General features: G+C 36.4%; 2 protein-coding genes and 1 non-coding gene across 5 annotated transcripts; 2 read left to right on the forward strand and 1 right to left on the reverse strand.

Annotated features, from left to right (window-relative positions):
- Positions 1-2,976: 2,976 nt before the first annotated feature.
- LOC131143790 (probable xyloglucan galactosyltransferase GT17) lies at positions 2,977-4,672 on the reverse strand. Its single transcript, XM_058092128.1, has one exon. It carries the CDS (start codon positions 4,645-4,647, stop codon positions 3,196-3,198), a length of 1,452 nt encoding a protein of 483 aa, XP_057948111.1. The 5' UTR covers positions 4,648-4,672; the 3' UTR covers positions 2,977-3,195.
- Positions 4,673-30,085: 25,413 nt separating this feature from the next.
- LOC131143791 (protein Iojap, chloroplastic) lies at positions 30,086-92,461 on the forward strand. 3 transcript variants are annotated; one of them, XM_058092129.1, is made up of 5 exons: positions 30,086-30,485; positions 52,946-53,072; positions 65,677-65,815; positions 65,921-66,009; positions 92,259-92,461. In XM_058092129.1, exons 1-5 carry the CDS (start codon positions 30,246-30,248, stop codon positions 92,378-92,380), a joined length of 717 nt encoding a protein of 238 aa, XP_057948112.1. In that variant the 5' UTR covers positions 30,086-30,245; the 3' UTR covers positions 92,381-92,461. The 3 variants fall into 3 exon arrangements, with proteins under 3 accessions (XP_057948112.1, XP_057948113.1, XP_057948114.1); XM_058092130.1 differs by lacking the exon at positions 92,259-92,461 and adding an exon at positions 89,769-90,693 and having other exon boundaries at positions 30,107-30,485; XM_058092131.1 differs by lacking the exon at positions 92,259-92,461 and adding an exon at positions 90,365-90,693 and having other exon boundaries at positions 30,107-30,485.
- Positions 79,644-79,762, forward strand: LOC131145241 (5S ribosomal RNA). Its single transcript, XR_009134029.1, has one exon. It is a non-coding gene; the product is annotated as a 5S ribosomal RNA (ribosomal RNA).
- Positions 92,462-132,116: the final 39,655 nt, after the last annotated feature.

The following is a 132,116-nucleotide window of genomic DNA, read 5'->3' on the forward strand; positions in this document are numbered from 1 at the left end:
GGGCTTTTTGAACTAAGTTGGTTTAGTCGACCAGTGCCTTGGTCAACTGTTGACCCAAGCCTGGATCTGTCGACCAAGCCAAAATGAACTGTGTTGGCCGGTCGACCGAAAGTGCACCAAGTGTGCATTTTGGTCCCGTTTAAGCATGCAAACACCCTATTTAAGTGACTATTCATATATATGCATGAGTGAGTGTCCTAGGGTCATTTTTAGGCCTTTTTCAAGACACCGAAAAATTCAGTGTCGGTCGACCGAAAGGTGTTCCCCAAGGTCCATCTATGGTCTTGACCTTATCGATCCTACCATACAGGTAAGACATTAATTATTATAGACCATGTTCTCCTAATTACTATTACAGACCCAAATAAATGATTAAATTACAATACAACATAAATAGGGTCTTCAAGTCTTCACTTCATGTGTCGTGTGCATGCACCATAGGATACGTTCGATTGGTCCTGCACACAAACTCATCAAACCATTAAATACTAAAGTATTTGTCATAATCAAAACAGGATATGACCCATAGGGTCAAATAGTCGATGTGGCTTTCAGTGTAGAGTTGTAGATGTCCACCTGGCAGTCCGGACCAGGGTGTGGCGGGCCCATCGTATTTACAAACATTTTTGACTCGGCAGTGGTCGACCAGTCATTGTCGGGTCCCACCTTCGAGCTGCACAACCCGTCATGGGGGGTAATACATGACATCAGCTAGCTATTCATCTTGGGTATGTTTTCAGTATTATCAAATATAACAAACAATTTATGAATGATATGAGTTACTAGAAAAATATGAAAGTATATGATGATTTAGTATGTTATGACGAATGTTTCCAGATATATGAAATGTACTGTATATGTATGATTGTATTAAATGTTCATGTTACCACACAACTGTATTTAGTTTATTTTCCCTTACTGAGATGTGTCTCACTCCCAAACTTAATTAAATTTTCAGGAGACCTTGAGAGACCGGCGGGTCATGGGTGCCGTTGAGTGAGTTGAGCTTCCCTGCTAGAAGGGTAAGCTTTGATCTAGGATCAGGAAATTTTTGTTGTAAGATCCTAGGTCTATTTTGATATTCTGGAGATTGTATTCCAATACTATATTTTGGGAAGCAAACTCTGGTATTATGTTTTATGGTTGGATGTTGAGACTTTATACTTACTGTTGCTTAGGTTTCCGTTGTGATTGACAGGTGTCCCCGTTACCCACGGGTTCGGGTTGATGTTATTATTATTTATGTTTATTATTATGTGATAAGTTAAGCAGGACGTTACACCGGATCTGACAGTGCCTAAAAACTCCTTCTTAGGAACTTTTTCCCTACTTAGAAGTAAAGTTAAAATACAAACATAGTAACCTCAGTTCACTGTTTTGCACCCAGGTGTCCAATTCGGGCATACGAGATCCAAACTGAATGCGGTAAGGCCCGACACGTCCATCATGTTGACCTAGACATGCCAGAGTTGACGATGCCTAAAAACTCCTCCCTGGGAGCTTTTGTCACCCTTAGAAGTAAAGTTAGAATACAAACAAACCTAATAAACTTAGTTTATTTTAAGCACTTAGCTTACAATTCAGTCATACGAGGTCCGAACCGAGTTGGGTAAATTTCGACTGATGAAACTTAATTATTTATAATTGTATCATTTTTTTACACTATATATGTTCGAATGTCCGATCAATTTGCTATCAAAGCATTTTTAATTATAGTATATACATATATGTTCAAAAATTGTACACTAATGTCCTATATAATTTTTTTTTGTAGGGTTTGCGGCTGTCACAATACCACGACGATGACATGTACTAGAGTCGGATCGGATGCGCGCAACTTTAATTTTGACTTTTCCTGTATTTTATGTTATCTAAACAGATTTTTTTTTTATTTTTTAATCTCAATTTGTATTGTATATATATATATATTTGAATTTTGAATAATTTGTCTTTGAATTTTGAACAATTTATGAATGTTTTAGTAATTCTGGTGCAATTTTATGTATGCTAAAATGTAATTACAAGTTTTTACAAGAAATTTCAAAAAAAAATTAATTATTTCAAAGTATTAGTGACGGTTTGAAAAACTATTACTAATAATAGAAAAATGAAGTATTAGTGACGGTTTCTAAATCGTCACTAAAAGACTAAAAGCATTACTGTAGAATTAACATATTCTGAGCTCAAATTCGTCACTAAAGACCAAATATTAGTAACGGTTTCTAATCGTGATTAATAGTACATTATTAGTGACAATTTTAGTAACAATCACTAATACGTGGGCTTTAGTGAAGAATTTGAGCCGAGAATATGTTGATTTTATGGTGACAGTTGTAGGCTATTAGTGACGGTATTTTTTTTTTTTTTTTTGTCCGTCACTAATACTCCACAATTAGTAACAGTCTGTATAATTCATTACTAATAAATATTTGTCAAGACGGATATAGTGACTAATTTAAAAATGTCACTAATACTGATAAAACTATAACTAACACTATTAGTCACGGTTTTTTTATTATTAGTGACGGTTTAAAACCGTCACTAATAAGCTTATTTATTGTAGTGAATCAAATTCCAAACTCCAAATTTCAAGCTTCCATGCACCAAGTAAGAGAAGTAAGAGTTATCAATCTAATATATATATCCAAATTTTTCATATAAATTTAGAAAATTAGAAAACAAGGTGCATGATATTTTTGTAATTATTTGAAAACTTAAAAATAAAAAAAATAAAACCATTTCTACAAGTAAATGGTGCCAAAACCTTTTATTATTGTTAGTTTATTTATTTCATAATGAAAATATACTAGTGAATAATTGCTTAAAATTAGAACGAAAAGGATTTTTCTTACTACAAAATTTGGTAAAACATCAACCAGCTAGGAGTCATTGCCATTTTTCGTCATGGGCTATGAACAAGGTTACTTTTATTTTTTATTTTTTAAAGTATTATGCAAAGTTAGGACTTGCGCAATTTTTTTTTAACTTTTTATATTAATTTTTTAAAAATTACACTTAATTAATTTGTAAATTTACACGTTTGTATGAAATAAATAAATTAACAATAATGAAAAAATTCACATTTTCTTTCAATAATATACGCCACATAAATTGGGAAAATAAAATCATTTATGCAAAAATAAAAAATAAAAAAAAAAGGGTCCTTTTTAGAGTCGCCAGCCAAACAGCGTCTCTTCAGACGGCCATATGTTGTAATTTAGTGTGTACGTGCTTGGACAATGCGGCGAGGGCAACATCTACAGCATCCGGCAAGGCGAAGCCCGTGGCATTTGGGTGCGCGTAGGTGAGACTTGGGATCAGCTCCACCACCGCATTCCTCATTCTTTTTTTAGTATCCGCCGAAATCTTCACCAGCTCCTCCTCTATCCTCCTCCTGCTCAAGCTCCCATTCGCCCCGGCTTCTATGTAAACCGAGTACAAGCCTGAATCCGCAGGGAGGAACCATGTGTACTGAGAATACGCTGTGTGGGGCGAGAAGAACACGGGTATGCACCCCGCGAGCACCGAGTCGAACGTCGATCGCCGAGTGAACGAGTCCCCGATCACTTGCAGACAAAACTCCGACCCCATCATCACTTTCATCACCTCCATCGGCTCGTGGCAACTACTCGTTCCGGATCCACATTTCACGAGGTTGCACCGACTTGATTCGTCGCATTGTCTTATGACCTCGTTCCTGAGGGCGGCCCTCTTGAGGCCGATCCTCGGGGCCCCAACGAAGGAGAACAGGTGGGGCCGACTCTGCAGCCTCACCTTGTTTTGCCACGCAAGCATTTCGCCTGACGTGAAGGGATGAAAGTAGGAGGGATACGGAACACCGTGCTGATTTGAGCCCTGCCAGGGGTGTCTTTCCACGATCAGAGCTGACATGTTCTTGACACGTGGCAATTTCAGAAGGCAGCTGGCGCCGTAGTCGGCCCCACTTTTAACCTCTATCTCCCTCATGAAGTCCCAAGCAGTCCTCCCGAGGACGACGAAGTGGTCCATCCCGTGGCGGCGCTGCCACCAGGGCTCAGCCTCTAGATACTCCGCCAGCATCATCACCAGAGCGTCGCGTGCCGTGACGTTGGTCTCACGGAACTTGCTGGAGACGTAGAGTCCTCCGTAGAAGGGTACGTAGAAGAGGTTGGCCCGACTGGGATCGCGCGTGCGGCACGGATGGTTCTCGGCGCGTGCGTGGAAGATCATCTCGGCGGTGAACTGATTGGTGGCGAACCAGCTGGCGCCGGAGAGGGGCTGGCCGAGGCCGCGGTTTGCTACGTGAGGGCACATGTCCCTGAACATGTTAAGGTGGCGGCAGTCCTTGAGGAGTCCGAGGTTGAACTCCGGCGGGAGATCGTAGACGAACAGGGAGAGGTTTGCGTCAACGCAGGTGGGGGGAACTGTGGGCTTTTGGGTGGTGAGTTTTCTGTCGATCTTAATGTATTGAAGAATGGCTTTTGGGAGTGCGAAGCGGTGGAGGAGGAGGAGCCACAGTGAGAGGAAGATGAAAGCGGACAAGGCGTAACTCAATTGGAGGTTGAGAAGGCCGGTACTGGCGTGCTGGTTATTCTCTCTATTCCTGCTGTTTTTTATATCTTTCTCGCCACTCCCGGGGTTAACAGATGGATGCTTTCTTGAAGACATACTGAGCGGGTGGGAGAGAAATTTTGGCTGCAAGAGAAATGCTTGCTTGCGCCGTCTTAAAGGAGGAAAAGCAGAGCAGTAATATGCGTGTGCTCTCTCTCTCTCTCTCTCTCCAAAAAATACTGCTATCATGTTAGCATTTCTTTTTCTTTTTTGCTTTAGTTTTTTTAAAGCTGCTAGATCATCTCGCACTGTCAAGAATTGACAGCAAGTTTGCTGAAAGCATATTGTGGCACGCCAAGTAGCGTGGGCAATATGTGGGATGCCCACCCCACACTAGTACAGCTTAATTAAAGCTTTCCAATAATTGCTTTCGGTTAATCTATCACACATCCCATGAAGTTTCACAAACAAGGGACATTTGATTCAAGAGACTTGAACATTTTATATTGGTGTTAAGGGGTGAACCTTTCGAGGCATGACTTAAAATAATATTGAAGAGATGATAATTGTGTGAGGTGAATGTGACAATCATCCAATTATCAAACTTGAAGCCTCTTATGTTTGGGTCATGCACTATAAAAAATATATTATATTTTAACATTTATATAAAAAAATAATGTTACAAGTGATAACTATTTATATTATTTAACAAGTTATAGTATAACTATTGGTATTTAGAAGGGAGTAATTTTTTGATTTTATATTTATTTTGACGTTTTTACATACTATGAGACAAAAATAATTTATGACTTGTTTTTTTAATTATTTACTAGTAGAGACCCGAGCTATGCACGGGGCATGTATTATGTTTTTAAAACAGACTTTATATAAATTTATTAAATTATAAATTCATTGAAAATATGAAAATTTAATTTTATGTATTAAATTAAACCATGTGATTAGATGTTGACCTTGAAATTTTGGCAATATTTTATATATATTTCAAATATTTTCCTTAAATCAAACTTTGATAAAAAATTTAAGGTCCCATTTAAAACTTAAAAATATTAGAGAAATAAAAAGGGAAATATGAATAATCCAATTTTTTATATTTAATTGTGAAATGAAAGAGAGTGAAAAATAAAACAAAAAATGTACCAAATTAATAAATTTTAAGCATCACTAACATTTGGTTTTTTTCATTCGTTTTATTAATTATTTTGGAACACATTTTTATTTTTAATAATATTCGGTGTGGGAGAAAATATAATCAAAAAAATAGGTTTCTAAAAGAACAAAATTGATTTTAAATATATTTTTTTCTTAACTTCTAATTATATTAGAATATTTTTTTATTTTTAGTAATATTTAGGATAGAAAGAAAATATAATGAAAAATAAGTTTCCTTCTTATTTTTTGTTCCTTGATCCATGACCCTAAGTGTTGAGCTATATTTAAATTTATTTTTAATTTTTTGAAATTTTCTAATAAAATTTATAATTTAGTAATTATAATTAGATTTTAGCATTAATAATATTTTGTATATTGAGAAAATATTATGAAAAATATATTTCCTTCTTATACCCCATTCCTTTCAGCAATCAAAATCCTTGATGTAAATGGACCCTATACATTAATTGAGTTGTTTTCTTTACAAATTGTTTTTAAAATTTTGAAATTTCTCAATAAAATTTATTTTTAATAAGTTAATTATTATTTTAAATTGACCCATAAATAAATTTATCAATACTTTAAAATGAAATGATAAATTTATAATTTATTTTTTTAGCAAATAATGATAAATCAATTAAATTTTTCTATAGTTAAATTATAAATGGATTAAAATCCATGCAAATTTTAAGACTTAATTAATCCTAACATGAGCTTGTAAGGTGGATATCTAGATCAAATCTTGAGTTGACTTATTTGTTGTTATAATGATTTGAGGATGAAGGGCTAATTAGTTTCAACCACTAAAACACTTATTTAAAATGTAATTTTAAAATTGAAACTTTCCAATAAATTGTAATTAATAAGTTGATTTGGAACTATCCCACAAATAAAATTTTTAATATTTAGAAACTGCAATAAAAATTTGTAATTTAATTTTTATAACAATTGCCTAAAAATTAAATTAAAATTTTCTATAACTGTTATTCATAATTGAATTTTAATTTTTTGTAATTTAAAATTTATGTGATCCTAACAACTTATTAAAGTTGTCTTTTCCTCTAGTGAACGTATGAATGATCTTAGATTGGTCTTGTACTTTCTTTTCTAACTTTTGCATTTTTAAGTTCTTAAGACATTTGCAAATATCTTGTAATTTAATGAACTCTTTAGTCATGTTATTTGCTTTATATTCAAGTTCTACAATGAGAAGATCTTTATTATTATCACTCAATGTTTGAGATCTTACAGCACTCAACTCTTTTTCTAACTTCTCATTCTTTATTATTAACTATTTGATTTTTAAACCATTTTCCCTTTCAACAAGAACTTTTGACTCACATTCTTTTACACATGTCTCATACTTGTTTTTCAAAGTAGTATATCTCTTTTTAACTTTAACAAGTGACTTATGAATTCTAACATTTTCAATTTTCATTTCTTCATAAGTAGGCACGGTTTCACTATCAGAACTATCATATGATTCAGGATTAGATGCATCATTCAATTCATCACATGAATCATTACTAAATTTATCTAATAAAATAGAAGGAGTTGAGATTACCTCATCATCAGTTAAGGCAATAAAGCATAGTTTACCTCCTTCAAGATCCATGCAGCTTGAGTCACAAGGAGTGATCACTTTATCTTGCGTAGTTGCTCCATATCTCCTCTCAAGTTCCTCTCAGATCTCTTTAGCACTGTTACATGACATAATCTCACTATGTATATTAGAATCTAAAGCATGCAGCAAAGTATTCATGGCATCAAAATTTATTTGTATCAAGTTCCTATCATTATCATTCAGCTCAAGTTCAGATTTAGGAATATCAAAACAATCAATGACTTTCATAGGTATACTATCTCCCTAGGCAATAACTTTCCAGAACCTCCAATTCAAGGCTTTAACAAATATAGTCATTCTAAATTTCCATACAACAGAGTTTTCACTACAAAATATTGTAAGGTTCGTAAGTAACCTTCCCTCACATGAAGGGGATGCACCAACACGAGCCATCATGATCTTTTTACTAACTAACGGTTAAGTCTAAGTAACAGGGCTCTAATACCACTTGTTAGCCTGGGTGCAATCCCAAGAGGGAGGTGAATTGGAGATTTAAAAATCTTCTTAGGTTTATCTAATTCAACAATCAGTACTATGCAACCTAGGGGCAGTCTAAGCAATTTCAAGCCCAAGCAGATATTTAACCAATAAGCATAAACATATAGGTGTAGAAAATAAAGTGCGGAAAATAAACTGACACCAGATAATTATGTTATCGGGGTTCAGCCAATACTGCCTACGTCCCCGCCTTATTTCACCAGCACAAGGATTCCACTATGGCTCACTTAACGGGTGGAGCGGCACCAGTTACAACCAAATCAATTCACAGGGCTGACCTCAACCTACAACCGCACCTTACTGGGATGGTACACCTAGCTTTCCTAATCGGGTCTAAGCTAATCCGAGACTATTCCACAGGGCTAGTCTCTTTCTTCAAGTCTACGCCTGGAATACAACAGATATGAAATACAATTTTCGTACAAACAAACGCTTCTTACACAAGCAAATATGTACTATGATACAGTCCAGATAATATGCAAGCACGGATAATAATAAATATGCTCAGTGCTTAATATTGTGTTAAACACTCAATCTAATATAAATCAACAGTTAAGATCTAGAGTGTATTTCCAAGCAAACTTTGAAACAAACAATCGATGTAAATCAATCACCACAAGTTTCAAAGTGTTCTAACAATAATATTCAAAATATCTCAAATAAGATTTTCTTAAAATTAATGGCTCAAGAGATATTTGAAATTGTATAAGCTTGTGTAAAAATATTTTTGCAAATCAAATATCACAAGCTTGATGAGTCTTGCAATCAAGATACAAAGATTCACTAGCTGTAAGGGTATTCACACTCAAAGATTTATTATTTAAATCGGGGGAAGAACCTTAGCTAAGAACTCTCAATGAAAATAATAATCAATGCAAGCAAGGAGAGTTTTAGCAATATGAATCACTCAATAACACTCTTGGGAACTTGATCTATCAAAGGAATAGTAAAATAAAGAGTGTATGGGCTTAGTATAGGAAAAATAAGAACTTGAGATTTGAGAGAATTTTTGGCTAATTGAATGTGCTAATCTCTCTAAATCTTCGCAAAAGAAGCCCTATATATAGACTTAGCCCAAATTATGACCGTTGGGAACTCATAGGGAATTATTAAAAAGTTTTAAATGAGTTTAAGGATTTTAACCCTATTTAACCCCAAATTACCGAGGTAAAAATAAAACCAACCCAAAAGTTTTGGGTGCCCGAGCCACGGTTTGGTCGCCCAAATAGACATAGCAAGAAAAGGTATTTTCGAGGTGTGGTGCCTAAAATTTACTTCAGTTTGATGAATGAGGCGATCCCTAAAAAGACCGCAACTGGGGTGCCTGGTCTGAAGTTCGGTTGCCTGAGGGTAAAATGAACATGAGGTTCAGGCTGCCGAGTTGGTGGGAAAGTTCCTGATACAGGTTTGGTCACCTATGGAAGATACGTTCATTTTGATTCGGTTTGCCAAACTTAGGTCAACTTTTTGACACGTCCACGGTTCGGTCAACCGAGGCAATTTGAACTGCCAGGTTTGGTCGCATGAATGCCTTCTGATTTTTACCTAAGGTTATTTTCTTTATTTTGAAATATCCCCTGATAATATGAGAACTATGTTAGGGTTTTGTGCACTTAAGTGTGGAAACTTAAGGTCCAACTAAGGTCATTTTGAGCATATCATCCTACCATGCACGATGCAAATTATTACAAACCATATTGTGGTACAGTCCATAATTAAATTACAATCCTGAATAAAGAATATAACAAAACAATTACAAATACAACACAATATTCTTCAATCTTCCGTGTGATCCATCATGATATAGCAATCTGTTCAATTTCAAGAGTAGAGTGAACCTGCATGCAAGCTCATGACAAACATCAGTACCAAGTGTATTTGTCATTATCAAAACTGGGATATGACCAACTAGGTCAACAGATATGTGTGTCATCTCATAAACTGTCTACCATCATCTGCAATAGGGTGAAAAACACCTTATGAGGTATGGTCTAGAAAGGCTACTTGTGATTATGATTCTTTACATGTTTTTGGTACTATGACTTATTATCATGTTAAAGAATTTAAGTTGGATCCAAGAGCCAAGAAAGCAATATTCATGTGGATTAGTGCATGAGTCAAAGGATACCGTCTTTGGTGTCTAGAGTCGAAAAAAATGATTTTAAGCAAGGATGTGACTTTTGATGAACTTGCGATGATGAAGAAAACAATACGCAAGGAGTCACCAATTGAAGAAAAGACAAGTGGTACTCAACAACAGGTGGAGGTTGAGACAATTTTGGGAAACCAATGAGAAATGAGACTAGACAATGTAACTCTCCAATTACAGTGGGGAATAGTGTACAAGAAGAGGAGATTTCAATTCGAGAATCTTCACAACAACAAGAATCATTTATTTCTTAAAGGTCAAGACGAGAAATTCGAAAACCTACTCAGTATACTGATATGGTGGTCTATGCACTTCCAATTGTGGATGATAATGTTCCTTGCACTTTAAAAGAAGTAATGAGAAACTCTGAATTAGACAAGTGGAAAAGAGCAATAGATGAAGAAATGTAGTCTCTTCATCAGAATCAGACTTGGGAGCTAGCCCAGCTGCCCAAGGGTAAGAAAGCAATTGGTTGCAAATGAGTTTATGTAAAGAAAGAAGGATTTTCAGATGCAAATAATGTTCGCTTCAAAGGTAGATTGGTAGCTAAGGGCTACACATAGAAGGCAGGTATTGATTATAATGAGGTTTTTTCTTCAACTGTTAAACATTCTTCCATTTGAATTTTGCTAGCTTTGGTAGCACAATTTGATCTTGAACTAGTTCAGCTCAATGTAAAAACTGCATTTTTACATGGTGATTTGGAAAAGGAAATCTATATGACTCAGACAGATGGATTTCAGGTTGTTGGAAAAGAAAATTGGGTATGTAAACTTGGGAAATTGTTGTATGGTTTAAAACAGTCTCCAAGATAATGGTACAAATGATTTCATCAGTTTATGATGGGTCACAAGTACATCAAAAATAAACCTTATCATTGTGTTTATTTTCATGGACTATAAAATGGATCTTTTATATATTTACTCTTGTGTATTGATGATATATTAATAGCTTCAAAGAATATGCAAGAAATCAACAAGTTGAAAAGTCAATTAAATTAAGAGTTTGAGATGAAAGATCTTGGTGAAATAAAAAAGATACTTGGCATGGAAATTCGCAGAGACAGATTGATAAGAAGAGTTAGTTTGTCTCAGAAACAGTATTTAAAGAAGGTAGTACAGAGTTTTGGCATGTTTGAGCAGCCAAAACCAGTAAGCACTCCTCTTGTTCCTCATTTCAAACTTAGTGCAATTTTTATCTCTTAAATCAGATGAGGAACGTAAGTATATGTCATAGGTTCCTTATGTAAGTGTTTTGGTAGTCTAATGTATGTAATGGTTTGTACTAGACCTGATATTTCACAAGCTGTTAGTATGGTGAGCAGGTATATGCATGATCTGGGTAAAGGACATTGGCAAGATGTGAAATGGATTTTGAGATATATTATGAATACAATTGATGTTGGTATAGTATTTGAGAAAAATAATATTAGTGATCAACAAGTTGTTGAATATGTGGATTCTGATTTTGCAAGTGATCTGGATAAACGTCGATCAACTACTGAATAATTACAGTCTACCATTCCCTTGTCTACGATAGAAGTAGAGTACATGGCAGTTTTTCAGATGCTGTTAAGGATGCTATTTGGTTGTAGGGTTTACTTGAAAATTTGGGAGTTGTTTAGAAGCACATTGTTGTGTTCTATGATAGCCAGAGTGCCATTCATTTGGCAAAGAACCAAGTCTACCATGCACGAACGAAGCACATTGACGTTTGGTTTCATTTTATGCGGGATATTATTGATGAAAGCAAGATACTTCTTCAGAAGATTACTGTAGCTGAAAATCACACAGATATGTTGACCAAGATTGTGACAATAATCAAGTTCAAACATTGTTTGGACTTGATCAATATCCTGCAAGTCTGAACATTTTTTGGAAGGCATCGATGATGTGCAACTCTAGAGAATGTTGGTGACTAAAAAATTTGTTGAATTTATTGTCAAGGAGGAGATTTGTTGTTTTTTGTCCCACATTGGTAGAAAAGTTTTACATTGGTAGAAAAATTGTTATTGAACTTTTTTCTTTGTTTGTTCCACATTGGTGAGAAGTGTTTTTTAGACTTAAGGTTGAAGCTATATAAAGAGCTCAACTCTTCATTTGTAAAACACACCTCCAAGTTGTACTTTGTCAAGAAGTAGTGTATTGATCATTGGCATTCGAAGACCTAGGTAATTCTGTACTGAACCTCGTTAAATTTTTGTCTTGTTTTTACTGTCTTTTATTATTAGTTTTTGCATTGCTTTAGTTTTTTTTTTTTTTTATTATTCAATAGAATTAGTTGTAGCATTGGTGTTTGACACAAGTGGGGTGCCCGACACAACAAGAAGTTGCTCTGATACCAATTGATGAATGCTTATTTATGTATATGTTAATTCATCACATAACATAACAATGAATTCACATATGAATATATACATATCAATGCAAATCTAATACAAGCACATAGACATGAATTAGTTTGGGATTCCAAAACTATGCACTTTGTACCACGAATTCCATTTTGTGGAATTCTAACTATTATGTAGAGTTCCAAGGAGATACGACTATCTTCTTCTCTTCCTTGATGTGTCTTTTGATGGGGATCCACACATAACTAAGGGTGAAGGCAAGACCTCTCCTTATTGTTTACATTTATCAACACTAGGAAAGACCCTACCTATCATGGGCTCCTTGTGCAAACAAGGCACGCACACAATATCATCCCCAAGACTGGTGTTTTAAGGTCCATAACAATATTATGATGATCATTTTACCATAAGGTTTTTAAAAATATGATCCCTTATGTTCGATTTCCAATTTAATTCGAATTATATGTATATATATATATATAAACTATATGAGTCTATAAAATTCTAACACTAGGTGGATAAGGCATGTCTTGTTTATCATGTGCTTAGAATGTCCATCCAACCTCTTATAGAGAACGAAGAACAGCTATTGAAAAATATTATGAAAAAATAACTAAAAAAGGGTTTTCATAAGGTATAATAACTAGCTAGGAATCAAGTTTGGAGGGATTGATAATTTATTTTTTAAGTTGGTGAAGAAGAATGGAAGTAACTACAATTTTTAAAAGATTTGTAACCTATTGACTATTTTCTATTGACCTTTGGTAGTTCTACAAAGAATGAATTTCAAATTAAAATTGAGTACCGAGGCATATTTTTAAATCAAGGTGGGAGAAAACTCAATTGAACTAATACAAGCTGACTTGACTCAATATATAAACTAAGTAGATGATATACAAACTACCAAATATATAAAACAAGAAACTATAGGAAAGTGCTCCAATAATACGTATCTCTACACACCTTTAGCCACTACGCCAAAACATGTCAATTAAAGAGAATCAAAATTGGTCTTGTCCATTTAATGACATAAAGGTATCACATCAAAAATAGCAACTAAATGTTAACTCGCTATTTGTTATTGTCCTTACAAAAATTCATTAGATTAGATCCAAAAGATCACCTACAAATGTTAGGACCGGAGGAGCCTATGGATGGGCTTGATACACATGGGTGAACACCAACTTGACCCAAAAACTTAAGTTTATTGGGTTTTGGGCCCAACCATGTATATAAGCACCCATGATCCACTCTAATTTTCCAATGTAGGACAAGCTCACAAGTGGAATTCTTAACAATCTCCCCCTCACTTGTGAGTTCAAACCGCTCTCCCTTGAACGGAAACCATTTCCCTTATAGGAGTAAGCTCAATTCCCCATCAATTGCTCAAATGAGCCTTACCACTAGCACCTTACGTGTCTCGGATTGCATTTCACGTGTAAGAACCTAAACCGAGAAATATGGGTTTAATTAATGAAGAGAGGGGTAAAAAGGTAATTAAACAGGCATCGTCGATGAAGCCAGAGTTCATCGACGAAGGCCTCATATTTCTTGTCGACGAGGAGTAGATGTTCGTCGACGAGGAGAAGCCGAGAGGTATTATGAAGCATGACGAAATTCAAGACTCATGGACGAGGAGAAGCCGAGGGGTTTCGAAAATTCGAAAATCCCAGGCTCGTTGACGAGGTTATGGTCTCATCAACGAGAAGACTATAAGGCCTCGTCGACGAGGATGCAATTCATCGATGAGAACTGCTGAGTCAAGGGTACTATAAATATCCATTTTCATTACTTCTTAGTTAAGAAGTCTTATTTTCTCTCTCTATCTCTCTAGAAACTCAACCTGCTCTTCATCTCTCTAGATTTCTTTGTTGTTTTTTGCCAGAATTGTTAATCTGAAGTTACCACGAGGATCATGGAAGGATTCTCTACAAGTTCTATGGATCAGATTTTCGAGTTTTGGCATGAAATTGAGTTAAGGCTCAATTTTCATTTCTGTTCCAGTAGTTTTGTAGAGAATGGAGTCATGAGTATATTTTGTACTGTACATTGTAGGTTTTGGAACTCGATTCACTGTTTAGGGGCCTTAGAGTTCAGGATTTGCCATTCAGGGAAAAGGTAAAGGGATTTAGTTTATGTCGGTTATTTTTTAAATTGGACTCAGTAGAACTGTGGTTCACAGTCCTATATGTGTTTTGATTACTCATTTTGGGGGATCTGACGGGGAAAACTATGGGTTTTTCATGATTACAGTTTTGGGAAAAATGGAGTATTGGGTTGCATCCCTGGTTTTGTGAAAACCGTATGTATATGTTGATTTATACTATGTAATAGGGATGGTCGTACCTTGACTTTGTTTAAACTGTATATGTTTGGAAAACCATGATTTTAGATTACCAAATGAGTGTGGTATGTTTGGTTATATGAGCATGCATAGTTGTGATTTTGTGGAATGTAATTGGAACTGGGTTCTGAGTTGTTCCAGGTAATGAGAGTGTCTAGCTCTATATCCGTGGGCGTATGAAATCACTAGGCCATGTTTGGTAAGAGTGTCTAACTCTATATTCGAGGGCGTGAGCCTTACCGATTGATCACCGAAGGGTGTGGATCCACCAATTTGTACCGGTACGATGCCATGGGAGTTTGGGACTTGCCATGTACCGGGGACTCGGGAGACTGTGGGTCGGCTACGGGCTGGACGCCGGGTATCGTGGGCCGGCTACGGGCCAAGGGGTGTGACGACACCAGATTTGATCGTGTGTGTGTGTGTGCTTGTATGCACTGTGTTGAAACTAGTACTGGAACTGCATTTAACTGTGTATGTATTGTGTATCATGATAACACTCAAATGTCACACACCGATATAACATGTATTCGTCCTTACTAAGAGGTGTCTCACCCCTACTATACGTACATATTTTTTAGGTCCTTTGAGTAACCGGAAAAAGCGTCCTTGTGTAGGAGCATAGTGGTCGGTGTACCGCGGATAGCGCTTGGGTAAGTGCTAAGACTTTTGTTCTCGGGTTGTCATTTTAGAGTATGGGTGATAACTGGGTTGTGTTTTGTCATATGGACCTGGATTTCCTTTTTGTATAAACTCTAGTATGGTACCATGTATGTATAAAAAGACTTTTCCACTACGTATATTGTCTTGTGTATGAATGTGTATTGGTGCCTGGGAACCCCACGGGGTCAGACTCTGATTCATTGTACAGTATATTTGGATGATTTGTTGGATATAGGGACATGTTAGATTACATTTTCACCCCTAGGTCCCATTTTCGGGTTCGGGGCGTGACAGCTTGGTATTAGAGCTAATCAGGTTGTTAGGTCTTGTAGACTTGGTTAGGCTTAGCTGTGAGTACATACCAAAGTATAGGATGTTGGATGTGGGTAGAGTTGGTTGAGGGTTGTTCCGTTGCTAAACAAGGACTTGTCAACGGTATTTTGTGTTTTTCTTAGAATGATGATTTCAATAAAAGTAGGGCAGACCATTGATGACTTTCGTGTCGATGTGATAGGACAGACCTGGACCTGGCAGGGAGTAGTTAACATGATTAGGGATAGATAATTGTGTTAACTTTACATCTGTACGTGTTATAGGAGTCTTGATAGAACTCTACTGTGTTTTTAGAATGGAGCCTAAGGACAATAGCCTAGGAAGTGCCTCCGAGGAGACTGCGAGTGAAGAGTTTCCTACTATGCCTCGGGGACTGACGAGGCACGTTTTGTGGGAGATTAGGTAGAGTGTGAGGAGACGTGAACGCTTTCCTACAACTGCGGGGTGCACCATTAAGAGGTTCACATGTATGCATCCTCTGACGTTCCTTGGGGGACATGACCTAACTATAGCAGAGGATTAGATGGAGAAAAATGAGAGGATCTTGGAGGTCCTGCACTATACGGATAGGCAGCGAGTCCTCTATGCTACCTTTTAGTTATCTGGGAGGTGGGTCGATGGTGGACTGCGATGAGTCTTCTGGAGAATCATAGAGTCGGTCCAGTGGAGATGACGTGGAGCTGTTTCAAAGAAGTGTTCTTCAACAGATACTTCCCGGCTTCTGTACGTGATGCTAAGGCGGATGAGTTTTTTGCTCTGACTTAGGGGAGTATGACGGTGCAAGGGTATGTGGCTCGGTATATAGAGCTGTCCAGGTTCGCACCGTGTTTGATATCGAGCGAGTATAAGAAGACTTGGAGATTCAAGAAGAGCCTGAGAAAGGATATCCGCAGATTAGTGGGTATGTTTCAGATCGGCGAGTTCTCAGTTTTGGTGGATAAGGCCACTGTGATTGAGGATGGTATCCAAGAGGACAAGGTGGATTAGGAGTTGAAGAAGAGACCAGCACCTTGTGGTTCTTAGTCTGGATCTCGTCAGGGATTGTGGAGGAGGAGGAATAGGGGCTTGGGTTACCATCAGAATACCAAGCGTTAGAGTTCTCAGGCGAGCCAGTCGGGTGATCGTTGTATTAGGTGCCGCAGATGACACAGTGGTGAGTGCCCGCCCTTCGGGGGTAACTGCTACAATTGTGGCCAGTCAGGTCACATAGCTCAGGATTGTCACACGCCAAAGAGGGGCACGCCTTCTTCGAGTCAGAATCAGGGAAGTAATCAGGTATCCCAGAGGACATATTAGGCGAACATAGCTCCGGCACTAGTGTATTCGCTTACTCCAGTGAATGCCGAGCATGCGGGGAATGTCATAACAGGTATTTTGATGTTGCTTTTAAATAAAGCTGTAGTTTTATTTGATTCGGGTGCGACCCACTCCTTTATCTCTATAAATTTTGTGAAACTGTATGGGGTGGAGACCCAAATCATGGATGAAGAGTTGTCAGTAACTACATCATCTGGAAGTGTATCATCCTGTAAGAGGATGTTGGAAGACTGCCCAGTGGTAATTCAGGGGAAGTTACTACCGGCAAATTTGGTAGTCTATGATATATCAGGGTTTGATGTTATACTGGGATGGATTGGTTGTTCTCCAGTTATGCTGTGATTGACTGTCATAGGAAAGTGGTGGTGTTTAGACCTCCTAGGGAGCAGGAGTACGAGATTATAGGATCGTGTGTGCGTTTGACGCCACAGATTCTATCGGCATTGCAGGCAAGAAGGTTACTCTTGGATGGGTGTCAGGGGTACCTAGCTTCTATGAAGGAACTACCGCGGGATGAGTTGAGACTCGAGGATATTCGGGTAGTCAGCGAGTTCCCAGATGTGTTTCCAGAAGATTTACCTGGTTTGCCTTCGGATTGTGAGGTGGAGTTTGCGATAGAGTTGCTGCCTAACAAGGCACCGATCTCTAAAGCTCCATACTGGATGACTCTAATGGAACTTTAGGAATTGAAGGAGCAGTTGCAGGAATTACTGGACAAAGGCATCATTCGACCGAGTGTTTCACCCCGGGGAGCTCCAGTATTGTTTGTGAAGAAGAAGGATGGGTTGATGCGTATGTGCATTGATTACCGTGAGAACAATAAGGTGACTGTGAAATATCATTACTCATTTCCTCGTATCGATGATTTCTTTGACCAGTTATAGGGTACGTAGGTCTTTTCGAAAATCGACCTACGATCAAGGTATCATCAGGTGAGGGTTCAATCTGAAGATGTCGCGAAAACCGCTTTCTGAACCAAATATGGCCACTATGAGTTCTTAGTCATGCCTTTTGGGTTGACAAATGCTCCGGCGGTGTTCATGGATCTGATGAACAGAGTTTTCCATGAATACCTTGACCAGTTCGTAGTGGTGTTTATCGATGACATTCTGGTGTATTCGAAGAGTTCGAAAGAGCATGAAAACCATTTGAGGTTGGTACTACAGATTCTACAGGAAAGAAAGTTGTATGCCAAGCTGAAGAAGTGTGAGTTCTGGTTGAGTTAGATTTCCTTCTTAGGCCATATGGTATCTAGAGATGGTATCTCAGTTGATCCTAGCAAGATTGAAGCTGTGGTTGACTGAGTAAGGGCGAAGAATGTGCAGGAGGTTCGAAGTTTTCTAGGACTGGTGGGTTACTATCGTCAGTTTGTGGAGGGGTTCTCTAAATTGTCTAGGCCTTTGACTCAATTGACCAGGAAGGGAGTGAAGTTTGAATGAACAAGTGATTGCGGGTAGTGTTTGCAGGAGTTGAAGCGCCGGTTGGTTACTGCTCCGGTTTTGACCATTCTTTCGGGGGATGACGGGTTTGTGATTTATAGTGAAGCGTCTCTGAAGGATCTGGGATGTGTGCTTATGCAGCAGGGTAAGGTAATAGCGTATGCTTCTCGGCAACTAAAAGAATACAAGAAGAATTACTTTACGCATGATTTAGAGTTGGCTGCTGTTGTATATGCACTGAAAATCTGGCGACACTATTTATATGGTATGCAATGTGAGATCTTTACTGACCAAAAAAGCCTCAGGTATTTCTTCATGCAGAAGGAGTTGAATATGAGTCAGAGACGGTGGCTTGAGTTGATTAAAGACTACGATTGCACCATCAATTATCACCCGGGAAAAGCTAATGTGGTAGCAGATGCACTGAGTAGGAAGTCGGAACCTGTGGCTGTATCTGTAGTTGTAGCTCAACATCACATCAAACATGATCTGGAGAGCTCGGGTATAGAGTTGGTATCCAGGAATCATCAGGCTTTCATTATTAGTTTGGTGGTCCAGCCGACTTTGTTTGAGCATATAAAGGCCGCGCAGGCTAGTGATGCGGAGTTGGCAGAGGTTGTGGAGAAGGTACTGTAGGGGTTGGCTACAAAGTTTAACATCTCTGAGGGAGGTGTACTTAGGTTTGTGACCAGGCTGTGTGTTTCGAACGATGATGAGATCAGAAGGACAATTTTGGAAGAAGCGCATCGTTCTTTGTATACGGTATATGGGGATTTGCGCGAGACCTTCTGGTGGAGTGGTATAAAGAGACATATTGCTCAGTTCGTGGAGCAGTGTCTGACGTGTCACCAGGTGAAAGCTAAGTATCAGAGACCAGTAGGGTCGTTGCCCTTAGCTATTCTGGAGTGGAAATGGGAGCATATTTCCATGGATTTTATGACTGGATTACCGCCAGCACTTCACGGGCAGAACGCTATTTGGGTGATCGTGGATAGATAGACGAAAACTCCTCAGTTTATACCGATGAAGGTTAGCTACCCTTTGAGTAGGCTAGAGGACTTATATGTGCATGAGAAAGCTAGAATGCACAGGGTACTAGTGTCCATTGTGTCAGATCGAAATCCGAGGTTTACTTCTCGATTCTGGACAAGCTTGCAAGAAGCATTGGGGATGAAGCTTACTTTCAGTACAGCATTCCACCCCCAGACAGATGGACAATCGGAGAGAACCATATAGATCTTGGAGAATATGTTGTGAGCTTGTGTGTTAGACTTCGGTGGTAACTGGATACAGTTTATGCCACTGGTAGAGTTCGCCTATAATAACGGCTTCCAGTCTAGTGTCGAAATGACACCGTTCGAGGCTCTGTATGCCCAGAGGTGTTGATCTCCTTTGTATTAGGATGAGGTTGGTGAACGTCAGGTCTTAGGACCTGAAATTGTGCAGCAAGCATCTGAGAAGGTGGGTTTGATCTGGGATAGGATTAAATCGGCTCAGAGTCGGCAGAAGAGTTATGCATATGTTCACCACCGTGAGTTAGAGTTCGAGGTGGGGGGTAAGGTATATCTGAGAATCGCTCCGATGAAAGGGGTGATGAGATTTGGGAAGAAGGGCAAGCTGAGCCCGAGGTATATCAGACCATTTGAGATTTTTAAGCGAGTGGGTCCAGTAGCCTATAGGATTGCACTACCCCCAACACTTTCGAGGATCCATGATGTGTTTCACGTATCCATGTTGAGCAGGTATGTGTTGGATCCTTCACATGTTATTAGCTATGAGGATGTGGAGATTGGAGATACTTTAGCGTATGAGGAAATACTTGTTCAGATTCTGGACCGTAAAGTTCAGAAGCTTCATACCAAGAATATATCGTTAGTGAAATTGTGGTGGAATCTCGAGGTTGAGGAAGCTTCTTGGGAACTGGAAATGGAAATACGTCGGAAGTATCCACAATTGTTCTGAGTATGTGTACATTTCTCTACTTTGGGTTGGAATAGGTGGTTTATCATTGGGAGTGTACGATATTGTGAACTCCTGAAACGGTTGTGTATATAACCACGGTATTCGTCCGCCATAAGTGAGGGTATGTATCTATTGTGACAGGGCTACGTTTTAGTAGTTGCCGGTTCTCTTTAGAATTGGGTATATCTTATTGCTTGTATGTTGAGTTTGTGAATAAGAGATGACAAATTTCGAGGATGAAATTTTTTGTAAAGAGGGGAGGTTATAAGAACCTGAACCGTGAAATATGGGTTTAATTAATGAAAAGAGGGGTAAAAAGGTAATTAAATAGGCTTTGTCAACGAAGCTAGAGTTTGTCGACGAAGGTCTCATATTTCTCGTCGACAAGGAGCAGATGTTCATTGACAAGGAGAAACCGAGAGGTATTGTGAAGCGCAACGAAATTCAAGACTCGTCGATAAGGAGAAGCCGATGGGTTTTGAAAATTCAAAAATCCTAGGTTCGTCGACGAGGTCATGGTCTCGTTGACGAGAAGACTATAAGGCCTCGTCAACGAGGACACAATTCGTCGACGAGAACTGCTGAGTCAAGGGTACTATAAATATCCATTTTCATTACTTCTCAGTTAAGAAATCTCATTTTCTCTCTCTATCTCTCTAGAAACTCAACCTGCTCTCCATCTCTCTAGATTTCTTTATCGTTTGTCGTGAGAATCGTTAATCCGAAGTTACCATGAGGATCATGGAAGGATTCTCTACAAATTCTACGAATCGAATTTTCAATTCGGCCATTTTTGGGTTTGGGCGTAAAATTGAGGTAAGGCTCTATTTTCATTTCTATTCTAGTAGTTTTGTAGAGAATGGAGTCATGAATATATTCTGTACTGTATGTTGTAGGTTTTGGAACTCAGTTCGCTGTTTAGGGGCCTTAGAGTTCGGGGTTTGCTTTCAGGGAAAACGTAATGGGATTCAGTTTATGTCGGTTATTTTCGAAATCGGACTCGGTAGAACTATGGTTCACGATCATGTGTGTGTTTTGATTACTCATTTTGGGGGATCTAACGGGGACAACTAAGGGTTTTTCATGATTACAGTTTTGGGAAATGGGGGGGGGGGGTATTGGGTTGTATCCCTGGTTTTGTGAAAACCGTATGTATATGTTGATTTATACTATGTAATAGGGATGGTCGTACCTTGACTTTGTTTAAATTGTATATGTATGGAAAACCATGATTTTAGATTACCAAATGGGTGTGGTATGTTTGGTTATATGAGCATGCATAGTTGTGATTTTGTAGAATGCAATTGGAATTGGGTTCTAAGTTGTTCCAAGTACTGAGAGTGTCCGACTCTATATCCGTGGGCATATGAAAATCGCTAGGCTTTGGCAAGAGTGTCCAGCTCTATATCCGAGGGCGTGAGCCTTACCGGTTGATCACCGAAGGGTGTGGATCCACCAGTTTGTATTGGTACGATGCCATGGGAGTCTGGGACTTGCCATGTACCGGGGAACCCAGATACTGTGGGTCGGCTACAGGTTGGACGCTGGGTATTGTGGGCCGGCTACGGGCCGAGGGGTGTGACGACACCAGATTTGATCATGTGTGTGTGTGCTTTTATGCACCGTGTTGAAACTAGTACTGGAATTGCATTTAACTGTGTATGTATTGTGTATCATGATAGCACACAAATGCCACACACCGATATAACTTGTATTCTTCCTAACTGAGAGATGTCTCACCCCTACTATACGTACATATTTTTCAGGTCCTTCGAGTAACCGGAACTAGCGTCCTTGTGTAGGAGTATAATGGTTAGTGTACCGCGGATAGCACTTGGGTAAGTGTTAGGACTTTTGTTCTCGGGTTGTCATTTTGGAGTATGGGTGATAATAGGGTTGTGTTTTGTTCTATGGACCTGGATTTCCTTTTTGTATAGAATCTGGTATGGTACCATGTATGTATAGAAAGACTTTTCCGCTGCGTATATTGTCTTGTGTATGAATGTGTATAGGGTGCCTAGGAACCCCATGAAGTCGGATCCTCATTTATTGTACTGTATCTTTGGATGATTTGTTGGATACAGGGACAGGTTAAATTACATTTTCACCCCTGGGTCCCATTTCCGGGTTCAGGGCGTGACACCATGTGCCTCTGAACCAATCCTACCTCCAACGTCTTGACCCTATTCAAATCCATCCCAGGGCTAGATGATCCTTATTGGCCTTAGACACACACTTGGTCCTCCAACTGTTAGCACGTCAAAAGAATTAGTTTCACGTCTCGACTTTTATGACGTCGCTCGCCTAGAGTTACGAACCGTCGGCTTTGATACCACTTGTTATGACCAGAGGAGTCTATGGGGAGCTTGATACACATGAGTGAACACCAATTTGACCCAAAAGCTTAAGCCTACAATTAGAACAAGTTTAATAAATTAATGAGACAACAATACAATCAATAAGTTTACTACTCAAGAAGAAAATCATAGTATAAAAGAAGAAAACTAATTAACCAAAAAAAAAAAAAAATTCAGAACGAAAAGTACACGATTGTATGTTTTTATTGTAAATTTTATCAAAAATATATATAGTGTGCTAGAAGCTTTACCAATCCTATAAGAACCCGAACTGTGAGAACTGGATTTAAATATTAAGAGAGGGGCAAAATTGGAAATTACTAGGCTTCGTCAGATTTCGTCGACGAAGTGTGTGCTTTTCTCGTCGACGAAATTCAGAGCCTCATCGATGAGAAAAAGCCGAGAAGTCTGGGAATTTGGAAATATCAGACTTCATCAATGAGGCCACCGATTCGTCGACGAAATCAGTGAAAGATTCATCGACGAAGGTTCCATTTCGTCGACAAAATTGGGCTGGGTCAAAGGGCTATAAAAGGAAATTTTCTTTACTTCTTCATTAAGTTACTTCAAGTTTATCTCTCTCTTTCTAAACTCTCTCCACTCTCTCTCTCTCTCTCTCTCTCTCTCTCTCTCTCTCTCTCTCTCTCTCTCTCTCTCTCTATATATATATATATATATATATATTTCTTTGCCGATCATTGATAGAATCGGGAAACGGAAGTTACCACGAGAATCGTGGAAGGATTCTCTACAACTTCTACGGATCGGAATCTCGTTTCGGAGGTTTTCGGGTTTTGGCAAAAAATCGAGGTAAGGCTCGGTTTTCATTTCTGATCTAGTAGTTTAGTAGAGGATGGTCTTGTGAGTATATTCTATACTGTGATTTGTAGGTTTTGGAACTCGGTTCGCTGTTTAGGAGCCTTGGAGTTCGGGATTTGTTATACGGGGTTAAGGTAAGGGGAAACTGTGTTATAGTGGTTATTTTTGAAATTGGACTCGGTGGAACTGTGATCCACATTCCTGTGTGTGTTTTGGCTACTCATTTGGGGGGATCTAACGAGAAAGACTATGGGTTTTTCATTATTGCAGTTTTGGGAAAAAGGGGGCGACGGGCTGATCCCGGGTTTTGTTGAAAACCGAGTATATGTGTGATTTATACTGTGATATTGGGATAGCCGTGCCTTGACTTTGTTGAAATTGTATTTTTTTGGAAAACCATGATTTAGATTACCAAATGAGTATGGTTTGTTTGGTTATATGAGCATGCATGTGTGTGTGATATGCAGAATTGCTGATGGGACCGCGATTCCAATGATTCCAAGGACCGAGAGTGACCGGCTCTATATCCGAGGGCGTGAGCCTATTCTGGCAGATCAAGACGAAGGGTGTGGATCCACCAGTTAGCGCTTGTATGATGCCATGGGAGTCAAGGACTAGCCATGTGCCGGTGGCGCCGTGCTTCGCGGGTTGGCTACAGGCCAACGTCGGAATGCCGGACTGGCTTCAAGCCGAAGGGTGTGACAACACCAGGATTGCTGATCATGTGTTGTGTGTGCGTGTATGCACTATGTAAATTAGTACTGGATTTGCATTTAACTGCGTGTATGTTGTATCATGATAACACTCAAATGTCACACACCGATATAACTTGTGTTCTTCCTTACTGAGAGGTGTCTCACCCCTACTGTACGTACATTTTTACAGGTCCTTCGAGTAACTGGAACTAGCGTCCTGGTGTAGGGAAAGTAGTGGCTGGTGTACTGCGTTAACGCCTGGATAAGTTCCAGGACTATAGTTTTGTTGGTTTCCATTTTTGAGTTGTGTTTAGGCACCCAGTTTGTACTTCTGGATAGAGCTGTGTTTGGCTCGTGTATAGACTCTGGTATGGTACTGCATTTGTTGATATAGAATAACTTTTTCCGCTGCGTATATGATTGTGGTTGGATGTGTTTAGGGTGCCTGGGAACCCCACGGGGTCGGACCCTCATCCATTGTACTGTATCTGTGATGATTTGTATGATATAGGGACAGGTTATGTTACATTTTCACCCCTGGGTCCCATTTCGGGGTTCGGGGCGTGACAAATCCCATGTTTTCCTATTCAAACTTTCACAAAAGAACCCAATTAGACAAAGGCAGAGAACAAAAAAATATAAATCATGAAGTGTCAAACCAAACTAAAAAATGCCATATATGTTTATTAAAATACTTGTTAACAAATCCACCAAAGTTTTAGCTACTTACTTATAAAATACAACTCAAGCAACAATTTAATAGTTTCTTCATTGAAAAATAATGCTTGTTAACAAATCCACCAAAGTTTTAGCTACGAACTTACAAAATACAACTCAAGCAACAATTTAATAGTTTCTTCATTGAAAAATAAGGCTTCCAAGTTTGCAATACTAAGAAAAGGTGATTGATATCTTTAAGGCAACTACACTAATATTAATTGATTAAATCTAGTTAAAGTTAATTAGTGATAATTACTACTAATAATTTTTATTTAGAAAAAATATAATATTTAATAATAAAATATTGCCATAAATTTCTCTTTCCTTTTAATTACTAATAGGAACAAAGCAAGATACCACAATAGAGGAACAAAGCAAGATATATACCATAATATTAAGTTCCAATGCTTTATCTAATAATTTTCCACACTTAAATCATCTCCAAAGGCCATTTTCGATTCTCAATTAGGATCTTCTTCTTCTTCTTCCTCACCCTTGGATAAATAGCGACATAAAAAAGAAACTAAAAGAAAGAATGAAACATAAAAATAATCCAACTATTATTTGCTCAAGCAACTAAAATAAATGCTAAAAATGAGGAGGATTTATTCTCTATTCATACTTATGTTTAACATTTATCATGCATTACTCATCTGTTGCCCCTTTCTTGCCCTATTGTACTATTTCTTGACAAATGTTTGTTGGGTGATCTTGAGTTTTCTCAACCTCAAACGTTAGCTTATGAAGTGAGGTTTTTCCCTTGCACTTAATAATTGACCATCAGCTCCTTCCACAAACGATGTGGAATAACACCAACAATCTCCCCCTCACACATTGGGTTCCGAATTGGCGGCCCCACATACCCGTTATCTCAAGGAGAATGATGAATCATGATTCTGATACCAATGTTAGGTGGTCTTGGATCTTCTCAATCCCAAAAGCTAAATTATGGGATGAGATTTTCCCTTACACTTAATAATTGACCACCAGCCCCTTCTACAATTGATATGAGATAACCCCAACAATGTTTAGTGTCTTTGCCCCCCCCCCCTTTTTTTTGAGTAATGCCGGGTGTCCTTTGCCAGCATCTACCAGAGCAAGCCTTGGGATGCACCACAGCGGAGACTAATCCCACGGCCCATAGTTCCCACCCCAAGACCCTGCAGGGAGGTAAATCAGGATTTGCTCAGCGATGTAACGTCCCTTAATTTCTAAATATAAAATGTCACATAATAGATAAAATGGTCAACCCGAACCGGTGGGTAATGGGGACACCTATTAAACACAGCGGAAAACCTACGCAGCAGTAAACATAAAATCCAAACATCCATCTATAAAGCATAATACTAGAAACATAATACCAGAATTTACTACATCTCCCAATACTGTACATATATATAACCCTCAAAATATCAAAATGACACTAGGACCATATAACAAAAATCTACTGATCCTAGTACATAGCTTACCCTTCTATTAGGGAAGCACCAATCACTCAACGGCGGCCCTGACCTGCCGGTCTCTCTAGGTTTCCTAAAATCATTTAATGTTGGGGGTAAGACACTTCTCAGTAAGGGAAAATAAACTAAATACAGTTGTGTGACAACATGAACATTTAAAGTGCTTATACATATACAGTACATTTCATAACCCTAGAAATAATCATAATATCATACTAGATAATCATGTACTTTCATATTTGTTAATAAATCATAACATACATAAGCATCTGTTATAACTGTAATAGTACTGAAAACATACCTAGGATGAATAGCTAGCTAATGTCATGTATTACCCCCCATGACAGGTTGTGTAGTTAGAAGGCGGGACCCTACAATGGCTGGCTGACTACTGCCGAATCAAATATGTTTGTAAGTACGATAGGCCCGCCACACACTGGTCCAGACTACCAGGTGGACTTCCACACTTTATTGAAAGCCACATCGACTATCCATCTCCCATCCCCTCATGAGATGGTTAGTACTAATCGTGAAGTAGATATCTGATCTACACATATAACTACGGTACTGAGCCCTGAACTGAACTAAACTAACATCCTGGTTGTAATAACATATAATACATGAACATACATAACATCATCACGGCCTCGTGCCAAAAACATAGATACGGCCTCGTGCCGAAAACATAGATATGGCCTCATGCCAAAATCATAAATACATGGCCTCGTGCCAAAATCGTAAATACGGCCTCGTGCCGATAACATAAATATATGGCCTCGCACTAGATACATTTCAGGTATTTACATTTTGAAAATAACTCATTTATTATATATTCGTCAAACTCAGTATAGCATAACTCGTCTTTTCAAAATGCCTGAAAATATGCTTTGCTCGTAAAATCATTCATATCATGATTCACTTCACATAAAAATAATGTTCATGCCACACATATGCCGTTTAAAGCCATGCTTCATATTCTAAAATCATTATTTCTGGCATCTTATAAATACATATACATTTTAATCATAATAGCAGTATTTTCCAAACATACATTTCATATGTGATAAACAAATATAACATAGATTCTTTTGAAAATAAATGTGCTCATAATTAATCTTAACTTGCATGGAAAATAACTGTTTTAGTTTATTCCCTTACTTAACTACTGAGAAAGCCCATAGAATATTCTAGCCTAACCCCCATATGACTTCCTGATCAATACCCTGAAACTCAAAACTCTCAGTATTAAACATCAGTATTTTCATGCGTACATCAATTTCTATAACTACCATAAAATCTAATTTGGCTTAAAAAGCCTTACCTCAACCTAGGGATGATTTCCAACTTCGTTTTCCCAACGATCCGCTCTGGCAAACTTGTAGAGAACTTTGCCAGGAGCGTCGTGGTAGCCTCAAATCTTCGATCCGGCGACTGGCGAGGCCAAAATCGAAGAGAGAGAGAGTGAGAGGGCCGAAGAGGAGAGAGAGAGAGAGTGGAGAGGAAGCTTAAAAGTGAAGTAAAAATTAAAATTTTCATATTTATAGATGGCGGAATTCGTCGACGAGCCCAACCTTGGTCGACGAATTCTCACTAATTTCGTTGATGAAATTTAGTCTTCGTCGACGAAATTCAGTCAGCTCCAGAACCCCTCTCAGTATTTCTTCATCGACAAATTTTCTTAAGCCTTCATCGACGAATACAGGGGATTCGTCAACGAAACCCTGAAACTTCCATCTTTGTTTTTCCTTCCAAAATGCAATGTTGTCGACGAACGCGGACCTTCTGTTTCTGTTTCTATTTCCATCTCTCTTTATTATTTAAATTCCATTATTATTCGGGTTGTCACAAGTGAAGTAGGAATCGAACCCAAGATGCCTACTTAGGTCACAGGCACGTCCGGATCCGCCCTTGCCACCTGAGCCAGCGCCTGGGCGTTCTTCCCCCCTCTTTTGCCCCATAACAATGTTGATAAACCTTTAGCATCATGCCTCTTTCTTGTCCCATTGCAATCTTATGAAATCTAAAAATTCATCAATAGAACATATGTTTAGATTATGGTTTTGTAACAATACAAAGGGGTGAACAGCAAACCAACATGATTTCCCATGAATGGGCCTCAACAATCAACATACATAAAAATGAGAATGAAAATAATGAATGTAAAAAAACTTTAGTAGATTGCAAAAGATCCCAAATAAAATACTTTTTCTATTTAATATCAATAAAATTCAAAAACTGGAGCGGCAACAACATCTTGGGGTTTGGGGGTAGCTAATTTTCACATTTGTTTTCAAATTGGAGAACAAAGAACAAGGTTTTTGGAAAATTCGTGGAAATGATCAGATGACAATGTTGAAGCTGGAAGGGTTTTAGAGAGAGAGAGGTGTATTCAAGAGAGAGAGAGAGAGAGAGGGAATAAAGAGATTTTAAAACATAGGAAAATTAAAAAATTGAAATTACTATTGATATTATAAAAAATATAAAACTTAATTATAGTGACTAAGGAAATTAAAAAAAAAAATGCAAGGAAACAAATAATATAAAAAGTCATGAGACAGTTAAATAAAAAATAAAAAATAAAAAATTTGAAATCACTGTTGATTTTTAAAAATATAACTTAATTATAATTGATCAATGAAATTGAAAAATATTAAAGACACCCACCTTCTCTAAGATTTGACAAAAAGATAAAGACCTTTCTGATATTTCAAAAATGCTACAAACCTTCCCACACAAATTTTTCCTAAAAAATTTTTTTTTTTTGCAAAATATAGAAAGATATTTGTAGCTCTTTGACAAATCTCAGGGGAGGTCTTTGAATTTTTTAAAATTTTAAGAGAAGTCTCTGGAAATTTTGAAATCTTAAGAAATATTATTGTCTTTTTGCCAAATCTTAGGGAATGTTAGTGTCTTTTACTCAAATTTGAAAATATGAGAATCTAGGTTTGGGGTTTTGAAGCCTCCCCATGCTTCTATCATTTTGTATTATATTATTTTTTATATTATATCATTATTAAATTTTAATATTTTATATATATAATTGATGATGGTAATAATATTTTAATATTAAGTATTGTTCTATTAATTTTTATATATTATAATATGATTATATATAATGAAAAGATTAATATTTATATTTAATGAATATTAATATCGTCCTTTAAATTTATGTAACATATATTGTATATAGGGACACGTGTATGTGCATATATATACATTATAAATAGTAGAGTAATTTATTACTATATATTTTTGGAATTAATATTTAATTTTAGAATTAGAGATGACATTCAAAAAGTAAATAAAATGAAGAATTTTATTCTTATATAAAATGAGAATCAAAGTAAATAAAATGAATAAATAATGGAAATCTACCATTACCTTATGATTCCCAACTCCGAATACTGTCCAAATGCAGGCCGACTCTTAATTAAGGCCACTGAGGTACTTATCTTGGGCTCCAAAAATTTTGAGGTCCTTAAATCTTTTTTTTTAAATTATAATATTAATATTATTTATAAAATTCACGTATTTGGTGAATGAAATATACATACAGTTAAAATTATTTGATATACATATATACATATATAAATTAATTTTAAATAAAAATAAAAATTAAACAAAATATTAAAGCCCTCTGCATTTTGTGAAGAGCCGCTCCTGTCCAAATGCAAGATAAAGAAAAACTAGACACGAAAATCCTTGGCCGTTGTTCTCCCTCCCATTCTCATCTGCATTAAAAATCTCCTGTCTAGCTTTCTCTCTCGCTCTCGCTCTAGTTCTCGTTCTTTTTTTGCTCTCTCCGCTGTATAACAATGAGTGTTTCCATCTCCTTCGCCAGGCCTGTTGCCGGGAATATGTTTTCCGGCGACTTTGGGAATCTGGGTCGCCTTCAATCCTACTTCTCTGTAAGAACCACAAAGTATTCTTGCCTTAATGGGCGTCGTCTACTTATGCCCCAAAACTACAAACCCTCTGTCACTGACTCGTCGAGGACCTCGCAAATGATTTGTCAGATGGTTTTTGGCAGAGAGGCTGAAGATCGTTTGTTCTCGGTATGATTTCGTCACTTGTACGTAAAGTTACACTTCTTTCCCGCTGTTTCAATTCGAAGTTAACACTCTGTTTCAGTGCTTGAAATATCAAGGAATCGAAGGAAACTGCCTTTTCTTTTTGTTGCTTTGAACGTCTACATTTGCTTCTATAGAGGAACCTACTGAGTGTTTTCTGGAGGAGGGCTCCAGCTAGTATATGCCATTTACTAATAACATAATTTTGGTAATATCAACTTGACTATAAAATGAGTATGGGCTTTGCCCCTAAGTTAAAGCTGTTATTACCTTGAAAAAGTCACAGATTCATGTCTTGAAAACAGCCTCTATGAATATGGAGTTTAGATTGCCTACGTCATTGCCTTTGTCAGACCCCGATACAGCATAAGAGCCTTGTGTACTCGATCTGTTTTCAATTAGAGTATAAAGTGATTCTAAGAACCATACATAAATGTTTTATTTTTTATGAGTTTAAATGGAGAGAGTGTAGGAATCAACTTTATTTCTACTAGGGATGAAATGATAGTGGAAAATGAAGGCTATGGCTACTAAGAGAAGTGGTCAATTTACTTCTGATTCACCACTCATTAGACTGGCAGGGTGAAATAGGTGCAATTGAAAGAAAAGAGTAGGGCAGGTGAAGTGGATAAGCACGTCTTCAGTACTTTCAAGAAATGTTTGAGAAGGTAAAAGATAAGATAATGTCTTAGGGCAGTGAGAAAGCAATATGTTGTTAACTTTTGCATTGCTTTAAGGATGTTGAGATGGATGAGTGGAATTACTGAACAAAAATAGCATACTTAAGTTTGTACCAACAAGGATTTGAGAGAGGACAAGATAAGGGGCAGATAATTTGGCTGTTTAATGAAAATCAATTATAAATCTTAGATGAAGAGTCAATTGATTCGAGATGAAAAATGTTACAAAGGAACTAGAAATTGGAAAGGCTAAGGAGTGCGTAGATATGGTTTTGAGAGAAGACTTGACAATCTATTAGTTGGTAGAGGTGAATGAGGATGGATTTGGTTAGCAAATCCAAGGATGATATTGATTGATGTAGTTGAGTGTGTAGTGAGACTTTTTCCTTTCCTCGGTGTTCTGTTTCAAAATGCATGTTCTTTAGAGGTAAACACTGGGAAATCATCTTCTTGGGTTGTAATAATGTAAATGCTACATTCCTTTAAGAGAACTTAAAAGTCAAAATTTGAAATTTATTGATGACTTTTTTTGGATGCACTGGGCTGCCTTTTTTTTTTTTCTTTATTAATGATTTTTTTTTATAGAAAAAAAAATTCATCAAGAGAAGACAGAAAATTGCAGAGATAAGTAATCCTTGTAAATACAAAAAATGAAAATAGAAAAACAAAAGCAATTATAAGAGAGCCCCTTTCTAATCCACTGAATACCTAATAACACTTGAAAAAACCTAAAGAATGTGACAAAATGGAAGACAGAAAAATAACTCTATCCCAAAGAACAGGTAAGGCATTTTTTTTGGAAATTTTATTGATAATTAGTTGTTTGATTATCTAGGCAGGCGAATGTTGGGTGAGTTCTGAAGCATTGGAGGACTTTTTGGCTATTTCTTTTGTTGGTTTTGGCAGGAAAATGGAAAAGGCAGTGCTCTGGAAATGTGCTTTAGGGAAAGATAATTTTTTTGGCTTCTCTTTGGTGTGTGGGGCAAGGGGATTTAAAAGGGGGTATCTGATATTCAGAGAGGTTGGCGTTATGTGTTGGATTGTTAGTTTGTGCTGGTTTTGTTGGTCTTTTAGGTTTTTGGTGTTTTCTTTGTTTTTGTTTGGATTTTTCCATACTTTGCTAAGGAGATGTCTTAGTCTCCTGATTGTACAGTCATAATCTATTAATGATATTCATCTTTTGCTATAAAAAAAGAAATTGATAATAAAAGTGAAGCTGCTTCCTAGAATGATCCATAAGCTTCTTTTTATAATTAGATCAAAAGGCTAAAAGCCCTAGAAACAATTAACTTGCAACCCTTAATTTAAATTTTAGACCAATCCCAGCTGAAAAAAATAGAATAAACCAAAAGGCTTAAATACCCTCAAAAAATGTATGAACCTAGGCTGCTATGGTGTGTGAACATTAACCACAGACAATAATGTGAACAATAACCGTTTCTTTTCTGTAGGTTTTTTGTCTTGTATCAGCTCTCCTTGAGTTGGAAGTCAAAGAGCTCATCCTTGAGTTTAGCTTACACGTCTCACACTGTATTGTAGTTCCAAACAATACTTTGTAATCCTTCTTCTTATGATTAGTTGACTCTTGTGCTTGAATGCGTTTGTGAAAAATCTGTCTTTCAATTTCATGTTTGCTATGGTCGATTGACTTTAGAAGCAATTTGGGTTGAAATGAAAATCAGAATAGCAGGTTGTAATCTTCATATTATCTGTCCTTAAAAGCTGGAGCAGCACTTCCTTTGATTCTTTATGATCTTTTCCCACTAATTTACTGGTTATAAAATTTTCCCAGATTGGGTATCCATTCTGAATCAGGTATCTTCCAAACCAAAGGTTTTTTGTGATGGTATTCTCTCTCGCATGAATACATCTCCATCTCTCATCTCACTTTTGCTCGTTATCATGGTGCTGTTAGTCATTGATGATGGGGGTTTGTTCAGTCCTGATTGAAGAGAAATCCTTTGATCTGAAACTGGATAAAGTAGGGAAGGTTGGAGCATTTTTTTGTTCTTGAGAAGAATTGATGGTCGATTGGATTGGCCCTTATCTTATTTAGGAGTTGTGTTGGGTGGTAATCTTAGGTCAGTAGGTTTTTTGGATTTGGTGGTGGAGAGGGCGTCTAGCGTTTGGATAGGTGGAAAGGTGCGTTATGGTCCTTAGGGGGTTGCATTACACTTATTCAAGTTCTTTGTGCTGGTATACCTCTTTATATTTGTCCATCTATAGGATTCCTGTGGGGATTGATAGGTTTCCTTTTATTTGGGTTGCAGAGAAAGAGGGATAATTTAGTTAGGTAGGAGATAGTGTGCAGGTCTAAGTTGAGTGGGGGGTTGGGTCTTGGTAAGTTGGTGTCTAAAAACACTGCTGTCATGGCGGTTTCTCATAGAGGAAGCCTATCTATGGCATAGTCACTAAAAGTAAACTTGACTTCAATGTGAATGAGTGGGATGCTCAAGGTTGTTAGAATTGGGATTCTAAGAGGGGTCTGCAGGATCGAATCATAGAATTGGATCGAGAATTGTAAGATTCTACTTTCAATGTAAAATAAAAATTAAAAGAATTATATATGTGGAACTTTATGACAATTCCTAAGACTAAAAACTTGGTTAGTAACTTAGTAAGTTTAAGAAGTTAAAAATATAATAAAAAGTTCAAACAATAAAAAAGAAGAAAAGAAGAAGGCAAAAAAAGGAGAAGAAGAAGGAGAAAAACAATGCTCATTATTGAGTCTTTTCAAGAAGCAAAAAAAATGTCTCAAAGCATACCTCTGCAGTTCTTCTGGGTCTGCTGGCTTAGCTTTTTTTCTTGGCTGCTGCTGATCAAACAAGAACTCTGTGTTGAAGAGGACTGATGTGTTCTTGTTAAACACCAAAGAAGGAAGAAGACTGAGGACTGAGGGCTGATGGAGGGCTGAGTTTTTGTTGAACCCCAGAAACTTTGGTTGTTGAACACCAAATAACTGTTGGTCAAACAGCAAGACTGCTAGCTGCTGCTGATCAAACACCAGTCACTAGATGGAGGGCTCTCTAGTTGTCGAACAGGAGAGAAATTCAGGTGTTGGGTTGCTGAATTTCAATGAGTAGAGGTCTGAGGTGTCGAACTCCGGGGAAGTCAGGTGCAAATTCTGCTGAATTTGTTCATTGATGGGAGGCTGGGAGCCATTTTGCCCCAGTTCTAGAAGACTTTGGACCCAACATAAACCTTTTGAGGCCTTTGGGCAAATAAAAACATGTATTGGGCCACATTATTGAAGCCCAAAAAGTGAAAAAAAATCCCAATCCAGTTAACAGAGTGGGATCTGTATGACTACTTACGATTGTACAATTCTGATTCTACGATACCATAGATTCTTATACAATTCTATCACGATTCTACTTGATTCCGATTTTTGTTGCAATTTGGATCATTTCGGTGAATTTGGATTGTAGAATCATACAATTCTATGATCCAAATTGTGATTTTAATAACCATGGGATGCTAATTTGGAAACTAGATGATCTTCTGAAGGGTCATGATGGTGTATTTCTCATATTTACTCGCGCACCATTCCTTATACTAATTTTGTTTGGGTAGTGGTTCTCATATTCGTTTTTGGGAAGATATTTTTGTGGGCAATACAGTGTTGGTCATATCTTTTCCCTGTCTTTATCTTGTCTTTGGGCATAATAATTTTATTTTTTTGCACAGAATAAGAAAGCTTTTTATTGGCACAAAGTGGGAGGATATAGTACAAAGCAAGATGACCAGTTGACTATAGTACAAAAATAATGAAAATTAAGCGTTCAGCAGTACATCATGAAACAAACTATTTCAGAGCGTCTGTTTTTAACTTGCATCATGGCTTTTACCACTATTTCTTGTTCGCTGAATGGTGAACTTTTGAAAATCAGGGAGTTTCTTGTTCTACAGATGTTGTAGATAGAGGAGGCCCATGCCAATTTGTGAAATTATTCAGCAGTGGAATGCCCAAGGCTGGCAAGATAGAGCAGATTTGATTCCTCAGCAGGGGGAGTGTCTTCTGATCTTTAGGGCCATGGAGATTTCAGTGTAAATCTGGTGAATTGAGGGGAAATTGAAGGACAAGTCACTTCTGTTTTCAGGGAGAACTCCAGAAAATCTATGAGCATTTGTGTTTGATTTACTCCAGACTTTAAGCTTATCAAGTGTGAGCATTCTGTTCAGCAGTGCTAGCCAAGCTATGAATGAGTGATTTAAGATGCAGTGCTTGGACCAGAGGATGTTGGACCAGGTGACAGGAGCCTTCTTTTGTTTGATGGTTTGCCATGCTGAGGAGAAGGAGAAATTCCTTGAGGCCGAGGAGGACCAGAGAATTTTGTCTTCACTATTGCTCTCTGGGTTATGCTTCATCGATGTTTTCATTTGAGCTAATCTGGAAGAAATCCTTCTAGGCCAGCTTCAAGCGTTTCCTGTGTAAGATTGGCAACCTTATTTTAGAGAGGCCTAATGCAGTTGGAAAGTTGAGTACTGAAATACTCTAGTAGGGGGCTGGAGGGATGCCAGTTGTCAAAGAAGAGAGAGGTAGACCTCTCATTCCTGCATCCCCTATTTGATATGAGATCTGGGTATAGATTGCTAGCCTTACCGTAAGTATTCTCTTCCAAATCCAAGTGCTGTTTGGTGTGCCTTTGATGTTATTTCATCATTTTTTATTTCTGATGGTGATTTCCACTTTGCAGAACTCTAAATGATAGGGAGGTGGAGGAGCTTTCTTTTTGTCATCTTTGTTGGAGAATGTCATCCTTCCTGCAAGGGATAGTCATTCTTGGTCTTTAGATTTTTTAGAAGTTTATTATTGCGAATCTTTCTTTGATTTTTGACTAATGCTAAGTCTCCTCTCCGCTCCATAAAACTATTTGGTAGGCTGGGCTTCCTTAAAAAAAATGAAGGATTTTATTTGGTTGGTTGTTCTAAATAGAGTTAGCATCAGCAATCTGTTGTAGAGTAGGAGACCTTCAAAAGGCACTCTCTCCTGATGTGTGTTCTTTATGTCTTGATAGTTCAGAAACAGCTTCTTACCTGTTTTTGCATTGCTCATTTTCTTGGAATATTTAGAATAAGCTTTTTGGTCTTCTGAGAGAAAGTTGGGTTTGTCAGGAGTCAACAAAAGATTAGTTGGTTCTCTTTTTCTGGTTTGGTAGAAGGAAGGAAGCAGTTGCTTTGTGGAGTTTTGCAGTTTTTGCTGTTCTGTGGGTTTTAGGGCTGGAATGAAGTGTTCGTATATTTATGAGGGAAAAGCTGAATTCCTCTTTGTTACAGGAGAAGATTCATTACTTTGCCTCACTTTGATATGCTGCTGCTGGTTGTTTTATAGGAGTGAGGTTTGCTGATATTCATTGGGATTGAGTGGCTTCTTATTGTATTTATTTTATTTTATTCTTTTATTCTTTTCATTTAAGGAGGAATTCTTATTCTCCTCTTTGTATATTCTTTTCTAATTTACTGAATTCACCTTTCTTCTTATAAAAAAAAAGGAGTTTGCAATATTTTTCTTAACACTTGAGAAAGGTGTGAAATGCTTGATATTGTGTCCTAATTATGTCAAAAGTTGTGGGTGAGTTTGTTAGATCCAGCAGGTCCAGAAGTTTGATGGGATGGTGGTGCAGAAAGGTGAAAAGGGGCTCGTGGGAGTTTGCAAAATTGCAGTGCTCAATTAATTATGATGGGAAGGGGTTTTCTTTTAGCTTCTGGTTAGATTTGTCTTTTAGCACATTTAAAGGGCATCTTCCATCAATAATGATTTTGCAAACATTTTCTCCATGCTTGAGAAAGGTGTGAGAAGGCTTGATACTGTGTCCCAAGTATGTCAAAAGGGCTGTGGGTGGGTTTGTGATTGTCAGATCTGGGAGGTCAAGAAATTTGATTGGATGGTGGTATGAGAAAGGTGAAAAAAGACAGTAAAGGTAGCAAATTTGCAGTGTTCAATAAATTACAATGGGAAGGGGTTCTTTTTCAGCTTTTGGCTAGGTTTTCTTTTAGTTTGTCTTTGTTTGGTTTTTCTCTTTTGGGGACTTCCAGAGCTCTTATATCTGTATTCTCTTTTTCTTCTCTCTTAATATATTTATTTATTTATTAAAAAAATAAAATTTGTCACCATGTTTTCGCCCGCCCTCAAAGCTCTCCTTTTGTTTCCCACATGACCCGGCCCTATTGTTTGGGTTCTTCCCTTTGAACTCTGAAGAACACTTCTTTAGCAAGCCCATTTGAGAAAAACGAAAAAAAAAAAAAAAAAACTAGCCCATTGTCTTAATAGCAAGTAAATGAGCCCCTGCCTCTCTCTTTAACTGTAACCAGACAAGCCAGTAAAACACAACCTATAGTGCCATACTGTCACACCACATCAGCTGCAACACTTAATACACATGCTCAGCCATGTAGGCTACCATGTTATCACTCTGGTTCAATAAACCCGACACTGGTTGCACTCCCACCTTGTTCTAGATTCTCTTTCCCTTGCCCTATTATTCTCTCTTTTTATTCCATTCTGACATTGACCCCCCACCCCCTGGGGCCCAAAAAAAAAAAGAAAAAAGAAAAAATCCCATTCCGTATACAACTTGTAACAGTGCAACCTATTAATATATATAAAACTGTCTACGACATACAAGGTGAAAGAGATATTTAAACTTGCTAGAGTTAGAGAAAGAAAGAGCAAGAGCTTTGTTAATGTAAAATGTATAAAAAGTAAGGATGATATTGTCTAGGTTAAGGAAGAAGACATAAAAGAAAGATGGTGAAGTTACTTTATAAGCTATTTAATGAGAATTGAGCAAGAAGGCTTAAACTAAATCTATTGGTCTCATGATCCAGTCAATTCTTCTGAATCAGCCTCCACCAAGGGTCTAACTATGGTCTGGCTGCTTGTTTTGCATCACGTCTTCAGCTCTGATGCCAACAAACTAAGTCAGGAGTGCTGTGAGACAAGAATTTAATTCTGTATTTGGTTGAAGCTTATGTTTCTTCGAAGGAAACAGAGAAAAAAAAATCATTAGGTTTGTAATCGTGCAAATGTTAAGTTCTTAGAGAACTTAAAAGCTAAAGGCTGAAATTTTATCAACAATAAAAAGTTAGGTTGCGTACAATGATTCATAAGCTTTTATTATAATAAGACCAATCCCTAAAGACCCTAGCAACAATAACTCACAACCCTGATTCAAATTTACCTTCACTGTAGAAAATAAAACCAAATACCGGCAAAAACTTGAAGGGCGCTTGCTGCCACAATATGTACAGTGCATGAACAGCAACTTTTCATCAGGTTTATGTCCTACATCAATTAAAAGCTGAATGTTTCTGCTCTGCACAGTAATGCAAAACCCTAGATTTTTAAGATAACTTAAAAGCCAAAGGATGAAATTTTATGGATAATAAACTAAGATGCCATAAAGTAACAATATTTGTCAGATTATTTAATTAGTAACAAAGTTCTAAATTAAAGCTGTGTCGAGAACAAAATAAAACAGCTCTAACTATATTCGACTTTTCACATGGTTGTTTTTTATGTCCCTCCTCATACTCCTAATTTTTCAATGTTCTTTCCATGTATCTTTCTATATTTTTGTATGTAGTGAGAAAGGTAAAATATGAGCCATATGGGATTGATCTTATCTATTCTTAACCTGATTGAGTTGCTGTTTCCTACATTTATAGGCCTCAGTCCATTGTCATTGATTAATTTTGTTTGTCCTCAAATGTTCCAATAAGATCTACAACTTCTATTTCTTTCTTCTCATTCCACTTTCTAAATTCCACCTCACCATGGAACACTGCTTCTTTTGCTTGTTTATAATTAAATCAATTCTTTAAAGCTGTGGGAACAAGAAATGTTGCTGTTTCCTGATTGAGCCGTATGGGATTGATCTTATCTATTCTTAACCTGATTGAGTTGCTGTTTCCTACATTTATAGGCCTCTGTCCATTGTCATTGATTAATTTTGTTTGTCCTCAAATGTTCCAATAAAATCTACAACTTCTATTTCTTTCTTCTCATTCCCCTTAAAAGAAGTGCTTATAACACTTATCACTTACAATAAGTACCTTTATAAAATAGTGGTGTTTGGCTTGCACCAAAAGAAGTGCTTGAAGAAAAAAGAGGTACGATAGAAGCACTTATTAAGAAGAAGAAAAGTGATTTTCAAGATGCAATGAAGAAACTTTTTGGCCACTTATATAAATAACATTGTAAAGAGGTGGTGGCATAATGATAATTTCTATGGCGTTTAATGGCAATTTTGTAATTCTAAAAACCTCTTTTCCCTCTCTTTCTTTCTTCCTCTCTCCCTCATCACTGTGCACTTTGCTTGTGCCTCTGCTGCCATTGCCTTCTCTTATGCTGCCACCATTGCCAGCCTCCTTTGCCACCACTGTTGCCGAATGCTAACCTTCGCCTCACGCCACCGTTGTCCCCTACTCTTCTTTCTCCCTTTGTCATTACTACAGGCATTTTTGGGTTGGGGTGCATTGAAATTAAGGATAAGGTGCTGTTTGACAGGACCCTATTTGTGGGATGCATTTTGGTTGTGCGATTTTGGGTTGGGGATGTATTGGGGAAGTGAAGAAGAAGCACCGTTGAGATTCATTTTTTTTTTAAATACCAATAATGTTTAGGTTAAATAGAAATTAGTAATAATATTATGTAGTAATTAGAAAATAATAATAATAATTTTATTTAATAGAAAATATTAAAGGTCTTAATTAACATAGATATTAATTATTGTTAACTAAAAATTAATTATACTATTAAGTAAAAAATATTCTTAGTTATGGACTTGAGTTCAATGAAACAACCTCTCCACAAAAGTAAGGAAAAGACTGCATACATTGAGACGACCCTCCCTCTATTTTTGCAAAGTAGGGAGCCTTGTGACTTGGTGTCATTAGCCAAGCTTGTTCAGGGCATTATGCTTACTTGTGACCACTTATCTTGTGTGCATGGGATGGATTACCATTACGTAAATACTAGTATAGATTTTATGCTTTGAGTGTGTTGATGTCTTAGAATAAAGTGGGAGTATGACTCCTCAGACAATTTGATGTTTTCTAGTGCTAGAGCTAACATAGCATATAATACTCTTTAAGGGAGTTTGAGTGTTCATCAGTCTTGTAAAGCTCACTAGCTTTTGTAAATGTGTTTAGCCTACTTGCCTCCCATACTAAACATGCATTTTTTACGAAGATGTTAATGAATTATGTTGCTTCAATGTTTATCGTTTGCTTGCCATTTGCTTTCATGAATTGCTTACTGCTTCCGCCTACTTTTCATTCAGCTGTTGTGGATGTGTTCTTGTGGTAAACTGTGACAATAGGTCGCTGGCCAGTTGAGTAGAAGTGCTTTAGATAGTGCTGAGGTATGAAATATTCGGTCTGCGATAGTTGATATCAATGCTTGGTTAATTGTTATGTGAATTCGGTTCTCTTTGTTGTGGGATTGTGTTAAGAATTGGTTAGAAATCATGCTAACCAATACTGAGAGAATCGAAGCGCTAGAGATGCGGGCTGATACAATTAACAATGTGGCGATGGAGATGGTCAAACTTGCTGAATGTTTTGATGCGTTAGAAGGATTACAAAAGTTAATAGGGTTCTATGTGGGAGATGTTAGAGGACCTCTATACGATGGTAGGAACTTTAAAGGCTTAGATTGTGGAGCTGATTGCTAAGATGAACTTGATTGTTCTTGTTGTGGGAAACTCTACTGCTATGGAGTATAGAGGAACAAAGTTGCTAGAACCCAGATTCCTTGGGGGTGCTCGTGATACCGAGGAGTTAGATTCTTATATGACATGGATTAATACTCTTGTGCAATGAGGATTGACTCAGAATAAGTGAAAGTAATCATTGCAACAATGTGCTTGGTGGTGCTAAGATATGGTGGCATACCAAGTACAATGAATTGAGAATGTATGCTGTGTAGTCCATTTTTGGTAGACTTGAAGATAGAGCTCAAAGTACAATTCTTTCCTGAGAATGTTGAGTACAATGCTTGATGTAAATTGCGATACCTTAAGCACCGTGGTTCAATTAGGGAGTATGTGAAACTGTTTTTTGCTTTGATGTTGGATATCTGGGACATGTCAAAGGAAGACAAGTTCATTTTCGTAAGGGGTTGAAACCATGGGCATGGATGAAACTTTGTCGATAAAGAGTTCAAGACTTGCCACCTTCACAAGTTGTCGTAGAACGCTTGTCTGACCACATTGGAGAGAGTTCCATAACATCCAAAGAGAGTGGTGTGAGTGGTTAGAAAGTCTTTCAAAAAGGGCAAATCCGAAAGAGGGGAGCCAAGACCAAGGCATCAATTTCAAAAGAAGTTTCTTCGTCTCGATTGTTCAACACACCTAATGGTAAGGATAACATGACATGCTTCTTATGTTGAGACCCTCACAGGGTTGCTGATTGCCGTCACAAGTCATCACCCAATGCCTTACAAGCTTCCACTGTTGGGGGGGGGGGGGGGGGCACTACAAGATGATGAGGATGAAGAGGAAACCCCGAGGATGGGTGCAATGCAATTACTCTGTGCATTGGAGAGGTAGAAAAAAGAGACACAAGTTACCCAAGTGAAAGGGTTAATGTTTGTAGACTTACAAGTCAATGGGAAGAGCACCTGTGCTATGGTGGATACCAGGATTGCTCATAATTTTTTTTTCATTAGCAAAAGTGCAACTCAACTTGACCTTAGAGGAAGATTCAATATGTATGAAAGCGGCAAACTACGCTGCTCAGTTTACTTTGGTAGTAGCCAAGCAAGTCAATGTGAAGCTAAGATAATGGGTAGGACATGTGAATTTCAGAGGTATGCATTGGATGATTTCCAAGTGTTCCTTGGAATGGAATTCTTGAGGGAGACTAAGCCGATAACAATGTTGTTTGTTAGTTCCCTTTGTTTGATAGGAGACCATCTTTGCATGGTGCAAGCTGTTGCGAAGAAAGGAGATGATGAGAGGTTCCTTTTTCTCGTACAACTTAAGAAAGGATTGAAGAGGGGGTGAATAGGCATATCTTGCCATGTTGGTGATAGATGAAGGCGTAGGCCAAGAGTGGGTGCCTACTACCATCCAAGTTGTGTTGGATGAGTACGAAGTTGTGATGCTAGACAAGTTACTTCATGACTTGCCTCCACGACAAGGTGTGGAGCTTGAATTTGAGTTGTTACCACGGGTGAAGCTGCTTGCTAAAGGGCCATATTAGATGTTGCGTCTAGAGTTAGCAAAGTTAAAGAAACAACTAGATGTATTATAGGAAATAGACTGTGTATATCCTTCCAAAGCGCTGTTTAGAGCACCAGTGTTGTTTCAAAGGAAACATGATGGGAGCATGTGGATGTGTGTATACTACCCATTCGACAAGGTGCTTGTGCACAGTAAGTATCCCATTCCACTGATAGATGATTTGTTTGTTAAGCTAAGTAATGCAAAGTACTTACAAAACTTGAATTGTGGTCAAACTGTTATTAGGTGAGGATAGCAAATGGGGATGTAGTGAAGACGACTTGTGTAACATGGTATAGGGGATATAAATTCTTGGTGATGCCATTTAGGTTGACGAATGCACCAGTGACATTTTGCACCTTGATGAACTAGGTATTCATAAGCATGGTCTTAAATTTCCACGAAATTGTCGAAATTTCCGTTGTCGAAATTTCCGATTTCCATCCCCCTCAAAATTGAAATGGCAGTCGATTTCCGTCTTGCATAATTTCTGTTGAAATCTCAATGAATCATCCGAAATTTATCGAAACCTCTAAATTTTAGCGAAATTTGTCGAAATTTTAACTACACAATGAAATTTTGTTGAAATTCAAACAAGAGGTTCAAGAGTGAAGTGAAATTTCTCTTTTAATTTATTTTATTGAAACAAAAGGTTACCACAAGTGCTTTTGAAATTATATGAAAAAATAAACTTATAGTAATATTTTATTTAACCATTCATGTCTAAATTATCAATATTTGTATAATAAATAATATTTAAATGAATTATGAATTTCATTTGCATTAACTGAATATGTTTAATGTACATTATCTTACAAACATGTTTGATACAAATACTATTTTAAAACTTTGCCACCCTATACAAAATATAGATGTATTTAATTTGTAATATATTAGTCTTAAAACATATATTATTATATTTGTTAACCATTTCTAAAGTTTCACAAAGAATTCCATGTTTTACTACTAGTTTCCTTTATTTTTTCAAATCGAAATCGAAATTTTCGTACTTTTGGAGCTTCGAAATTTGATTCGAAATCGAAATTTAAGACCTTGTTCATAAGTACCTCAACAAGTTTGTCGTGGTATACCTACATGACGTTGTTGTCTATAAATCAACTCTAGTGGAACATAAAAAGCATCTATGGACGGTGTTCAATAGGCTGAAGGAGAACAATCTTTATGTGAATAAAGAGAATTGCTCTTTCAATCAGAAGAGCATCCAATTCCTTGGTCATGTGATCGTGTAAAGTCATATTTGAATGGATATGGAGAAGGTAAGAGCTATTCAAGGTTGGAAGATCCTAATGACCATGAAGGAGCTGTGCTCCTTTAATGGACTTGCCAACGATTGCAGAAGTTTTGTGGAGGGGTACTCGAGGAGAACTGCTCCTTTGACAGAATTGCTGAAGAAGTGTCATAGGTGGAATTGGGCAGAGAGAAGTGCTAGGGAGTTGTTGGCAACTGGAAAGGGACCATAATGAAAGATCCGATACTTGCTTTTTTTGGACATCATGAAACACGTTGAGGTATAGACAGATGCATCAGACTATGCTCGTGGGGGAGTCGTGTTATAGGATGGGCATCTTGTTGCGTACAAGATCCGAAAGCTAAGTGAATTAGAGTGGAAGTACACAACTCAAGAGAAGTAAATGCTAGCAGTGATACATTGCCTTTGCGTATGGCGAAATTACCTATTTGGGTAGAAGTTTGTGGCGAAAACAGATAACTTGACTGCTAGTCGTAGCCAAAGTTATCATCGAAGCAGGCCTGTTGGCAAGATTTTTTGGTGGGATATGATTTCTTATTTGAGCACAAGGAAGGCCAAATGGACCAAGTCATACATTCACTAAGCAGGAAGGTCGAGTTTGCAACCTTACAAATGGTAACACACTTGACAGTAAGTAAGGTTACCATGACAATGCCAGGGGGGGTGTAATAAGGACAACCTTGCCAAAGATCCAGTTGCCCACAACCTTATGAAGTTGGTGTAAGAGGCGAAGCATGCCAATTCTGTTTAGAAGACAACTTGCTAATGATACATGGTAATCAACTGTTTGTGCCTCGAGCTGGAGATTTGAGGAAGACACTGTTAAGAGAGTGTCGTGACATCATGTGGGCAGGTCATCAAGGATGGCATCCCACTTTGGCATTATTGAAGCAGAGGTATTACTGGCTACAAATACATCTTGATGTGGTCGAGTACGCCTAAACTTATCTCACTTGTAATTAAGGCAAGGTGGAGTTGAAGAAGATTCTAGGGCTGCTAAAGCCCCTTCTAGTACTTACTAGACCGTGGAAGAGTGTCTCATTGGACTTCATCACCAACTTGCCCAAAGTGGGAGATGGAAGATCTATACTTGTCGTTATAGATAGGTTTTCAAACTACGGTACTTTCATGTTTGCACTAAACTATTGTTCGATAGAGAAGATAGCACAATTGTTTTTCAAATACATTGTGAAATATCTGGGTGTTCCCCAAAATATTATCAATGACCGAGACGCAATATTCATTGACAACTTTGAGATTGAACTTTTTAGAATCCTTGAGTCATATCTTGACATCTTTTCGAGTTACCACCTGTAGACAAATGGATAGACAGAGAGATTTAACGGGCTACCAGAGGAGTACTTGCACCACCACCACCAATCAGAAGAATTGGGTGTAGCTGCTTGATGTGGTTCAGTTCTGTTTCAACCCAAAAGAGCTCAACAACCAACAAAGTCCTTTGGAACTTGTTACAAGCTAGCAACCATTGTTATCTCACATAGTGGATGAGTCATATAGAGGAAAGAGTCTTGCTTACTTTTTCACCAAAGAATGGAGATAGAATGTAAAGTTTTCTTGAGCTTACCTAGAGAAAGCTTCCAAGCGGATGAAGAAGTGGGCAGATCAAGGGAGAAGACTATTGCACTTCAACGTGGGTGACTTGGTGCTATTCAAGCTCCTAAATAGATTTGGTCACTATGAAGTTATGATAGGACACTACGCAAATATGATGTACTATTCCCCATCTTGGCTAAAGTCGGGAAGACCTCTTACAAGGATGATCCTGTAGCTTGGGTGAAAGTGTTTCTTGTGTTTCATGTTAGTTGCCTCAAGCAATTCAACGCCAAAACTGAAGACCCAAGTAGAAGTTAGTCAACTAGAGCACCATTGAAGACAACACAACCTAACAAAAGACAAGTTGAAGTCATCTAGCAAACAGAGAGTTCACATAATCAAGGAAGAAGTGGCATGAGTTTTTAGTGAAGTGGGAAGGCCTTGGTGACGAAGAAATAGCCAGGATTTTAGTGGAAGATTTGCAACTATTTGTGGACAAAGTTGAAGAGTACCTAGCGTCAAAGTCTATAAGGATGTCAACCAAGTGGGGGAGAATGTCATGAGCCAAGCTTGTTCAGGTTATTATGCTTTTTTGTAACTGTTTGCCTTGTGTGTGTGGGATGGGATACCATCATCTTATGCTAATATAGGTTTTATGCTTTGAGTGTGTTGATGTCTTAGTGTAAAGTGGGAGTATAACTCTTCAGGCAATTTGATATTTCCTTGTGCTAGAGCTAAAATAGCATATAAAGCTCTTTGGGAGAGGGTGAGTGTTCACGAGTCTTGTAAAACTCACTAGCTTTTGTAAACGTGTTCAACCTACTTGCCTCCCTCGTAAACATGCGTTGCTTACAGAGATGGTGTTAATAAATTACGTTGCTTCAATGGTCACTGCTTGCTTGCTATTTGCATTCATGAATTGCCTATTGTTTTCACTTACTTTCATTCAACAATTGTGAATATGTTCTTGTGGTAAACAGTGGTAAGACTGACTAGTCAAGCAAGAGTGCTTTAGCTAGTGCCTACATGGTCCTTCACAAGGTGTGAAATATTTGGTCCGTGACACCTATGGAAGCAGTAAGAAATTTATGAAAACAAATGGCAAACAAGCAGTAAACATTGAAGCAATGTAATTCATTAACAACACCTACATTTGTTTAGCGAGGGAGGCAAGTAGGGTAAACACGGTTAACAAATTCTAGTGAGTTTTACAAGATTGAGGAACATGCACCCTCCCCTTAAGAGCTTTATATGCTATTTTAACTTTGACACTAAGAAACATCAAATTGTTCAAGGAGTTATACTCCCTTTTTAAACTAAGTCTTACACCTACTCAAAACATAAAACCTATAATAGTGTTTACATGATGTTAGCCCATCCAATGCACAAGGAAGAGTGGTAATAGGCAAGCATAACGCCCTGAATGAGCTCATGACATTCTTCCCCACTTATACGGTTGATGTCCTTGAAGACTTTGACGTTTGGTACTTTTCGAAGTGTCCAAGAATGGTTATATGTCTTCAGTGAAATCCAACTGATTTCTACGTCTTCAAGGCCTTTCCACTTCATGAAGAACTTTTCTACTTTTTCCTTGATGATGTGAATTCTTTGTTTGATTGGATGGCTTCAACTTCTCTTCTGTCCGGTTGCACTGTCTTTAGTGGAGCTCTGGTTGATTGACTTCTACTTGGATCTTAAGTATCGACATTGAATTGCTTGAGGCAATTGACATGAAACACATGATGCACTTTCATCCAAATCGGAGTATCAACCTTGTAAGAGGCCTTCTCAGCTTTAGCCAATATGGGGACTACTTAGTCATATTTGCAAAGTAGTCTCCTATCTCGATCCCGTAGTGACCTAATCTGTTCAGGATGGAGCTTTAGCACCAAGTCACCCACGTTGAAGTGTAACGGTCTTCTTCCTTGATTTGCTCACATCTTCATCCACCTGGAAGCTTTCTCTAGGTAACCTTGGGTGATCTTTGCATTCTATCTTCATTCTTTGGTGAAGATGTATGCTCTTGGACTCTTTCCTCTGTATGGCGCATCCATTGTGTGAGGTAACGATGACTGCTGACCTATAATAAGCTCAAAAGGACTATTTTTGGCTGTTAAGCTCTTTTGGGCGCTGAAACAGAATTGAGCCACATCAAGTAGCTACACCCAATTCTTTTGATTGGCAGTGACGAAATGGCGCAAGTACTCATCTGGTAGCTCGTTGAATCTCTCTGTCTATCCATCTGTCTGCGGGTGGTAACTCGAAGAGATGTCAAGTTGTGAATCATGGATTTTGAAGAGTTCTTTCCACAAGTTGTTAGTGAATCTTGTGGCTTGGTCAAATAATATCTTGGGGAATACCCTAATATTTCAGAATGTGTTTGAGAAACAATTGTGTTGTATCCTCCGCTGATCAATACTTTAGTGTGGGCATGAAAGTACCACATTTTAAAAACCTGTCTATAACCACAAGTATATACCTTGCATCTCCCATGGTCTGGTCATGGCGCATTTGTGGCTAGTAACACCTCTGCTTTAATAGTGCCAAAGCATGACTCCATCCTAGATGACGTACGGTCATGGTGTTATGACACTCTCTCAACAGTGTCTTCCTCAAAGCTCTAGCTTGAGGCACAAAGAGCCGATTACCATGTGTTATCAACAATTCTTCTTCTAATTAGAACTAGCATGCTTTGCTTTCTCCTATTAACTTTATGAGGTTTTGGGCAATTGAATCTTTGGAAATGTTCTCAATGCACTCCTGCATTGTCATGGTAACCTTACTGTCAAGTAAGTTACCATTTGTAAGACTGCAAGCTCAGGCTTCTTGCTTAGTGCATCTGCAACTTGGTTCATTCGCCCTGCCTTGTGCTCAAATAAGAAATTAGGCTCTGCCAGGAATTCTTGCCAACATGCCTACTTGAGTGATAACTTTGGCTGTGTAAAGAAGTGACTGATAACTGAGTTATTTGTTTCCACCACAAACTTTAAACCAAGTAGTTAGTGCCGCCACATGCGAAGACAATGTATCACCATTAGCATTTTCTTCTCTTGAGCTATGTACTTTTGCTATACTTCACTAAGCTTTGGGCTTTTGCACGCAACAGGATGCCCATCTTGTAACAAGACTCCTCCAAGGGCATAGTTTGATGAATTTGTCTGTACCTTGAAGGGTTTCATGATGTTTGGAAGAGCAAATACCGGATCTCGGATCATGACATCCTTCCTCCCTGACACTTCTCTGTCTAGTTGACCATTAGGATCTCTCAATCTTGTATAGCTCTCACCTTCTCCATATCCATATGAATATGACCTTGCTCGATCACATATCTAAAGAATTTTATGCTTCGTTGAATGAAAGAGCACTTCTCTCTCTTCGCATGCATACTATTCTCCTTCAGCTTGTTGAACGCCTTCTGTTGATGCTCTTTATGTTCCCCTAGAGTGGAACTGTAAACAATAATGTCATCTAGGTATACCATAACAAACTTGTCAAGGTACTCATGGAATACCTGGTTCATTAAGGTGCAGAGTGTCATTGGCACATTTATTAACTTGAATGACATCATCAAGAACTCATATGTCCCATATTGTGTTACACAGGTTATTTTCGGTACATCCCCATATGCTATCCTCACCTAATAGTAGCCTGACCTCAAGTCAAGATTGGTGAAGTACTTTGCATGATTTAGCTGATCAAACAAATCAACAATTAGTGGAGTAGGGTACTTGTTGCATACAGTCAACTTGTTGAGTGCGCGGCTACCATCATGTTTCCTTTGAAACAACATCGATGCTCCAAATAGTGCTTTGGAAGGACGCATATAGCTCGCTTCCAATAACTCATCAAGTTGTTTCCTTAACTTTGCTGACTCTAGAGGTGCCATTCAATATGGCACTTTAGCAGGTGGCTTCACTCTTGATAACAACTTGATCTCATGCTCAACATCCTATTGTGCAGGCAAGTTGTGAGGTAGCTTGTGTGGCATCACAACTTTATACTTGTCTAACACAGCTTGGATGGTGGTAGGCACCTGCTCTTGGCCTACCTCTTCATTTGCCAATAACGTGGCAAGATATGTTTGTTCACTCCTTAATCTTTTCTTAAGTTGCATGGTAGAAAGTAACTTCTCATCATCTTCTTTCCTCGCAGCAGCTTGCACCACGCAAAGGTAGTCTCCCATTAGAAAAAAGGAATTGGTAAACAACTTCAACACAACCGTAATCTCCCTCAAGAATTCCATTCCTAGGATCACTTGGAAATCATCCAATGGTCCAACTGTGAAATTCACATGTCTTGCCCACTATCTAAGCTTCACAATCACTTGCTTGGCTACTCCAGTAGGCTGAGCTGTGGAGTTAATTGCTTTCATACGTCTTGAATCCTTTTCTAAGGATAAGTTGAGTATTTGCACTTTTCACTGTGAAACAAAGTTATGAGTAGCCCCAGTATAAACCATAACACGGGTGCTCTTCCCATTGATCCATAGATCCACAAATATTAAACCTTTAGTCTAGGCAACTTTTTGTCTATTTTGTCCATCTCTCCAACATGTGGACTAACCGCATTGCACCCATTGTTAGGGTTTCCTTCTTATCCTCATCATTTTGTAGTGCTCCCTCTCCAATGGAAGCTTGCAAGGCATGATGAGTTGTGAAGGCACTCAGCAACTCTATGAGGGTCTCAACATAAGAACCATGTTATCTTACCTTTACCATAGGGTGTGTTGAATGATCAAGATGATGAAGCTTCCTTTGAACTTGATGCCTTGATGTTAGCTTCCTCTTTTGGGTTTGTCCTTCTTTAAAGGCTTTCTACTATTTCCACTTTCGTGACTCTTTGGATGTTATGGAACTCTCTCTAGCATAGTTAGTCAAGCGTTCTGCGATAGCTTGTATGGTAGGCAAGTCTTGAACTCTTTGTTGATGAAGTTCTCTCCTTGCCTACGGTTTTGACCCCTCAAGAAAATAGAACAACTTGTCTTTCTTTGACATGTCCTAGATATCCAACATCGAAGTAAAAAACTGCTCACATACTCCCTAATTGACCCATTGTGTTTAATGTCTCTCAGTTTGCATCGAACATTGTAGTCAACATTCTTAGGGAAGAATTGGGCTTTGTGCTCTCTTTTCAAGTCTGCCTAACAATCAACCACACAACGTCCATCCTTAATTTCATCGTACTTGGTATGCCACCACAACTTCGTGTCACCAAGTACATTGTCGCAGTGGTTACTTTTACTTGTTTTGAGTTTGTCCTCATTGCATGAAAGTATTGCTCCATATCAAATAAGAAATTCTCCCTCAAATGTTTTGGGTTCAAGCACCTTGGTTCCTCTATACTACGTAGTGTTGAAGTTTCCCTTAGCAAGAACCATCAAGTTCATCATTGTAGTTAGATCTGTCATCTGAGCCTACAAAGTTTCCACCATGTGATGGAGGTCTTTTGACATTTTCAGCATAGAACAATGTTGTTGTTTTTGTGATCCCTCCAAAGCATCAACACGTTCAACAAGCTTGGCCATCTCCATGGCCACATTGTTGGCTGTAATAGCCTACGCCTCTAGTGCTTAGATTCTCTCAGTATAGGTTGGCACAGTCTCTTACCAATATTTCACACAATCCCACAACAAAGGCAACTAAATTCACATAACAATTAACCAAGCGATGATACCAATTGTCATGGATGGAGTATTTCACACCTTGTCAAGGGCTATACGACACTAGTTAAAACACTCTTGTTTAACTAGTCAGTCAAAGATTACCATGGTTTACCACAATAACACATTCACAACAGTTGAATGTAAAGTAGGCAGAAGTAGTGAGGATTTCATGAAAACAAATGGCTAGCAAGCGGTAAACATTGAGGCAACACAATTCATTAACACACACCTTCGTAAGCAGCGTGTGTTTAGTGAGGAGGCAAGTAGGCTAAACACAATTAACAATGCTAACGAGTTTTACATGACTGATGAACACTCACCCTCCCCTAAAGAGCTTTATATGCTATATTAACTCTGGCACTAGGAAACATCAAATTGTTCGAGGAGTCATCCTCCCCCTTTACACCAAGTCTTACACCTACTCAAAGAATAAAACATATTAATTTACATGATGGTAACCCATTCCACGCACATAAAGACAAAGGTCACAGGCAAGCATAATGCCTTGAACAAGCTTGGCTTGTGACACCTAGGGATGCCCTTAAATAAAAAAAATTAAAATGTTAACTAGAATAAATCAGTAAAATATTAATTTATTTAATAATATTGTTAACATAATTTTAAAATCATATTTTATTACACATAATGTTAGTTCTATGTTGAAAATTTCATGAAATATAACAATATTATTTATATAATAACATACATTTATATAACATTTGCAATAAAGTCAGTTTCCAAAAATGCCACTGATTTATTCAGTACTTGTAATCAATACCTTTTTCAGACACAAGCAAACAATGCTTATAATTTTCAGCACTTTTTCAGTTCAACACTTTTATCAGCACTAATTAAATTAAGTTTTTTTTTTTAAAGCACTTTTCTGCAAGTGGTCCCAAATGATCAATCTATTTTCTTTGATTTGATCAATCATTAACTTAAGCATTGCCCATGCTTGGTTATTGGGTTTCCTAAGTGGTTGTTGAACACTTGCAACGTGTATCTCATTTGAAGATCTTTCCCACCGATTGTAGCCTCAGAAAAAGTATCTGTTGCAAAAAGGCGAAAGAATGTGGCTTGAGGCATTGAGGAACACATGATTGTGAATGATTTAGTGGATATGCCTCTATGTAAAGCTGAAGGACAGTGAAGGATATGCACAGCAACCCCAAAATGGGTGCTATTATTGCTTAGTTGAGTTGTTTGAAGGTCTAAAGGAGCATATTTATTTGTTCCATATGCTCCCGTTGTCTGATTGAGCATGTTAATGTGTTTATAACACTCCTGTTTTATTTCCATGTCTGTCATTGGTAATTTTGCAGAGTTTGCTATTTTACATTCCTTTTTCATTGTAGAACCACCATGCAGAAGTATTAATTGCTTGAGGAAAATATAGATTAGTTTTCTGTTGGAAGTTATGTAGGAAATATTTTAGATACTTTCTTTCCATATGCCTGACTAAGAGGGGGCAATTGAGCATTCCAGAGGGCCGTCTTGCTTTTGGTTTTTTCCCCTTTGATTTGAATTGAGAGGTTGCATTTGCACTTTTATAGTTTAGGAGGAACATGTGGACTTCCAATGTGAAATGAAATCATTTCGTAGGTTGAAGTGAGCTTCAGTTCTGGTCGTATTTGATCTGTTTTGGTTTTCATGAGCGACGCTTCAATATATAATTGAATATTTTTTGCCATAAAATGCCATTGGATAAATGATTTTTGTTTTTAACTTCCAAAGCTCCAACCAGTTTGTCAGCATTTAGCTATGAGCTAAATTTAATGAAATCTCTTTGTAGATATATGCTAGGCAGGAAATGAATGAAAATTACACTCGAGGACAACTCTGCCATGATCATGTTATTAAATAGAATTCAGCCAGTACTTTCATTCCTAAACCTAAAAGCTGATATCTAATACATTGCCATTGAATATGGTTACAATTATCAATTCCCTGTTGCTATGTTTGCTGGAATATTGTTTTATATATTATGCTACGTTGATGAAATCTCTATGGTTTGAAGGCTGTAGCAGTGATAGGAGTGATATGCTTTGCAGAATGTGAATGAAGATACTGATGACATGTTTGACGGGTTGTTTGATAAATATGGAAAGGTGGTCTTTAAAAGAAATGACCAGAAGCCTCCTAGTGCAGAGGCTGATGATGATGCCGAAAGCCTATCATGTAAGCTAATGTCACAATCAAGTAAAAGATGATGCTTGCCAAGTTATGAATTTTTGTCTTCTCACACTTAAATTTGTTGCATTTCTGCTGATATCCAATTGCTTTAATGCATATTTCTTTGTTTCTGATTCTGCAAAAAATTGTTGTGGCTCTGTTCTCCATCCTTGGAGGCAACTTCGTTGCCTTTCCTACAATCACAAGAAAATGACACTTGGGAGGCCTAGGGTTGTCATAGGGGCGGTTTCCTGATGCCCCAAATCAGAAGACTTGTTAATATTTATGCAATTATAGGGAGTGTGTGAGCTTCGGTTTGAAATGAGCATACCTTGAGTTTATATAGGCGGTTGATCACCAAGGTTTCAAATAGCGACAGCAGATAACTTAACATAATGGTAACAGATGTAGTTGGACATAGGAGTAGCGGATGTTACATACCTAAAAGCAGTTGTAACAACCTTGAATTTTTTCGAGCACACACAACCTTAAGTATATTGGTAAATTTGAATGTTTTAACCTTTTAACTCTTCTTAAAGAGAGTTTTATTGTATTTTGGATAATTTAGTTCAACTTACTAACATTGTGTAGTAAGGGGAATAAATTCTTTTTAAATCACTATTGACAAAAAAATTATAGATATATGTGTTTTCGCTTTTTCACTAATCACATGCTTGAAATTAATTTTAATAAAAAAAATTCATTGTACACTCCACTAGGGGTGAGCAAACGGTCGGTTCGGTTAAATTCGGGTAATTAACCGAATTAACCGAAAAATTCGGTTAATATAAACCATTAACCGAACCAACCGAATTGGCGAAGGACACCGAACCGACTCCGACCGAATTGCCCATTCGGGTAATTCGGTTAACCGATTTTAACCGAAATTATTTAAAATTAATTGTTAAAAATATAATACAATTATAAATTTTTTTTTTAAAACCAAATCCAACTTAATTAAATACCTTATTTATTAATTTTACTAATGAAAATAATATTTTACCATAGAACAAAGAATCCAAATAGGTTAATTAAACTCTTTAATGCACTTACATAAGCAAAATTTATAGTCATAAATTATATTTAAAATATAATTAATTAGTAATTCGGTTAATTCGGTTAACCGAAATTTTTTTTACCCTTAACCGAACCGAAACCGATTAACCGAAATTTTGTAGAATTATAACCGAACCGACCGAACCGGGATTTTTACCCGAACCGAACCGACCAATTTCGGCCGGTTAATTCGGTTAATTCGGTTTTCACTGAATTTTGCTCACCCCTACACTCCACTAGTCTATTAGAAACAAAGGCATACAAATAATACAATAAATTTAACAAATTCTATTATTTAATTTGTTAAACTAAGAGTTTTAGACTAACAAGTTATATTATGTGATTGCAACTAACGCTTTAACACTATAATATATAATCGTAAAATTTATCATTAAATAAATAATGCACTAACAACTTGAACAAGGTAAAAACTAGGAAAGAAAAGAATGTTGAAGCTGAAAAATATAGAAAAGAAGAATCAAATTATTATGGAAATAATTCTTTTTATCAAAATAGTGTGCATATCAAATTATTAATTAATGCATATCTTGTGAATAATAAAAAATAATTTTGGATCATTATCATCCTCATTATAGCCCCCCTTCCACATAGCCTGTCGAGAATAATTTATGAAAAAAGAAAATTAAAAATGAGAAGAAAAAGTAAACAAATAAAAAAAATATATATTTTTCCATGCTGTAGCAGTCCTTTTGCGATACATAACGGCCGTAGCAGTAGCGGTCCATAATGGCCTTTATGATTTGGATTTTTCTTCCCACCCGATTTACCGGGGTGTAATGGTATCGAAGACAAGAAACTGTTACTTAACACCGTTACGTAATGGTCGTGGATGCTATTTAAAACCATATGACATAAATTCAATTGAATTGTATTCAGTTGTATTTAATTGGCTAATTATGATTGGTTGGATGTTACATTGTTATGGTCTTTAGTTCATCAAGAATTATCACTAATTAAGGATATCAACCATGTGAAACTTGTCATCTGGTCTTTAAGCCTACTTGGTGGTAGTGACCAAAATTTTCCTTGCGTAATGGTCGCGACCACTATTTAAAACCATGGATCACATCAGTGACATGAATTCAATTGTATTTAATTGGTCAATTTTTATTGATTGGATGTTACATTATTGTGGTTCTTAGTTCATCAACAATTGTGAGCCAATTAATGATATCAGCCATGTGAAACTCCTCATCTGGTCTTTAAGCCTAGACGGTGGTAGACTGGCAGTGACCAAAGTTTTCCTCATTAATTGCCCCCAACTTCCATGTCCAAGCTGGAGGCTGGATATGGAAGTAGCACCAAAGTTGGATGAAAAGGTCTTCACTTAGGTCGGGAGTAGGAGGCTGAGAATGTATTTATCGGCTTTTCTTTACCCTTGATTCTGGACACTACCCTTAGATTGGGAGTATGGATTGAGAATAAGTGTTCTCCAGTTCCTTATATTCTTGCATTGAGTAGTGATTGAGAATAGATCGTTGCAAGTTCTTTTTACTTTAAAATTGGTATACAACCTTTAGATAAGGAGTACAATTGAGAATAGATCTTTGCTGATTTCTTTTACCCTTAGTCAAGCTTAAATGCTAGGGTTAACAATGTGCTATGTGTGGGTTTACATGTTTGGCTAATGAAGCCAAGCTGACATGAGGTCATGCTTAGCTGACTTAAGATAAAATTGATTTGAGGTTGGGCTGAGTTGACTTGAAGCCGGATTGATTTGAGGCTGGGAATAGCTGATTTGAGGCTTGACTGATTTGAGGCTGGGATGGGCTGACTTAAGGTCGGATTGATCTGGGGTCGGGTCCCCAATTTCTTGTATAAAAAGTTGAGCTGACTTGGCTGTCGTGCCAATGACCACGCTAACGTTGCTGATGAGTCAATTGCTGGGTTGATCTTGCAGGTCTGGCCTTTTTGATGTGTCAATTGGTGAGTTGACCTTGTCGAGCTAATTAATTTTGAATCACTGAGCTGAAAAATTGTGCTCCGTGCTAATTAATTTAAAATGCATCAAGTTGAAAACTGTGCACTGGGCTAATTTATTTAAGATGTTTTAGGCTTAAAACTGTGCAATGAGCTAATTCATTTAAGATAAATGTGCTAGGCTTATTAATTTAAAATGCAACAGGCTGAAAACAGTGCACCAAGCTAATTCAATTTAACTGCACCAGGCTAATTGTTTAAATGCATTGAGCTAAATCATTTAAATGTGTAGAGTGAATGCTAAAGCCAAAAACATCACCATTCTTGGATAGGCAAAGTACTCCTTGCATAGTATCATCCAGCTATCTTGAACAGGATCATCTCTATGAATATGTTAATCAATTTCTTGGAACTCCATTATGCACGTTTAAGAGCACGCCTACTTGCAACCATAAATAGGGAGCTCGATTTTTAGCATCAATATTTATAGTGATTTATTGGAAAGTAATCATTTTCCATAGATGGTGCTGATTGATGCTGGAAATGTATCTTTGGTCTTGATCCTTTTGCCCACCAATAGCTTGGCAACCACTTCGTTTTTCCTGCAATGACAAGAAAATGATAGTGGCCCGGGGATCTTTTTGATGCCTAAATTAGCAAACTTACTAACATTATGCAATTATAGGAAGTGCATGAGCTTTGGTTTGAAATGAGCATACCTTTGGTTTATATAGGTGGGTGATCATATCAATTACATGAATTCAATTAAGTTGTATTTAATTGGCCTTTGCATTCATTATTGTTGTAACATTCATCAAGATTTATGGTTAATTTAAACTTTTCAATTTGGTTGCTGCCAACAAGTAGGCTTAAAGACTGGTTGAAGAGTTTCACATGTCTAATCCCATTAAATCATAATCGTTGATTAATGTAATAACCTTAATGAACATAACAACCTATTTGTAAAATTAGTGGTTTGGCTAATTAAATACAATGCTATTGAATTCTCATAACTAACATGGTCTCCCACCTATATAAACCCAATGTACGATCATTTCAAACCGGAGCATATGCACTCCCTATAATTGCGTAAATATTACAAACTCAACTAACTTAGGCCTTAGAGAGGGCTACCTTGGGCGCCAAAGTACCATTTTCTTGTGATTGCAAGAAAAACAATGTGGTTGCTGAGCTAATATGATATAAGGATTGAGATAAAAGATACAACAACAACAACAACAACAAGCCTTAAGTCCCACCAGGTGGGGTCGACTACATGAATTCTTTTCCACCAATTCATCCAGTTGAGACAATTTTCCTCAACTAGCTTAAGAGTTATTAAGTCCTTCCTCATTATCTCATTCCATGTTATTTTAGTTCTATTCCTACTTCTAATACTAGTAACAATAACTAGCACACTCCTCACAGATGCACTACCTGACTTGCCTTTCAAATGCTTAAACCATCTAAGCCACCCCTTTATCTTATCTTCTACCAATGCTATGCCAAGTTTATTGCGAATATGTTCCTTAATTTATCTTTTAATATTATACCACTCATCCACCTTTACATTCGCATTTCAGAAACATTCACTTTTTGGACATGTTGTTTCTTAGTTGCCTAACTGTTTGATCCATAGAGCATGATTGTTCTTACATCCGTGTATAAAACTTTCCTTTAATTTTAAGGGTATTCTACAATCACATAGCATGCCTAAAGCAGTCCTCCATTTTACCCAACTTGCTTCAATTCTATGTATTACATCCTCTTCAATTTCTCTTTTCCGCTTGCATGATAGATCCAAGGTATCGAAATCTACTAGTGATATTAATTTCTTGATTATCAAGTTTAATCTTATCTCCAATATTACTCCTAATGTGATTGAAATTACATTTTATATATTTTGTCTTATTTCTACTTATCCTAAAACATCTAGACTCTAAAGTTTTTCTTCAGGGTTCTAACCTAGATTCTACTCTACTCCTACTTTCATCAGTCAAGACAATATCAGCTCCAAGCAACATAGGATGCGAGACCTCATTTTGGATATTCCTAGTGCGTTTATCAATCACTAAAGCAAAAAGATAAAAGACTCAAAGTAGAGCCTTGATGTACACAAATTGTAATTGGAAATTTTTTAGATTCTCATCCTACAATCCTGACGCTAGTCATTACTTTATCATATATATCCTTGATGACCTTAGTATGTTTATTGCATATTCCATTTTTTCTAAAACTCATGAAAGAACTTCCATAGGTTTTCTATCATGGGCTTTCTTTGGGTCAATAAAAAATTTATGCAAGTCCCTCTTCTTTTCCCTAAACTTCTCCATTAATTTTCTTAAATGATAAATAGCTTCTACTATCGATCGTCTAGGCACAAAACCAAAGTGGTTCATAAAAACCCTCATTTCTAATCTGCTTATTTGTTCAATATCCTTTCCCATAGTTTCATTGTATGGGTTTAACTCCATGATAGTTATTACAATTTTGAATATTGCCTTTGTTTTTGCATATAGTTGTTATTAGCGTGCGTTTCCTCCATTCCTAACATTTTTTTGGTTTTTATAATAGTATGGATTAATTCACCATATACTTTCATTATCCCCTAAATATTTCCAAACTTCAGTTGGGATCTTATCCGGTCCTATAGATTTCTTATTTTTCATCTTCTTTAAAGCCATCCTAACTTCCATGACTCTAATTTTGTGAATAACTCTCATATTTTTAGTCTTTTCCTTACTTGTAATTTTTAAGTTTGGGCTTTCAATTTGGTTTTCTGTATTTCTACAATTTTTCCATGTTCTATACTAGCTTCTTTTTGTCTTTACTGCTTTTTGGACATCTTGTCCCGCCACCAACTTTCTTACTGCAGGAGAATCTTTCTTTGGATTCACCTTAAATCTCTTTTTCTATCTTTTTGATAGAGTTAGTCATTCTATTCCACATATTGTTCGCATCTAGGAAATTACTTCAATATATTCATAGAAGATGATTCTGCTCGAGGTAGCTGGATGACGAAAGATCTAAAACCATGAAAGGTTCTAATTAGTCTAAGAATGGTGATTTCATTGGTCTTCGCATTCATTTGTCTAGTGCATGTAAATGAATTAGCTAGCTAAATTTAAATTACTTAGCTAGGTGCATTTGTAGCTTAATGCATTTAAATGAGTTGGTCCTGTGCATTAAATGAATTGACTTAATGCATAGTTTTCCATTTAAATTAATTAGCCTGATGCAAAGTTTTCAGCTGGGTGAATTTAAATTAATTAGCTGGCGCATTTAAATTTATTAGCCAGTGCATGGTTTGCATTAAAATTAATTAGTTTGGTAATTGACATGTTGAACTAGCCATCTCAGTGTGGTCACCTTGGATATTGACATGTTAGAAGGCATCCCTGCAAGTTAAATGAAAAATTGACACATTTGCAAGGTCAGCTTGGTTACACATCGGCTTAGCCTTTCCATATCGTAACTTTGGAATAGCTGGCTAAACCCAGGTGGTTGCCAACAATATATGAATGGAAAATGTTGACCACTCTAGCATTCAATGAGGATTTGTCTCATAACTTCACTGTCATCAACTTGACCTCAATCGAACCTGTGGTAAGCCCTCAATTCAGTTTGCCCTCATTAGCCAAATATGTAAGCATGACTAAAGGGTAAAATGAATTGGAGAAGACTCATTCGTAGTTCCTACTATTTATATAGGGGCTGTGTCCCGATTTAAAGGTGCAAGGAACTAGTGAAGACTTCGTCATTTCCTACTAAAGGCAAAAGGAGGAAGTGAACACTTATTCTCAGTTCCTACTCTAGTGTTGCTTCCATATCCAACTTCAAGCTTGGACATGGAAGTGGGGGGCAAATTATGAGGAAAAATTTGGCACAACCACCAAAAAAAAGGCTTAAAGACTATTTGAAGAGTTTCACATGGCTAATCCCCCTAAAATTAGTCATAATTAGCAACGAACATAAAAGCCATAGTGAAGGTGATGGCTGGTTAGTCACCATTGGTGCAATCAGCCAAATTAATACAATTGAGTACAATTCAATCGAATGCCTATAACTTACTTGATCACCCACCTATATAAAATAAAGCTATGTCCATTTCAAACTGAAGCTCACATACACTATATAATTGCGTAAATATTAACAAGTTGGTTGACTTGGCCATCAAAGAAGGTCCTTGGAGGCCACCTTGAGTCTCCAAAGTGTCATTTTTTTGTGATTGCAAGAAAAGCAGGGTGGTTTCCTAGTTGGTGATTCAAGGATTGGGACTTGAGCCACGTTAAATTTTTGCAGCATAACCTTTTGTTTAATATAAATTTTCATTTTTCAATTGGTGGTGATCGAACAATGGTTATTGTCATTGTCACCATCATTATAAACATCATTACTACCATGGTAATTATTATTAATTCTATCATTGTGCTTGTAGTTGCTACTATTTTTACTAATTACTAAAAAAACATGGCATATTTAGTGTGTGTGCTACAAAGTAAAAAAGAATAGTCCTTCCAGGGAGGATAATAAAAATTAATAACCCCCAAGGAAGCAATGATGTTGGCATGCAATATGGTATGAATACAAGATAAGACAACGATTTGAACCTTACTTGAATAAACTAGGTAAGTTCAACTGTTTTATTGGTGAGCTTTCTATTGCTGAAGAGTAAAAGGTTGTTGAAAGGAAAGGCATTCTTGATGGTGTGTTTTTGATTTGAACCCTAATTGAATAAACTAGGTAAGTTTAACTGTTTTATTGGTGAGCTTTCTAGTGCTGAAGAGTAAAAGGTTGTTGAAAGGAAAGGCATTCTTGATGGTGTCTTTTTTTACTATGAAAGCTGCTGTTGGTGGTGTGTTTTATTTTTATGTAATGTGCTGGGAAAGCCAATGTTTTTTGTCTGTTATCCATGGTTCTTAGTTTAGGGAAAATACACGCTTCTTAAGAAACCTACCTTGGAAGAAGCTTGTGGAAATCCAATACTTTTGGACACGTAAGGTCATGTTCTCTTGCATAGTTGTCAAAAACGAGAATTGAATTGTGACGAAATTCCAATATAGTGTATCGAGAATTGAATTGAATCGTAAGATTTGGTAGAAAATTTTGGAAAGGATTCCAAATGACATGCACTCATGTACAACAAAAATAAAATAGCAAAACACATTGAAATATCAACAAATATGGATCAATCATTTTTGGATAACAAAAGAATTTCATTGACAGAATAGGAATGTACAAGAAGGAGAGTAAAGCATCTCCTTTCAAAACTCTGGGTTACCCTAGAAAAATAAAAAATGAAGAACCAAAAGAACACTAGAAACATCCCGAAATAATCAGCAGGCATATCAATTCAACAAGGAAAGCCAATCACACTGAAATAACCAAAAAACATATTCCCCTGAAATTCCCATTACCCACACACCAAAGAGAAGCCAAATGGTGAATCTTCCCCCATACCAGCAAAAGTGACGACTTCTTCCCTGGAAAAATGCATGCGTTTTGTTCCATCCACAAACCCCAATTACAGCAAATAAGGACCAATTCCATAACTCCTACCCTCCTTTTTCCTGCCAAAACCAGAAAAATGAATTGCCAAAAACCCCTCCACTGTCTTTGGTCAAACCCAACATTCCCCAAAATAATTAAATAGCTTGTTGCAAATCCTCCGGGCGAAATCACAATGTAAGAAAAGATGTGGAGCAGTTTCAGAGAAATTAAAACAAAGCACACATACGTTTGGAGAGAGCCTTTAACGGTCGTCTGATCTATAACAAGTCACAACCAGCCATAGAAAACCTTTGATTTTAGAGGGAACTTTGGCCTTCCAGACAGTTTTATAGAGAGGAAAAGAAAAACCAGAGCTAGTCAAGAACTCACAAAAAGATTTGCAGGAATAAAACCCTGAGGGATCCAAAGACCAAGAATGGCTATCAGATTCCAATGAGACTCAACAATTATGCAAGAAGACTAACATGGAGGATAGCTCCTCCATCTCCCTGTCATTTAAGGGTTTCCTAAAGTGAAAATCTCAAGAAGGTAAAGGACCACTCGATCCTACTAGCCATCCCTATAGGAATCTTGAAAATAGACAGAAAATACAGCAGGATACTAGGAAGATAAGCTTGAATGATAGTAACCCTACCTCCTAAAGAAAAAAAAGCACCATTCCAACCACATCTAATCGCTTAGACATTCTTGAAAACAGGGTCCCAAAAACTAGTGGATCTAGGATTACCCCCGAAAGGAACTCCTAAATAAGATAACGGCCAATCTGAAGAGACGCAACCTACCTCCAAGGATAACTCCCTACCATGCTTCTTCAACAAATTAATTGTGGTGATACCGCTCTTCCCCAAATTGATCTTAAGCCCTGAAACCCCTTCGAATATATGAAGAAGCTCTAGAATATTCAAAAACGATGACCTATGATCCTTTAAGAAGAAGATAATATCGTCAGCAAACTAAAATGTGAAACCATTACTTCCTCCCTCCCCACTTGCAGACATTTATCTAAATCTCTAACCACAGCTCTATCAACCATCCTACTCAAGGCATCTGCCACTAAAACGAACAAAAAAGGGTAACAAGGTCTCCTTGTCTACCCCCTTATAGCTCTGAACCAAGATTTAGGCTCCTTGTTCACTAACACCAAATAAAACACATTTGACATAAACCTTTCATCTACCTTCGCCATCTCTCTCCAAAACCCTTCTTCATGAAAATCTTATCCAAGAAATTCCAACTTGCCCTATCATAGGTTTTCTCAAATCCAACCTAAAAATAAGCTCCTTCTTGTTCCTTCTTTTAATATGCTCAACGAATTCATTCAGAATCAAAATCACGTCCACTATCGTCCACTATCTGTCCCCCCCCCCCCCCCCCACCCAAACCCCTACCCAAATGAAAGCATTTTGGGTAATAGACTTCTCAAGAACCACACCTAACCTTCTGGCTAGTACTTTAGTGATTATTTTATAAACGCTGGATACTGGACTAATAGGTCTATAATCAGATTTCCTGATATACTTTCTTTTCTTAGGCACCAAAGTTATGAAGGTAGAGTTAATACTCTTGCATAAAATTCCATTCCAATAGAATTCACTAAAAACCTTCGTCAAGTCATCCTTAATCAATGCCCAACAATCTTGAAAAAAATCCAAATTGAATCCATCCAGCGCTGGAGCTTTATCCCTATTCATACTTGCAAAACTTGATCATATTGTTAACTAGAATGACACTTTCCTTTGAAGCAAGTTTTGTAGGTCTAAAACCTACCATGATCTATTAATTCTACGCATATTTATATAAAGGAAAAACTAACCATATACAAAAAGATGTACCATGATCTATCCATCCCATCTCTATCAAGTATCAAGTTATGGTAGTTTTCCATAAAACTATGAGTCTAACACACAAGCTATGAGATGTCATATTTAAAAACAAAATAAGATATTTAGAAGCCCACATCTCATATTCATAAAACAAAATAAAATAGACTCTAAACCATCTATAAAACATAGACTACTAATGTGAAATGTGGTGCATCATCATTCATCATCCCACTTCCCTAATGCAAGGTCATTGTCATCATCATTCTCTACCACAATCATCTCTTCTTGTTCCTTTTTTTCTTCATCACCTTTCTCATCGTCAATCAGCTCAATGTCATTTTCTTCAACATTTTTGCCTTTTCCTCTACAATCAAATCTTACTTTCCTTGGTCCTACATAATCATGTCATTATAAAATTATTAAAATATGACAATTATTTTTAAAACTTCATCCTCCATTCATAAACTAATTGCTTAGAGAGAAGCAAATATAAAGTCTTAAGTCATAGAACTCATACCTCTCTTTCTTTTCTTGCCATGTCAAACTCCTCCATTTTCTTCAAAGCACTCATTGACATTCATCCATCAAATGTCTTCAGGTAGACAAAGGCCTTCCTTTTCAGCAATCCATTCATCATATGATTCCATGTCCAATAAACAAATTGGATCATATGTCTCACTGTTTTGTTGCCTCCTCGCTTGCCTTAGCTCTAATTGATTGTCGTACTTAACAAAGGCAGACGCATTGAGTCTTTGTTGTTCCAATTGATTCCGTTTTTTTTTGGAGTGGACATGGTCAAATGTGCTCCAGTTTCTCTCACATCCCATGGCACTACATGTGAGGCTAAGGACTCATATTGCAATTCTTTGAAGCTCCTTTCACTCCTTTCCATAGCTCTCCCACCATATATACGATAAAAAAGAAAAATGAATAGATATCATGTTGTATTTATGACTATGAACCAAAAAAGAAAGACTAAAAATTGAGAAAGTTGTTGTAAAGGTGAGTAGGAAACTATTGAATTGATATAATATCAGATTGTTTCTTGTCTCTTGTTAGTAGCCATGTTAAACCAATCATCCCTTTGGCTTTTTTGAAATTTCTCCAATTTTTGATTAATCTTGATCCTTGTTTCAACATCTAGATACATTTTTTCATTTGTGTTATGCAGACCAATTTTGACTTCCATGCCTGCATTAAAGCCATAACTATATTAGAACCTACGAATAAAAGAAGTGGTAAAAACAAATGAATAGTTAATAGGCTCACTGCTCACATAACATGTTACTATATTTATTTAGTTTTTGGATAATGCAACTTAATTAGGATTAGGGAAATATCCCACCGCATGAAGTGGTCTATGAAGTTGCAAATCCCATGTATATCTTTCCAAATAATTACAAAAAAGACACCTTGCCTTCTAATTTTATAAATTATTCTATAAGTTGTATAAAAAACTTGAAAACCATGTATAAAAAGTTTATTTTCCAAAATTTTCATACAAATTTTAGTAAACTTTGGAAAACATAGAAAAAAAGGTAGAAAAACATAGAGAATGAAGTTTTTTCCCAAGTTTTTCATACAAAGTTTGGCAAACTTTGAAGAAGATAAAAATAAGGTGGCTTATTTGTAGTTTCTTTGAAAAACTAATATTGTGAGATGAAAAACTATTGCCCACAAGTGGCCTGGCACTAAAGGTTTTGGGGAAGTTCTAGTAATTTTTAGTAGAAGTTTAGAAAGCTTCATTGAAATGCTTGGAAATTTCTTGTAAATTTTTGAGAAGCAAGTTTGACACAAATCTCCCTTGTACTTTCGTTTCTCAAGGTCTTTTTCGTACAACAAATCATAAAAAATTATTTAAGTTTTCTTTATTATATGTACGAAATTTCGTGTTTTGGTTACTCATAGAACTTCTCTACTATTATTTTCATTTTAGAAAACTTTGTTGCTGGATGCTAAGTGATTTTCCCACTGGAAATTTCCACCCACAATTTTTGGACAAAATTTTCTGCCTCATCTCCCATGCTGTGTCCTACTTCCACTTCTCATTTTGGTGACTGCCTTTTTTTGTTGCAATCCCTGGGTTGCTATTACTTCGGTATTTTATTTATTAAAGCCTTCTACTCAGACTGGTTGGCATGTGCTTAACCCCTCTTCTTGTCATGTTTAGTGATTTCGTATAATTTTGTTGCATTGCATCTGTTAGTCTCCATTCTTGTTACTTTTCTGTCTTGTTTGTAAAACTACCATTGAAATGATGCTTAGTGTTTCTTCTATAGTTGCTGTGGCTATGGCCAAGGTTGCAAATGAGGTGAAGGCTGCAGATATAAGGGTTCTCTTTGTGAAGCCTCTAGTGTATTGGACTAGCTTTTTCATCATTGCTACAGCATATTCTCGACCTCAAATTGATGCTATTGGGTATGGTCTGCACCTTTGACTTCATTGTTGTATATTGTGCTATGATACCTTATAAAACTCAAGTTTTGTAGGCGATGCTTGGATTGACCATTTGTTCTAATGCAGGTCGAAGATCAGAGATTTAGCTGAGAATAAGTACGGAAAATTTGCATCTGGGGACTTGAAGCCCAATTCATGGACATTGTTGGACTTTGGTAAGAGTTCCTGACAACTCAATGATTCCCAGTTAGAATGGATTTTTGATTTGGAGGGAAAAATCTAGTTTGAGACCAGCTCTTTTTCCATTGCACATTTTAAGGGTGTGGTTGGGAGTGCAGTGTCATTTGCAGTTCCCACATGATATGATTAGCACATGCCTTATGAGCTGATATTCAAGTCAAACCGCAATGAAGCATTATGTGATATTTTGTTGAACCATCTGTTTGTTATGCAAAAATGACTTAATTTTAAATTGGATGATTGAGATTGAGGCCATTATCGTTATTTTACGATGTTCTAGTTGAGATGGTGGATAGAGGCGTTTTGAGGACTTTGGAGGTGCAGTGAAATGGATAGAGAGATAGCTCCTGGGGTAGATGGGTTTATAATGGCGTTTTTCAGGATCTTTGGGATCTTTTGAAGGATGATATTAGATTTTTTCATTACTTTTTTCATAATGGGGTTCTGGATGGGAGCATTAATCCAAATATTGTTATCTTGGTGCCCAAAAATGATTGTGCTGCTAGCATCAAGGATTTCAGGCCTATTATCCTGGGGACTAGTGTGTATAGGATCCTTACTATTAGATTACCACTTTATCTAAAAACTTAAGCTATTAGGTTGTGAGTCAACGATATATGTCAAGCCTCAACACTCCCTTGCACGTGCAGCCCAAGAGCACGTGGAGAGACAACCAAACAATGAATAACACCCATATTGGGAACACAATAATTTTGTTTTAATGAATTTACATTAAACTCGGGCAATAAGGCTTGGAACCCAAGACCTCTTGGTGACCATTTCTGATTAGATTACCATTTCACCTAGAAGCTTAAGCTGTTAGGTTGTGGGCCAACAAGTTATATCAAGCCTTTGCACTTACTAAAGTTTACCCAAGAGATTGGCTAGTGTCTTTGCGAATAACATTTCCAACAGTTAAGTGTTTGTTGGCAATAAGGGGCTGTGTGTCCCTATTCCATTTAAGGTGATAGCTCGACTCAGAGATTCTGGATATAGCTTTGGTAGCCAATGAGGCTATGGAAGATGCTGTTTGAAGGAAAAAGAGGGTTTGGTTTTGAAGCAGGATTTTGGAAAAGATTACAATCAAGTTACTTGAGGTTTGTTAGGTAGAATGATGGTCAGAAAAGGTTTTGGGATGAGATCGAGGAAATAGATTTGCAGGTGCATCAGCACCAGTTTTTTGTGTCCTGGCGAAAGATGATGCTAAATATTGGTTAACAGCTTTTAGGGGTCTGAGATAAGGAGATCCTCTACCTCCTTTCCTTTTCATTAGTGTGGTTGTTGCATTGAGTATAATGATTGGAAGAGAGATTGATAGGGGTTTATTGGAAGGTATTATTGTGGGCCATGAGAACTTACCCATATCACATTTGTAGTTGCAGATGACACCATTTTTTTCTTGCAGAAGATATTGGAAGTTTCTCCATTTTGCTAACCATTTGCAGTCGTTTGAAAAAGTTTCAGGCCTTAAGGATTACCTTCTCTAAGAGTGGCATTGTGAGTATAGGGATTAACTCACGTCTTAGGTTAGCAGGCTGTGATGTTCTGAGTTCGCCTATAACTTATCTTGGTGTCATAGTAGTTAAAAGCGCGCCTCAGGTGCAAGGCGCAGTGAAGCAAAGAGGCTTGTGCCTCAAACCAGGTGAGGCGAGGCGACCTGCAAGAGGCGACGCTAGGCGAGACGAGGCGCACTAGGGCGATAGGCGCAGTGAATCGCGCCTTGTGAATTTTTAGTCATTTAAAGTAGAGAAATAGCCACAGCCAGACCCGTAGCCCTCCTTCGACTCAAACGAACATAGCCCTCGCCCCTCTCAGCCCTTCGTGAGTTCGTCTTGCACATTCGAACCAGCAGGAGCCTTCGCGATCCTTCGAACCAGCAACGTGAGCTCGTCGGCGAGCCTTCGAACCAGCTGGGAGCCTTCGCTACTTCGTCTTCGAGCTTCGAACCAGGATCGTGAGTTCGTCTTTGACATTTTGAAGAAGCACGACCCTTCGCGACTTTGTTTCCAGCCAGCAGGAGCCCTCGCGAGTTCTTCTTCTTCTTCTTCCTGCTCCCTGCTTGTTGCGTGCTACGAGCTGCTGACTGCTGCCTGCTGCCTGCTGCCTTCTGCTTCTCTTTTTCTTCTTCTTCTTCTTCTTCTTCCTGCTGCCTGCTTGTTGCGTGCTGCGTGCTGCTGACTACTGCCTGCTGCTTCTCTTTTTCTTTTCTTTATATGTAAGCTTATAAATTAAATATTTTCTTTAATTAATTTAAGCTTATAAATTATAACTAATACATAATATTTATTTATTTTACTGAAATTTACCTACTGTTTTTAAATTTGTAATATTTAGTTTAATTAATGTAAGTTTATAAATTATAACTAATACATAATATTTATTCTTTTTATTGAAATTTGGCTACTCTTTTTCTTCTTCTTCTTTATATGTAATTACTAATTAAATATTTAGTTTAATTAATGCAAGTTTATAAGTTATAACTAATACATAATATTTATTCTTTTTACTGAAATTTAGCTACTATTTTTTAATTTGTAATATTTAGTTTAATTAATGTGAGTTTATAAATTATAACTAATACATAATATTTATTTATTTTATTGAAATATAGCTACTATTTTTTGATTTGTACTATTTTCTTTTGATGTTGAACTATGTTGAATTGTTGATGCTTTTGGGCTAAATTTTTAATTTTGTAATTGAGTTTTTTGGCATTTTAAATTCTAATATTGCTAGATATTCATATGTTCATATATCAATTACCCCAAATAGACATTTTACCCCATTTTAATAATTGTGCGCCTCACCTTCATGAGGCGCGCGCCTTTGCTTCGCACCTCGGCTTCAAAGACCCTTTGCGCCTCGGCTCGCCTCGCGCCTCTAACTACTATGCTTGGTGTCCCCTTAGGTGGTAGCCCTGTTGACAACTCTAGTCTTATTCATGCTTGTCTTTCTTCAAACCCCTTGTATTATACAGTGTTCCACATTTTAGAGCTAGTGTCCTGGTGCAACCCATTCCCATTCCATGAACCAGAACGTTCCATGTTCTAGGTGTAGGTATGCCCTAGACTTGAACTGCACATCAAACACGACCAAGACTGTTACTGGAGAATAAATGATTGAGGACCAATAAACCCTAAACTATTGCTCCTGAGGTTGGTAGCCCGAGATCGTCGTAGAGGGCCACTCGAATGGGGGATTAATCATCTCTTCTGATCTGCTCCATCAACCCCAAATCTAGGGCGCCAAAACTCAAATCCTCTCCGGCGAGCTCTTCCGTCTAGACGACTAGTCCATCATCTCTCCCTAGCTGTTCCTCTCTTTCCAACGTGATGCCTAGGCCGACTTTGAGAGTCTCTCTCCCTCGTCTCGAAGTTTACTCATCAGATCTGTCCCCTCTCTCCCTAGTTTCAGTGCACTATTGTGACTGCCACTTGCCTCTCAAACCATATCTGTCACTTAATCCTTCCCGTTCATTGTTTCATGATTGATGCTCCCAAACTATTTTGGTTTGGTCCTCTCTCCATCCACGTGACCTAATTTCAAGGAGAAGGGGATTGAGGCCGATGACCTCCTTTCCCGGTTCTTTGTCTCACCGCCGCTGTCACTTCCCATCTCGCTGCCTACCGAATCTCCAGGACATTGAATTCCTTAATCAGGTATGCCTCTCTTCAACCATCGCACGGTCTAGGGTTTTGCTTAAATTAGGCGCCTACGATGGCGGCGCCCGTCGACCCTCTGGGGGATCCTCTACCAGTGGGGCCTCTTTCGAAAGGTGGTTCAGGACTTTCTTCATATGCCCATGTAGTATCACGTTCTCATGCTGTTAACCCGTTGTCTTTGTCTTTCAAACTAGCCATGAGATATCCTGTTGATGTAGATGGAGAGATTGGATTCATTTTCTCTGAGGCTGAGATGAAAAAAGTGGCGGAAGATTTCTGATTTGCGTTAGTTTTGAAATTTTTACGCTCTAGGCCATTCATTGACGTTATTCGTTTAATTATCATAAAGTCTTGGGGCCTTTTGGAGATCCCTTGTGTTAGTTTCATGGATGATTTTCACGTACTGGTTCTGATGAATAATGAACGAGATTTTCTTCATGGATGGTCTCGTGAAGGAAGGATTTTGGCTAGGTTTTCGTTTCGTCTTTTTCGATGGACAGAGGATTTCAATCTGAAGCAGGAACCATCCTTGGCCCCTCAATGGTTATTTCTCCCTGGTCTTCCAATGCACATGTACAGACTTGATTGTTTACAGATTCTAGCCACAAGGTTTGGTCGATATCTGGGAACTGACAATGCTATGCTTAACCAAACTAGGGCTACAAGTGCAAGAATGTGCGTGGAGGTGGATTTATTGGCAGATCAGGTGGATGCTTTCCCGATTGTTGTTTCTGCAAATCAGAAAATTTGGAAGTGAGGTATGAAAAGTAAGGATTTTATTGTGAGAAAAGTCATAGACAAGGGCATTTAAAGGTGGTATGCCGAGTGGGTGAAAGGAAATAGAAAAATGGGGATAGACGTAAGGATATGAAAAATGCTAGACAAGAAAATCGACAAGAAGTTTGGCGTGTGAAGCATTTGGATAAAGGGAAAGAAGTTCAGAGAGAATTGATAGATCCATGCATTGTTGAAGAACCTTTAGAGGTAGATCATGTTCAAGAGGGTGCAATGATTTTGCAGATGAGCACAAAACATTATGAGATTGAGCAGAGGGAGGAGATTGTTGAACCAGTCCTGGGTGCTCTTGACGCTGATATGTTGATAGTGGAACATGTTATAGTAGTGCGTGATTAGTTGTTGACATCTTGTAACCTGGTTTTAGAAATCTTGGAACAAGAGTGTACAATCATGCCCAGGTATGTCCTACATAATTGTGAATTGGATAGGGAGGTGGAGACAAATACTTTGGAGAAACTCCCATTGGAAAAAGGCTATTGTTCGGATGATGATTTACATGTTCGGCTTGTTAAGTTGAAGGTAAAGTGAGAAGAGGTCTCAACGGGTTATTACCCGTCCCAAGAAACTTGATTCATGATTAATACAATTCTAGTGTGGAACGTGCGGGGTTTAGGCACGTCTAAAAGCCGTTTACAAAAGTTAACGAGGAAATTTTCGCCTTCTATTTTGGTTCTTTCAGAGCCATTTTCTGATGAAAGTTTGATGTCACAATGGGCTGGTTTTCTAAATTTTCTGAATTTTTGTGCGAATGCATTGGTGGGGGGTAAACTTTGGATGTTTTGGGAAGAGGAAGTGCACTTTGAGTTACAACATATGTCTGATCAAGTTATTTCGAGTATTTTTAGCTATGTGTACCAGAATTTCTTGGCTTCATTTGTTTATGCTAAATGTCGTCAAACAGATCGCCGGGAACTTTGGAATGATTTGGAGTTTGTAAATAGGGATGATTTACCTTGGTTAGTGGTGGGAGATTTTAATATCATCCGTTCAGATTCGGAACGTATTGGTGGTCATACGAGGCCGTTATTGGCTATGGAGGAATTTAATACTTGCGTGGACAACTATGGTCTTATGGATTTGGTTGGTACAGGCAACAACATCTCTTGGTGTAATGGTCACAATGGAAATTCTCGGAGTTGGGCAAAACTAGATAGGGTCCTCTATAATTCGTCTCTTCTTCAATCTTTGCCAAATATTTATTTTGAGTATGGAAATAGGAGGACTTCAGATCATAACCCATTGATTATTCGGTTTCATAGAAATTTGCATCGATATGGTCCTTCTCCCTTTAGGTATCAAAATATGTGGAGCACTCATCAGTATTTTAAGTCTTGCGTGGAGGAAGCCTGGAGGGAGGAATCCCATGGCACGGGTTTAGTTAGACTTGCTGCTAAATTGAAGCATACGAAAGTTGCAATCCGAAACTGGAACAAGCAGGTATTTGGACATGTGCATCAAAACATTAAAAAATTGGAGGAAAGTATGAAGGTTCTAGAGGCTTAGCTTTAGGAAAGGTTTTCACCAGAAATTGAGGAAGATTTCTTCCTTTCTAAACTCGAGTTGGAAGCTTGGGAAGAGAGGGAGGAGATTCGTATTTCTCAGCTAGCCAAAAAGAAGTGGTTGGAGGTGGGGGATAATAATACAAAGTTCTTTTATGCATTTGTGAACCAAAAGAGGAAGAAGGCTATGATTCATTCATTGAAGCTTCCGAATGGAGAAGTGTTGGATTCTGTGGAGACTGTTCATGATGGTGTAGTAAGGTATTTTCAAACTTTCTTAACAGGTGCAAGACCCAGTCGAGCAGCTTATCTTGATGATATTATATCTCCTATGGTTTCTGAAGAGGAGAATATTGCTCTTTGTCATGCTTCGTTTGAGGTGGAGGTAAGGGATGCTATTCTTTCTATCCCGAGAAATAGTAGCCTAGGTCCGGATGGTTTTGGTTCGACTTTTTTCCATGATTGTTGAGATATTGTAAAAGAAGAGGTGATCGATGTAGCTAGAGATTTTTTTGCTGGGTCTCCTCTTCCTAGATTCTATTCTGTATCTTACATTGTTCTAATCCCAAAAGTTCAAAATCGCCAGAGTTTTGACAAGTTCAGGCCTATTAGTCTTTGTAGTGTTATCTACAAAATTTTTTGCAAAAATTATTGTTGCAAGTATGACAGGTTTATTGTTAGCATTGATTTCTCTGGAGCAAGGAGCTTTCATTCCCGATAGAAGTATATTTGAAAATATTACATTGGTACAAGAAATGGTTCATTCTCTGCATAAGAAGTCTAATGGTGGAAATGTAATGATCAAAGTAGACATGGCTAAGGCTTATGATATGGTCGATTGAGATTTTTTAAACTTGGTTCTGAAAAGCTTTGGATGCTCCCAGAGATTTTGTGGTTTAGTGGCGGAATGTGTTTCCTCTCCCTGGTTCTCCATTATGATGAATGACACTTATAAAGGTTTCTTTAAACCTTCTCGAGGGCTTCGCCAAGGAGACCCTCTATCTTCTTATCTGTTTATTATTTTACAGGAAGTTCTTTCTCGACTTCTAAAGAAAAATTTTATGGAGAATAAGATAGGGGCTTGCTATCATCCTCGTGGGGCGCCTTTGGTATCTCACCTACTTTATGCGGATGACATTCTTATTTTTGCCAATGGTAAGAAAAGTTCCATTCGAATGCTTATGAAGTCTCTTAAGAAATATGAGGATTGGTCTGGTCAAATGATAAATAAAGACAAGTCAAGTATTTTTTTGTCAAAGAGAATTACTTATGCTCGGAAGAGATCCTTGTTAAGGTTGACTGGCTTCACGGAAGGAGGGTTCCCTACTACATACTTGGGTGTTCCTTTGGTATCAGGTCGTCTTATGGCCTGTAGTTTAGAGCCTCTAGTTGCTAAATTGAGAAAAAAGATAGCGGGTTGGAAATTTAAGCTTTTATCTCAAGGGGGCTGCTTAGTTTTAATTAAGCATGTATTATCATCAATGGCGGTTCATCAATTGGTGGTAATTGACATCCCTAATATTGTCTTCACAAAGTTAAATTCTGTGCTATCGAATTTTTTTTGGAGTGGAGTAAATGATAAAAGAAAAAGGAAATGGTGTTCCTGGCCTAATATATGTAGGCCTATTTGTGAGGGTGGTTTGGGTATTAGGGATTTTGAGGAAGTAAAAAAATCATTGCGTATGAAGTTTGTGTGGAGATTGTTAACTATGGATAATCTGTGGACTCAATTTTTTAAAGCCAAGTATTTGAATAATAGACACCACTTGAGAGAAATAATGCCAGATAAAGGAACCAGATTTTGGAGATCGATTGCTCGTGTGATACCTGAAGTATTAGAGCATGTTCATGTTCAAATTAAAGAAGTGTTAGCCTCTTTCTGGTTTGATCGATGGTTAGCCTCCGGTCCCCTTTGTGCTAAGGTTCAGGAAATTAGAAACCATAAGCTACGAACACGAGATTGTTGGGATAGAGATGGGTGGAATGTTGATTTATTAGTGGATCTATTGGGTGAAGAACAAGCTGAGGAAGTAATGAACTTTGCTATTTCTTGCAAGGAGAGTCCAGATACAATAATTTGGGAACCTTCAACAGATGGGAAATTTATCACGGCAAGTGCTTGGGAAATTATAAGGGAGCGTAAAGAGGAATTCTTAGTTTCAAAATGGATCTGGCATCCTATGTTGCCAAACGGGTGTCAATTTGTATGTGGAAGTCTTGGTTCGCTTGTCTTCCGGTTGATACTCGTATTCAAGAAGTAGGTGTTCAAATGGTCTCCCTGTGTGATTGTTGTTCAAATGCCAAGATTGAATCTCTAGACCATGTGTTTTGCACGAGTTCTTTTGCTCTGGAGGTATGAAAACAAGCAGCAGTGGCGTTGGGTGTTAGTTGTATGGCAATGAATACATGGAAAGTCAAAGTTAATTTCTAGTTTAGTTGTGCAAGATGGGCCTCACAGTTAGGCATTTTGGTAGGTCTCATACCTAGTCTCATCATTTGGAGACTTTGGACTCGTCAATGTAGAGTCAGGATGGAAGCAATTCATGATTTGGTGAGTACTGTGTGGCTTGATATTAAATATTGGTTGAGATCCATTTCGGACAAGTTAACTAAATGTGCACCTGCTTCTTGCACGGATATTGCAGTCCTTCGTGCTTTGGATATTCAAGTTAAAAATGTGAGGGTTCGTCTTCCTCGTGAAGTCAGATGGTGTAAACTTGAGATAGGTTGGGTTAAGTTGAATGTGGATGGAAGTTGTAGAGGTAACCCAAGTAATTATGGTGGTGGAGGCATGATAAGAGATGAAAGAGGATTATTTAAAGCAGTTTTTTCCTCATTACTGGGTTATGGAACCAATAATATGGTTGAATTGAAAACGATTATTATAGAGATTAATTTGTGCAAAGATTTCGGATTTTATCAAGTGGAGATTGCCTGTGACTCTGCTTTGTTGGTTCAGTGGATTAATTCTGGGAAGTGTTCGGCTTGGAACTTATGGGAATTGTGGGAAGAGCTTGTGTTAGCATTGAGAGGCATACATTACAAAGTGGAACATGTTTACAGGGAGGCAAATCATAGTGTGGATTTCTTTGCCAAGCAGGGTGAATCTGGTATATCTCGATCATATAGTTGCTAGGATGAGCTTCCACAGGAAGTCAGGGGAATGATTCGATTGGATTTGTTGGGATTTCTTTCCTTACGTTCGTGATGCTTTGAGCTGGTGTTTGTGAAGGTTGGAGTGGTTGGTTTATTCCTCGAGATCTTCCGAAGTTTTTGTTTGTTTCCCACTTATAGTTGTTTAGTTCTTATTTATTTGTTTGGTTGTTGGTCATTGGTTTATTGGTTTTGAATAAGTTGGTTAAGTTAGTTTTAGATTCTTGGGGTTTGATTTTGTTTTCCCCAAGTCTCAAGGTTGGAACCACAGTATTCCTCCGCCATAAGTGAGGGATTTCTAATAAAGATAGGAGGTGCCGCCCTCTTTTTCCAAAAAAAAGAAACCCCTTGTATTATTTGCCCCTTTTTAAGATTCCTGTGAGAGCGGCTTGGAGTTTAGAGAAATTAATGAGGGATTGCCAAGGTTGTTAGAATCGGGATTCTAAGTGGGATCGTTCGAGTTATCTGCAGGATTGAATCGTAGAATCAGATCGATAATCGTGAGATTCTGCTTTCAATGTAAAATAAATATTAAAAAATTATATGTGGAACTTTATGACAAGTCTTAAGACTAAAAACTTCGTTAGTAACTTAGTAAGTATAAGACGTTAAAAATACAATAAAAATTTTATACTTTAGAAAGAAGAAAAAGAAGAAGAGCAAGAAAAGGGGAAGAAGGAGGAGAAAAACAGTGCTCAGTATTGAGTCTTTTCAAGAAGCAAAAAAATGTTTCAAAGCATACCTCTACAGCTCTGTTGGGCTTGCTGGCTTGGTTCTTTTCTTAGCTGCTGCTGATCAAACAAGAACTCTGTGTTGAAGAGGACTGACGTGGTCTTGTCTAACACCAAAGAAGGAAGAAAACTGAGGACTGAGGACTGAGGACTGAGTATTTGTCAAACCCCAGGAATTCTGGTTGTTGAACATTAAATAACTGTTGATCAAACAGCAAGACTGCTAGCTGCTGCTGATCAAACACCAGTCACCAGATGGGGGGCTCTCTGGTTATCGAACAGGCGAGAAATTCAGGTGTTGGGTTGCTGAATTTCAATGAGTAGAGGACTGAGGTGTCGAACTCCAGGGAAGTCTGGTGCAGATTCCACTGAATCTGTTCATCGATGGGATGCTGGGAGCCATTTTTCCCCAGTTCTAGAAGACTTTGGACCAAACATAAACCTTTTGAGGCCTTTGGGCAAATAAAAACATGTATTGGGCCTATTGAAGCCCAAAAAGGGGAAAAAAATCCCAATCCAGGTAATAGAGTAGGATCTGTAATTCTGTATGATTCTACTTACGATTCTGTGATTCTGATTCTATGATTCTACCGATTCTTTTATGATTCTACCACGATTCTACTTGATTCCGATTTTTGTTGCAACTTGGATCATTTTGGATGAATTTGGATAGTAGAATCGTATGATCCTATGATCCAAATCGCGGTTTTAATAACCATGGGGATTACCTGTGGTCAAGAGTATGTGAGCTGGATGGAGACCATCTTGTAGGTTGGGTTGTTGTGAATAGCTTCAAAAGGGAGGGTGGTTTGGGCCTAGGCAGTTTGGTGTCCAAAAACATTTCCTTGATGGGAAAGCAGTTATAGCACTTTCCTTAAAAACCAAACTCTCATTAGCATAGGGTAATTGACAGTAGATTTATCACCCTTTTTTTCGTACTGTCTGATATAGTTTTGGTAATGGGGAGAGAATATACCTTTGGGAGGATCACTGGATTGGGGAAGGCTCCTTTGCCTCTTATGCTTCCTCCTCTTTTTCACTTATCTTGCTCCATAACACCCATATTTCTGCCTTCCTCTTCACTCATGAGGGTGGCACTCATGGGTTTTGCATTTCTAGGGAACCTTAATGAGAGGAGACCAACAAGCTTGCCCCCTTAATCAACATGCTTCATCGTTTTTGGCCCCAATTGGGGAGTGATAGAACAGTTTGAGCTTTTGATTATTTTGGGAAATTTTCATGCAAATCTTTCTTTTCTCATTTGACTCATGATCTCAAAGCTACTCTATTTTCCCATCACTTCTTCCTTTTGAAACGAAGACTTAGCAAGTCCTTATGGTCTGATGTGCATGTCATTTGCTTTAAGGATGGGGTGAATTGTTCGCAAATTTTTCTTAACATTGTCGTTCTGTCACTTTGGAGTAAGTTGTTTGGTATTCTTGGAGGGAGTTGGGGTTGTCCTTTCTCTTTCGAGGCTTTTTAAGTTATGTTGTTCGGGGGATTTGGAGAGGGTAAGGAGAGAAAGGCTTTGTGGCAATGCTTGTTTATGGCCTTTTTTGGTTTATGTTTGGATGGAGAGGAATGCCAGAATTTTTTAGAGCACCACTACTTTCAATTTGCTTTGGAGTTGAGTGTTGTTTCTTATGTTGATGCGGGTTTTGAAAAGGATTTGTTTCAGCATTTTATGGCCCAATAGATTTAAAGCAGGATTGGAATGCTTTGAGCCAGCAGAGCTATTCTGTGTTTAGTTGTATTTTTTTTCCTGTATTGTTTTTATTTATTTATTTATTTTTTTGTGTTTATGGAGGATATGTTATTCTTTTTGTTTTCTTTTTCTTCCTTTCATGGTTCTATTGGTTTCCTTCTCTAATAAATTTTTTTGTCAAGGAATCTGCTCTCTCAATTACTTGGGGAAGACTTTATGTGGGCAGGAATCCATGTAGTGGTATTTTGAGGTTGTTAAAAGGTTATAAGGTTGTCGTAGGGAGCAAACATGTTGATAACAATCTATATTGACTATTTGGTTGTAAAGTTGTGGTTAGTGCAATCGTTGCTTCATTGAATATCAATACACTTAGACACTATGCTCTAGCATATACATCTAAGACATAAGTGGGGAATGATGGAATTCCACCTAGGAAACTGTTCGAAGGGTTGGAGCCATCATTTGCAGGCCTGCGTGCTAGGTACACAATGTGGGGTGAAACTCAAATCATCCTCCTAGAAGTGTAAATGTATTCTAGACTATGTTGGGGTACATGTTTGGGTGCTGTGACAGTACCATCAAGGAATGATGCTTAGTACTTTGTTAGCTTCATCTATGGTCACTCCATAATGCTTTAGGGATACTTTGAAAAGAAAGAAGAGTTCTCCAAAAATCAAGCAACAGGAAGCAGAAATAAATAGGAAAGTCAGGAAAGTTGAAGTGTCTTAGGTTAGGTAACGGACATATCTACAGCAGTTATTAGGGGTTTTACACTTCATAAGACACTATGACAGAAAAGGTGGTTGAAAGAATGAATAGAACCTTGCTTCAGAGGCTAGGAATATAGGATTACATGCAGAATTTTCCTAGAGTTTTTTGACAGGTACAATTAGCATGACTTGCTACATTGTCTATCAATCACCTTATATGAGGTTGGAGGTAGGTGGCTGAGGAAGTTTGGACAAGTTAGGAGGTAGACTACTCTACATCAACTGCCTAGCATATGCTCACATACCTTGTGAGCCTTGATCCAAGCTAAGCTTAAAAATGAGGAGATGCGTTTTTCATTGGCTATGAAAAAGGGGTTTAAGGGGTTCAACTATATGGCGGTGATTGGAAGAGATGATGCATTTGATGACTCATCATACAGAGAGGATGAATGAGGCACTAAGGTTGATAGAATAGGATTAGAGTACACCCGGAGTTTGGTAGACTGCATGAACAAAAACCAAATTCGCCTACAATAGTAATAAGATGAGCACAATGTAGCTACAAGAAGACCTAGTTGTATTGCCAAGCATCACAAATATATGGTTGAGGATATGATCTCTTTTGCCGTGGTAACAAGTAGTAGAGATCCAAATTCCTTTCATACTTTGATTTTAGATCTAGAGAAAAATAGGTGGATAGTATAAGAGGGAGGAGCGCAGTGGGGTGTAAATGGGTAGGGGAAAAAAAAGATGTTCCAGAAAGGGAAGGTGAAGGGTTCAAGGCTAGACTAATGGCTAAGTGGTACTATTAGAGGAACGGCATGAACTGAGATCACGTGTTCTCTCCAAAGCATACCTACATTCTAGCATTAATATAGCTTAGTTTGATATTGACTTGGAGAAGCTATTCCTTCTTGGTGACTTAGAGGAGTAGATTTATATATAGTAGTTTGAAGGTTTCAAGGAGTTCAACAAGAACTATGTTGTAGGTTGATGAAATATTTGTGTGGTTTGGAGCAGTTATGTACAAACATTATTTTGCTAGGTAGGTGTTGAGCATTAGATATATCTACCTTCACAATATGTTTTTTATTTATTTTAGAGTTCGATTCATTTTTTCAATTATTATGTGGATGATATATTGATTGTTGCAAATAATAGGAATGGTGTTAATTACTTAAAATGTCTATTGAGTAAGGATGAAACGAAGGATATTGGCGATATGAGGAAGATCCTTTGAATGGAAATTAAATGGGACAATAAAGAAAGCTCTAAATCTCGAAAATGATCTACATATAAAAGTTGTTGGACAAGTTCTGCAAGAGTGACCCTAAGCTGAAGTTTACTCTATGGGTGCGATCACACCAGCACTAATGCACTGAATCCCATCAGAACTCTGCAGTTAAGCGTGCTAGGGCTAGAGTAGTACTAGGATGAGTGACCTCTTGGGAAGTCCTCGTGTTGCACCCTTCTGTGAAGGGAAGCTTAGGTGCAACGGTAAGGTTGTCGTTGTGTGACTTGGAGGTCACAGGGTTTGAGGCGTGGATTTGGAAACAGCCTCTTGCAAAAATGCAAGGTAAGGTTGCGTACTATAGACTCATTGTGGTGCGTCCTTTCCCTGGACCCCACATACGCGGGAGCTTTGTGCACCGGGCTGCCCTTTAATCAGCAAATCATTTTAGATTGTCTTCAACACACTATCCACAATGAGAGAATGGGTGTCTGTTGACCGTAAGGAATGATTTGATGATAGCAAAACTTCTTGTTGTGTTTGTGTTGAATTTCATGTGTTGATTTAAATAATTAATGCTTGATGTCTAAGGGATGAGATGTCTCATTCTGGCAAGAAAGATCTTACGGCTAAATACATTGGAGCTTGAGACATCTTGTTGCTAAACTGCAGTCAAGATGCTCTCACAATTTGAACTTTATTTTACTTTAAATTTTAACTAATTTCGAAATAATGAACTTAAAATGAAGTACAATGCCCAGCTGAGAAACAAGAAGAAAAGTTACAATTGATTACAATAGAGCTGCCCTTGAATCCCTTTTGCAAGTTGGGTAGTGATAACCCTCAAAATCCTAATGAATGAATCCAAAAAGAGGCAGAAACGCAACTTGTACAAAAGGTCCTCAACAAAGGAGAGGTTGTGTGATCCTTGAATGTTCTCAATTCCCTCTCAGTCAAAAAGGTTTACAAGGTAGCAAAAACCGGGCAGGTCCATTAAGCTGTTCCCTTTTTGGTTTTTCACCAAGATCCCAATCTCACTTGCATGAAATTCTCACATCCTGAGGAGCCGCCAAAGATTCACCAAAACAAGAAAAAAGAACACTCCAAAGATATTTTTCCACCTGAATGAAAGAAAATGTATGTGTTGGTTTCATTTGACTGATGTCACATGGAGCACATATAAGGAGTGAGAGCCTTATGGGGTCTTTGGCACCATAGCAAGTCATTTGTACTAAGCCTATTGTGAGATAGTCCAAATGAACATTTGAATCTTAGAGGGAACCCTAGCATTCAAAATGAAAAAATGAATATTACATAATTGCTAAATTAATTTCCTTGATCTTGAATTGTTTGAATGAGGATAAATAGAGATAACTTTGAAAAATATAAGGAGACAAGAAAAGATGCAAAAATGGCCGTTAGTGAAGCTAAATATAGATCATTCAATAGTTTGTATGATAGATTAGGTACAAAAGAAGGGGAAAGAGATATATTTAAACTTGCTAAAGCTAGAGAAAGGAAGAGCAAGGACTTAGGAAATGTAAAATGCATAAAAAGTGAGGATGATATTGTCTTGGTTAAGGACGAAGATATTAAAGAAAGATGGCGAAGTTACTTTAGTAAGTTGTTTAACGAGAACCAAATAGAAGGCTTAAACTTATAGTTGTCAAATGAGGAAAAGACTAAAAATATAAGATTTATTCGCAAAATTAGAGTTAATGGAGTTAAGTTTGCACTAAAAAAGATGAAAAATGGGAAAGCTATGGGATCAGATAACATCCCAATTGAAGTTTGGAAATGCTTGGGTGATAACGGAATTATATGGTTAACTAATTTATTTAATACAATTATAAAAACTAAGAAAATGCCAGATGAATAGGGGAAAAACACTTTAATACCTATATATAAAAATAAAGGAGATATTCAAAATTGTAATAACTATCATGGAATTAAATTTATGAGTCATACGATGAAACTATGGGAAAGAGTTGTTGAACAAAGATTAATGTTAGAAACGAAGATCTCAGAAAATCAATTTGGTTTTATGCCTAGGAGATCTACCATAGAAGCTATTTATCTTTTAAGAAGATTAATGGAAAAGTTTAGGGAAAAGAAGAGGGACTTGCATATGATATTTATTGACCTTGAGAAAGGTTATGATAGGATACCTAGGGAAGTTCTATGGTGGGTTTTTTGAAAAAAAGGGTATATGTTGTAGGTATACCGATGTCATTAAGGATATGTACGATGGAGTAATGACTAGTGTAAGGACTATAGATGGAGAAACTAGAGAATTTCCAATTACCAGTGGTGTACATCAAGGATCTGCTTTGAGTCCTTATCTTTTTGCTTTAGTGATGGACCAATTGACTAAGAGTATTCAAAAGGAGTTTCCATGGTGTATGTTGTTTGCAGATGATATTGTATTAATTGACGAAACTAGGGATGGAGTAGAGGCTGAGTTAGAATTATGAAGAGAAGCTTTGGAATTTAGAGGCTTTAGAATAAGTAGAAATAAAACAGAATATATGAAATGTAATTTTAGTAATGATAGGAGGAATATTGGAGACAAAAGTTAAACTTGATGATGAAGAAATAAATAGCACTTGTAGATTTCGATACCTTGAATCTATTATGCAAGCTGAAGGAGAAATTGAAAATGATGTAATGCATAGAGTTAAAGCAGGTTGGGTAAAATAGAGAAGTGCTTCAAGTGTGCTATGTGATCATAGAATACCCTTAAAATTGAAAGGGAAGTTTTATAGGACAGCTATAAGACTAGCTATGCTATATGGATTGGAATATTGGGCGACGAAGAAACATAATATCCAAAAAGTAAAAGTTGCCGAGATGAGGATGCTTAGATGGATGAGTGGTATAACATTGAAAGATAAATTAAGGAATGAACATATTCGTGGTAAGTTAGATGTAGCTCCTATAGAAGATAAGATAAGGAAGGGACAACTCAGATGGTATGGACACTTGCAACGTAGGCCTTATAGTGCAGCTATGAGGAAGAGTGACTTAGTTACTGTGGGGGGCAGTAGAAGGGGTAGGGGTAGACCTAAAATAACTTGGGAGGAGATAGTGAGTAAGGATTTAATATCCTTGAATCTATCAAAAGAAATGGTCCATAGTTGCATAACTTGGCGGAAAAGGATTCATATAGCCGACCCCACTTAGTGGGACTAAGGCTTGGTTTTGTTTTGTTTTTTTTGTTTTTTTTAACTATCTCATTTCTTGTGCTTATTTTCTTATAATTGCGGCAATTATTTTGGAAACTAAATTGATAAGAATTGGTTATTCTTTTAAAATTTGGAGCTATATATATATTGTGAAGGTAAAGTAACTTTATTCTTGCAAAACCATCCGTAGCTTTCATTTTTTGAGGGAACATGATTCCACTTTTAAGGAATCTAAATATTCATCTCTGGAAACAATTCAAATTTATATTTTGTGCAGAGTTTATATTTGTAATTTTTGTACTAAGAAGCTTTGAAATAGTAGAGTTTATTTTTTTGAAATGTGATTTTTTTGAGAAGTTCTCTTTGAATAGTTTGTTGTGTATTGTGTTACTAAAGCAAAGTGCTAAAGATAAGCACAAAATTCCTCCATAAACTATTAGTTTTGTTTAGGAGCAACTCATCATTGAAGTATGGAAGAACCGACCATAAACCACATGGTTCTCAAATTGCGTCCTATAATTCACAATTCATTAAGGAGTCATGTTCGAGCCACCAGCAATAAAATCTAATTGGGAACCCAACGATTTAAAAACCTCAAAACCCTTTTTTCAAGGCATCTAGAATTAAAATAAGAAGAAAAAATCATCAACTTTTTTCACATTTTTTGAATTTTTTGTAGAAATTCAATGGGTTGTTTGGAATCACTAAAAAATTAGGGAAACAAAACTAGAACTAAAATCAAGGACCTGAAACAAAAAAAATAAAACTAAAACTTAGCAACTTAAATTTCCAATATTAAAATGAATAAAAAACTTAATTGATCTCATGCTCGTTTTTGTCACTAAATCAAATAACAATTTAAAATATTATTGAAATAATAAAAATGAAAAAAATACAATTTTTAAAATATTATAACCAAAATAGAAATTAATTAATTTATTATATTCAGGGTCCATTTTGTCTCATTGTTAAAAGTTATGAAAATGAAAACCAAAATTAAAAACCATAAACTAAAAACCAAAAATTTGTTTGGTTAATATTTCTAAAACTAAAACAAATTTAAAACTTGATTTGATTGAACAAATGCTCATTTTTTACCTTGAATCAAATAACAACTAAAAAGATATGATTTATACTAAAAATAAATAATACCTATAAAAATATTATAATAAAAATAGAAATTATTATAATTATTTTACTTAATTATTTTATTTCAAAATAAACTTTTTAGTGCTATAAGAACAATCTTATCATACTTGACAATTAAAAATTAATAAAAATGTTTTTTAAATAATTTATTATCTTTTTAAAAATATAAAATGTATCGATATTTTTTTTAATTATAATTTAAATTCATATTGTCATTTTATTTTAATTAAAAACCATGAATAAAATGAATGCTTTAATCCAAAAAAAAAAAAAAAATTCTAGATATTAAACTATTCTAGCAGTAGGTTTAAAACAACTGAAATCAAAATTATAATATTTGATTTTCAATTTTTTAGAAAACAGCTAAAGGCCAATAGTGCTTAAAACAAACATGTTGTCATAATCCGTTTCCTTACTCATAGAAATGAAAATAGAAGATAGAAGTGATATGAAACATACCCTTAATTATAACTCACATTTTAGTGCTCCAATCCTATTGTGCATGACAATTGACAAATGGTAAAAATGTTTCTTTTTTTGAATGAATTTATTTTTTTCCAAAATTTTAGAAATTTTATACATATTTTATTTTAATTATATTGTGAATTCACATGTTCATTTTATTTTAATTCTAATCCAGAAATGTCAATTTTGAATATTCATGTAGCAATAGGTTGCCAACAAGGTCTTAAATATCAGCTTGAACTAAAATTTTGAAGCTTCAATTGTCTTGAAATTTCAATTTCGATGCCATTTCAATTTTGGTTTCAAAAAATGATGGAAATTAGTAGTAAAGCATGAAATTCTTTTATAAAATGGTTAGTAGACATGATAATGCGAGTTCTAGAACTTGTATATTATAAGCTAAATACATCAATGACAAGTATGTTGTGTATGAGGTGTTGTAGTTGTAATGTAATATTTGTATTGAGTATATTCAATTTACATAAATGAAATTCCTAAATCAGTTAAGTGTTATTTATTATAGAAACAAAGATGATTTTGACATAAATTGTTAAACAAAATATTGTTGCTAATATCTAAGTTTAATTTTAATATAATTCAAAAGCCCTTGTAATAATGTTTGTTTTCAACCAAAAAAAAAAAAAGATATATTAAGAGAGAAATTTCACTTGGCATTAAATCTCACATTTGAATTCCATGAAAATTTTATTCCATAGTTAGAATGTCGACAAGCTTTGCTAAAATTTTGAGATTTTGATAAATTTGGACGATCTGTTGAAACTTCCATGGAAATTGACTATAATTTCGATGTTGAGGGTGATGGAAAGCAGAAAGTTTGACAACATTTTGACAGCTTCATGGACTTTTTAAGATTGTGATTTCCACAACAATCGAAAATTGTAAAATCTAATTTTCAGTTATTTCAAAAATTTCTTGTATGAACAAAAAACTAGCAACGTAAACAAACACATTATCACAATCTTTTCTCACAAGAATAAACCTAGGAAACAAAAAATTAAAACGATATCAAACAGCGCCCAAGTTTATGAATTCTAAAAAGTTTAAAAATCCAGTGAAGTGTTCATTTGTTTGATTCTCCTCAAGAATAGGTTTTTCTTATCAGCAAAGAAAGTTAATAATGGGCATCATGGGGATGCCACCCAAATACAATGGAAGTATAACAAAATAAGTACAATGAACAACCCCTCACTGTAAAGTGTCAAGAATTCAAGCTTACATGAATATCCTTCACAAGCAGCCGACTATGCGAATTAGAAACCATAGTTATCCAACAATCCTTGACAACATGAAGGGACAAAGCCGATCCTTCAAAAGCTCTTCTCTTTTTTGCTTCCACACTGACTAAGAAGTGGCAAGCGGGATGAAGGCAAGAGCTTTCCTTCTTTCCTTGCTGGAGTGAATACCTTCCCATGCCCAACCTCACTGTCCACAGATTTGGCAGTGACACACATCTGCCTCAGGTTCTCCTCAAGAATAGTTTGTATAGAAGCTTTAGAAGTTCTGGGTATAAAATTTTGTGATGTTTTATTTTTCTGTTGTTTGAATTTTTTAACCTTTTTTTTTCCTTTCTGAAAATTTAAAATTTAAAATTTTACATCAAGGGAACAATGGCTGGAAATTATGCTGGACAAGAAAAACCAACATTCCCAAAGAAACCTAATGCATGTACCTGGAATAAAGTAGACAACATCTAAAGAAAATCAATAGGCAAAATATGATTTTGAAAAATTCGAGCATTTCTTTCCAGCTAGAGACCCCACAGATAGACAAAGATGTACGCCACCATAATGCCTCCTCATCCTTGTGCCTTCCAAACTGTTTAAAAGCAGCTAATAAGCAACCTCCACAGGGGTAGGGCACAGCCAACACTCTACGAAGAGATCGAAAAGGTTGTTTCACAAACTCCACGCCTCAGTCTCACTGGGAGTGGAACACATCACATGCGTCATGAGACAAAGTTTTACATAGCCTTTTATGTGTAACAAATTGTTGGTGTTGACTCTATTAAGAATGGTCATCCAGATGAAAGTTTAGCATTCCATAAATGATTAGCAAGAGGAATATAGTGCAAATGAGACAAATGAGTATAAAAAGAACTGTAAGAGGAAACACCAGAAGCATCCAAAGTCCAACAACAAAAGAAAAGAGTGCTTCCCTATCATTAAGCTCTCTATGGATTATCCTCAAGAAACATGGTCATTAATCACACTCAAAAAAAGAAGAAATAGGTGCATTATGATATATAGAGAGATGAAACAATTATAGAATGACAATTGAAAAGCATTGCTCTGCTAAACAAATATCCTGACAAAAAATGAACCTGACAATCATATCTCACTTTAAATTTAGTATCATGGGCTTTCATGAGTCACTTGTACTCTTGTATTATCATCTCACCTTTTTGCTTGTAGGAAAAATTTTCTATTGATTACTTTTTGCCAAAAAGACTTGATCACCAAGGGAAACACCATAACCATTTACTCAACAGAGCAATGCCCTTGAATACTAGGGTACCAAGACCCAAGCCCCCCCAGCTCTTAGACCTCTTAAAAACTTCCTAGCTCTCAAGATGATATATCCTCTTCTCCACTCCTGACAAAAGAAAATCCCTCGTTACCCTCTTAAATTTATCAACAGCACAAACCATCATCTTAAAGAAAGAAAATAAAGTGGAATTGACAAAAGGTGAGCTTGGATCAAAGTAAGCCAGCCTCCCAAGGAAAACAGTGCACCCTTCCACCTATCAATACTTTTAGAAACCTTAGCAACCTTATGATCTCAAAATCTAGTTGATCGAGGATTAGCAACTAAAGGAACTACCAAATAAGTCAAAAGCCATTCTAACACCTTGCAACCCACAAGCCTAGCAAGACAGGAAGTAATCTTCGGACTCAAATTGAGAGCCACTAAGCCAGACTTGCCCAAAAACTAACCTTAACCCCCGAGACCAACTCAAAAACCTATAGAGTAGTAAGAAAATTAAAAGAGGAGGGCCTACCATCAGTCAAATTAGTATAGTAACATCCAAAAACTGGCTAACTGCAAGTGTGACACAACCACTGCATCCTGGTTCACTGCCATAACCTTAGCAAAAATCTGTACCAATTTTCCCTCTCAATCATCTTGCTGAAAGCATTTGTGACTAAAATAGGAAGTCGATAAAGGATCCCCTTGTCTGAGCCAATAACCCGAAGAAGTGGAAACCAATTCTTTTGTTCTCCATTAATATTCATAAAAAAAAGTAGTAGAAAGACGACCCCTAATCTACCTCTCTATTTTGCACCAAAACCCTTCCTAACTAAACTCTGAGAAGCCCCTACTCCGCATATCATAAGCATTTCAAAATCTAATTTGAAAAGTCCTTCTTCTCACTCAGCTTCCTCAACAACCTCATTAGCCACAAGTTCTGGATCTAAAAATTTGTCTCCCTCCAAGAGCAAACTGGGAATAAGATACATTATCCCCGACCACTTCTCTAAGCCCATTATCAAGGACTACCGCAATAATCTAATACATTCATTACCAAACTAACAAGATGAAGTCATTAACACTAATTGAATGATCCTTCTTAAGAACCAGAGTAATGCAAGTGGAATATACATCCTTAGGAATTGCTCCACAAGCATAGAATTCTTGAAAACACTTCCATTATGTTCGTACTAACCACATTGATGGGAACGTCAAGAGGTCGCATATGAGCAAGATTAAGGCATTTGGAGATCTTTGTGTTTACCATATGTGCAGGCATAATTTAGGATAATTTAATTTGATTATGTAATTTTCAGCATTTACAGATTTGCAATTATGTTACTTTAATTTGGGAAAAATGATTGGGAGTATCATGTTTGAGCAAGGCATTTGGACTTTGGATATGTTCATGTTTATCATATTTGTCAGCATAATTGAGGATTTTTTTTTATTTATGTAATTTTCAGAATTTAGGAATTTATTAATATTTCTTAAATTATGTTTCCTTATTTAGCATTAGGAGAAAACATATATCAATGCTTGATGTGTAACTGTAAGGGACAGATCTGAATATTACGATTTAAGCCACAACTTCAATCTTGCTTTGATTTTCCCTTTTTATTTTTCCTGTTTATTTTATGTTACCTTATTTTGGTTCTCTTAATTTCTATCATTTTCTTTCAAATTCTCTGTTGCCAATTGGTCCTGCTTCATGCATCCCAGGAGTGCGGAAAGACAGCAAAATCAAACCCATGCAGGCCTAGTGGCTCTCTCTATCCATGGTTTTATGCCAAACACTGGCCTCTTAGCTTCCTCCTCTCCAAAAGGCCTCTCCAACCACCCTAGCTGAACACCGGAGATAGGGGACCAATCCAATTCTTCAATCATAGGCCAATTTGAAAACCTCCTCTTAATGCTGCTTCCCATAAAAAGAAACTCCTCCACAATGATCACAAACAACCACCCCTCCACCAGTTTCCAACTCTTCAATCACATTCTTCCTCTACCTACCATCAACCACCCCTCCACCAGCTTCCAACTCTTCAATCACATTCTTCCTCTACCTACCATTGGCTATCTTATTAAAAAAACTTGGGGTCTGCTTGGTATCTTTTCTGCCTTCCATTTTCTGTTTTCATTTATGTACGGTGAATGACAATGCATTCGTTTACATTGTCAATTTTCTAATTTTGTTGTCCATTTTCAGTTGTTTTCAAGAAAACTAAAAACTAAGTCTCATGGTTTTCAATTGTTTCAACTAGTTAGTAAAGTACTTTAAGATGCAAAATTAACTTCTCTGACTTAAATCATTCACTTTATTAACTTCACCCAACTTTTTTTTTTTTCTTTTTTTTAACATGAATTTAAAATATAACTAAAATGAAAATATCCATAAAATTTCTAAAGATTTGAAAAATAAAATCAGTTATAGTTTTACTATTTTCAATTTTCAGATACATTAGAGTTGTTCTTGTAGCCTTAAAAAACTGAGTTTTAAGTAAAATAATTATAATAGTTTTTATTTTTATTATAATATTTTTTAATTTGTATTTTTTTTGTACTTATATTATTTAAATCATATTTTTAATTGTTATATGACCCAAGCACAAAAATGAGCCTTTGCTCAAAAGTTCTATAAATATTAAGCATTGCTAATTCTCGGCTTTCAGTTTTTTATTTTTGGATTTTAGTTTTCACTTCTAGTGTTTGTTTTCATAATTTTTGACAGTAACTAATACTACAGTCCCCCTCCTCTTTGCTTATTTGATGCAAATAGGATATTAGAGAAACTCAAATAACGACTAAGGTTTCAGAATAGTGTTTTAGCAAGCTTTCTTGATTCAAAGACTAATAAATCCATAAAATAATATAGAGATGACTGCTGTGAATTTCAGTTCAGCAAATAAAAAATTCTGGGAACTACGGCAACTTAATTCTCAAATTGTACTTGTTTTAGCACTGTTTCAGAGCGGTAATGGTGGCTTTATGCTAGCTCTCATGCCTTAAGATGCGATGGAGAGACTGATAGGCACCACAAGTCAACTCGTCAAAACCCTAGCCTCAAAATTTTATTGCGTGAGTCCTTTTTGTAATGAATAACTAAAAATTACCATAGGATAATAAGAGTTTGTTCCATGAAAATTTTGTGGCATGAGAGTCCTTTTTTTACAAAGAATTAAATTACCTAGGATAATAAGAGTTTGTTGAGGATTGACTTCCTTTATTATCTCATGGTTATGGAATAAACGAAGTTTGAGCTGCATTTGAAGACTTGTGATATGAAGTTATCTATTTAAGAGTGTTTTCCCAAGAAAACGATTTGCACTTTTACTTATGCATATGGTATAGAAACATAGTTATAAATACATTCTCATCTTTATAGATTTAAACATTTGTCTAGCTGTACATGTGTAGATAACTACATGTAAATATATGCATGCATACAGCAAATGGCACACACATAAGCAACTAAAATAGACATGCTCATGCACTGTGTGCGCATGTGTTGAGATGCATCTACCATAGCTTTACTAGCGTATATGCATGGATCAGATGTAGATGTATGTGGACAGCTTACATAATTGTACATTTACAGAAGGATTTTTCTAATGAGCACCCTGAGGTGACTTGTCAGTGTACTATTTTTAGAAAATGTTTTTGTATTTAATGCAATTGTTGACCTACAATGTGGTCATTTTATCTACTTCGAATGAAGAGTATTTAATAAAGTTGAAGTGTTATAAAGAGCCATTTGAGCACTTATTAGCATGATGCTCAACTTGCACACATTAATATCATTTGAGTATTTGTACAACGATAACAAATATTGTTACTAAATAATTATTGTTTGAATATTTAATTTTACTATTGCTTCCACCGAATGCATGTGCAGAAGTTCTATATCAGCTGTATTTTGTTCTTGGTTATTTTTCTGCCTAAAGGCACAATTCTGCGCATGCCTATTTTATTTCACTTTGTTTTGGGCATGGAATTACTTTGTTAAGTAGCAGTTTTAATGTCACATCAACCACTTTACTGCCAGACACATGTAAAAATGAGCACAAATAGATTTTTATTAGACATTTTTATAAGATAATGAAATATGACATGTGAACATCATGTTATCTGCTAATTAATTTGTATGACTACTGGATGTGGCAGATAATAGTTTCCACGTTAGTAGAACAAGTGAAAATTGGCATGTGAAACCGTTTCCACTGAGTAGATATTTAGATTTGCTCAATTAGATGTGAGCTGTTGCTCAATTAGATGTGAGCTATTGCTCAATTAGATGCGAGCTGTAGCTCAATTAGATGCGAGCTGTAGCTCAATTAGTAGCAGTGAAAGGGCATCTCAATGAATGTCAAATTACTATGCATTTCTCTAAAGTGAGTTTTTGTTCTTTAGGTGGAGTTAGGGATTTGATGTTTCAAAATCTTATGGTCTTCACCCTATGATTTCTAGCTTTATTGTTGTTTTTTATGATGTCCATTCAGGAACTAATTGAGTCATTAGCATAGAAATTACCCTTCTGTATACATGTTTTATCATAATAAAATTTTGATTTCTAATAGTACTTGAGATCGAGAGCAAATGCTTTGGAAAATTGATTTCCATGTTATCTTTTTCCTCTTTGACTCCCACAAAAAATGTGATCACAATGTGTTAAATGAAAAAGTTGAAAGGGTTTAGTATCTATAGGCCATTAAACTATGCATGTTAGGTCAATGTGTTCACTGAACTATTAGATGGCTTAATGTAGCCATTATTGTTTGGCTTGTGTATAAAGCAACATAAATGGGTTGGGACACTTGGGCGTCGCACATGCTCTTGAGCCTTGTGCTACTTGGACAGCATCTGGCTCAGGTATGACATGCCCAGGTGCCCCAGCTCAATTTTAATTTGGACACAAGCTAAACAATAATGGCTAATTGGGTGTATTTTTTAGCCAATTATAAATGCTATGGTCACATTGACCCAACATGCATGGTTCAGTGGCATTCAGGTACTTATCCTGGGTTGAAGAGAAAAGCTTGTAGATGAATGTATTGGGATTGGACATAGTTTTGGCATCCATCTATTGTTTGATTGTGAAAATGGGTCTTAGATGATGAGCGATCCTGAACATCTGATCATAGTTGGGAATCTAATGATATCTTATTCACATGGCCATGATGGTACACCAATAACATAACACCAGTATTTGTTGTGGATAAATTTTTGCATGATTCAAACTTCTATTATTATTATTATTATTATTATTATTATTATTATTATTATTAAGGTTGCTCCAGCAACCATTCAGATTCATTTGACTTATTTTGACCAATGTTTGTCTAGGGAGAAATCCCTCAACTCCCACCATGAGAGAATCCTTGTAGGAAAACATTGTTGGAAAACATTGTTGGTCCAGGTAACCATTTTTTGATTCTTGGCTTTGTTCCAGGTGATGTAGTCATCCACATCTTTCTTCCTGAACATCGAGCTTTGTACAACTTAGAAGAATTCTATGGCAATGCTACTCCTATTAAGCTTCCTTTTGTAAACCAACAACCATTTTGCAGTTGACATATGTTTCTATATTTGTTGGAGGAATTGAAAGTTTGTGATAATTGAAATGAAATTTGCCAACTCTTGAGTGGCAGTTCATCTTCGGCTGTTCAGTTTATTTCCCACTTAAATGCTTGGAAAGATGTTGAAGGTTGTTGACTGAGTTTCTGAGCATGCATCTGCTTGCTGGAGACCACGAATGATATTTTGGAGCAGCTGGCAATGGTACAAGCATTGTTGTAATGCTGCCTTGCGCTTGTGTTTATGCAGAGGCCAAGGTTTCCTGTTAATTATTGTTGGTGCCGATGGAGCATCAGAGCATTTGGGACACTTTTTTTTATACACTCGTGCCAGCGTTGGGATCTGTATTTTGAAAATGAAGCAAATTCCACAACCCCAACTGAAAAAAAAAAAAAGGAGAAAAAGGCCCAAAAGGGCCTTTATATAGGTCCATTTTTTTCCCTTCACATTCTTTTTGAATTAACTACGGCTTTCATATAAAGGAATGGAATGAAATCTGAGGAAATGAAATCAAATTTATTACTTAATTTTATCACTTTCATTCAAAATTTTATTCCATTCTTCAAATTCCGAAAATGCAATTGTGAATATTTCACCTTCAGTGGTTTTGGCCTAGTAGTAAGGGTAACTAACAATGATGGCCTAGATGATTGCCCACGAGTTCAAAATCTCAGGGTTACATTTTTCCGCTTATGATATTCGATGTAGGGGATTTTGGCCTCATCAAGATAGAGACTAATAGAGTTACATAGAAAGGATAGGAAAGCTCGTGGAATGTGTTGTGATTTCTGGGTGCCGCAAATGATAGATTGTACATTAAGTTTTTAGAGGAATGTAATCAAATATGGATCGATCTTAATGGTTCTTTATTATAATGTTCAACTCAATTATCATTGTTTATCAGTTGGAAAATTTGAATCTTAACGAATTTTAATTAGATTAAATGATAGAACATCAGTTGAATTGATGGGTTGGAATGAATTAGTTTTTTATTAATAAATTGAATTTGGATGTTCTATGAATTGATCATAATTTGATTTATTTACAATCTCGTTAATGCAAATTGCTAATTTGCATGTCAAGCAGTTTACAGTTAGGGTTGGTACCAAAATTTCATTTCAAACACAATTTCCACCGCATTGGTTTCGGATAGGGCACAAGTCATCGGACAACTTTTAATCCATATTGCTATTATTTGGAACCAAACCCATCCTAGGATTTGGGAGGTTGGTGAGTTTTTATGAAATATATATATATATATATATATATATATATATATATATATATATGTTGGTGAGTTTTTATGATATATATATATTAGACAAGGCAGATTGAGGTTGGACATTGTGTTTGGTTTGGAAGATGTCTATTTGTAAGAATATCATAAAATATATCATAATTTAGGAGAAGAAATATACATATGCATAGATAGACAGACACACACACACACATGATACTTGGAAACCTACCTTTTGAAGGATTCTTTGAGATGTAACTTCTCTCCTTTCTTTTGCACCGCTATGATCATTTGACTAGTTCGCATGGAAGAATTATTTGTGGGTTGTTTCCTAGGTGTTTCTTAGGTGCACCCGTCGTTTTCACCTTAATAGTTGCCCGCATGCCTGCATTTGTTCATGGTTTGGCCTAGTGGCAGAAGAACCCTTCTCAACTATAACATTGTTATTCGATTTAATTTACTGTCTTGTATACCTTTGCAAAATATTGGTTTCGTGTGGTTACGATGTCCTTTGTCATTTCATCACATGCGTCATGATTCATTGGGCTCCATTTGGATTAAGAGTATTGTTTAGGGAAAGAAGAAACTTCATTTTTCATTGGATTTTGTTTCTGTCCATCAAATATTATTAAAAATAAAAAATTATTGAAACAAGATTAAAAATTAAGAAAAAATGCTAATGATATGTAAAATCATTTTTTTTTTCATTTATTCAGAATATATATTTTTTAATATTTTGTTCACTTAATAACCAAACATGAAAAAAAAGGGATACCTTTATATTTACCTTTTCTCTCCTCAATATGTTTTGAGATCCAAAATTGGACCTTGAGGAGTTTTGGTGAAAATCATAAGGGGTTTGTGAAAATCTTAAGGGCTTGTGTAGTTGAGCTTACCCAAGGCACATGCTTCAAGTATGTGTACCATTATTGGAGTTTCATGGTAATTAGGTATGCCACATTCTACTCCTTCGTTGGAGGGAGTTCTCTTCCTTTATTTACAACACTCTCCTCCTAGTGAGCTTGTTCAAAGTTTTTGCTCTTCCTCACTTCCTTAGATACGACCACTTAGCTTATTAGCTTACTAGCTTTAAGATGTTGGGTTGATTCCCTCATAAAGTTGTTTTAGTTGCCTTGGATAGGACTAGGCGTCTTCCTTTATTTTCTTTTCTATCATCATCTTCTTCGTCTTCAAATCCTCCTCCTCACAAAGAGAATCCTTTTCATGCTAGGGTCTCTCCAATTAAGGCATAAATACTACTCACTTCTTTTGAAGATATTTCCTTTATTGTCAGTAAGCGTAAGACTTCTGTTTACACTAGTTTAATGAGTTGAAAAGTCTTACTAATGCTTTGACTTTAGAGGACCTCTGATGAATTTTCTAGTCTTTACATATTTTGAGAAGTTTTTTTCATTGCTTCCCAAAGCCTAGGAAAGGGCTTCCTCATTTTAGCCAAAAGAAATATGCTTCTACAATGACACTCTCCTAGTTGGGTTTGAACTCTCTATTCCTGGCCTTTTTGGTTGAGATCCTTAACTACTACAAGATCTCTCCTTCTTACCTACTCCTTAATTCATGCAAACTCTTGTTGGCTTCATTTGGCCCTTCATGAGTGTCAAATTCCATAAGTGCAAACTAATTTGCTTATTTTTTTAGGAAACAACATCCACATTCCAAGGTTGGTGGTACTATTGTGCCAAACCCTATAAAAAAATTCATACTGGATGTAACTTCTTCAACTCATTATTAGGAAGGCAAATACTTTGTGTTGGCCTAACTGGGCTTTTCAATCAGTTTTCGTAATAACAAACAAAGGATATTGGTTGAGTAATAATGTTTCAGGTTTGACAAGAAAACAAGGATCATTATGAACCATCAAGCTACAAGTGATCTAAGAGAAGCTCAAAGCATCATTAGATTGATCAAAGCATAGGAAACTAAAACTAGCTTGAAGCTAAAGTCCAAGGGATTTCAAAGAAAACATGAAGTGAAAGATTTCAAGCTTAGAGTATGAGGTTTTAGGAAGAACAATGTAAGTACTTCAAAGTTAAATATCTATTGAAATATCATTTGAAGCTCTTTAGGGGAATTATATGGACTTAGAGACCTATTTTAAAACTCTGAAAAATGTTTTATAAAAAACTAAAGAAAGAGAGCAAAACATATTTTGAAATGGAAAAGAAAAATAAGAAAATAATATGCTCAAAAGACTGAAGTTTCTGCTCAGAAGCCTGAAGTGGGAACTTTAAAAGACTGAACTTTAAGTTTAGTCGTCTGAAGAGTTACTTGAGACGTCTGAAGAACAAGTTCAGTCGTTTGAAGAATTATTGGTGAAATAAAGAAACTGACAGAAGCACTTCAGAAGACTGAACTCTAACTTCAGTTGTCTGAACCTGACACTTCAAAAGCCTGAACCCCAACCTCAGTCGTCTGACCCTGTATCCAGTTCAAAATTTTCAAAGGTTAAGGAACTTCAAAATATTGGCCCCGAAGGTTTAGTCGTCTGAACATTATTAACGGGCAAATTTTTTAAATATTTCAAATTTTAAATATCAGTTGCTTGTACTCCAAATTTTCTAAAAACTTAGGAAACACTCCAAGTAAACTTGGGTAACATGAAAATACTTTTGAAAGGCTATAAATACATGGTTATGCAAATCAAAATATATCAAGAATTGAAAAATCTGCTCTAAGCTCTCTTGCATACAAAGTTCATACTTGCTCAACTACTTGCAATCTGAAAGTGCTGGCATTATGAAAGTATTAATCATCAATCCCTAAGTTCTACTTACTAAATTTTTCATCTGGAGAAAAGGGAACTTGGTGAATTCTAATCTTGGGCTGGGAATTGTATTTCATTCTTGATATTTAAATTCTAAAGTATATAGATTTGAATTGTACTAACTTGTTCTGTGTGTGAGCACTCTTTGTACACATTCTCTTGTTGTTTCTCTTGTAATTATTGGACGATTCCAGGCTTGTTGGTTCGTTGACCAAACGAGAGTACATTGTTTGGGGAGGCGAGCTCCAGCCTACTTGAAGGAGTGGTTGTAAAAGGTGTTGTTCCACCCGATAAAGGAACTAAGATAGTGGAATCCTATGGAGGTTTGCCAAAGGCGAGGATGTAGGCTATGTTGAAGTTGAACCTTGTAAAATCTCTGTGTCTCTCTCTCTTCCTTATTCTTTATTTTCTACACAATATATTTTTGTGAATGATAAGTGCAGGTTGTAGGGCTTAAAAATCCATATTTAAAGAAGACTCTTGATTTTTCAAAAGTACATTTTAATTAACCGTTTGTGGAAACCCACAAGGGAATACGTTGGTTAATTTGTAGAAATCTTGATCAAGAGAAGCGCAATACAAAATTCATTCAAAGCAACTTTGCAAACAACTACAGGGCAGCTGACAAAAGGTATATAGAAATCTTGAATGATTGTTTGATTTTCATACTTTAGTTGATTGGATTGTGTGTTTAATTTTTCAGTACCTTGTGGTGTGATTTGTTTATAATTACAAGCTGATTAAAATACTTTTTTGTTGTTGCATTTAGACAAACAAAAAGTTAAAAAGAGGATAAATTTTTAAATAATCCAATTCACCTCCCCCCTTCTTGGGAAAGTTATTCTAATTTCAATTGGTATCAGAGCTTCGTTATAGTAAATCCTAACAAGAAGTTATAAAAAGATCTAATGACACATATAGGAGTAGCTCCCTTCGGAGAGGGCCAATCCTCAACCCGTTCACCAATTTTTTGTGGACATTACTATACTTTTTGGAAAAAACGTATGCAAATTTATCTTCAACATATGGATTGGAAAGCTTGAGAAGTAGTTATGGATGGAGATCTAATTCCTACTAAGATAGTATATGGAAAACAAATTCCTAAAGAGAAAAATGATATGACCGATATAGACTATAAAATGCTTCAAATAAATTCAGGTGCTATAAATGCATTATATTATGCTTTAGATCCTAATGAATTCAATAGGGTAATGGCTTGCAAAACGGCTAAAGAAATTTGGGACAAATTAGAAGTAACGTATGAAGGAACGGTAGATGTTAGAAACAATAGAATAGATACGTTAACAAGTGAGTATGAAGCATTCAAAATGAATTTAGATGAAACAATCTCTAGTATGTACACTAGATTTACTCACATAATAAATTCTTTAAGTGCCTTAGGAAAGACCTACACTACCTATGAAATGATTAGGAAAATACTAAGAGACCTTCCCTCCATATGGGAACTAAAGGCCACTGCAATTACGGAAGGTAGGAATCTTAAGACTACCTCACTAAATGAACTTATGGGTTCACTACTCACCTATGAAATGACATTAAAAGAGAGAAATCTTGAACCTAAGCATAAAAAGTCCATTGCCTTAAAAGCATCTAGTAAAAGCTCAAGTGAAGATGGAAGTGAATCAAGTGACCTAGACCAAGAAGAATTAGCTTTCATCACTAAAAGACTTGGCAAGTTCTATAGGAGAAATAAAAGGTTCCCTAGAAAATTTAGTAAAAAGAAATTTGAAAAAGGGGAAACAAGTAAAAAAGAAAACAAAAGTAAAAATGATCCTCATATATGTTAGCATTGCAAGAAACCAGGACACATCAAGCCAGATGGTCCTTTACTCAAGAAGGACAAAAAGAAAAAGAAGGAAGTCATGAAAACTACTTGGAATGATTCAAGCTCAAGCGAAACAGAGAACGAGTCAAGTGGACAAGAGATAGCAAATATGTACTTCATGAAAAATGATGAAGAGATAAATTCTTACTACTCCTCAACAGAATCTAGTAATGAATCTTGTGATGAATCTTGCGATAGCATGCCCTCCTATAAAGAACTACAAGCTGAGTTATTTGCATTACATAGAAGATTTATCAAAGTCTCTAAGAGAAACATAATTTTGAAAGAGCAAAATGAAAAACTAGCAAAACAACTTGAAACTTCAAAATCCATTGAAAAGGAGAAAGAATCTCGTATTGAAAAGTTAGAAGAAGAAATAAAAGATATGACTCAAGAGAAAGACAAAATACAAGTAGATGATTTAAATAAGAAGGATTTAGAAATAATTGAACTTAAGAAATCAATAGAGGATAAAGAGAAAACAATTCATAACTTTACCAAAGGAAAAGAAAATTTTGAAAAAAATGATTGGACAACAAAGATTACATGGAAATAGAGAAGGGATAGGATATAATGGAAAAACAAATAAAAGAAGTAAGAAGTTATACATGAGATATTTTGTCAAAGAAGCAAAACACTATGCTAGTACTTCTTCAAACAATAAACATGAACACACTACTTGCTACATGTGTAAGAATAAAGGTCATGGGATGTTTAATTGCCCACTCAAAAGAAAATATGTTAAAATTCAAGGTGAATAGAAAGTAAATAATGGAACTAAAAATAAAAAGAAAGTTAAGAAAATTTGGGTTCCAAAAACTAACAGTATGAATCATTCATTGTAGGTGTGCTTTAGGACAACACCATCAAGGGAAAAGTGGTACTTGGACAGCGGGTGTTCAAGACACATGACCGGTGATAGGACCAAGTTCACCACACTAAAACAAAAAGATGGGGGATACGTGACCTTCGGTGACAATGCCAAAGGTAAAATTGTTGGCATTGGTAAAATAGGCAAAGAACCCTCTTTTACAATTGATGATGTGTTGTTGGTAGAATGATTAAAACATAATCTTTTGAGCATTAGTCAACTAAATGACAAAGGTTTTGAAATAATCTTCAAGAAAGAAAAATGTGTTATTCAATAAGAATGATAAAACCTTATTCACAACTTATAGGATAAATAATGTATATTGTATAAACCTTGAGAACTTAGTAAATCAAAATGTAGCTTGTTTGGCTGTCATGAATGAAACAAGTTGGCTTTGACATAGGAGACTAGGACATGCAAGCATGAAACTACTATCTAGACTATCCAAGAAAAATTTAATAAAAGGATTACCAAATATAAAATTTATAAAAGACAATTTGTGATGCATGTCAAAAAGGAAAGCAAGTCAAAACAAGTTTCAAAAAGAAAAAGTACATATCAACTAGTAGACCCTTAGAACTCTTGCACCTAGACTTATTTGGCCTTACTAGAACCCTAAGCCTAGGAGGCAAACAATATGTCTTTGTAATTGTAGAAGATTATTCAAGATTCACTTGGGTATTGTTCTTTGCAAATAAAGATGAAGCTTGTAACATGCTAATCACTCTATGCAAGAAACTACAAAATGAAAAAGGCTATAATGTAACTAACTTTATGAGTGATCAAGGTAGAGAGTTCAAAAACAATGATGTTGATAAATTTTGTGATCGTCATGGAATAAACCATAACTTTTTAGCACCTATGACATCACAACAAAATGAAGTTGTTGAAAGAAAAAATAGAACCTTCCAAGAAATGGCAAGAACCATGATAAATGAAAATAATTTACCTAAATACTTTTGGGCAAAAGCCGTAAATACAACTTGTTATATTATAAATAGGGTATCTATTAGATCAAATCTAGATAAAACACCTTATGAACTATGGAAAGGTAGAAGACCCAACATATCCTACTTCCATGTATTTGGATGCAAATGCTTTATTCTTATTACTAAAGATGATTTAGGTAAGTTTGATGCAAAATCTGATGAAAGTATCTTCTTAGGATATTACACAAATAGTAAAGTTTATAGGATTTATAATAAAAGAACTCTTACTATTGTTGAATCCATACATATAACTTTTGATGAATCAAATTACTATGTCAAAGAAATAAAGATTGATGAAAGAGACGATATCTCATAAAAAGAACATAATCTTGAAATAAAAGAAGAAAACAATGATGAAACCTCAAATAAAAACTCTATAGAAAACCAAGAACTACCAAAAGAGTGGAAATATGTTAAATGTCATCCAAAAGATCAAATTCTTGGAGAACCATCAAAAGGAGTAACCACTAGAGCATCATTAAAAAATATATGCAACCTTTATGCCTTTTTATCTCAAGATGAACCCAAGAATATTGAAAAAGCCTTAAAAAATGATTCTTGGATTATGGCTATGCAGGAAGAACTAAATCAGTTTGAAAGGAGTCAAGTATGTCAATTAGTACTTAAACCCAAAGAACATTGAATCATAGGAACCAAATGGGTGTATAGAAAAAAGAAAGATGAAATTGGGGTAGTTGTAAGAAATAAAGTTAGGCTAGTGGCACAAGAATATAACCAAGAAGAAGGTATTGATTATAATGAAACCTTTGCTCCTGTAGTTAGAATTGAAGCAATTAGAATGCTCCTAGCCTATGCAGCCCATAGGAATTTTAAACTATACCAAATGGATGTAAAAAGTGCGTTCTTAAACGGATATATAAATGAAGAAGTTTATGTTTTTAAAGTATAGCACTTCTATTTTAGCACCAAAGTGCTACTTGGAAGAGGGTATTGCAATTTTTTATCAAGAACATTGTGAAGCATTAAGTTGTTCCCAAAGACAATTATTGGTGACGAACAAGTTTTATAGGAACTTCAGGTCAGAACTTTTTCAAAATTTTCAATTTGCAGCTCGACATCTCTTTGAGTTGTCACTCATAAACTGATGGCTAGATAGATAGAGGACGAGCCACTAAAGGAGTGCTTTGTTCATCACCACCAACTATAAGAATTGGATGCAACTACTTGACATAATTTAGTTATGTTTTAATGCTTAAAAAAACTTAACAATCAATAAGAGTCCTTTGAGATTGTTATACGTTAGCAACCATTGTTACTTCACATAATGGTGAACTATCTAGATGAAAGATTCTAAGAGCACATACTTCACCAAAGAATAGAGACAAAATGTGCAAATTGCATAAGCCAACTTGGATAAATATTCCAAGCATATGAAGAAGTGGGAAAATCGAGGGAAAAGACTCTTGCATTTCAATGTAGAAGTTTTGGTGCTTGTTAAGTTCCATTCTAAATGATCATGTTACTTTGAGATTCAAGACTGCTTCATTTATATGAAGGATCGGTCCTTATCCTGGCCAAATCGAGAATGCCTTTTATAGGGTTAATCCTTTGGCTTGAATGAAGGTGCATTTTGTGTTTCACGTTAGCTACCTTGATCCATCTAGTACCAAAGATCAAATTTGAAGTTAGACAACTAGAGCACCATTAAAGACACCACTACTCAAAGGATGAGAAGTTAATGAAATCATTACAAAAAAAGAGCCTGAAATCCTTACAAATAAAGAGCTCACACCACCAAGACAACAATTACAAAAGTTTTTAATAAGTGGAAGGGACTGGGAGATGAAGAAATTAGCTAGATGTTAATGGAAGGTGTTGGCCCAGGAGTAGAGTCAAGAAGGGGGGGAGGGGCGTGAATGGACTCTTTCATGTATTTTTGCTTTTCTCTACAAAATAAAATTCTTGACAAGATACAAACAATTATATCACAATATATGAAATGTAAATTCTGCGTAAGACAAAAAATAAAGAGTATAAGAAAGAGAAGCTTAACACCGATGTTTTAACGTGGTTCGGCACCCAGCCTACATCAGACACACTCAATGATTCCACTATCAAACTTCTTCACTAGCGGAGAAGCCTTTACACAACAAGGGAACAAATACCTTAATGCTCACCAAGAGCCTTCATGTGGGAAAAATCCCTTTCTCTCACCAAGAGCCGCAAGGTTCACCAAGAATCTTTGCAATTCGGTTCACCAAGAACTTTCACAACTTAGTTTACCAAGAACCTTTTTACAATCACAAAGAATGTAAATGGTACGAAGAATACTCCTTCTTGAGCTGATCTTACAGTATAAAACCTCACACTACTCTCTTGAGCAAATGATACTTCACAAGAATAAGGAGCAAGAGAGTTTTGAGCAAATGATACCCTAGAATGCTTGCAACTATGAATTAATCACTAATAATGGTTCAAAGGATTGTATAATTAATGCAAGTAGCTTGTATTTATAGGAAAATGCTCCAGCGATTCGTTGGGTGCGAAAAACATTTGTTTAGCTCGAGAACTAGCTGTTAAATGCCCATTATTTTCAGGTGCTCGATGCAAATCATCGACTATGTGACCTAATTTGTCGACAAGTTGCCTCAATTCTTTAACGACTTTCCCAATAAGTCGACGAATTACCTAGGCAAAAAACACATTAAGCTACTGGATTAATTTGTCGACGATATACTCCAATTCATCGACGAGTTGCCCCAATTAGTCGACGATTTACCTAGCCTGAAAACTCCATTTAGCTACTGGTTTAATTCTTCGACGATTAGGATCAATTAGTCAACTAATTGCCCTATTTTTCATGTTTGTATGCTTTTTAATGAATTAAACCAATCTAGGACAAGTGTATTTGAAAGATATTAATTCTAAAGATAATTAAGACTTGCCCTTATGAAGTTCCATTCGAATATAAGATATACTGTTTGTGAAAATGCATTTGAAAGCTCATTTTGATATCTTATATACTAGTATGTCCTATATAAGAATATACTTGATTTTCTTGAGTCTTTAGGACATAAAAATAGTTTTGACTCAACCGGGACCAAGTATATGAAAGTTCACAATACTAAGATGTATAAACTTGTCCCTTATGAAAACATATTTGAGTATAGGATGTTTTTGTCAAACTCTTTGTTTTATCTTTGAAAACCATGAGTGTTGAACTTATGACTCAGTGAAATCCTAAATACTCTTGTCTCCAGTATGCACATGCAATTTGCTCAGCTCTTTCTAGATATTCTTACTAAGATCATAACTACAATAGTTACAGAATGTTCCTATCTCACACACAACCCATGATACATTTGAGACTTTTCATAGGCTTCAGTTGGTTGTGCTTGAGTTCATCCAAATGAGTGTCTTTTTTATCTTTCCTATTCAAACGTCTACCTGGTTCGATCTTTGTCTTTAATCCATTTGTCACTTGTACCTGTACTTAACCTGATCTACAAAGATAAGATACACTTAGAACAATAAATAGGTTAATATCATCAAAACACATTAAGTATAGTTATATAGCCACTAAGGCTAAAAATCTCCCCCCTTTTGATGATGTCTAACCTATTAAGATTTCACTTGATCTTTGCATTTGAACTTATACATGTCATAGTTTAATATGCAAAGATTAGTTTACCTAGAACCATTAATGGGTTGTTATCATCAAAACATGACAATTAAGATCATGTAGCCACCAATGCTAACAGAAGACATGCAACCTGTCATGGAACATTTTGAAAAGTACTTGACAACAAAATTCATAAGGATGCTGACTGCATTAGGGGGGGGGGGAATGTCATGAGACTAGCTTATGCTTGTTTATGACTACTTGTATTATGTGCATTAAATGGGCAACCATCATTGTAAGTTTTATTATTTGGGTAGAGTATTTCCTTCATGGAAAAAGGGAGTATGACTCCTTGGCCACATTGATGTTTTTGTGGTGATAGAGTGAGATTAACATAGAAAGCTCTTAAAAGAAAGGTCATTGTTCATCATTCATTGTAAAATTCATTGGCAATTATAAATATAGCTGTTGGCTTTACAAGATTTAAAATCTTATTTCGATGATAACAAATAAGATGAACTTAACATATTTGGTTAAGTGATTATATTTCAGGACTCATGTATGAGAATGCAAGGTCAAATGCTCAAAAAGATCATTGAAAGCTTATACTTCAAAGAAAGATGACCAACTGAACATGGATTCAAAGATGATTTAATAAAGCTTGAAGATCATGAGTGCATGGTTGTTACAAAAGGACTTGCTAAAAGCTTAAAGTATATCAAAGCTTGAAGACAAGATAGGACCAAAGAAAAGCAAAGCAAGAGATCCCAAAGAAAGACAAGCATGAAGACTTAAGTGTTTAAAATGACAAAATCCTAAGAAGTCTTTATGTAAGTACTTCGTATTTAAATATCTTATGGAAATATGTTTAAAGCTCTTCTAGGGTTAATTATGGACTTAAAGACCTTATTTTGAACCCTAGAAAATGTTTTATAAAAGATCAAAGTAAGAGAGTAAAATTAATTTTGAAAACTCAAATGAAATTTCTGAAGTTGGTCTACCTAGATGACTAAGGTGTACCCTTAGAAGTCTGAAAATGCATCCTCAGATGAATGAAGTTTTACTTCAGACGTATGAAGAATTTCCTTAGAAGACTGAAGAATTAGTTCAGTCATCTGAAGATTTATTTGTTAAAACACAGAACAGACAGAACATCCTCAAAAGACTGAACCCTAAGTTCAGTCGTCTAACCCTGTGTCTAGTTCAAATTTTTCAAAACATTTAGGAACATCAGAAGACTGAACTCGATTGTTCAGTCGTCTGAACACTGTTAATGGTTATAAATTTTAAATGTTTTAAATTTCAAATAAAGGTTGCTTGTGCCCCAAATTTTCTAAAAACTTGGGAGATACTCCAAGTAAACTTGGGCATCACAAAATTACTTTTCTAAACCTATAAATATATGGTTTTGAAAATCAAAATTACAACCAACACAGCAAAGAAGAAAAAGAGGATTGAAAATCTTCTGAAAGCTTTCTTGCAAACAAAGCTCTCTCTTGCTCTTTATCTTGCAATACTCTTTTGTTGAGAAACTGAAGTGCTGATCATCTCAAATCTGATTTCTATTGCTGATATTCATCTAAGAAGGATATTGGTGAAATCTATACTTGAGCTTCAATTATATTTCATATTGATATTTAATTATTAAAGTGCATAGTGTTTGAAATTGTACTAATTTGCTCTATGTGAGAGTGTTATTGTAAGCAGCTTTTGTTTCTTGTTTCTTGATGATTCCAGATTGTTGGATCGTTGACCAAGTGTGGGGTATCGCTTGGAGAGGTGCAGCTCTAGCCTATTGAAGGAGTGATCGAGCGTGGGGTATCACTTGGAGAGGTATTGCTCTAGCCTACTTAAGGAGTGTTTGAGTGTGGGGTATCGCTTGTAAAAGGTTTATTCCACCCAGAAAGGAACGATATAGTGGAATCCTTAGGTGGTTTGCCTAAGGTGAGGACGTAGGCTGGGGATAAACCGAACCTCATAAAAAACGTGGTGTCACTCGCTTTCCCTATTCTCTTTAAATTCTAGCATACTTATAAATTGCGTGGATGTTTTAAATTTCATAATCATAAATACTATGTAACTTAAAAATTAAATAAACTGAAGTTTAATTTGTTTTTTGGGATTGCGGAAACTAAAAGGGAGTACGTTGGTTGATCAATAATTTTCGAAAATCATAAGGGAGTATATTGATTGGTTAACACTCAAAGACTCTTTAACTAAAAGTTTATTTAAAGTTTAAGTTTTGGAAAGAGTGTTGATTGTGTAGCAAATTGAGAAATCAAATCCATTAACCACAGGGCTTACATAAATTCACAGGGTTGCTAACAAAGCAAAAATTCTCAAGAGCTAAAATTTCGCAAGTGTTTCAAATTGTGGTTGATTGGGTATTTCTGATTGGATTAATTTGAGTTATTAAATTGATTGACTGTTTGTTTGAATTTTGATTTACTTGAGTTGTGTTGTGATTGGTTTGTGGATAGATTAAAGTAATCAAAAACTTGATGTGTGTTTGATAACTTAACAAGAGGTCAAAGAATTCATAAAAAGAATTAAAAGAAATTTTAATAATCTAATTCATCCCCCCTCTTCTTGGGACAACTCTTTAACTTTCAGTAGCACTCGGAACCCGGTGGGGCTTGGAGTGCTATTTTCCCCATATATATATATATTTGATACCATCATTATAACGACCCGAACTTGAAATGGGGTACCGAGTACACCTGTCCATAACTCAATTTAAAACATGCCGCTGAAATACATCAAACCTCAAAAACTATACCAATGTTCTAAACCTTCTCATTTACATAAGTATCTCCCAAAAACAATATTGCAACCCAAGGTATACAAAAACATATCTATATACATATCAATGTCTTACAAGTACTTATTCTAAGCTATAGTATGTAAGCCCCGCTCTCGAAGCTCGCTAAACTTGGCTCCCTGTATTTCCTGAAATGTGATCAAATTATTGGGGTGATACACTTTTCAGTAAGATGGAATAGATTATTATTAGTGTGTGGTTAACATGAATTTTAGTGTAAGTAAAATACATCCTTTAATTAACTTTAAATGAGATTGCATATAAACTGTACTCACACTTATATATTTGAAAATACATACTTTTCTTCTTAAAACATTCTTCGACTCAATCAATAGCCTTTTTTTACATAAATCTACATATATGCATAGAAGAACCTCCCTGACTGAACAATCATATAACATCATGTATAAACCCCCATAATTGGGTTGTGCGGTTCGAAGACTAGACTTAGCCATGGCTGGCCTACTACCAGGTTAAGTCAACAAACTCGTATGTAAGTTTGATTTTCTGACCACATCTTGGTCTGGACTCCAGGAGGGTACTCTACTCTTCTTTGGTCAAATCGACTATCCAATTACCAACACTCTTAGAATAGTGTGGTTGCACTGACATATCTCACTAGCTACAGTACCGAACTTCCTTTACATATATGGTCCATCAGGGTTCTTAAACCATATAATGCAATTTATAAAATAAAGCAGTAACATGATCTTATTTTCACAATTTAATATAAAATTTTCATATTCACAAATCAGTATAAAACCTGTCATATTCATAAATCAGTATAAAACCGTCATATCATAACTCAGTATAAAACTGTCATATCATAACCTGGTATAAAACTGTCATATCATAAATCTACATCATTCTCAACATTTCCTGAGATCAGTATAAAACCATATCTTTCACTGTATAATACCATAAAAACCAACAGATTTAGTTATGCAATAATAGTCATTCTCATGCCACACGATTTGAGTGATAATTCATAATATAATTAACTTCCCGGAGAAAATATATTTTGCTAAAAACAAGGGTATGATCATCTCCATAATTTTATTTATCTCATAATATAGGTTTTATAGGAAAAAAAAGGAGATGATTACCTTACTTACTTTAGTTTTCTCCAAATACGTACATAATAAACAAAATCATCATTTTCGTATGCCTGATTCATTTAGAAAATCATATATAACATTTCTGTATCCAAATACTCCAGCTTAATCAGTTCATATTTCAAAATAACTGATGTAATCTATTCCCCTTACTTGTTTATGAAAATTTTCTTACAACGTTCGGAGGAAACCCTGGCTTTTCCTTAAACTTGCTGAGGAGAGAGAAACCAGCAAGCCAAGAGGAGGGAGAAAGGCGATCGGTCGAGAGCGAGAGAGAGTTCAAGAGGGCTTTAGAGAGGGAGAAACATGAGAAAATGTAGAGAGAGAGAGAGAGAGAGAGAGAGAGAGAGAGAGAGAGAGAGAGAGTCTTTCTAAAAAAAAATGAGCTCATTCCTATTTATAGGCATGCTGGGCCGCACAAAATCGTTGATAGTTTGATCACTTACCAAACCAAATTTTCCCGTGTTCTAACATATAGGCTCTCAGTAGTTTGAAACTGTCGACGATTTTTCCTGAGATTGTTGAAACCGTCAACGGTTTTTCCTCAGATCCCTCAAACCGTCGACGGTTTGGTCTTTGTACCAAACTATTTCCTTTCCTTTCTTTTCTTTTTCTTTTTTTAGTTCGGGTTCCTACAATAAATGTGTTTGCCTACTTGCTTCATTCACTAAATACATGTCACCCACATAAGTGTAATAATATGAACTATGCCTTACGGTTTATGGAAGGTTAATTGATAAGGAATCAGCAAGTAAAGCTATAAATTCATATGAGATATTAGAGAATTTAATTATTTTTATTTTTACACTTTTTACACACTAAAAAAATTTCTTAATCATCTTCTTAAAATATGATTGAGTTTAGTATGAGATGAAGAAAAAGTTACCAAAGTTCCAAGTTCCGACTAGCAAAGTAAAAAAGGAGTAGCACGAGTTGGTGATGTATACTCCAAAGTGATAGGCCTAGAGGGATGTGGTCCAATAGTATGGCTTGGGACTTGGTCCTACTCTAGTGAGTTAAGAAATTTTGGTAAATGGTGACTTAGTTGGGGAGAAATTCACAAGTTGGAGAAAATGAAAATAATGGAAGAACTTCATGTCGAGAATTATATTTTAAGACAAACCATCATGCGCAAGTGGAGGCCGAACTTATAATGATGAAACCATTAAGTATGACCAAGATGATGTTTCAAGAAGAAATTAAGAATGCATTCCTTCTCAAGTGCATAAAGCATCTCGCGAATAGGTAATATAACTTGTTTAAGCATACTACCTGCTGGTTTTAAGCCAAGTATAAAGAATCATTTTTTTGTGTTTTCTCTCCCTCCCCCCTTCCTTCACTATTAGCTTCATGACACCCATAATGCTCTCCAAGAACAAACTATAGCACATTGTGCTCTCTTTTAGTTCATGATGCCTCAACAAACTAATAGTGATAGCATTTTAATTCAGCGACATTTACCTTAAAATATACTATCCTCGCAATGATGTAGCTTTTTTTTCCCCCCCCCAAGCATCTAAATTATGTTATTTTAGCATGCATAAATGATCTTGGTGAATATAAATTCTAGTCGATCTGAGGCATGAAACTCCATTCAAACAAGAAGTAAAAATCAAGGAACTATTTGCTTAAAAGCATTGTTATTAATGCTATACAACCACAATTACTAGAAATTGAAGACCTTATAAGCATTTCAACACCAAATACTAGAAGTACTTGAAATAAATTGGTTAAGGTCTATCAGCCACTCTTAATCTTCTTCATCTTTGAGTATGGCCAGTTGGATATGTTCATTTGCTTTATGAAATGCTCAATATAGTTAGTCATTTGTGGTCTATGTTCAAAGTCGAGCCAACTAGGAAGAAGATTGGTAAAACTTGAGCTTAAGGGAATTAGTTTCTAATGTTGGATTTTTTACAATGTATATGTGTGTGATCTTCATGATCACATGATGTGTTTGTATCTGTGTATGTGTAAATAATTAAGAATTAAGTTATATCTTAATTAATGAATAGATAATAGATATTTTAACTAAAGTCAAATGCCATATTTATTAATTTGTAAGATACAATTACCAAAATCATGTATTTTAATGGTTAAATAAAAGTCTCCCAAGATACATTAGAATAATGGATATAAGTCTCCCAACATACATTAGAATAATGGATATACATTATCTAAAGTCATGGATCTTATGATCAATGTATCATTAAGGAATTTATCACATTAAATTAAGGAAATCAAAAAGTAAATTCCCCTTGGTTGGAGAAAGGGAAAGTATAACGTATACATTTATAAATCTTTGATGGATTAAGCCACTTATGGAGCTATATAAAAGGTTCTTAGTCCTCCTTACCGCTCAACCAAGTTTGGTAGAATTCCCATCACCAGATTAAACAAAAAGGAAAGGGAAAGAAGATCAAGTAGTTTTTGCACAACTGAGACTTGATCAATAGGAATAGAAGTGAAGAAGAGGAAGAAGAGGAACTTACATCAAAGTTTGGTTGTTTCAATGGAAATGGTGTAAGTGTTGACCTTATAAATCATATCCCGTTTATCTGTGTATCTAATCTATGCCCTGAGTTTGCGTGCAGGATCAGTCTTGCATGATTGGACAAAGTCTTATATCATATGGTGGTGCATGGCAAGGAAAATGAAGACAAAATTGTTTACATCTGTATTTAATATTTTTAATCATTCGATTATGTAATAATAATCAAATGTCTGTAATAATTAATGCATGACATGCATGGTAGGAACTATAAGCTCAAAAACCTTAGATCGGCCCTAGGTCCTTGCACATCACTTTGATAAATCCCCCCAAACTTACATATTATAATTATGCAAATAGGGGAAAACCATACTTAAAAATAGGACCCATTTCTTAAGATTGAAAGGATTTCGGGCGACCGAACCTTGTGTGTTAAAAACGCCTCGGTCAACTGAATGGGTGAAAAGTCAAAATAGTTTACTTGGCTTGGGCGACCGACCCGAAATTGAACTAAACTTTGACAGTTGACTGAACCATGAATACTGACTTTTTCACCTTCCCCAGGCGTCCAAACCTTACGTTCAAATATATATCAGGCAACCAAAATGAGAAGTTCGGCAGACTGAACTATGAACCAAATGACTGAACCTCGAGCATTTGGAAAATTGTCTTGCTTCAGCCACCCGAACTTGTCCTTGGGCACCCAAAGTTGAAAATTCAACTTTTCCAATTGTGAGTGTTCAGGCGACCGAAACTCTCGGGTTGCCATATTTTTAACTGCGGTAACTTGGGTTAATTAAGGTTAAAATATTTTAAAATATTTTAATTATCCCTTATGTGTCCGAACTGTTACTTTTTGGGTGAATGTTATATATATGCCCCCATTTGCAAAGATTAATGATGAATTTAAAGATTTGATTAAAAAAATTTATCTTTGAATTCTCTAGTGCTCTTCCTTCACATACAAGCCCAAATACTCCTCCTTTGCTCATTCCCTTGAAAAATCATATTTAGTGAGAGTATTGTGAGATATCCTACACTTCCTATAAAAGCTTATACTCTCATTGTTGCGATTGCTTGTTGATATTATTGAGAGTTAAGCACAAAAGTTTTTCCCCATAGATTTAATTCATAAATCCATTTTGTGGGGAAGCTTATATTAGCTTGGGAGTCTTTGCATTTTTATTGCAAGACTCTTGAGCTTGTCTTGTGTTTTCTTTGAAGAAAATATTTTTTGACAAGCTTGTGTTCTAAATATCTCTTGTGCTTGATTTTCTGAAAATATTTTTGCGATATTTGATTATACTTGTGAAATCTTTGAAACCCTATTTGTGGTTGACATATATATATATATATATATATATATATATATATATATATATAATTTCAAAATATTATCATATCACACTCTCACACTTTGATTGCCACACTGACATTATCTTGAGAGCTGTAATATTGTCTTCATTGAGCTTATAGATCTTATCATTGTGAAGTGCATTGATTATATTGGTACAAATCTGCTTATTGGAAAAGTACATATTTTTGTACACGAAAGTTGTATTGATTATTTGTTATATTCCAAGCATGGCCTGAAGGGGTGATAATTTAGCCCTGACAGATTGTATGTAAAGGTTGAGGTTAGTCCTAGTAATTTGACCTGGTTGTAACTGGTGCCACTCCACTCGTTAAGTGAGTTGTAGTGGAATCCTCGAGCTTGCGATCCGAGGCGAGGACATAGACACGTTTGCCACACCTTGATAACATATCCAGTGTGATCTTTACTTTAGTCACTTTACTATACTGTGCATGCTTGGTTGATTTTCTTGTGCAAATTTAATTATAGTAGTGTTTATTGGTTTATTTCATATTTGCTCTAGATTGACCTTAGGTTTAAGATATGTTGCTGCTGGCTAATTGACCTAGGAAAGAAAATTTTTAAATATCCAATTCACCCCCTCTTGGGATTACAGTAAAGTCAACAATTGGCATCAGAGCCTAGTTGCTTATACTTAACTATTTTTCTGCAAAAGATCAAAATGGCTCATCATATTGTAACCCCTTTTCCTGAGGGACCCTTATCCACACGTCCTCCTATTTTCAGCGATGTCGGCCTAGCATGGCTTTCATATCTCGTTTTGACAATAAAGGATAATGTAACTTGTGTTGTTCAAGTGATGATATTTCATGTTTGATTATTGGACAAAGTTCAAAAGCACCAAAAAGGGTTCAAAACTCACCAAAGACATATTCATAGTTCAAAGAGACCCTAAAGAAGCTCAAGCAACACCGAAATGTACAAAGGATGATGAAACTAAAGCTCATTCAAGCTAAAGTCCAAGGAAACAAAAATTGAACATGACATGGAGGACTTCAAGCTTAGAATATAGGGCTTTAGGACATGAAATCTAAGTACTTCATAAATGAAATATCATGAGAAAATATTTTGAAGCTTATTAGGGGTATTATGGACTTAGAGACCTTATTTTTAAAATCCCAAAAAATGTTTTATAAAGTAATTAAAGTAAGAGAGCAAGTTGTGTTTAAAAAAAAATCTGAAAATCATATTTTTGTCTATCCAAACGACTAAAGGTTCACTTCAGACGTCTGACAAATTTCTTGAGACGACTGAAGATTTTATTCATACGGTTGAAGAATTTCCTGAATAGATTCTGAAGAGGCAGTATACCTTTAGGCGTCTAAACTGGATCCTCAAATGACTGAAGTGTCACTTCAGACATCTGAACAAGATCTTGAGATGGCTAACCCTGTATCAGTTCAAATTCTTTAGAGTTTTTGAACTGTTCATACAACTGAATCCAAAGGCCCAGACAACTAAACACTGTTAATGGCTAGATTTTTCTGAATATTCTGATTTCAAATTTAAACTTCTTGTGCCCCAATCTTTCTAAAATCTTGGGAAATACTCCAAGTAATCTTGGAAACACGAAAACACTTTTCTTAGCCTATAAATACATGTGTTTAGAAGATCAAACTTACCAAGAAATTGAAAGCTCTCAAAGCTCTCTAAATTCTCTCTAGCTCTCACTCTTATTGATTTGAATTGCTGATAATCTTAGACGTACTGATTATTCATCACCTGTATTCTAAGTGATAATCTCTCATCTTGAGGAGATATCGGTGATATCAATTCTAAGCTTCAATCTGTACTCTTTTGATATTTGAATTGAAGTATATAGTGCTGAACTTGTACTAATCTACTCTTGTTTGAGAGTGTTTCTTGTACACAGAAATTCTTTTTGATTCTCTTGTAGATTGACGACTCCAAGTATTGTTTGGATTGTTGTTTAAGAATGAGGTATCACTTGTAAAGATTTGCTCCACTCGGAAAGGAGTGTCATAGTGGAATCCTTTAGTAGTTTACCAAAGGTGAGGACGTAGACTAGGGATAAGCCGAACCTTATAAAAACTTGGTGTTCTTCTCAACCCTACTCTTTTAATTTCTACACTATATATATATATATATATTCTTGTGTATGTTAAGTGCAGGTTGCATGGCTTAAACACTGAATTCAAAGAATACTTTTAATCTATAGAAAGTATGTTTCAATTAAATGTTTGCCGAAACCCAAAAGGGAGTACGTTGGTTAATTTGCGAAAATCTTAATTAAGAGAAATGCAATAAAAATCAATCCAAAGCGGGGCTTGCATACAAATTACAGGGCTAATTACAAAAGCTGAAAGCAATTCAAAGAGTTGCAACTTGTTGCTTATTTTGGTTATTGGTATTGTGTGGTTCATTGGATTGTTTAAGTTTTGAGCAAATTGTTGTGTGTTTTGGTTTTGATTGATAATTGATTGATTTACTTAAGTTTTTATGTGAGTACTAAACAAGTAAGAAAAATAATTTAAAAAGAACTTGAAAGTTTTAAATAACCCAATTCACCCCCCCCCCCTCTTGGGATCACTATTCTACTTTCAAGCGGTGTGAATTACACTTTCTAGAAACAACAGATGCGCATTGACCTTCAAATTGTTGATTGGAAAGTGTGGAGAGTTGTGTCAAAAGGAAATTTTGCTCCTATGAAAATTGAAAATGAGATTAGAGTACCTAAGACTAAGGAAGAATACACTGATGATGATATGAAAGCTATAAGTATAAATGCAACTGCAATGAATATTTTATACTATGAACTTGATGTAAATGAATCTAATAGGATTATGACATGTTCTACTGCCAAGGAAATTTGGGATAAGTTAAAGGTTACTTATGAAGGTAGTAGAGATGTTAAAGATAGTAGAATTGATATGCTGACTAGTGAATATGAAGCATTTAGGATGAACACTAGTGATTCAAAGCATATACACTTGTTTCACTCATATCATTAACTCACTACATGCATTAGGTAAGACTTATCCCACATATGAGATGATTAGGAAAATTTTTAGGAGATTGCCTCCTGTTTGGGAAGCCAAGGCTACTGCTATAGCTGAGGGTAGAGACTTAAAAGCAATGTCCCTAGATGAACTAATAGGGTCACTCATCACATACGAGTTGGCCATTAATGAGAGAGTAAATGAAGAAAATAGAATAAAGAAGGTGACTGCTTTGAAAACATCAACTAACATGTCTAATAATTATAGCGAACCAGAATCGGGAGATGACATGACTATGCTTACAAGAAAATTCAGTAGGTTCTTCAGAAAGAATAGTAGGCCATATAAAAGGTTGAAAGATTTAGTATCTAAAAAGGGAGAACCAAACAAAAGCAAATAAAAATCAAATGCTCCCACATGCTACAACTGCAACAAAGTCGAGCATATCAAACCATACTGCTCATTGCTGAAAAAGGAATCAAAGAAAAAGAAAAAAGCAATGAAAGCTAGCACATCATGGGGACAAATAAAATAGCAGTGATTCAGACACTGACGGTAGTGACTATGAGGTTGCTAACCTGTGCTTTATGGCACACGATAATGAGGTATTATCATCTTGCTCCTTATCTTATTATTATTCTGATGATGATGATTGTGATTCTGATAGCATGCCAACATATAAAGAATTGCAGTATGAATACATTCGTGTGTCAAAATTACTAAATAAGATGACCAAGGAAAATGATATTTTGAAAAAGAAACGTGAAAATTTGTCAAAGTTTTTTGAAATGGGAAAATCTAGTCACTCTACTTGGCAAGAAGAAAAAAATTTAAAAATGGCTAAACTTGAAAGAAAATTGGAGGATAGCTCCAAAATTATCTACAAATTTATAGAGCGCCAAAAGAATTTTGAAAAACTTCTCAGGCCCCATATAAATTCTCTTAGTAAAGGAGGTATCCGATTTAATGGAATTGGAAATGTAAGGCGAAATGATCTTTATTTGGGATACTTTACTCGTAAATAAAAATCCTACATTCCACCTAAAGAATCAGTCAGGAAAATGACATGTTATAAATGCAAACAAATAGGTCATATTCAATTTGACTATCCTTTTAGAAATAAAAATGTGAAAATCAAGAAAGTGTGGAGAGTCAAAGGTGAATCAAGCACTAACCCCTTTGGACGCAACATAATTTGGGGACCAGCATCAGTTACTTAGATTTTTTTTCAGGTGTGCTTAAGATCGTCCTCATCTAATGACAAGTGGTATATGGATAGTAACTGTTCACGACACATAACTAGTGATAAGGCCAACTTCGCATCCATTACTCCCAAGGAAGGAGGGATCGTGACATTCGAGGACAACGCAAAGGGCAGAATCATCGGAGTATGTAAGGTTGGTAAGGAACCTTCCCTCGCTATTGATAATGTCTTAGTTGTTGATGGCTTAAAACATAATCTGCTAAGTATTAGTCAATTGTGTGATAAATGTTATAAAGTATCCTTTGAAAACAACAAATGCATTGTTGAGAATAAATCTGATAACAAAGTTCTATTTACTGCTGATCATCATGAAAATGTGTACACTACTAGTTTTGATAACTTAGCTTCACAATATGTAACATGTTTTTCTACTATAAATGAAGCAAGTTAGTTATGGCATAGGCGTCTAGGGCATGCTAGTATGGATCTTTTGTCAAAACTTGTGAAAAAGGACCTAGTTAAAGGCTTACCAAAAACACCTTTTGTAAAAAATAAAATTTGTGATGCATGTCAGATGGGTAAGCAAACAATGTCAAATTTTAAGAAAAATAAAATCATATCCACCACTAGACCACTTAAAATGCTACACTTAGACTTGTTTGGTCTTAACCAAATTCAGATTCTAGGAGGAAAAATTGTATGCATTTGTAATTGTAAATGATTTTTCTAGGTTCACATGGGTACTATTTCTTTCAAATAAAGATGAATCATGTGAACAATTTGCTAGACCATGTAGAAGAATTCAGAATGAAAAGGGATATAAAATTACACATATCAGAAGTGATAGGGGAACTGAATTAAAAAAATAATTGCATTGAGAACTACTGTGACCTAGAGAGTATATCTCATAATTTCTCTGCACCTAGGACCCCACAGCAAAACGCTGTTGTAGAAAGAAAGAATAGATCCTTGCAAGAAATGGATAGGAGAATGCTTAATGAACATAAATTACCCAAATATTTCTAGGCCGAAATAGTGAACACTGCTTGTTATGTAATGAACAAAGTATTAACCAGACCCTCTCTAAATAAGACTCCCTATGAGTTATGGAATGACCATAGACCAGACATATCTTATTTTCATGTCTTTGACAGTAAATGCTTTGTACTTAGGGATAATGAGCACTTAGGAAAGTTTGACTCTAAATCTAATGAAGGAATTTTTGTAGGTTATTCTCTTAACAGTAGAGCATATAGGGTATTTAATAAAAGAACATTAACTATTATTGAATCCATTCATGTTGTCTTTGATGAATCTAATCTTTTTTTCAAAAAGAGATGATGAAGATGATTTGAAATTAAAAAAGGATTAGATAAGCTCTCCATTGAAAATAATGTAGATAAAGATTCAGAGATTAATGATAAATCCATTGAAAATAATAAAGTTGAAAATGAGGTTCAAGAACTTTTCAGAGACTGGAAATTTATTAGGAACCATCCCTTAGATCAAATCATAGGTGAACCCTCTCGTGGTGTTGCCACACGGTCTTCCTTAAGAAACTTAGTTAGTCATAGAGAATGATTCATGGGTAATGTCTATGTAGGAAGAGCTAAATCAATTTGAAAGAAGCAAAGTTTGGACCTTATTTCCTAGGCTCGACGATCACACTATTATCGTAACCAAATGGGTTTATAGAAACAAAAAGGATGAAAATGGTGTAGTGACTAGAAATAAAGTTAGGCTAGTATTCCAAAGGTATAATTAGGAGGAAGGAATAGACTTTGAGTCAACCTATGCTCCCGTGGCTAGGATGGAAGTCATTCGCATGCTACTTGCATATGCCTCTTTTAAGAACTTTAAACTGTATCAAATGGATGTTAAAAGTGCCTTTTTGAATGGTTATATAAATGAAGAAGTCTATGTAGAACAACCACCAGGTTTTGAGAACCATAAATATCCTAATCATGTATATCGGTTTTCTAAAGCCTTGTATGATTGAAACAAACTCCTAGAGTTTGGTATGAGAGACTTAGTGGTTTTCTTCTAGAAAATGAATTTACTAGAGGCAAAATCGATACTACACTTTTCATCAAATTTAAAAATGATCATATGCTCCTTGTACAAATATATATTGATGATATTATCTTTGGAGCTACAAATGATGAACTGTGTAATGAGTTTACCAAATACATGCAAAATGAATTTGAAATGAGCATGATGGGTGAACTAAGTTTCTTCCTAGGACTCCAAATTAAACAAGCCAAACATGGGACTTTCATATGCCAATCAAAATATGTTAGGTACTTGCTCAATATATTTAATATGGAAAATAGTAAAATTCTAGGAACTCCTATGAGCCCTTCCACTAAACTTAACAAAGATGAGCAAGGCATCCATGTTGATGTCAAACTTTATCGTAGCATGATTGGTAGTCTCTTGTATCTTACTGCTAGTAGGCCTGACATTATGTTTAGTGTTTGTATGTGTGCTAGATTTCAAGTTGCACCTAAGGAGTCTCATTTGTTAGCAGTTAAGAGGATACTTGGGTACGTTGTTGGGACTATTGAGTTAGGTTTGTGGTACCCTAAGCATACCTTATTTGAGATTGTTAGTTACATGGATGCTGATTTTACTGGTAGTAAAGTAGATCGTAAGAGCACTAGCGGCACTTGTCATTACTTAGGACAATCTCTGATTCCTTGGTTCTCCAAGAAACAGAACTCTGTTGCTTTATCCATAGCTGGAGCTATATATATTGCGGCTGGAAGTTGTTGTGCTCAAATGCTTTACATGAAGCAACAACTTATGGACTTTGGGTTGCACTATGACATGGTTCCAATCAAATGTGATAACACTAGTGCAATCAATATTTCAAAGAATCCCATCTCACATTCACGAACCAAAAACATTGAAATTAGACATCATTGAATTCGCGTGCACTAATGAACAGTGGGCTGACATTCTTACAAAACCTCTTGATGAGGATAGATTTATATAGATTAGACAAGAGTTAGGTCTAATGCATAGTAGAGGTGCTACTTAGAAATATAATAGAGTGCACAAATTGAGGGGGAGCTATTTAACTTAGAAAACTGTGGCTCTAAAAATTTAAGTCTATCATTGCTATATTTCATACTTTATAAGATTATTAATGTTATTCATTTTGCATTGCATGACTATTCTATCTTTTGGATGTTGATAGTTATACTTATATTGATTGTTTTGATCCATACTGGACTGTTTGAGTTGATTGATGTGGATTATTGGAAAATTGAAATCAATAAGGTCCTTGCTATACAACTTTTTTTTTTTTTTTTGGGAAATGCTCCACTTTCAAACGGCATGCTGCCGAATTTTTTAAAAATTCTTTTCCCAAAACTATATCTTGTATGACTATTATCCATTGTTTGCCTGTAAGATCTTATCTTTTCTACCTTGGCCCTTTTTCTGATGCCAAAAAGGGGAGAAGTAGGCAAAACTGGGGTAAACAATTTGATTGCATGTCTTCCTTTCCGTACATGCTTGAGCTTTAAAATTCCTTTGTGCATATTCTCAGGGGGAGTCTTCATGGCTATACTCACTTTTGCATGAAGTATTTGTCATCATCAAAAAGAGGGAGAATGTCAACCTTATAGGTTACATCCCGTTTTGATAATGACAAATATTTTGTATCTAATCTATGCCCTGAGTTTGTGTGCAGGATTAGTTTTGCATGATTGGACAAAGTCTTGTATCATATGGTGGCGCATGGTGACTCAAGGAAAATGAAGACAAAATTGTTTACATCTGTATTTTATATTTTTAATCATTCGGGTATGTAATAATTAATGCATGGCATGCATGGTAGGAACTATAAGCTCAAAGACCTTAGATCGACCCTAGGTCCCTGCACATAACTTTGATAAATCTCCTCAATCTTATAGATTATAATTATGCAAACAGGGGAAAACCATACGTAAAAACAAGACCCATTTCTTAAGCTTGAAACTACTTCGAGCGACCGAACCTTGTGCATTAAAAACACCTCGGTCGACTGAATGGGTGAAAAGTCAAAATAGTTGACTTGGCTCAGGTGACCGACCCAAAATTGAATTAAACTTTCACGGTCGACCGAACCATGAACACTGACTTTTTCACCTTCCCCGGGCGCCCGATCCTTATGTTCAAATATACCTTGGACAACTAAAATGAGAAGTTCGGCAGACCGAACTATGAACCAGGCGACTGAGCCTCGAGCATTTGGAAAATCGCCTTGGTTCAGCCACCCGAATTTGTCCTCAAGCACTCGAAGTTGAAAATTCAAATTTTCCAGTTGTGAGTGTTCAGGCAACCGACCCTGTGGTCCGGGCAACCAAAACTCTCGGGTTGCCATATTTTTAACTACGGTAACTCGGGTTAATTAAGGTTAAAATATTTTAAAATAATTTTAATTATCCCCTATGTGTCCGAATAGTTACTTTTTGGGTGAAGGCTATATATATGCTCCCATTTGCAAAGATTAATGATGAATTTAAAGATTTGATTAAGAAAATTTCTCTTTGAATTCTCTAGTGCTCTTCCTTCACATACAAGCCCAAATTGTAGTTACCTCAAAAGAATATAAAAAAATATATATATGTATAATAAATAAATAAAGAGATATTTTGGAGAAGATTTTTTGAAATAAGATATTTTGAGATATTTATATATAAATATCTTGAAGGAGATATTTATTTTGATTACTTAAAGGTTAAGTTAGGTTTTTCTTTATAAACACTCTCTCTCTCTCTCTCTCTCTCTCTCTCTCTCTCTCTCTCTCTCTCTCTCTGATTTTTGGGTTATGTGTTGCCAGAGTCGACGATCTGATGCCGCTACGTGGATCAGGGAAGGAATCTCTACAAGTTCTACATATCAGAATTTCATTTCGGTGATTTTTCGAGTTTTTCCCAAAAATTGAGGTAAGGGTCGATTTTTACTTTTGGTCCAGTAGATTTGTAGTATAAGAGATTATACTGAAGTGTTGTTCTTCGAGTATTAGGTTTCGGGGTTTTCGTACCCTTGTTTTAAACCGTTTATGTTCAGGGTTCAGAAAGTTAGGGCTTGAGTTTCAGGTCGTTTCAGACTCCGATTCACACGCAAGTAAGGGGGTTATGTTAATACAGTGATTTATACAATATGAATCGATTGAAATTTTGAAATAACTTTTAGATATCGAGTTATGGCGATTTTAGGGTTTTCGGACCTCGGTTCGGTATATCGGCTTTATTTTCAAAACCAACTAGTCAAATTCAAATGTTATATTTTTAGAATATTGTACTTGTCATTCTGAACCTTTTCACCTGTTGGAAATGTTGTTTTCGTTGTTTAAAACTCGTACTGTGATATTAACTGATTATATTTACTTTCGAGTTGTTTTTGAATGTGGAAAAATGTGTGGTAGGTGTTGATGTTGTGAAATACTGGAACTGTTGTGAAAATGTAGGAAGTTTATTTGACGGCTATGGGTCGGATTTCACGGAATGATGTGTTGTGTGAAATGATTTCAAAAGAGTGTTTAAATTGCTTAAATTGCACGATATGCTTTAGGAATCCTAGGGATTGACAGTGTAGGCACGGATCCATTGCCAGTGAGGGCACCATACTTTTGATCTATATGAACCAAGGTTGTATTGAGACAATAGGGGCAGTCTTAGTGTGAGTTTGCCTCTTGATCGTGTACCGAGGCTATATTGAAACAGTAGGGACGGTTAACCCCGATTGTGGGGATTTATACATGGTATAGAGTTTGAGGGCGTGTCCTATATTGCATATCTGTACATTTATGTAATTGTTGTTATATACTATGGGGTTGTTCACACTAAGAAAATGGGCTACGTATTTTACAATTATGGAAACGATGATTATATATGTTTATGTTTTTGTTAAACACTTAAAGTATGTTGGCCACACACTGTTATTAGCTTAATCGTCCCTTACTGAGACGTGTCTCACCCTATCAAACAAACTGTCTTTTTAGGTCCGTATCGAGGTAGAGATTAGCAAGGACTGGGGCATGGTAGTGATCTGTTTTTGAGTGAGCGTCTCCATGTGCTCAATTTTTTAGGTTATGTTATAGGTTTTCAGAACTTGTAAAATGTTGTAAGACTCGAGGATGCGTCAAGTATCATACAGTATATGGATATTGGAATTACTGTATGTATCTAATAGGCACTTAGAACTCTAGTAATAGTTTGATGGATGTTTATGTTTTCCGCTGCGTATATATCTATTGAGAAGTATATCAGGTACACAGACATCACTACAGTAACACCCCGATCGTAAGTTAGGACCGAGGCGTTACAGTGGTATTAGAGTTTAGGTTTGCTAGGTTCTGCAGACTTTGACGGTCAATGAGTAAATTACCAGAGTATTGGCTATAATGAGATAGAGTTAGAGAGTTAGTTGGATTTAGTGTTGAGGCTCGGAAGTGGGATTTCCTTCGACGGTCTTCTGTGCTTTTTCGGGAATGATGATTTCGAGAAAACCATGGTAAATCCATCGATGGCTTTGTTTCTAGGTTGAGAGACTTGACTCAGATGTCGATATGAGAGGTTAGACAGTCTAGTGTGTATGGGCTGTCGGTGTCTCGAATACGTGTTGTTTAATCTTCTTGTTCCATATTTGCTTTTATTGGTTAAATGTGGAATGATTAAGTTGGCTTTTACCTGTTTATAGGATGGAACCTAGAGGGAAAGGGATTATGGCAGGAGGAGATAATCACTTGGATACCTCCAATAAAAATGAGACTAAGGCTCATGTGTTCCTCCGCGATATAGTGAGGCGGGCCAGGAAGGAACCCAGGAGGGGTTCTAAGGAGTATGATCAAATTGTTGCAGATAGAGGCCGCACGTACCAGTAGTTCTCTAGAACGAATCCACAGGCATTTTCAGGAGAGCCGAACTCGATTGCGGCGGAGGACTAGTTACTAGAGATGGAGGATCTATTGGATGTGTTTGAGCGCACAGAGGAATAGAAGGTTAAATACGCTGCCCTTAAGCTAGTGGGGGAGGCTAAGAGATGGTGGCGATCAGCTAGGTTGGTCGAGGAGCGGCGCCCAGGGTACGTATCGACCACTTGGAGTCATTTCAGGGAGGTGTTCTTCGCACGATACTTCCCCATCGCCACCTGTGAGGCGAAGTCTGAAGAATTCCTCCACTTGACTCAAGGATCGATGTCGATGCAATAATACGCGGCTAGGTTCATGGTGTTATCTCAGTTTGTGCTTCACATGATTTAAGATGAGTCGAAGAAGGCTCATATGTTTGAGAGGGGCCTAAAGCAGGCTATACGTGCGCAGGTGGCAACATCGATGGTCCAGGGCTTTTACGATCTTGTGGATAAAGCCATGGCGGCTGAAGCCAGCATCGAGGAGGGGGAGAGAGAAGCTAATCAGAAGAAGAGGCCTTTTCCACAGAATTCACAGTCAGACTCCAGCAAAGTTATTGGAAGAAGTCTGGTGGTCCTTCGAGCCAACAGCAGCAGTAGTTAGGATCTCAGGCTTCCCAAGGGAGTTCAGAGAAGCCAATGTGTCCCAAGTTCTAGAAGCAACATTGGGGCGAGTGCAAGTCTCGATTCATGAGTTGCTACAGGTGTGGGGAGTTAGGGCATCGGAAACGAGATTGTCGAGCAACAGTGATTCTCCCTTTAGAACAGGCTCAGAACCGGGGTGGTAACTAGGCACCTCGATGTGGTCACCAGGGAGTCACCACTTAGGCTAAAGTGTACTCGATGATGCCGGGCGATGTAGAGAACACTAGAAATGTGGTGACAGGTACCATTGCTTATTATATAATGTCATAGTTCTTTTTGATTCGGGTGCAGCCCACTCCTTTATATCTCGATAATTTATTAAACGGTGTGAAGTGGAGGCTCAACCGTTAGAGGTCGAGTTAGGTGTGGATACGCCATTAGGGTTAGTGGTGGTATGCAATAGAGTGGTCAAGGATTACCCGATAGAGATTTAAAGGAGGAGGCTGCCTACTAGTCTAATCATGTTTGATATGCATGGGTTTGATGTAATCCTAAGGATGGATTGGCTGGCATCTAGTTTTGTGAGCATTGACTACCATAGGAAGGACGTAGTGTTCAGGCCTCCCGAAGAGCATGAATTTCTATTTGTTGGGTCATGTGTGTGTTCTGCACCACGGATCCTCTCGGCGATGCAAGCAAAACAGTTGCTTCTAGAGAGTTGTCAGGGATATCTAACGAGTGTGAAATAGTCGCCTAAGGAGGCATTGAAGTTGGAGGATATCCTAGTGATAAGGGAGTTCTTTTATGTCTTTTCTGAAGACTTGCTAGGGTTTCCTCCATATAGGGAAGTGGAGTTTGTTATTGAGTTAGCACTGAGGATGGCACCAATCTCCAAGGCGCCTTACAGGATGGTTCCAATTGAGTTGAAAGAGTTAAAGGGGCAATTACAGGAACTCTTGGACAAGGGGTTCATCAGATCGAGCATGTCACCCTACGGTGCGCCTGTGTTGTTTGTGAAAAAGAAGGACGAGTCAATAAGGATGTGCATCGATTACCAAGAGATCAATAAGGTGACCGTGAAGAACGAATATTCGTTGCCTCGGATTGACGACTTGTTTGACCAATTGCAAGGCACTCAGGTATTTTCAAAGATTGATCTTCCGTCGGGGTATTACCAGCTAAAGGTGAAAGCAAAGGATGTATCGAAGACTACTTTTTGAACCCGGTATGGCCATTATGAATTTTTGGTTATGTCATTGGGTTTGACGAATGCACCTGCAGCATTCATGGACTTGATAAACAGGGTGTTCTACAAGTATTTGGATAAATTCGTGGTGGTGTTCATCGATGACATTTTGGTGTATTCAAAGAGTCTAGCAAAGCATGATGCTCATCTTAGAATAGTCCTTCAGGTACAGAGGAGGAACTATTCGCTAAATTCAAAAAATGCGAATTCTAGCTTGAGCATCAATTGACCCAGGACACGTGGTGTCCAAGGAGGGGATTTCAGTTGACCCAGGTAAAGTTGAGGTGGTAGTTGACTGGGCGAGACCAAGGAACGTGCATGAGGTTTGTAGTTTCTTGGGTCTAGCCACGTATTATCGCTGGTTTGTCAAGGGCTTTTCTAAGCTGTCGAGCCCTTTGACACAGCTTACCAGGAAAGGTAGCAAGTTTGTGTGGACTGGATTCTACAAGCAGAGTTTCCAAGAGTTGAAGTGGCGCTTGGTCATGGCTCTAGTGTTGACCATTCCATCAAGGGATGGCGGCTTCGTGATCTACAATGACGTGTCCCTGAAGGGACTAGGTTGTGTTTTGATGCAATAGGGTAAAGTAGTTGCCTACGATTCTCATCAGCTCAAGGAGAACGAAAAGAATTACCCTACGCATGATTTGGTGTTGGCAGCAGTTGTGTTTGCTTTAAAGATCTAGCGGCACTATCTGTATGGTGAGAAGTGCGAGATCTTTACCGATCATAAGAGTATCAAATACTTCTTCACCCAGAAGGAGTTCAATATGAGGCAGCGCAGGTGGCTTGAATTGATAAAAAAATTATGACTATACCATTAGCTATCATCTTGAAAAAGCTACTGTGATAGCTAATGCACTGAGTCAGAAGTCAATGGAGGCATTGATTTCAGCAGTTGTGGGGCAGCATCAGATCAAGATGGATCTAGAGAGATTGAGGGTAGAGCTGGTGTATGAGGATCCCTAAGCCTTCATTTCCGGGTTGGTGGTTTAGCTGACCTTACGAGAATGAATCAAAGCTGCTCAATTGAACGACGTGAAGTTGGTAAAGATTGTGGAGAAACTGCAAAGCAAACCACATTCAGACTTTAATGTCTCTAAGGATAGAGTTCTTAGATTCCACACCAGGTTGCGTGTACCAGACAATGCAGAGATAAAGAGGATGATTATGGAGGAGCCTCATCCCTCTCTCTATACTGTTCATCCAGGGAGTACGAAAATGTATAGAGATCTGTGAGAATCGTTCTAGTGGAGTAATATGAAGAGGGAAGTGGCCAGGTTTGTTGGGCAATGCCTAACATGTCAGCAGGTGAAGGTTGAGCATCAGAGACCATCAAAACCACTATAGCTGCTTGACATTCCCAAGTGGAAGTGGGAACACATTTCGATGGATTTTGTTTAGGGGTTGCCTTCAGTGGTGCACAGACAAAATGCTATCTGGGTGGTGGTGGATTGGCTGACAAAGATAGGCTGGCAACTATACTATAAATAGGTTGGTAGAGTTGTACGTACAGGAGGTAGTACGACTCCATGGCATCCTGGTGTCTATCGTTTCATATTGAGACCTACGTTTCACGTCTCGATTCTGGAAGCGGTCACAGGATACCTTGGTGTCATAGCTAACGTTCAGCACGACCTTTCACCTGCAAACGGATTTGTAGTTTGAAAGGACGATTCATATTTTGGAGGATATGCTGCGAGTATGCATCTTGGATTTCTGTAAAAGTTGGATCTGATATCTACCACTCGTAGAATTTGCTTATAACTACAGCTACCAGGCCAGTATTGAGATGGCACCATATGAGACCTTGTATAGTTGTCGATGCTAAACTCCATTGTACTGGGATGAGGTAAGTGAGTGGTAGATTTTGGGACCGGAGTTGGTTCAGTAAACCTCTACAAAGGTCGACCTTATTAAAGAAAGGATTAGATTAGCTTAGAGTTGGTAGAACAGTTATGTCGATATTCACCAATGGGAACTAAAGTTTGATATCGGAGATATGGTATTTCTGAGAGTTGCTCCTATGAAAGAAGTGATGAGGTTCAGGAGAAAGGGCAAGTTGAGTCCTCGGTACATTGGGTTGTTTGAGATCCTAGAGAGGATAGGTCCAATTGCTTATTGGGTAGCCTTACCACCAACCTTATCTAGGGTGCATGATGTGCTTCACATATCGGTGTTGAGGAAGCATGTGTCAGATTCGTTGCACGTGATCAGTTATGAGTCCTTAGAGATCACTGAAGCGCTAGCTTATGGTGAGGTATCGGTTCATATTTTGGATCAGAAGGTACGGAAGCTGCGTACCAAGGAGATACCATTAGTAAAGGTGTTATGGCGTAACCACGCGGTTGAGGAGGCTTCTTGGGAATTAGAGGCCGAGATACATCAAAATTATCCTCAACTATTTAGAGTTGTTCAGAGTTAGATAGGTAATGTAGATATGTGAATGTATCCCTTTTTGCTTATGATAAGGGTATGTGGATTGTCTCTGAGAGAGTTTGTATATGTAATGTGAGCTTCCGAGACTACTGTATGTAACCACGGTATTCCTCCGCCATAAGTGAGGGTACGTAATAAATTTGGGACAGTGCTGCTATATGGATGGTCGCCAACTCTTCCTAGAGACAAAGTAGTTAGAGTTCAGACGATGTGATAGGAACAGATAGCAAATTTCGAGGACAAAATTTTATGAGGGGAGATTGTAGTAACCCAAAAAAAAAAGTATAATAAATAAATAATTAAATAATTAAAGAGATATTTTGGATGAGATATTTTGGAGAAGATATTTTGAAAAGATATATTTTGAGATATTTATATATAAATATTTTGGAGGAGATATTTATTTTGATTACTTAAAGGCTAAGTTAGGTTTTTCTTTATAAACTCTCATTCTCTCTCTCTCTCTCTCTCTCTCTCTCTAGACACAAACTCCACTCTCTCTCTCTCTCTCTTTCTAAGATTTTCAGGTCATGTGTTGCCGAAATCGACGATCTCAGTCACTACGGGGATTAGGGAAGGAATCTCTACAAGTTCTATGGATCAGAATTTCATTTCAAAGATTTTCGAGTTTTTTCCCAAAAATCGAGGTAAGGGTCGATTTTTTCTTTTAGTCTAGTACATTTGTAGTATACGAGATTATACTGAAGTGTTGTTCTTTGAGTATTAGGAAAGCTAGGGCTTGAGTTCCGGGTCATTTCAGACTCCAATTCACACGCAAGTAAGGGGGTTATGTTAATACAGTGATTTATACAATAAGAATCAATTGTGTTAATTCGGGTGTAATCCCAAGAGGGGGGAATTGGATATTTTAAAAATATTTAAGATTATTTACCACTTAATCCCTATTTTTATATTTAACAAATTAATTGTAGGGATTGAAATTGATTCAAATTATTATCTCAATAAATTCTATTTTACCTAATTAATCATCAAGTGCATGTGGGATTATTCAACATACACACATGCAAGACAGGAAATGAAATGTGTTGCGGAAATTAAAAGGAGTAAAGGGAGAGAGAAAGCAAACACAATTTTTACGAGGTTCAGCCAACCCAGCCTACGTCCTCGCCTTAAGCAACCCACTCAAGGATTCCACTAAATCTTTGCTCCTTTAACCGGGATGGAGCTTCCCTTACATTCGTTGCTTACAAGAGGCACAACTTCCTCCTTACCCGGTTCACAACCCGAACCATAATTACAATATAGAATTTCAAATTTGCAAAACAACTCAATATTGCTTCTAATAAAGCTAGTAAGTACAATGAAAAACCTAACACATATCCATATGATAAAACTTGAAGCCCAGTGTGTATGTAACGATGTAATCATTATATGAATGATATGCTTCACAAAATTTCCCTTTGATCAAATCTCCCAAAATAATTATATAAGTAAATGTTTTGGAGAACTTAGGGTTTTAGTTCAACTTACTAGATGCAAGAATACTGAATGTGATCTTATTAAAAAATTAGTCTTGAATATTATAAAAATCTAAGCTCTTGCTATCAAATAATTTGTAAAGTTGAATCTTTGAATAAATAAAAGACTTTGAGTATTGCAAAGATTTAAACACTGCTTGTCACAACAATATTTCTCATATATATATTGAGAACTTTTAGACTTTTCAATAAAGTAGATTTTGCAATAACTAAAATATTGAGTCTTTGAATGAAAATAAGAACTTGAAGATCACCAAATATTCAATGTTTTGAAATCCTTTCACAAATAAATTTATATGTAACAACACAAGGATTTTTCTTTTTCAATAAGAGTAATAGATGTATGAGTATGAGATATGAAAAATCTTCAAGATATCTATATATTGAAAATGTAAACCAATCCCTTGTTTACTAAACCTCATTCACCAGAGCTTGATTTCAAGATGTGTAAATGAAATCCCTTCGAGCAGTTGAGATGATTTTCCTAAACTTGATGAATATATGTGGAGTGCAGGCAATCGTATTGCAATATGTTCAAGTTTCTCAATATTATCCAAAGAGTTGGGGCACTAGGGTTTAGAGGTTGATTATGTAGGTAAACTTGGCCTTAGGATAAGTCCTGGTCATTGGATCAAATTGATCAAGTGTATAACCCATGTGTTCTCTTGTTAAAGATTAAATTTTTAAACTTCCCGCAGGTTCAGACAACTAAGGTCTAAGGTTCAAACGTTTGATGTTCCTTAAAGCTTCGAAAAAATTGAACTGGACATAGGGTCAGACGTCTGAAGTTGAGGTTTAGACTTCTGAAGTCCCTGCTTCAGATGACTGAACTTAAGGCTCAGACATCTAAAGGTGTTCTACTGTTTTGTGTTTCAGTAGTTAATTCTTCAGATGACTAAACTAATTCTTCAGTCTTCTGAGGAAATTCTTCAGACGTCTAAAGTAAAACTTCAGTCATCTGAAGTTGCATCTTTAGACGTCTGAAGGTAATCCTCAGTCGTCTGGGCAGTACAACTTCATTTTTTTTTTTTTTTTCAAAAATCATTTTTGCTTTCTTGCTTTGCTTCTTCATAAAATATTTTTTGGGGTTTTAAATAAAGTCTCTAAGTCAATGAATAACCCCTAAAAGATTTTCATGAGATACATGAGTCCTAAGATCAGTCTAGGGTATATTTTGAGTTTCGAATTAAATTATATGAAATATGTAAATACATTCAGTTTTAAATACCCATTCCCATGACGATATTCATCTTGGCGTTTGCATCTTCATTCTTCTCCTCTTTTAGTTCCATGGATTGTGTCAAGATGTATATACTTTAATCTTCATGGCTTCCATGGCTTTCTAACCTTCCGTGCATGCTAAATATTGTTCATGTTCACAATCTCAATGCACAAATCAAATACCAAGTGATTTGTCATTATCAAAACAAGATTTGACTCATAGAGTCAACAGATTGAAATGTCTAAATAACTTTTAAATATCGAGTTACAGCGGTTTTAGGGTTTTCGAGCCTCGGTTCAATAAACCAGCTTTATTTTCAAAACCAACCTGTCAAATTCAAATGTTATATTTTTAGAATATTCTGCTTGTCATTCTGGAGCTTTTCACTAGTTGGAAATGTTGTTTTCATTGTTTAAAACTCGTACTGTGATATTAACTGTTCATATTTACTTTTGGGTTGTTTTCGAATGTGGAAAACTATGTGGCAAGTGTTGATGTTGTGAAATACTAAAACTGTTGTGAAAATGCAGGAAGTTTATTTGACGACTACGAGCCGGATTTCACGTAATGATGTGTTTTGTGAAATGATTTCAAAAGAGTGTTTAAATTGCTTAAATTGCACGATATGTTTTAGGAACCCTGGGGACTGATAGTGTAGGCACGGATCCGTCGCCAGTGAGGGCATGATACTTTTGATCTATATGAACTCAGGCTGTATTGAGACAGTAGGGGCAGTTTTAGTATGAGTTTTGCCTCTTGATTGTCTACCCAGGTTGTATTGAGACAACAGGGGCGGTCAACCCCAATTGTGGGAATTTATACATGGTATAGAGTTTGAGAGCATGTCCTATCTTGCATATCTGTACATTTATGTAATTGTTTTTATATACTATGGGGCTAATCATATGATGAAAATGGGCTACGTATTTTACAATTACAAAAACAATGATTATATATGTTTATGCTTTTGTTAAACACTTAAAGCATGCTGGCCACACACTGTTATTAGCTTAATCATCCCTTATTGAGATGTGTCTCACCCTATCATACAAACTGTCTTTTCAGGTCCTTATCGAGGTTAAGATTAGTAAGGACTGGGGCAGGGTAGCGAGAATGTGTCGAGTATCATACAATATTATATATGGATGTTGGAATAGTTGTATGTATCTATCAGGCAGTTAGAACTCTGGTAATAGCTTGATGGACATTTATGTTTTCTGCTGCGTATATATATGTTAAGAAGTATATTAGGTACATAGACGTCACTACAGTAACACCCAGGCCATAAGTTGGGAGCAGGGCGTTACACAAATACTCCTCCTTTGTTCATTTCCTTGAAAAATCATATTTAGTGAGAGTATTGTGAGATATCCTACACTTCCTATACAAGCTTATACTCTCATTGTTGTGATTGCTTATTGATTTTAATGAGAGTTAAGTACAAATGTTTTTCCTTATAGATTTAATTCATAAATCCATTTTGTGGGGAAACTTTTATTAGATTTTGAGCCTTTGCTTTTTTATTGCAAGACTCTTGAACTTGTCTTGTGTTTTCTTTGAAGAAAATATTTTTTGAAGAGCTTATGTTCTAAATATCTCTTGTACTTGATTTTCTGGAAATCTTTTTGAGATATTTGATTATACTTGTGAAATCTTTGAAACCCTATTTGTGGTTGACATATTTATATATATTGTTTCAAAGATATTATCATAGCACACTCTCACACTTTGATTGTCACACTGACATTATCTTGAGAGCTGTAATATTGTCTTCACTGAGCTTATAGATATTGTCATTGTGAAGTGCATTGGTCATACTAGTACAAATCTACTTATTGAAGAAGCACGTATTTTTGTACACAAAAGTTGTATTGATTATTTGTTGTATTGCAGGCATGGCCTGGAGGTGTGATAATCTAGTCCAGAAAGATTGTATGTAAAAGTTGAGGTCCGACCTAGTAATTTAACCTGGTTGTAACCGGTGCCGCTCCACCCGTTAAGTGAGTCGTAGTGGACTCCTTGGACTTGCGAACCGAGGTGGGGACATAGGCACATTTTTCAAACCTCGATAACATATCGAGTGTGATATTTACTTTAGTCACTTTACTATACTGTGCATGCTTAGTTGATTTTCTTGTGCAAATTTAATTACAGTTGTATTTATTGGTTTATTTCATATTTGCTTTAGATTGACCCTAGGTTTGTGATATACTGCTACTGGCTAATTGACCTAGGAAAGAAAATTTTTAAATATCCAATTCACCCCCCCCCCCCCCTTCTTGGGATTACAGTAAAGTCAACAGTAAGGTACATCATTTTTTTGTATCATTACTTGTTTATGGTTCATAAATTATGCTAAAGATCATTTTAATGAAAAGTTTCTAACAAGTGGTATTAGAGCCATCAGGTTGACGCTTATTTTATAAACTTGTAAAAGTTGTGTTTATATCTTAATATATTATCAATCATTATGTTTTTTATTGAATTTGTATTCACTAATGTGGCTGTTCAAATAATATGATTCTAATAATGTTAAAAAGGGATTTGAAGGCCTTAATTTTTTAGTAG

Source organism: Malania oleifera, chromosome 12, assembly GCF_029873635.1.
Source record: "Malania oleifera isolate guangnan ecotype guangnan chromosome 12, ASM2987363v1, whole genome shotgun sequence".
Classification (NCBI taxonomy): Eukaryota; Viridiplantae; Streptophyta; class Magnoliopsida; order Santalales; family Ximeniaceae; genus Malania; species Malania oleifera.

What these genes read in the sequence shown, in the direction of transcription:
- LOC131143790 (XM_058092128.1), bottom strand. Translation starts at nt 4,647, where the DNA reads ATGTCTTCAAGAAAGCATCCATCTGTTAACCCCGGGAGTGGCGAGAAA.
- LOC131143791 (XM_058092129.1), top strand. Translation starts at nt 30,246, where the DNA reads ATGAGTGTTTCCATCTCCTTCGCCAGGCCTGTTGCCGGGAATATGTTT. An exon ending in TGATGCCGAAAGCCTATCAT is followed by an intron (nt 53,073 to 65,676) that starts GTAAGCTAATGT and finishes TTTCTTCTATAG; the next exon opens with TTGCTGTGGCTATGGCCAAG. An exon ending in CCTCAAATTGATGCTATTGG is followed by an intron (nt 65,816 to 65,920) that starts GTATGGTCTGCA and finishes GTTCTAATGCAG; the next exon opens with GTCGAAGATCAGAGATTTAG.